Source organism: Ranitomeya variabilis, chromosome 3 (genome assembly GCF_051348905.1).
Source record: "Ranitomeya variabilis isolate aRanVar5 chromosome 3, aRanVar5.hap1, whole genome shotgun sequence".
Lineage (NCBI taxonomy): Eukaryota > Metazoa > Chordata > Amphibia > Anura > Dendrobatidae > Ranitomeya > Ranitomeya variabilis.
The window spans coordinates 619,548,648-619,692,826 of record NC_135234.1 but is presented as its reverse complement, the minus strand read 5'-3'; the positions used below and the strand labels follow the sequence as shown (position 1 = coordinate 619,692,826).

Here is a 144,179-nt window from a genome sequence, read left to right as displayed (position 1 = left end):
CCTGACGTTAAATTCATCCATTGGTTGTATAAATTATTCTTTTGAAAGCTGAAACCCTCCAAACTGTGATTTAGGTTAAGAAAATAAATTGGCATCAATGCAGAAATAGTTAATGGACACAGAATGGTCAGATTTTGGCAAGACAAGTTTTGTCGCCCACAGAAAGTAATATGATATTCAAACAAATAATTAACTTAAAATACAAATATATGTTGCATAACATTGGTGAATGAAGTTGTGGTGCTATTGCAGTCATACTTCATATTTTGTGTGACTTCTATGAGCTTGAAGGACTGCATCCATGCGGTTGAACAATGATTCATACAATTTATTAATTAAGTCATCAGGAATAGCAAAGAATGCAGTCTTACATGCCTCCCAGAGTTCATCTAGACTCTTTGGTTTTGTCTTCCAAGCTTCCTCTTTCATCCTACCCCAAACATGCTCAAGGAGGTTCATGTCTGGTGACTGGGCTGGCCAGTCCTTGAGCACCTTGATCTTTTTTGCCTGGACGAACTTTGTTGTAGACATGGATGTATGAGATGGAGCACTATCCTGCTGCAGAATTTGACCCCTTCTATGATTTGGAATATAAGAGGTAGCTAATACTTCTTGATATTTTAGGCTATTGATATTGCCTTCCACCTTGCAAATGTTTCACACACCCCCATACTGAATGTAACCCCAGACTATGATCTTTCCACCACCAAATTTAACTGTTTTCCGGGTATATTTTGGATCCATACGGGCTCCAGTAGGTCTCCTGCAGTATTTGCGGCGGCTGTGGTGTAATTCTACTGAAGATTCATCAGAGAAATCCACCTTCTGCACTTTTCCAGTGTCCATCTGTTTAGCAGGCTGTGGGACTTTGCAAATGCCGCATGGTTTTTTATTTGCCTTTTGTTTAGTGCTGGCTTCTGGACACTGATTTGACCATGGAAACCATTTCGAAACAGAATTCTACAAACTGTTCTAGTTGACACAGGGACTTGAGGTGACCAGGCCCGTTGGAGCTCTGCTGCAGTGGAAAAGGGTCTTGCTTTGGATTTTCTAACCAACAAACGTTCCTCCTGAGCAGTTGTCTTGCGGGTTCTGACGGACGTGGGCTTGTCAAACACATCTCCAGTCTCCTCAAATCTTTTTTTAATTCTTTGTACTTGAAGCTGAAACACATTAAAGGTGCCAGCCACCTCTGCAGTGGATCTGGTCTTCAGCCTCTTGATAATCCAGGCTTTGGTCACAGGGTGGATTTTTGGCGTGTTGTCAGAGCTCAAGTTGCAGTTCAAGTGAAGGTCTGGGGTACTGGGTTTCTTTTTATACGCACACACTAATTAACCGATTATTTACTGAGCACAGGTGAGGATGTAAACTAGGATTGGGTGCATTATATGACCAGGTGACAAAACTTTTGTCTTGCCAAAATCTGACCATTCTGTGTCCATTAACTGATCAATATTTCTGCATTGATGCCAATTTATTTTCATAACCTAAACCACATTTCAGAGGGTTTCAGGCTTTCAAAACAATAATTTATACAACCAATGCATGAATTTAACGTCAGGTTATAAGCTTTTATTTACATAACATGGATAAGCAACATAACTTCTGTCAGGGAGTGTACTACATAGGATGATGGCCAAGAGGCTATACCAATACTTTATTCTAAATTGATAAGAACCTACTATGATTAGTGATGAGCTGACCCATGGATGTTCGGGTCCATTGGATTCGGTTGAACATTAAAAAAACGTTTTTTGGGTAACAGAACAGTATCTGAATGTTTCTCATGCTGTCATCTATATGACAGAGTAAGAAACACTGGCTCTGATTGGTGGTAATGTTGCATGTTACCACAAGTCCCAGCGCTGCGATTCCCATGCTGTCACACAGATGACAGCATGTGAGCCAGCAGCTGTGACAGCGGTGAAAAGGTTACCACCGGTCACAGGCATCGGTTGATGAGAGTACTAATTTCATCATTGTATGCCTGGTCTCACTGATAGCAGCGAAACCAGGCGTACATTGATGAGAGTATTCACCAGCCAGCACCTGTCCATTTATCCAATAAATAAATAAAACAAAACAAATGGTGTGAGTCCTTTTTATTCTTGATAATCAGAGCAGGCAAAACCGACAACTTCGGGTTGCAGCCCTCAGATGCTAGCTTTATCTTGGCTGGTTATCAAAAATAGGGCGCACCACACCATTTAAAAAAAATATTTAAATAAATAATTTAAAGAACACGGTGTGTGGTCCCCGCATTTTTGATAAGCAACCAAGCTAAAGTAGACATCTTGGGGTTGGTATTCTCAGACTAGGAAAGGGCCATTGATATTGTTCCTCTATAGCCTAAAAATAGCAGCTCACAGCCACCCCAGAAGAGGCGCATCCATTAGATGCGCCAATTTTGGCACTTTGTCAGGCTCCGTCTGTTGTGATTTTGCTTTTTGCTCCCTCTAGTGGTCATTAGTGATTTGACTCTGGAGCTTCTGTCTTTTCCTATATCCTCACCTGGGCCGTTAGTTCAGGGGCGTTGCTATATAAGCTCCCTGGACCTTCAGTTCTATGCCTGGCATCGTTGAAATCAGAGCTAATCTGTTGTGCTCTTGTCCTATGATCCTGGTTCCTGTATTTCAAGCTAAGTCTGTTTCCTTGCTTTTTGCTTTTGTTTAGTTTGGTATTTTTGTCCAGCTTGTTCCAATCTGTATCCTGACCTTTGCTGGAAGCTCTAGGGGGCTGGTGTTCTCCCCCCGGACCGTTAGACGGTTCGGGGGTTCTTGAATCTCCAGCGTGGATTTTTATAGGGTTTTTGTTGACCAGATAAGTTATCTTGCTATATTCTGCTATTAGTAAGCTGGCCTCTCTTTGCTGAACCTGGTTCATTTCTGTGTTTGTCATTTCCTCTTACCTCACCGTTATTATTTGTGGGGGGCTTGTATCTTGCTTTGGGGTCCCTTTCTCTGGAGGCAAGAGAGGTCTTTGTTTTCTTCTCCTAGGGGTAGTTAGATTCTCCGGCTGGCGCGAGTCATCTAGCGATCACCGTAGGCATGATCCCCGGCTACTTCTAGTGTTGGCGTTAGGAGTAGCTATTTGGTCAACCCAGTTACCACAGCCCTATGAGCTGGATTTTTGAATCTCGCAGACCTACACGTTCCTCTGAGACCCTGTCCACTGGGGTCATAACAGTATGCCAGGCCAGTATTAAATGTTTAATGCATTGTAGAAGTGGGATTATAAGAAAGAAAATTTTGAGGTTTTTTTTTTTTCCCTCTCTCATTTTTTTTTTCTTTTCCCCTTTACCTCAGAGTGGCTTAAGCTTGCTGCAGACATGAATGTCCAGACCTTGATTACAAGTGTGGACCAGCTTGCCGCTCGTGTGCAGGGTATACAAGATTATGTTACCAGAAATCCTAGGTCTGAACCCAAGATTCCGATTCCTGAACTGTTTTCAGGAGACCGATTTAAGTTTAGGAATTTCAGGAATAATTGTAAATTGTTTTTGTCCCTGAAACCTTGTTCGTCTGGAGACTCTGCTCAACAAGTAAAAATTGTTATTTCATTCTTACGGGGTGACCCTCAAGATTGGGCTTTTTCGTTGGCGCCAGGAGATCCGGCATTGGCTGATATTGATGCGTTTTTTCTGGCGCTCGGTTTACTTTATGAGGAACCCAATCTTGAGATTCAGGCAGAGAAAGCCTTGCTGGCTATGTCTCAGGGCCAGGACGAGGCTGAGGTGTATTGCCAAAAATTTCGGAAATGGTCCGTGCTGACACATTGGAACGAGTGTGCACTGGCTGCTAATTTTAGAAATGGCCTTTCTGAGGCCATTAAGAATGTTATGGTGGGTTTTCCCATTCCCACAGGTCTGAATGATACCATGTCCCTGGCTATTCAAATTGACCGGCGGTTGCGGGAGCGCAAAACCGCAAATTCCCTCATGTTGTTGTCTGAACAGACACCTGATTTGATGCAATGTGATAGAATCCTGACTAGAAATGAGAGGAAAATTCATAGACGCCGGAATGGCTTGTGCTACTACTGTGGTGATTCTACACATGTTATCTCAGCATGCTCTAAACGTATATCTAAGGTTGTTAGTCCTGTCACCGTTGGTAATTTGCATCCTAAGTTTATTCTGTCTGTAACTTTGATTTGCTCACTGTCATCTTATCCTGTCATGGCGTTTGTAGATTCAGGTGCTGCCCTGAGTCTTATGGATCTCTCATTTGCTAAGCGCTGTGGTTTTATTCTTGAACCATTAGAAAATCCTATCCCTCTTAGGGGTATTGATGCTACGCCATTAGCAGAAAATAAACCGCAGTATTGGACACAGGTTACCATGTGCATGACTCCTGAACACTGCGAGGTGATACGTTTTCTCGTTCTACATAAAATGCATGATTTGGTTGTTTTGGGGCTGCCATGGTTACAGACCCATAATCCAGTCCTTGACTGGAAGGCTATGTCAGTGTCTAGTTGGGGCTGTCGTGGTATTCATGAGGATTCCCTGCCTGTGTCTATTGCTTCTTCTACGCCTTCGGAAGTTCCGGAGTACTTGTCTGATTATCAGGATGTCTTTAGCGAGTCCAGGTCCAGTGCATTGCCTCCTCATAGGGAATGTGACTGTGCAATAGATTTGATTCCAGGCAGTAAATTTCCTAAGGGAAGACTGTTTAATCTGTCGATACCTGAACATACCGCTATGCGTTCATATATCAAGGAGTCTCTGGAGAAAGGACACATCCGTCCGTCTTCTTCCCCTCTTGGTGCGGGATTCTTTTTTGTGGCTAAAAAGGACGGATCTTTGAGGCCTTGTATTGACTATCGGCTTTTAAATAAGATCACTGTCAAATTTCAGTATCCTTTGCCGCTGTTGTCTGACTTGTTTGCCCGGATTAAAGGTGCCAAGTGGTTTACCAAGATAGACCTTCGTGGTGCGTACAACCTTGTGCGCATTAAGCAAGGGGATGAATGGAAAACCGCATTCAATACGCCCGAAGGTCATTTTGAGTACTTGGTGATGCCTTTTGGGCTCTCTAATGCCCCTTCAGTTTTTCAGTCCTTTATGCATGACATTTTCCGGAACTATCTGGATAAATTTTTGATCGTTTATCTGGATGATATTCTGGTTTTTTCTGATAATTGGGACTCGCATGTGGAGCAGGTCAGGATGGTCTTTAAAATTTTGCGTGAAAATTCTTTGTTTGTCAAGGGCTCAAAGTGTCTTTTTGGTGTACAGAAGGTTCCCTTTTTGGGGTTCATTTTTTCCCCTTCTGCTGTGGAGATGGACCCAGTCAAGGTCCGAGCTATTCTTGATTGGACTCAGCCCTCGTCAGTTAAGAGTCTTCAGAAGTTCTTGGGTTTCGCTAACTTCTACCGTCGTTTTATCGCTAACTTTTCTAGCATTGTGAAACCTTTGACGGATATGACCAAGAAGGGCTCCGATGTGGTTAATTGGGCTCCTGCTGCCGTGGAGGCTTTCCAGGAGTTGAAACGTCGGTTTACTTCGGCGCCTGTTTTGTGTCAGCCTGATGTCTCGTGTTATGACCCCAATGGCGAGGGTCTCAGAGGAACGTGGAAGTCTGCAGAATACAAAAATCCAGCTCATAGGGCAGTGGTAACTGGGTTGACCATATATCTACTCCTAACGCCAACACTAGAAGTAGCCGGGGATCATTCCTACGTTGATTCTAGATGACACGCGCCAGCCGGAGAATCTAGCTACCCCTAGTAGAGGAAAACAAAGACCTTTCTTGCCTCCAGAGAAGGGGACCCCAAAGCTGGATAGAAGCCCCCCACAAATAATGACGGTGAGGTAAGAGGAAATGACAAACACAGAAATGAACCAGGTTTAGCACAGAGAGGCCCGCTTACTGATAGCAGAATAAAGAAAGGTAACTTATATGGTCAACAAAAACCCTATCAAAATCCACACTGGAAATTCAAGAACCCCCGAACCGTCTAACGGTCCGGGGGGAGAACACCAGCCCCCTAGAGCTTCCAGCAAAGGTCAGGATGTAGATTTGGAACAAGCTGGACAAAAATACAAAACCAAAACAAATAGCAAAAAGCAAAAGGCAGACTTAGCTGATATAACTGGAACCAGGATCAGTAGACAAGAGCACAGCAGACTAGCTCTGATAACTACGTTGCCAGGCATTGAACTGAAGGTCCAGGGAGCTTATATAGCAACACCCCTAACTAACGACCCAGGTGCGGATAAAAGGAATGACAGAAAAACCAGAGTCAAAAAACTAGTAACCACTAGAGGGAGCAAAAAGCAAATTCACAACAGTACCCCCCCCTTAGTGAGGGGTCACCGAACCCTCACCACGACCACCAGGGCGATCAGGATGAGCGGCATGAAAGGCACGAACTAAATCGGCCGCATGAACATCAGAGGCGACCACCCAGGAATTATCCTCCTGACCATAGCCCTTCCACTTGACCAGGTACTGAAGCCTCCGCCTGGAGAGGCGAGAATCCAAGATCTTCTCCACCACGTACTCCAACTCGCCCTCAACCAACACCGGAGCAGGAGGCTCAGCAGAAGGAACTACAGGCACAATGTACCGCCGCAACAAGGACCTATGAAATACATTGTGAATAGCAAACGACACAGGAAGATCCAGACGAAAAGATACAGGATTAAGGATTTCCAATATCTTGTAAGGCCCAATAAAACGAGGTTTAAATTTGGGAGAGGAGACCTTCATAGGAACAAAGCGGGAAGAAAGCCATACCAAATCCCCAACGCGTAGTCGGGGACCCACACCGCGGCGGCGGTTGGCAAAGCGCTGAGCCTTCTCCTGTGACAACTTCAAGTTCTCCACCACATGATTCCAGATCTGCTGCAACCTATCCACCACAGAATCCACCCCAGGACAGTCAGAAGGCTCCACATGACCCGAAGAAAAGCGAGGATGGAAACCAGAGTTGCAGAAAAAAGGCGAAACCAAGGTGGCGGTACTAGCCCGATTATTAAGGGCAAACTCAGCCAACGGCAAGAATGTCACCCAATCGTCCTGATCAGCAGAGACAAAACACCTCAAATAAGCCTCCAAAGTCTGATTGGTTCGCTCCGTCTGTCCATTAGTCTGAGGATGGAAAGCAGACGAAAACGACAAATCAATGCCCATCCTACTACAAAAGGATCGCCAGAACCTGGAAACGAACTGGGATCCTCTGTCTGACACAATATTCTCAGGGATGCCGTGCAAACGAACCACGTTCTGGAAAAACACAGGAACCAGATCGGAAGAGGAAGGCAGCTTAGGCAAAGGAACCAAATGGACCATCTTGGAGAAGCGATCACATATCACCCAGATAACGGACATGCCCTGAGATAGCGGAAGATCAGAAATGAAATCCATGGAGATATGTGTCCAAGGTCTCTTCGGGACAGGCAAGGGCAAGAGCAAACCGCTGGCACGAGAACAGCAAGGCTTAGCTCGAGCACAAGTCCCACAGGACTGCACAAATGACCGCACATCCCTTGACAAGGAAGGCCACCAAAAGGACCTGACCACCAGATCTCTGGTGCCAAAAATGCCCGGGTGACCTGCCAACACCGAGGAATGAACCTCGGAAATGACTCTGCTGGTCCACTTATCCGGGACAAACAGTCTGTCAGGTGGACAAGACTCAGGCCTATCAGCCTGAAATCTCTGCAACACACGTCGCAGATCCGGAGAAATAGCTGACAAGATAACTCCATCTTTAAGAATACCAACAGGATCAGCGACTCCAGGAGCATCAGGCACAAAGCTCCTAGAAAGAGCATCGGCCTTCACATTCTTTGAACCTGGTAAATACGAGACAACAAAATCAAAGCGGGAGAAAAACAATGACCAGCGGGCCTGTCTAGGATTCAGGCGTTTAGCAGACTCGAGATACATCAGATTTTTGTGATCAGTCAAGACCACCACACGATGCTTAGCACCCTCGAGCCAATGACGCCACTCCTCAAATGCCCATTTCATGGCCAACAACTCCCGATTGCCCACATCATAATTTCGCTCGGCAGGTGAAAACTTCCTAGACAAAAAGGCACAAGGTTTCATAACAGAGCAACCAGGGCCTCTCTGCGACAAAACGGCCCCTGCCCCAATCTCTGAAGCATCCACCTCAACCTGAAAGGGAAGTGAGACGTCAGGCTGGCACAAAACAGGCGCCGAAGTAAACCGGCGTTTCAACTCCTGGAAAGCCTCCACGGCAGCAGGAGCCCAGTTAGCTACATCGGAGCCCTTCTTGGTCATATCCGTCAAAGGTTTCACAATGCTAGAAAAATTAGCGATAAAACGACGGTAGAAGTTAGCGAAGCCCAAGAACTTCTGAAGACTCTTAACTGACGAGGGCTGAGTCCAATCAAGAATAGCTCGGACCTTGACTGGGTCCATCTCCACAGCAGAAGGGGAAAAAATGAACCCCAAAAAGGGAACCTTCTGTACACCAAAGAGACACTTTGAGCCCTTGACAAACAAAGAATTTTCACGCAAAATTTTAAAGACCAACCTGACCTGCTCCACATGCGAATCCCAATTATCAGAAAAAACCAAAATATCATCCAGATAAATAATCAAAAATTTATCCAGATACTTCCGGAAAATGTCATGCATAAAGGACTGAAAAACTGAAGGCGCATTGGAGAGCCCAAAAGGCATCACCAAGTACTCAAAATGACCTTCGGGCGTATTGAATGCGGTTTTCCATTCATCACCACGGTAGTAGCACAAGCCATTCCGGCGTCTATGAATTTTCCGCTCATTTCTAGTCAGGATTCTATCACATTGCATTAAATCAGGTGTCTGTTCAGACAACACCATGAGGGAATTTGCGGTTTTTCTATCACATTGCACCGAATTAGGTGTCTGTTCAGACAACACCATGAGGGAATTTGCGGTTTTGCGCTCCCGCAACCGCCGGTCAATTTGAATAGCCAGTGCCATAGTATCATTCAGACCTGTGGGAATGGGAAAACCCACCATAACATTCTTAATGGCTTCAGAAAGGCCATTTCTAAAATTAGCGGCCAGTGCACACTCGTTCCAATGTGTCAGCACGGACCATTTCCGAAATTTTTGGCAATACACTTCAGCCTCGTCCTGCCCCTGAGACATAGCCAGCAAGGCCTTTTCTGCCTGAATCTCAAGATTGGGTTCCTCATAAAGTAAACCGAGCGCCAGAAAAAACGCATCAAGATCAGCCAATGCCGGATCTCCTGGTGCCAGCGAAAAAGCCCAATCCTGAGGGTCGCCCCGTAAGAACGAAATAACAATTTTTACTTGCTGAGCAGATTATCCAGATGAACAGGGTCTCAGGGACAAAAACAATTTACAATTATTCACGAAATTCCTAAACTTAAACCTGTCTCCGGAAAACAGTTCAGGAATCGGTATTTTAGGTTCTGACATAGGATTTCTGATAACATAGTCTTGTATGCCCTGCACACGAGTAGCCAGCTGGTCCACACTTGTAATCAAGGTCTGGACATTCATGTCTGCAGCAAGCATAGCCACTCTGAGGTAAAGGGGAAGAAGAAAAAAAAAAAAAAAAACTCAGAATCTTCTTTCTTATAATCCCTCTTCTGCAATGCATTAAACATTTAATACTGGCCTGGCAAACTGTTATGACCCCAATGGCGAGGGTCTCAGAGGAACGTGGAAGTCTGCAGAATACAAAAATCCAGCTCATAGGGCAGTGGTAACTGGGTTGACCATATATCTACTCCTAACGCCAACACTAGAAGTAGCCGGGGATCATTCCTACGTTGATTCTAGATGACACGCGCCAGCCGGAGAATCTAGCTACCCCTAGTAGAGGAAAACAAAGACCTTTCTTGCCTCCAGAGAAGGGGACCCCAAAGCTGGATAGAAGCCCCCCACAAATAATGACGGTGAGGTAAGAGGAAATGACAAACACAGAAATGAACCAGGTTTAGCACAGAGAGGCCCGCTTACTGATAGCAGAATAAAGAAAGGTAACTTATATGGTCAACAAAAACCCTATCAAAATCCACACTGGAAATTCAAGAACCCCTGAACCGTCTAACGGTCCGGGGGGAGAACACCAGCCCCCTAGAGCTTCCAGCAAAGGTCAGGATGTAGATTTGGAACAAGCTGGACAAAAATACAAAACCAAAACAAATAGCAAAAAGCAAAAGGCAGACTTAGCTGATATAACTGGAACCAGGATCAGTAGACAAGAGCACAGCAGACTAGCTCTGATAACTACGTTGCCAGGCATTGAACTGAAGGTCCAGGGAGCTTATATAGCAACACCCCTAACTAACGACCCAGGTGCGGATAAAAGGAATGACAGAAAAACCAGAGTCAAAAAACTAGTAACCACTAGAGGGAGCAAAAAGCAAATTCACAACAGTCTCGCTTCCCTTTCAGGTTGAGGTGGATGCTTCAGAGATTGGAGCAGGGGCCGTTTTGTCGCAGAGAGGCCCTGGTTGCTCTGTTATGAGACCTTGCGCCTTTTTCTCTAGGAAGTTTTCGCCTGCGGAGCGAAATTATGATGTGGGCAATCGGGAGTTGTTGGCCATGAAATGGGCATTTGAGGAGTGGCGTCATTGGCTCGAGGGTGCTAAGCATCGTGTGGTGGTCTTGACTGATCACAAAAATCTGATGTATCTCGAGTCTGCTAAACGCCTGAATCCTAGACAGGCCCGCTGGTCATTGTTTTTCTCCCGTTTTGACTTTGTTGTCTCGTATTTACCAGGTTCAAAAAATGTGAAGGCCGATGCTCTTTCCAGGAGCTTTGTGCCTGATGCTCCTGGAGTCGCTGAACCTGTTGGTATTCTTAAGGATGGTATTATCTTGTCAGCTATTTCTCCAGATCTGTGACGTGTGTTGCAGAGATTTCAGGCTGATAGGCCTGATTCTTGTCCACCTGACAGACTGTTTGTGCCTGATAAGTGGACCAGCAGAGTCATTTCCGAGGTTCATTCCTCGGTGTTGGCAGGTCACCCAGGAATTTTTGGCACCAGAGATCTGGTGGCCAGATCCTTTTGGTGGCCTTCCTTGTCTAGGGATGTGCGGTCATTTGTACAGTCCTGTGGGACTTGTGCTCGAGCTAAGCCTTGCTGTTCTCGTGCCAGCGGGTTGCTCTTGCCCTTGCCTGTCCCTAAGAGACCTTGGACACATATCTCCATGGATTTCATTTCTGATCTTCCGGTGTCTCAAGGCATGTCTGTTATCTGGGTGATATGTGATCGCTTCTCCAAGATGGTCCATTTGGTTCCTTTGCCTAAGCTGCCTTCCTCTTCCGATCTGGTTCCTGTGTTTTTCCAGAACGTGGTTCGTTTGCACGGCATCCCTGAGAATATTGTGTCAGACAGAGGATCCCAGTTCGTTTCCAGATTCTGGCGATCCTTTTGTAGTAGGATGGGCATTGACTTGTCGTTTTCGTCTGCTTTCCATCCTCAGACTAATGGACAGACGGAGCGAACTAATCAGACTTTGGAGGCTTATTTGAGGTGTTTTGTCTCTGCTGATCAGGACGATTGGGTGACCTTCTTGCCGTTGGCTGAGTTTGCCCTTAATAATCGGGCTAGTTCCGCCACCTTGGTTTCGCCGTTTTTCTGCAACTCTGGTTTCCACCCTCGTTTTTCTTCGGGTCATGTGGAACCTTCTGACTGCCCTGGGGTGGATTCTGTGGTGGATAGGTTGCAGCGGATCTGGAATCTTGTGGTGGACAACTTGAAGTTGTCACAGGAGAGGGCTCAGCGCTTTGCCAACCGCCGCCATGGTGTGGGTCCCCGACTACGTGTTGGGGATTTGGTGTGGCTTTCTTCCCGCTTTGTTCCTATGAAGGTTTCCTCTCCCAAATTTAAACCTCGTTTTATTGGTCCTTACAAGATATTGGAAATCCTTAATCCTGTATCCTTTCGCCTGGATCTTCCTGTGTCGTTTGCTATCCACAACGTGTTTCATAGGTCCTTGTTGCGGCGGTACGTTGTGCCTGTGGTTCCTTCTGCTGAGCCTCCTGCTCCGGTGTTGGTTGAGGGCGAGTTGGAGTACGTGGTGGAGAAGATCTTGGATTCTCGTCTCTCCAGGCGGAGGCTTCAGTACCTGGTCAAGTGGAAGGGCTATGGTCAGGAAGATAATTCCTGGGTGGTCGCCTCTGATGTTCATGCGGCCGATTTAGTTCGTGCCTTTCACGCCGCTCGTCCTGATCGCCCTGGTGGTCGTGGTGAGGGTTCGGTGACCCCTCACTAAGGGGGGGGTACTGTTGTGATTTTGCTTTTTGCTCCCTCTAGTGGTCATTAGTGATTTGACTCTGGAGCTTCTGTCTTTTCCTATATCCTCACCTGGGCCGTTAGTTCAGGGGCGTTGCTATATAAGCTCCCTGGACCTTCAGTTCTATGCCTGGCATCGTTGAAATCAGAGCTAATCTGTTGTGCTCTTGTCCTATGATCCTGGTTCCTGTATTTCAAGCTAAGTCTGTTTCCTTGCTTTTTGCTTTTGTTTAGTTTGGTATTTTTGTCCAGCTTGTTCCAATCTGTATCCTGACCTTTGCTGGAAGCTCTAGGGGGCTGGTGTTCTCCCCCCGGACCGTTAGACGGTTCGGGGGTTCTTGAATCTCCAGCGTGGATTTTTATAGGGTTTTTGTTGACCAGATAAGTTATCTTGCTATATTCTGCTATTAGTAAGCTGGCCTCTCTTTGCTGAACCTGGTTCATTTCTGTGTTTGTCATTTCCTCTTACCTCACCGTTATTATTTGTGGGGGGCTTTTATCTTGCTTTGGGGTCCCTTTCTCTGGAGGCAAGAGAGGTCTTTGTTTTCTTCTCCTAGGGGTAGTTAGATTCTCCGGCTGGCGCGAGTCATCTAGCGATCACCGTAGGCATGATCCCCGGCTACTTCTAGTGTTGGCGTTAGGAGTAGCTATTTGGTCAACCCAGTTACCACAGCCCTATGAGCTGGATTTTTGAATCTCGCAGACCTACACGTTCCTCTGAGACCCTGTCCACTGGGGTCATAACATCCGTCCACTTGCCTTGGTGTAGTAGCAAATGGGGTAATAGGATTGGGGTTGATGTCAGCTGTTTTACGTTTGCTGAAATCAAGTCCAGGGATTATTATTAACCCCATAGTTAAATTTAATAAAAATACAGATAAAGTCCTTTATTTGAAATAAAAACTGCCAGACCCTCTTTTACCCACTTATTCACCAAAACATTAAATAAAAAAGCAAAGTTATACTCATCTTTCCACCAATAATCCATTAATGCCCATGTCCCATGACCATCCGGATGGCTTGGTGAGTGGTCACATCAGTGATGCGACCTCTCCACACCAGCCGGGAGACATTGAGCTGAGAGTGAGAATGCAGCTGCAGTGAGATTGCATTGAGAGGAATTTGTGTTTTTTTTTTCAATTAACAGACTTACTTTGTGTCTTTATTAAATTTGATTATGGAGTTAGTAATAGGTGTGTCTTATAGATGCCTTTCCATTACTAATCCCTGGGCTTGATGTCAGCGGCCATAAAAACAGCTGACATCAACCCCACAACTGCACCAGGTCAAGTGGGAAGAGCGAGGCTAAGTGCCAGAATTGGTGCATCTTATGGATGGCTGGGATGACCCCTTCTTAGGCTATTAATACCAGCCTGCAGCTGTCTTGTTTAGCCTTTGCTAGTTAGTAAATATAGGGGACCCCACATCTTTTTTTGGGGGGTCTCTGCTATAATAAAGAGGGAAAGGCTAAGCAATCAGATGTGAGCTGATATTAATAGCCTGGGAACATTTATAGCTATTGTCCCCATTTATTTAAATAATAAAAAAAGGAGTGGGTACCCCTCTATGTTTGATAAGCAGCCAAGATAAAGCTGACAGCTGGAGGCTGCAGCCCGCAGCTGTTGGTTTTGTCTGAGCTGGTTATCAAAAAAAGGCTAAACCACATGTCTTATTTTAACACAGTGTGCTGGCCAATCACATTCATGGTAGTACTTGACATGACTGTGATTGAGCCTGAAATGCCCAGACAGTAAAGCTTGCTGATTGATTGTGCTGCAGCCTTTCGTAAGTGCGGACTTGCAGAAGAAGTCCGTGTTTGGGGTCTGTTCATGGACCTCAAACTTTACCGTTCGGTTTTGCCCATCTCTAATCATGAGTGGTTTATAAAAGGTACTGTAATTCTGTGAAACATCCATAAAGTGTAAGCAACAATAGATAAATAATGAACCACAGCTAAACATATCCTTTTCTGCTCACAATCTATATATGGAAAGTATTAGAAATTGCTTTCTGGATGCGCTTAGAGACAGTAATGAATACATTCAGATTGAATTGTTTTTTTTCTAATTATTTTAAAGCAATTTGTAATGAACCAAAAGCATCAAGATTTCTGTCTCAACTATTTAATATGTAGGTTAGGTACTCTCATGTCAACCTTTTTACAATCTCATAAAAAGACCAGTAGCAGAATATCTATTATCCTCTGATCTGTAGGAAAGCATAATAAAAGGTAAAGGAGGAGAAGCTAACGTCATTTGTCAAAGATGTACTAATAATTTACCGCCCCCTCCCCCCTATTTTCCTCCCCTTCCTAGGCTATTATTCTTTTGCTATCTTATTAAGATGCATGTCACAATCTTATATCACGCCTATGTATCTGTGACAACTGTTACTATTTGGAGTATTATCTTGTCAAGTGTTACCATATATAACGCCATACAGTTTTCTGTTTGTCATTATTATTCTGAAATGAATGCAGAATAAGAAAAAAGATATACTAATAATAATCCAAAGAGAAAAATGCCTGTCGTTAGCACTGGATACATTGTAAGACTCATAAGCAATGTGAAGTCATAATGTTATTGCTAAAAATAGCCATAGTCATCCCTACGACTACAGGATATTGGAAGGTGGTCAATATGAAGGACCAGTGTGGAACATGTTACCTGCTCCCAGGACAAAACAATTATTTTACACCCCCTAATCCGTAGACCATTAATACCCCCTAAGTCTATTCCAGCAGCCCAGTATTTTAACTCTTTATTCCCCAAGCACATATATTATATTTTAAGAAAATACCGATGTACACTTCAAAATATTGAAATTGAATCACCAAGAACGAAAAGTTGCATAATTATGAAAATCACAGGTTCTATAGACATGTTAATGATGTGCAAATTATAAAAAATGGAAACTACATTTTGAGAACCACGTGATTTATTCAATAATGAACATGAGTAAAAACAGTGCCTACACAAATTATATATTATAAGGTATTTGCATGACATTTGGCTATGAATTAGTTGTCCAGCTACAGGTTTTGTTTTTAACTACATATCACCACTCTAAAGGGCCATCGAGGTAAAAAGCAAAATGGCAATTTAGGCTGAAAAGGATATCTTTCTTCTTCAGCGATGATACCTCTTTTGTCTTAGATGCAATGATAGCTGGAGACTACTTGGGCAATGACGTGAATAGTTCTTCACAAGGGAATGCGAAAGTGTCCCAGGAGATCTTTTTCTACACAGCAATGCAAGGCTGCATGTTGCTGTGTTTCTGAGAGGAGCCTGCATAGCATAATCATGCTAGCATGCCTGCAGCATCTCCAGACTTGCTTGCCTTTTAGTTCTTCTGTAGTATCATTGGTTTGCAATTGCAAAGTGAGCTGCCAGCAGAAGATTTTGATGATTTGCGTGACCAACTGCATTCAATATACCAGAAAATTGCACAGACAGCCAATACCCACTTGGCTAGCATGCCAAGGTGTTCAAGTTCATCTATTTTTATTTGTTTCCACTTTTTCATTATTTGCATGCAATAAACATGTCTTTCGATCCTGTGATTTCTATAATTCCACAACTTTGATTTCTCGGTGCTGCAATTTCAATGTTGAAGAGTTTAATTAAAGTATTACTGAATTCACATTTCTGAACTTTTGTTTTGTCTGTTCTCTCTCTAGAAGAGCAATAGGAATTCATGTGCAGAGGTAGCTATTTTTTTTTATTAATTATGCATTCGCAGAAGCAGAGGGGTGCAATTGATTGTTATGGGGACTGTTTGGGTTCTGTATTGTGCCTGTTTTCAGAGTGGAAGAAAAATGTATGCATGCATAACTCAAGGAGCAACTCAACTGTTGTAAAGCATTGGATACTATGCTCACAAGTTTTAAAAGCTTGACATCACTCAAATACACAAGAATAAAAAAAACTGAGAGGAGTGCAGCTGGATGAGGTCCATTGATGTAGAGGAGGTTTAGGAGGAGGTGTATCTACTGTTGGAACCAGACCTTGTGCCCAACTTTGGAGGTGTCGCCATCTGTTCTGAACTATTATAGCACAGTAATGGAAAAAGCACAATTGCTCAGAAACAAAGATAATGTGTCGGGCACTATGCCAAAACATATTTACATTGCTTTACTCAAGGGGGCTTGACTCTGATTTCGGAAAGCAGATATTTATGTTAACCCCTTAACAACCAGAGGTGTTTTTGGTTTTGCATTTTCATTTTTTGCTTCCCTTTTTTCCAGAGCCATAATTTTTTATTTTTTTTGGTCAAAATGGCCATGTGAGGGCTTATTTTTTGTGGGACAAGTTGTCATTTTGAACGACACCATTGGTTTTACCATGTTGTGTACTCAAAATCGGGAAAAAAATTCCAAGTGCGGTGAAATTGCAAAAAAAATACAATCCCACTAAATGCTAACACTGACCTGCCATTATGATTCTCCAGGTCATTACCAGTTCATATACACCAAACATGTCTAGGTTCTTTTTTATCTAAGTGGTGAAAAAAAAATTCCAAACTTTGTTAAAAAAAAATTTGCGCCATTTTCTGATACTCTTAGCGTTCCATTTTTTGTGATCTCTGTTCGGGTGAGGGCTTATCTTTTGCGTGCCAAGCTGATGTTTTTAATGGTACCATTTTGGTGCAGGTATGATCTTTTGATCTCCCATTATTGCATTTTAATTCAAATGTGCGACGACCAAAAAAAGTAATTCTGGCGTTTTGACTTTTTTTTCTCTACACAGTTTAGCGATCAGGTGAATCCTTTTGTTTGTTGATAGATTAGGTGATTCTGATTGCGGCATTATCAAATATGTGTATGTTTGATTTTTTTATTGTTTTATTTTGAATGGGGCAAAAGGGGGGTGATTTGAACTTTTATATTTTTTATTTAATTTTTTTTTTTAAACATTTTTTTTCACTCTTGGCATGCTTCAATAGTGTACATGGGAGACTAGAAGCTGCCATAACTCAATCGGCCCTGCTACATACAGGCGATGATCAGTTCGCCTATATGGAGCTGAATTGCTCACTTGCTATATGCATCGACCACCGGTGCTCATAGCAAGCCAACAGTGACAACCATAGAGGTCTCCAGGAGACCTCTGGTTGTCATGCCAACCCATCGGTGATCCGCGATCATGTGACGGTGTGACCAGTGGGAGGATTTCTGGCGCGATTGACGGAAATGCATCTTAAATGCTGCTGTCAGCGTTTGACAGCGACATTTAAGCAGTTAATAGCCGTGGGTGGATCACGATTCCACCTGTGGATGTTCCGGGCACATGTCAGCTGTTCAAAACAGCTGACATGTTCTGGGAAAGATGTGGGCTCATCGCCGGAGCACACATCAAAGGGAGGGAGTGACAAAGGTAATGCACACTTTCACTGAAACCAATTGAAAGTTTTCTTGGCTGTGTGTTTTGATTCACTGTCTCGCTGAAATAGCCACCCTTATTTCATCTTCAACATCCTGTTAGATGGCAGCAGATTATTTTCAAGAATGTCTCTGTACCTTTGAGGTCTAAGGGTTAAGGTTTCTCCTTGTGGAGAGTGACATACCAGCTCTGGCTTGTCAAGGTGAGGAGGCTTATTCACCATGCAATGCTCCTCTGGGAAATTTAATATGCAAATTGCCTCTTCAAAGAAAAAGAGGACTTGAACTCTATAATGTCACCAACAGGTGGCGCTACAGAGTTCAAATCCTCTTTTTCTCTGAAGAGGCAATTTGCATATCTGTACCTTTGTCCATTCATCCTTCCATGCATTATATGAAATTTTCCAGCGCAGTATGCTGAAAAACAGCACCACACCACCTCCAAACTTCTCTCTTGGTATGATGTTTTTGTGGTGATATGCAGTACCTTTCGTGTGTATTATGGCATCCAAAAATTTCAAGTTTCGTGTCCTCTAAGCAGGCTATATTCTCCCAGTATTTCACAGACTTGTGTGGTGAGCGTGCATACAGGCCATGGAGGTTGAGTGCATTATTTAGAATTTTCTTTGAAACAATTGTACCTGCTGATTCCAGGCCTTTCTTTAGCTCTCCAAAGGTAGTCCATGGCTCTTGAACAACTCTTCTGATAATTCTTTTCACTCCTTTATCTGAAATCTTGTTGGAAGAACCCGGTCCAGGCCAGTTTATGGTGAAATTATGTTATTTAGATTTCTGGATTATGGCTCCAACATTGCTCACTGGAACCTTCAGTAGGTTTGACATTTTTCTGTAACTAATGCTATCAGAATGCTTTGCAACAATAAAGTTGCAAAGGTCTTGAGTAGTGATGAGCGAGGATGCTCGTTGCTCGGGTTTTCCCGAGCACGCTCTGGTGATCTCCGAGTATGTGTTCGGAGATTTAGTTTTCCTCGCTGCAACTGCATGATTTACAGCTACTAGACAGGCTGAATACATGTGAGGATTGCCTGTTTGTTAGGGAATTCCCACATGTATTCAGGCTGTCCAGCAGCCATAAATCATTCAGCTGCAGCGAGGAAAACTAAATCTCCGAGCACTAACAAATACTCAGAGATCACCCGAGCGTGCTCAGGGAGACCCAAGCAACAATGCTATTTGCTCATCACTAGTCTTGAGACAGCTCACTGATTTCATCTATCATGAGATGTTTTTGTGTGGCACCTTAGTAATGATAAACCTTTTTATAGGCCATCAGTTGAACCAGCTGAAATTATTTTTTACTATGTGGCAGGATTGTTTTCTAATTATTGATAGATTTCAGCTGCGGTCATGACTTTCCGTGGCTTTTTGCACTTTTCTTTCTTCATGTGTTCAATACTTTTTCTCCTTGTCATTTATCATTATTACACATAACTTAATTCATGGACATATATGGTTTAATTTCTATGCCTGTGTGGATTTGATGGGTTGCTACCGACATCTGGTGACAATTGCATTTAATGATAAGTGGATATAAATGGTTTGATAAAAACCCTTGATGTATTAAAGGGAATCTGTCAACAGGTTTTTATTGCTCCATCTGAGAGCAACATGATGTAGGGGCATAGAACCCTTATTACAGCAATATGTCACTTACTGGACTGCTTGCTGCAGTTTTGATAAAATCAATGTTTTATCTGCAGCAGATTGAGCATTTGTTTGAATGCTAAAGGTACCTTCACACTAAACGACTTTGCAACGATAATGATAGTGATCCGTGACGTTGCAGCGTCCTGGATAGCGATATCGTTGTGTTTGACACGCAGCAGCGATCAGGATCCTGCTGTGATATCGCTGGTCATTGCTGAAAGTCCAGAACTTTATTTGGTCGTCAGATCAGCGTGAATCGTCGTGTTTGACAGCAAAAGCAACGATGCCAGCAATGTTTTGGCCGGAGCTCACAGTCAGTGCGGGAAGCAGACGGCCAGGGACCTGACGGACATCAGAAGGTGAGTATGTACTGTTTTTTTTTACATTTACAATGGTAACCAGGGTAAACATCGGGTTACTAAGAGCGGCCCTGCGCTTAGTAACCCGATGTTTACCCTGGTTACCCTGGGACTTTGGCATCGTTGGTCGCTGGAGAGCTGTCTGTGTGACAGCTCTCCAGCGACCACACAGCGACGCTGCAGCGATCGGCATCATTGTCGATATCGCTGCAGCGTCGCTTAATGTGACGGTACCTTAAGCCTTGCATACTCCCTCCCCCACCAGTGATTGGTAGCTTTTTATGTATACTGTTCATAAGTAGAAAGCTGCCAATCAGTAGTGGGGGCAAGGTTGGTCTACCTGGCAGGTTTATTAGTCCCCTATTGAAAATGTTGATATGCTGCTAAAGGCTACACTAAGCAGCCCAGTAAGTGATAGATCAATTGAATCAGGGTCTCTGCCCATACATTATGCTGCTGTGAGATTAGATAGTAAAACCATGGTGACAGACTCCCGTTATATATATCACAAATTATATATTATATTAATGATAAAAAAAAATTAAAATGTTTCAAACGTTGCTAGTCAACAAGCCCCATATATCTATACTTTAACCCCTTTCTGACCTCGGACGGGATAGTACGTCCGAGGCCAGAACCCTGGCTTTGATGCGGGTTCCGGCGGTGAGCCCGCATCACAGCCGGGACATGTCAGCTGTTTTGAACAGCTGACATGTGCCCACAATAACGGTGGGTGGAATTGCGATTCACCCACCGCTATTAACTAGTTAAATGCTGCTGTCAAACTCTGACAGCAGCACTTAACTAGCGCTTCCGGGCATCCGGCCAGAAATGCGCTCATCGCTGACCCCCGTCACGTGATCGGAGGTCAGCAATGCATCGACATGACAACCAGAGGTCTCCTTGAGACCTCTATGGTTGTTGATGCCGGATTGCTATGAGCATCACCCTGTGGTCGGCGCTCATAGCAATGCTGTAATTCTGCTGCATAGAGGTGATCTGTGCATCACCTCTATGTAGCAGAGGCGATCGAGTTGTGCCAGCTTCTAGCCTCCCATGGAGGCTATTGAAGCATGGCAAAAGTTAAAAAATAAAGTTTTAAAAAATATGAAAAAAAAAAAATTAAAGTTTAAATCACCCCCTTTCGCCCCATTCAAAATAAACCAATAATAAAAAAAAAATCAAACCTACACATATTTGGTATCACCGCGTTCAGAATCACCCGATCTATCAATAAAAAAAAGGATTAATCTGATTGCTAAACGACGTAGCGAGAAAAAATTCGAAACACCAGAATTACGTTTTTTGGTCGCCGCGACATTGCATTAAAATGCAATAACAGGCGATCAAAAGAATGTATCTCCTCCAAAATGGTATAATTAAAAATGTCAGCTTGGCACGCAAAAAATAAAAAAATAAAAAATAAGCCTCACCTGACCCCAGATCACGAAAAATGGAGACGCTACGGGTATCGGAAAATGGCGCAATTTATTTTTTTTTAGCAAAGTTTGGAATTTTGTTTTCACCACTTAGATAAAAAATAACTTAGACATATTTGGTGTCTATGAACTTGTAATGACCTGGAGAGTCAAAGTGGCAGGTCAGTTTTAGCATTCAGTGGACCTAGCAAAAAAGCCAAGCAAAAAAACAAGTGTGGGATTGCACTTTTTTTGCAATTTCACTGCACTTGGAATTTTTTCCCGTTTTCTAGTACATGACATGGTAAAACCAATGATGTCATTCAAAAGTACAACTCGTCCCGCAAAAAATAAGCCCTCACATGGCCATATCGACGGAAAAATAAAAACATTTTGGCTCTGGGAAGGAGGGGAGCGAAAAACGAAAACGAAAATACCCAGGATCATGAAGGGGTTAAATTAAGTAAGTGTAAAACATCACACTATGAAAATTGTTAATCTAAAATTATGAACTGTGAAAGGAAGAAAAAGTGAAAAACAAAGAAAACAAAGAAGAAAACAAAGAAAAAGTAAAGAGAAAAGAAAGTGATATAAAGAAAAAAATAAGATAAGGAATTATGCGGGGGTCAAATTACTGCTGTATAAATTATGCAGTGTCCAGGACATCAAGTGTCACTGACTCATTGATACAGTACATTGCATTGGTATGTTGAGTTGTATACAATATGCAAGCCCAGAGGAAGGTTCACAACTTCCAAAATGTCCGATAACATTTGAATCCTAAGGTAATCAATAAAATAAAAAAATCTATCAACTATGTCCTACATCTTTTTGTCATTCTTCAGATATATTCATGTACCTGTATTCAATACTATTGGTTGCTTGCATTCTCATCCATCATCTGGTTCTTTAACCCCATAATGACAGTCCCTGTCAAATGACAGGAGTAAAACTAAATATCTAATTGAGAGCTTTGAGACACACTATATCCACGTAATCCAAAGTATTTCTAGTTGTGCTGTATCCAGCAATCACCTCTGCTTCTAGCAATCAGAACTATATCTTTCAATTTTAATCTGTCATTGTATTTGTTTACCACTTTAAAATGTCTTTGAAAGGGATTGAGAAATAATACACCTAATTTATTTATCTTTTCAAGGTCATTCACTTGTTCCCTTGCATTAACTTTTAATTTTCTGTGCGAGTTCCACAAAAATTAAGTTACATGGACAGATAGCATAATAAATGATACACTCAGTCTAAGTAGCCACCACTTAGCATTCTATTGTTATATTACTTATACTCCACATACACAGTTTTTTTTATATGATTGCTATACCGTGGTCCTTTTTACTACGCTTGTGATTATATCTTTAACACTGTGAAATTTTGCTATATTTTTCTGTCTGCCATTTTTCTCCCTCTTTTTGGTGTTATGATATTGTTAAAACCTTGGGACATATCACTTAAATGGGAATTGTCCTGTAGGAAATCCCTCAAGTATTCTTCAGTCCTCTGCAAAATTACCAGGATATCAATATATAGTGCCACATTTCTATAAAATAATACTAAAACTAAAAAGTACTGCTTGTCTCTATGACATCACAGTCAAGGGCAAGTGTACTAGACATCTGAGTGAAATCATGGTAAAGTAAAACTTTATTGGACATCTCTTTGACATCATAGTAAACTACAATTGTACTGAATGTTTCTACGACATCAGTAAAAGTGCACTGGACAACACCATGACATCACAGTAAAGTTCATGTGTGCTGGACATTTCTATGACATCACAGTAAAGCACATGTGTTGGACTTCTCTATGACATCATAGTAAATTACAAATGTACTGGACGTTTCTATGACACCACTGTAACGTACAAGTGTACTACGCATATGATGTCACAGTAAAAGACAAGTGCACAGAAATGTCTGTTTGACATCACAATAAAGTAAAAGTGTACTAAATGTCTCCTTGGTATCACAGTAAAGCACATGTATGCGGAACATTTCTATGACATCACAGTAAAGTGCAAGTGTACTGGATGTCACTATAACATCATTGTAATGTTCAAGTGTATTGGCATTTCTATGAGATCTTTTGGGGTGTGGGCACTCTTGCCATCATTGAAGGTCATCACTCAGGCAATCTCAACCAAAGCTCACTTATTTTTAGAAAAACAGCAAAAACAACGTACAAAACAAAAGCAAGATCAATAGTTCAGGAAATTAGGAGGTTAAGGTGCAACTACCTTGGGCTTAGGAAGCTCCTTAGTGTTCGGCTCAACCACTGAACTGAACAAGTCTAACACTTCTTCCCCCACATGTCCTTAATTACACAATATTCCATTACTTAGAATCATAAGGTCTTAAAGGCATAGACACTCCATTCACATAATATAACATTTTAAACATTATAAAAAAGTACTATTAACTTCTGAAGTACAAAAAAAAGCTTAAAATCTTTATATCGATCAAGAAAATAACAAAGTTATGTGATCTGCAACCCTGTGGGAGTACTGTTCCAAAAAGCCTCTGTGTAGTCTGCAGCCATTTCTGTACCAGTAGTGTGCCTAAAATATAATTACTCTGCAGTAGTCTCTTTGCCATTTGTAGGCCCCAAAAATAATTTTACTGTACTCCTGTCTATAAGAGTAGTGTGGCCACAAAATAATTCTACTCTTCAGTCGTCTCATTGCCATTTTTGGTCCAAAAAAGTTATTGTATTCTGCAGCTGTCTCTTTGCCATTTGTAGGCCAAACAAATAATTTTTTGCTGTACCACTGTGTCTATATGAGAAGGGTGGCAAAAAATAATTCTATAATATTTTATAATAAATAAATCTGTCTCGCTCATTCCTATCTATAATAAGTTCAAATAATATGTATAAAAAATATGGAGCTGGAGAGCAAAGCTAGATACCCCACCTGAGTAATAGAAAATGTCTGCTGTAAGTTAACAAAAATGCACTGTGCTCCATGTCAGCTAAATTTATCAGCAAAATACCAGAAAATACCATAAATCTGTACACCACTTTCAAAGTACTCTTAAATATCTCCATTGGTGATGCAGTGTTGCAATATTTCAAAAAAGACAGTACCAGCTATGCCCTGATGTCAGCTTTTGCTAGCAGATCATGTGGGGAAGGTGGTTGTTAAGATGTAATCTGTGTTTTTAGAGACGGCTAAGCACTTCAGCAGTCCAGAAGAGAAGCAGCAGAGATGAAGGAAAACACCATGTGTGTAGAGCCAGGGGCGCTCCGGCCGGTAGTGTCCCTGGATACCAGAATCCAAGATGGATGGCGGCACTGAAAGGGGGTGTGATGTCACAAAGTACGGTGTCCCGCAGGAGCCAAAAAGGATACCAACGCATTTCGGGAATACTCTGTTCTCCTTCGTCAGGGTATTTGCTCCAGGCAGTGCATAGAGAGCCTTTTATGAATCGGTACATCCACCTCCTTTTCAGATAGTCCAATGATCCTTCAAATGCTGCTTTCTATGGAGGATGTCCTAGCTCTTTATATAATGGATGCATGGTATATCTATCTATAAAGTTAATCTTACATGTATAAATATGTGATTGCATATAATCCTTCAGTGTGAAAAAAATAAATAAATTATTTTATTAAATGAGAATGTGTAGTTAGTTTTTAAGTTTAAAAAATAAATGTTTTATTGACATTATCGTTAAAATATATATAGGTTTTAGACATGAAGATAAAACAATGTGTGAGTACATCATACTAAAATTGCTTGTTTTTTTTAAAAAAAAAAAAAAACAATGTGAAGCTAAAAATTGCTATAGAAACAGTAGAAATGAATAAAAGAAGAAGAGGGAGGGGAGATTTCTGGGTAATTAAAAATAGCATTTAAAAGGCGTAGAGCTCTATTTCAACGTTGAGGCCCTTTGGTGCCAGGCTATCCAAAAGAAAAATCCATTTTGACTCCACTCTGGACTTGCGGCCAATATAGTCCCCCCTCTCTCTGCTATGTTTATCTGAAGGAGTCACAAGTTTCTCTGTTTTGCTGTGTAGCAATTTAAGAAGCGGACATTTTCATATCTAACATTTTAATCTGCACTAAATGTGGCAACCTATTATAATACCTGATTTCCCATTGAGTCATTCATTTTTATTGCTTAGTGAATCTACATTTGAATGTCAGCAGGAGAAGAGTAAATTTCATAGTAATTAACAGATGGCAGATCTGCTAGTTTGTTGGAGGACAGTAAATCATTATGGAATATAATATACATTCAGCATGCATTATTTATATGCATATACTGCCCTACAACTGCCTTTATGATTATGAAGTATTGAATATGCATTTCAGCAGCTCTTGGCCTGATTAAATAACGGTTGCTTTGTGATTTATCTTATTAACATAGCTTGTTCTGCTAAGAAGTGATTGACATAAATCGCTACAATGATTTGCATTTTTGTGATAACGTGCAATACAACAAGGAATTTAACTCTTACCTGGTAAGAGATATGCATATACAAAAAATGCATTTTATAGTTAAAACATTACATCACATTACATATATTGCTTAGATGAATAATGAGTGAATTTTTTTACACCTAAATATTTAGTGTTACCCTTCATTTAGGTTTTGGTTCACTATATGTGTAATAATTGGCTTATATTTTCTCGCTGCTAGGTTATTTGATAACATTTTTTAGAATAATTCCAGCCTTACTGTAATGGAAATCAGTAATCCATGCATTAGATTGGGGTAAGCATGTGCTTATTGTGACAAGCAGAACTAGTGCTAACTGCTGTTGCTTCAAAAGCATCCAGCAACTAGAGGGGTTACACAGTCACAGGAGACAGGGAGTGGTTACCAGAGCCCCAGGGGGATTGTGGGAAACCTGTTTACTGTTCTGGCAGCAGTGATGAGTGGTGTGTTTCTGTGATCTCTCATAAGAGTTCAGGCAAGTGAACCATATGGATTCCATTACAGAGTGGAGTTGAGCTAACCCCCTGTACTGCTAGTGGAGAAAGTCTAACAGGAGCAGGAAGATAGTTATTGGAAGGAATTATGTCACAGGGAAAATCTCCCTCAGCAAACCCCCCTCCCTCCTCCATTACACTGTGCTAGAAGGAATGCTGTGTACTACTGTGCCTTTGTAAAGAGTCTTGATCTGTGCTATCAAAAGAAACTGTTAGTCAATGTGCCTCTAAGAAGCAGCTGTACTGTTTATAAAGCCTGTGCCTAAGAGACTTGAATTGTACTGAATGTGCTGTGACATTAAACTGCACTGTTCATGTTCATGAGGACTCTATCAATTGTATCTGTGTGAGCAAGTGGATCCATCTTGTGCCTGAGGAAGCTGCAGTGCATGGTTGCCCTGAGTAACGGTTCCCCCAGAGTTCCAAAGAATTCATGAGACCTGTCCCGCCCCTATCTGAACCTAGCGGCGTACACGTAACATTATGCACAGCATTATATATGGAGTTATGGGGTGCTCACTGTATAGGTGGTGCTCGGAAGTAAATAGTTATGTATACGTGAAAAAATAGCACATGGAGCTCAAAAAGTTAATTTATTGGATACAAAAAAATATATGTTTGTATGATTTTTCTCTTTATAGGTATATTTTTGATTAAAATGTATAATGTTCTTTTATTCTATAATCTACTGACAACATGTCTCCGAAGTTACAAGCAATACATTTTGTGTTTATTTTCTGAAAATGAGAAATGGTCAAAATAACAAAAAAATGCATTGCTTGCAGAAATCAAATAATGCAAAAAAAACAAGTTCATAATCATTTAGAAACAGCAATAATGTTTTAACTCAGGAAAAATTCAGAAATCAATATTTTGTGGAATAACCATGATTTTTAATCACAGCTTTCATGTATCTTGGCATGCCTTCCACCAGTCTTTCACACTGCTTTTTGGTGACCTTATGCCACTCCTGGTACCAAAATTTAAGCAGTTCTTCTTTGTTTGATGGCTTGAGACTATCCATCTTCCTCTTGATTACATTTCAGAGGTTTTCAAAGGGGGTTCAGGACTAGAGATCGGGCTGGCCATGACAGGGATTTGATGTGGTGGTCCCTCATCCACATTTTGATTGACCTAGCTGTGTGACATGGCGCATTCTCCTGCTGGAAATGCAGTCCTCAGAGTTGGGGAACATTGCCTGAGCAGAAGGAATCAACTGTTTTTCCAGGATAACCTTGTATACGGCTTGACTCATACGTCCTTTGCAAAGAACAATCTGCCCAATTCCAGCCTTCCTGAAGCATCCCCAGATCATCACCAATCCTCCACCACATTTCACAGTGGGTGCAAGACACTGCGGCTTGTACGCCTCTCCACGTTTCTATCTAACCATTAGATGACCAGGTGATGGGCAAAGCTGAAAATTAGACTCATCAGAAAAGATTACCTTACTCCAGTCCTCTATGGTCCAATCTTTATGGTCTTTGGAAAACTTCAGCCTGGCTCTTCTTTGCTTCTCTGTCATGATTCTCAATGGCGAGAGAACATAGCCCAGCATATATGAGAACTAGCTCTTGGAAGATGGAAACTATACTGACCATGAACTAAACCTGCCGCACAACTAGAAGTAGCCGGGTAGCATGCCTACGTTTTTTAACCCTAGATGCCCAGCGCCAGCCGGAGAACTACCTAATCCTAGCAGAGGAAAAGACAGTCCTGGCTCACCTCTAGAGAAATTTTCCCAAAAGGCAGACAGAGGCCCCCACATATATTGGCGGTGATTTTAGATGAAATGACAAACGTAGTATGAAAATAGGTTTAGCAAAATCGAGGTCCGCTTTCTAGATAGCAGGAAGACAGAAAGGACACTTTCATGGTCAGCAGAAAACCCTATCAAAACACCATCCAGAAATTCCTTTAAGACTCTAGCATTAACTCATAACACCAGAGTGGCAATTTCCGATCACAAGAGCTTTCCAGACACAGTAACGAAACAGCAGCTGTGAACAGGAACAAAATGCAAAAACACACAAGGACAAAAGTCCAACTTAGCTGGGAGTTGTCTAGTAGCAGGAACAAGCACAGAAGGCTTCTGATTACATTGTTGACCGGCAAGAAACTGACAGAGGAGCAAGGTTATATAGCGACTCCCACATCCTGATAGGAGCAGGTGAACAGAGGGGATGATGCACACAAGTTCAATTCCACAAGTGGCCACCGGGGGAGCCCAGAATCCAATTTCACAACAGTACCCCCCCCTCAAGGAGGGGGCACCGAACCCTCACCAGAACCACCAGGGCGATCAGGATGAGCCCTATGAAAGGCACGGACAAGATCGGAGGCATGAACATCAGAAGCAGTGACCCAAGAATTATCCTCCTGACCGTATCCCTTCCATTTGACCAGATACTGGAGTCTCCGTCTGGAAACACGAGAGTCTAAGATCTTTTCCACAACGTACTCCAACTCACCCTCAACCAACACCGGAGCAGGAGGCTCAACGGAAGGCACAACCGGTACCTCATACCTGCGCAACAATGACCGATGAAAAACATTATGAATCGAAAAGGATGCAGGGAGGTCCAAACGGAAGGACACAGGGTTAAGAATCTCCAATATCTTGTACGGGCCGATGAACCGAGGCTTAAACTTAGGAGAAGAAACCCTCATAGGGACAAAACGAGAAGACAACCACACCAAGTCCCCAACACAAAGCCGAGGACCAACACGACGACGGCGGTTGGCAAAAAGCTGAGTCTTCTCCTGGGACAACTTCAAATTGTCCACCACCTGCCCCCAAATCTGATGCAACCTCTCCACCACAGCATCCACTCCAGGACAATCCGAAGATTCCACTTGACCGGAGGAAAATCGAGGATGAAACCCCAAATTACAGAAAAACGGGGACACCAAGGTGGCAGAGCTGGCCCGATTATTGAGGGCGAACTCCGCCAAAGGCAAAAAAGCAACCCAATCATCCTGATCCGCAGACACAAAACACCTCAAATATGTCTCCAAGGTCTGATTAGTCCGCTCGGTCTGGCCATTAGTCTGAGGATGGAAAGCAGACGAAAAAGACAAATCTATGCCCATCCTAGCACAGAATGCCCGCCAAAATCTAGACACGAATTGGGTCCCTCTGTCAGAAACGATATTCTCAGGAATACCATGCAAACGAACAACATTTTGAAAAAACAGAGGAACCAACTCGGAAGAAGAAGGCAACTTAGGCAAGGGAACCAGATGGACCATCTTAGAGAAACGGTCACACACCACCCAGATGACAGACATCTTCTGAGAAACAGGCAGATCCGAAATAAAATCCATCGAGATGTGCGTCCAAGGCCTCTTCGGGATAGGCAAGGGCAACAACAATCCACTAGCCCGAGAACAACAAGGCTTGGCCCGAGCACAAACGTCACAAGACTGCACAAAGCCTCGCACATCTCGTGACAAGGAAGGCCACCAGAAGGACCTTGCCACCAAATCCCTGGTACCAAAGATTCCAGGATGACCTGCCAACGCAGAAGAATGAACCTCAGAGATGACTCTACTGGTCCAATCATCAGGAACAAACAGTCTACCAGGTGGGCAACGATCAGGTCTATCCGCCTGAAACTCCTGCAAGGCCCGCCGCAGGTCTGGAGAAACGGCAGACAATATCACTCCATTCTTAAGGATACCTGTGGGCTCAGAATTACCAGGGGAGTCAGGCTCAAAACTCCTAGAAAGGGCATCCGCCTTAACATTCTTAGAACCCGGTAGGTACGACACCACAAAATTAAACCGAGAGAAAAACAACGACCAGCGCGCCTGTCTAGGATTCAGGCGCCTGGCAGACTCAAGATAAATTAAATTTTTGTGGTCAGTCAATACCACCACCTGATGTCTGGCCCCCTCAAGCCAGTGACGCCACTCCTCAAAAGCCCACTTCATGGCCAAAAGCTCCCGATTCCCAATATCATAATTCCGCTCGGCGGGCGAAAATTTACGGGAAAAAAAAGCACAAGGTCTCATCACGGAGCAGTCGGAACTTCTCTGCGACAACACCGCCCCAGCTCCGATTTCAGAAGCGTCGACCTCAACCTGAAAAGGAAGAGCAACATCAGGCTGACGCAACACTGGGGCGGAAGAAAAGCGGCGCTTGAGCTCCCGAAAGGCCTCCACAGCATCAGGGGACCAATCAGCAACATCAGCACCCTTCTTAGTCAAATCAGTCAATGGTTTTACAACATCAGAAAAACCAGCAATAAATCGACGATAAAAGTTAGCAAAGCCCAAAAATTTCTGAAGACTCTTAAGAGAAGAGGGTTGCGTCCAATCACCAATAGCCTGAACCTTGACAGGATCCATCTCGATGGAAGAGGGGGAAAAAATGTATCCCAAGAAAGAAATCTTTTGAACCCCAAAAACACACTTAGAACCCTTCACACACAAGGAATTAGACCGCAAAACCTGAAAAACCCTCCTGACCTGCTGGACATGAGAGTCCCAGTCATCCGAAAAAATCAGAATATCATCCAGATACACAATCATAAATTTATCCAAATAATCGCGGAAAATGTCATGCATAAAGGACTGGAAGACTGAAGGGGCATTTGAAAGACCAAAAGGCATCACCAAATACTCAAAATGGCCCTCGGGCGTATTAAATGCGGTTTTCCACTCATCCCCCTGCTTGATTCGCACCAAATTATACGCCCCACGGAGATCAATCTTAGAGAACCACTTGGCCCCCTTTATACGAGCAAACAAATCAGTAAGCAGTGGTAACGGATATTGATATTTAACCGTGATTTTATTCAAAAGTCGATAATCAATACACGGCCTCAAAGAGCCGTCTTTCTTAGACACAAAGAAAAAACCGGCTCCTAAGGGAGATGACGAAGGACGAATATGTCCCTTTTCCAAGGACTCCTTTATATATTCTCGCATAGCAGCGTGTTCAGGCACAGACAGATTAAATAAACGACCCTTAGGGTATTTACTACCCGGAATCAAGTCTATGGCACAATCGCACTCCCGGTGCGGAGGTAGTGAACCAACCTTGGGTTCTTCAAAAACGTCACGAAAGTCAGACAAGAATTCAGGAATCTCAGAGGGAATAGATGATGAAATGGAAACCAAAGGTACGTCCCCATGAGTTCCTTTACATCCCCAGCTTAACACAGACATAGCTCTCCAGTCGAGGACTGGGTTATGAGATTGCAGCCATGGCAATCCCAGCACCAAAACATCATGTAGATTATACAGCACCAGAAAGCGAATAACCTCCTGGTGATCCGGATTAACACGCATAGTCACTTGTGTCCAGTATTGTGGTTTATTACTAGCCAATGGGGTGGAGTCAATCCCTTTCAGAGGTATCGGAGCCTCCAATGGCTCCAAATCATACCCACAGCGTTTGGCAAAGGACCAATCCATAAGACTCAAAGCAGCGCCAGAGTCGACATAGGCGTCCGCGGTAATAGATGACAAAGAACAAATCAGGGTCACAGATAGAATAAACTTAGACTGTAAAGTGCTAATTGAAACAGACTTGTCAGGCTTCTTAGTACGCTTAAAGCATGCTGATATAACATGAGTTGAATCACCACAATAGAAGCACAACCCATTTTTTCGTCTAAAATTCTGCCGCTCGCTTCTGGACAGAATTCTATCACATTGCATATTTTCTGGCGTTTTCTCAGTAGACACCGCCAAATGGTGCACAGGTTTGCGCTCCCGCAGACGCCTATCGATCTGAATAGCCATCGTCATGGACTCATTCAGACTCGCAGGCACAGGGAACCCCACCATAACATCCTTAATGGCATCAGAGAGACCTTCTCTGAAAATCGCCGCCAGGGCGCACTCATTCCACTGAGTAAGCACAGACCATTTGCGGAATTTTTGGCAGTATATTTCAGCTTCATCTTGCCCCTGAGACAAGGACATCAAGGCCTTTTCCGCCTGAAGCTCTAAATGAGGTTCCTCATAAAGCAACCCCAAGGCCAGAAAAAACGCATCCACATTGAGCAACGCAGGATCCCCTGGTGCCAATGCAAAAGCCCAGTCTTGAGGGTCGCCCCGGAGCAAGGAAATGACAATCCTGACCTGCTGTGCAGGGTCTCCGGCAGAGCGAGACTTCAGGGACAAAAACAATTTGCAATTATTTTTAAAATTTTGAAAGTGAGATCTATTCCCCGAGAAGAATTCAGGCAAAGGAATTCTAGGCTCAGACATAGGTGCATGAACAACAAAATCTTGCAAATTTTGTACCTTTGTGGCGAGATTATTCAAACCTGTAGCTACACTCTGAAGATCCATTTGAAACAGGTGAACACAGAGCCATTCAAGGATTAGAAGGAGAGAAAGAGAGGAAGGCTGCAGTATAGGCAGACTAGCAAGTGATTCAATTAAGAGCACACTCAGAACTAGAGGAAAAAAAAAAAATTGTAGCAGACTTCTTTTTTCTCTCCTTTCTCAGCCAGTAATTTAACCCTTTTTTTGGGCCGGTCAAACTGTCATGATTCTCAATGGCGAGAGAACATAGCCCAGCATATATGAGAACTAGCTCTTGGAAGATGGAAACTATACTGACCATGAACTAAACCTGCCGCACAACTAGAAGTAGCCGGGTAGCATGCCTACGTTTTTTAACCCTAGATGCCCAGCGCCAGCCGGAGAACTACCTAATCCTAGCAGAGGAAAAGACAGTCCTGGCTCACCTCTAGAGAAATTTTCCCAAAAGGCAGACAGAGGCCCCCACATATATTGGCGGTGATTTTAGATGAAATGACAAACGTAGTATGAAAATAGGTTTAGCAAAATCGAGGTCCGCTTTCTAGATAGCAGGAAGACAGAAAGGACACTTTCATGGTCAGCAGAAAACCCTATCAAAACACCATCCAGAAATTCCTTTAAGACTCTAGCATTAACTCATAACACCAGAGTGGCAATTTCCGATCACAAGAGCTTTCCAGACACAGTAACGAAACAGCAGCTGTGAACAGGAACAAAATGCAAAAACACACAAGGACAAAAGTCCAACTTAGCTGGGAGTTGTCTAGTAGCAGGAACAAGCACAGAAGGCTTCTGATTACATTGTTGACCGGCAAGAAACTGACAGAGGAGCAAGGTTATATAGCGACTCCCACATCCTGATAGGAGCAGGTGAACAGAGGGGATGATGCACACAAGTTCAATTCCACAAGTGGCCACCGGGGGAGCCCAGAATCCAATTTCACAACACTTCTCATAGATGAAAGGCTTTTTTCTAGCTTTACATGACTTGAGTCCTGCCTCTAGCAGCCTGTTATAAACTGTTCTTGCCGTGCACTTCACCCCAGGTGCCATTTGCCATTCCTTTTGTAGGTCACGTGATGTCATCCTGCGGTTGCTGAGTAACATTCGAATAAAATGACGGTCATCCCAGTTAGTGGAGAGTTGTTTTTGCCCTTTGCCGGTCTGTAGCTTCGTTTTCCCCAATGTCTGCTGCTTGACCTTGTTGTAATGGACTGCCGTCTTAGAAATTTTAAGGATGGAGGCAATATGACGCTCACTGTGTCCCTCTTCTAGTAAAGCCAGAATTGAGCCCTTCTTTTCCTCACTCAAGACTTTTCTTTTCAACTCATTTGGCTTGGTTAAAAGTTATTTTTTCATTCCTATTATTTTTGGGATATTACACCCCAACAGTGTTTTTTATACTTTCCTTCGTTAAATAAGATTTGGTTCAGGTGATCACCTAATCAGAAGCATTTTAAGTAGAATGAGGTGTACTCTGGTTGGAATTCAACTGACACTGGAATGAAATGACTGTCAGTCATGTAGAGAAGCTGATTTTTATAAAACTGCAGTGTTCTCTTAAGTTATGAATAAACTCGACGTTTCGGCACATCATAGCCTTTTTCAAGATATATCTGTGTATAAAAAAAAAAATCACATTATTATTAAATGACAGTGAAACAACGTAAGAAACGAGTCACTCACAATACAAAATCAAATGTAGCTTAATCTCTAATCTATAGGTAATAGGTACCTACATATGGTGACAAGTTTGAACACAGAAAAGAGATGACATGCTAAATAAGTTGCGGTTGTGTCCGCAGCATATTATCCGCAACCGCATGCAAACGCATGATAAGGCAGAGGTTTTTTTAACCGCATCAGCTTACGCATGATGGCAAAAAAAATGCAGCGTTTGTATGCGTTTTTACATGCATTTGCGCTTTTTATGCGCATGCATTTGATATTTCCAGAAGGGCGTGTCTCAATGGGCGTGTCTAAATCAGTTCCTGGACATGCGCAGTGCAAAGTACGCAAGTGCATCAAATGCATGCATACGCAAATACATGCATAAGCATGCGTTTCCATAGACAGTAATCCATTTTTTAAATGCACTCATCCGCATGCGCATTTCTGCGCATATTTGACAGAAATTGCCGCCTCAAAAAATCCAACATGGTGCGATTTCCACGCCTTGCCGCACACCGCAAAAAACGCATGTGTAAGCAAACGCAGGCAAACGCATGCACCTGCTTCTACAATGTTAAAGATAGGAAATCAAGACGCATGCAGATGTATGCGTCAGAAACTCTGCAGACACAACCGCAAATGTGAAACCAACCTAACTCTGTCACATACTATGTATGTATGTATCAAAGTTGAGGATTTTCAAGAAGGGAGTAAACTGCAACCAAATGTGGATATGTACAGGGCATAGTAATATATGCAACATTGTGTATGGGACTTAATGTCCACGCAATGTGAAAGCAGAGAAAGTAGTATGGAGCAGTAATAGGAGCAGATAATAAGATCCGTGTGCCCAGTACTATTGTGATGCTAGTCACTTCCAACGGCCAAGCTGTGAGTCAGAGTGGTCAAGGAGTCCAAGGTCAGAAGCCATGAGGGTACATCATAAAAAGAAGGAAGAGACAAAAGCGTTGTCAGGTAATGTTCCTAAGTCAGAGTACCAGGAAGATAACGGATCAGAGCTGAAGGGGTTAAACAGGCAGATGGTCAGAACGAAGTCTAAGGTCAGGCAACAGATCAGGCAAACAGAACTCAAGGCACAGGAAAGCACAGCACAAACCTCACAATCTGAATGTACATCTGGCAATGGTCTGGGAGAAGCTGCTCAGTTAAGTAGGCATGGCAATCACCTAGGATAGTGAACACTTGGAGACAGCCGATGCCTCCCAGTCACAGATTGGCTAGTCAAGCTGTTAATCAAGACACTGACAGCTCAGCATGCCCCTGAACTAGATTGGATGGCCATGCTGTCAATCAAAGTACTGACAGCTTCAACATGCCCCTGTACCGGATTGGACAGCTGAGCTGTCAGTAACTGCATCCCAGACACCCTGAAGGGTGAAACTATGCCAACTATAACTTATACCATTTACCTAAAGGGAGTGGGGTCCCACGGTGCAGGAAAACAGAGTCCTAAGGTTCCTTGGTGCTGGGCCATGTGTGTTCATAATTTGTATTCTCCAGAGAAGAAGTGATCCGAAGGACTTCTGTGTACATGTCGGCCAGAGTTCAAAGTTTGCAGTGTGCAGATGCGAGCCTAAAATTAGTGATGAAAGCCAGGATTTTAATGCGCTGATATCTTTATTATGGCTGGTTATCAAGAATAGAGGGGTCACACGCAATATTTTGTAAAAAATTATTTATATAAATAATCTAATAAAATGGTGTGGGGTCCACCATTTTTGACAACCATCCAAGCTAGAGCAGACAGCTGAGGGCTGGTATTTTCAGGCTGGGAAGAGGCCATTGATATTGGCCCACCACAGCCTTGCTCTGGTGCGGTAGTAAGTGGGGTAATAAGTTTGGGATTGATGTCAGCTGTTTTATGGTTGCTGACATCAAGCCCAGGGTTTAGTAATGTAGAGGCGTCTATAAGCCCCCTTATTACTAACTCCATAGTTAGATTGAAAAAAGAAAAAAAACAGCCAGAATAAAATCCTTTATTAGAATTAAAGACAGTGACACCTTTATTTGAAATAAAAATAAAAAAGCAAAGTTATATTCACCTTTATACCTAATCCACGGAAGCCCATGTCCCCTGTAAAAGACGAAAAATAATAAGATAATCCTCCAATGCCCATGTTCCCTGTAAAAGATAAAAAATAATGCCTGTAGCAGTGATGTCAGTGAGATGAATAAAGTTCATCGGCTATGAACTCCACTCACCTTATTCACGTCACCATGAGACACTGCTGGCTGCCAGGCTGAACGCTTGATCATGCAAATGTCCATCATGGCACCTCATGGCATCTAGATGTAGCAGAGCTAGAATAGTAATGTACAACTGGATTATCTTCCGTCAGACAGGTGAGGAATATGGTTGCTTATTATTTTTAATCTTGCATAAGTGTATTATCTTCTCATCGGACAGGTGAGGAATAAGGTGGTTTATTATTTTTTGTCTTTTACAGAGGACATGTGCTTCAGTGGATTAGGTGTAAAGGTGAGTATAACTTTGCTTTTTTATTTTTATTACAAATAAGTGTCAGTGTCTTTATTTTAATTAAAAAACTTTATGCTAGTTATGGGGACGTCTTATTGACGCCTCTCCATTACTAACTCCTGGTCTTGATGTCAGCTGTTAATACAAAACTGACATCAACCCCACAACTATTATCCCACTTGCCACCGCACCAGGTCAAGTGGGAAAAGCGAGGCTAAGTGCCTGATTTGCGCCTCTTATTGATGCAATATTTTTGGGGTGGTCAAGGGCTAAAGTCCTTAGCCTGGGAAGGGGGGACCACTTTTTTTGGCCCATTTCCTGGCTGTTAGTAGTCAACAGCTGTCTGTTTAGCCTTTGCTGGTTTGAATTTATGAGGGGACCAACACCATTTTTTTTCTGGAGTCCCCCCATAAAATAACCAGTAAATGCTCATCCATAGAGTATTAGGTTTTCTGGGGTACATTTTGTTGGTACAGTATAGAACACTCATAAAAAGAGTTGTAAAATTATTCTTGATAGAATTTCTGAACTATACTGTACAGTATTACATGCTCTGTCGTACATTTTGGTGGTATAGAGCACTACAAAAAAAGCATCAAAATATTTGTCTGAATTCCATTACTGATCCATACAGTATTCCATGCTCTGTGGTACATCTTCATTAGTATATAACTCTACAAAAATGCAGTGAGAAATTTGTCTGGATCAATTACTCATCCATACAGTTTTACGTGCTTTCTGTTACATTTGAATGATATGAAAACCCCCCAAAAAGCATAGAATTTTTTTATTGATTCAATTAATGATATATACACTATTACATGCTATGTGTTACATTTTGATGTTATATAAAAATAAAAAAAACTTGAAAAAATTCAATGATTCATCCATACACTGTAACGTAATGCAGTTCTTGCTACATTTCTCTGATATATTAAACTCTAAAAAAAAACTTCCAAAACTTTTTTTATGGATTCAATGATTCATCCATACATCCATACACTGAGGCGAGGTTCTTGTTACATTTCACTGGTATATTAACGCCTTCCCGACATGCGTACGGCACCATGGGAGCTGCATTCCTGCAAACTGCAGGAGGAGAGGTGGGAGGACAGTTCAAGATGGACATGCTGTTCCAGTAGTTTTGAGGCATAAGGGAGAAGGTATGGCGCTGCATCATGTGGGATCAAACTGAGAGCCGCCGCAATCAGGAGTGGGTGCCAGCTGTATATGAGAGCTGACATCCTGCAGCAACGCTCATGATTGGTGCTAGCACCAATCGCGGATGTTTAACCCCTCTGATGCCACTGTCAATAGTGACAGCGACATCAAGGGGCATTGCAGATGGAGTGAGCTCCTTCTCTGCTTCCATCGGCACAACATTATTATTATTAATATACATTTTTATAGTGCCATTTATTCCATGGCGCTTTACATGTGAACGGGGCAAATATAGACCAGTACAATAAACATGAGTAAAACAAGGCACACACAAGTACAGGAGGAGAGAGGACCCTGCCCGCGAGGCAGGTTCAGCAGACAGAGGATCGCTGCATGTTGTAGGCTTGTCGGAATAGGTGAGTCTTCAGGTTCCTTTTGAAGGTTTCCATGGTAGGCAAGAGCCTGATGTGTTGGGGTAGAGAGTTCCAGAGCATAGGGGAAGCACGGGAGAAGTCTTGGATGCGGTTGTGGGAGGAAGAGATGAGAGAGGAGTAGAGAAGGAGATCATGAGACGATCGAAGGTTGCATGTAGATAGGTACTGGGAGACCATGTCAAAGATGTATGGAGGAGACAGGTTGTGAATGGTTTTGTATGTCATTGTTAGTATTTTGAACTGTAGCCTCTGGGCAATAGGAAGCCAATGAAAGGTGTCATGATTCCCCAATGGCATGGGAACATCAGAAACACAAAAATAACAGACTAGCTCTCGGGTGATGGAAACTCAAGCCGACCGTGACCTAAATCTACCACACAACTAACAGTAGCCAGGAAGCATTCCTACGGCTGCCTAGATGCCAAGCGCCAGCCGGAGAACTAACTACGCCTGAAAAAGGAAGGAACAGACCTGGCTTACCTCTAGTAAAATTCCCCAAAGATGATAGTAGCCCCCACGTATATTAACGGTGAGTTCAGAGGAAAAGACATACACAGTATGAAGGTAGATTTAGCAAAGCGAGGTCCACTTACTAGATAGAGGAAGGATACAAAAGAGGACTTCACGGTCAGCTGAAAAACCCTTTCAAAAACCCATCCTGAAATTACTTTAAGACTCCTGTGTCAACTCATCACATAGGAGTGGCAATTTCAGTCCACAAGAGCTTCCAGTAACAGGAAATGACAAAACTGTAAACTGGACAAAAAATACAAAACAAAAGGACAAGAGTCCACTTAGCTGATCAGCAGACTAGTAGCAGGAACATGCAACTGAATGACTCAGGTTACAATGATGACCGGCAAGGAAGTGACTGGAGAGCAAGGCTAAATAGGGAACTCCCAAAACTGATGGAAGCAAGTGAGCTGAGGCAGAAAAGCACACACAAGTCTCCAGTACCACCAGCCACCACCAGGGGAGCCCAAAAAGCGGATCACAACAGTACCCCCCCCTTAAGGAGGGGGCACCGAACCCTCACAAGTACCGCCAGGGCGACCTGGATGAGCCCTATGAAAGGCACGAACCAAATCTGAGGCATGAACATCAGAGGCAGTTACCCAAGAATTATCTTCCTGACCATAGCCCTTCCATTTAACCAGATACTGGAGTCTCCGCCTGGAAATACGGGAGTCCAAGATCTTCTCTATAACATACTCCAATTCACCCTCAACCAGCACAGGAGCAGGAGGCTCAGCAGAAGGAACCACCGGCACCTCGTATCTCCGCAACAACGACCGATGGAACACATTATGGATAGCGAAAGATGCCGGAAGGTCCAAACGAAAGGAAACAGGGTTAATAATCTCCAAAATCCTATAGGGACCGATGAACCGAGGCTTAAATTTAGGAGAAGAAACCCTCATTGGGACAAAACGGGAAGACAACCACACCAAGTCCCCAACACGAAGGCGAGGACCAACCCGACGCTGGCGGTTAGCAAACCGCTGAGTCCTCTCCTGGGACAAATTCAAATTGTCCACCACTTGTTCCCAAATCCGATACAACCGATCCACCACAGCATCTACTCCAGGACAATCCGAAGACTCCACCTGACCAGAAGAAAAACGGGGATGAAACCCCGAATTGCAAAAGAAAGGGGAAACCAAAGTGGCAGAACTAGCCCGATTATTAAGAGCAAACTCCGCCAACGGCAAAAAGGCAACCAATCGTCCTGATCCGCAGACACAAAACACCTCAAATACGTCTCCAAAGTTTGATTAGTTCGCTCCGTCTGGCCATTAGTCTGAGGATGGAAGGCAGACGAAAAAGACAAATCAATGCCCAACCTGGCACAGAATGCCCGCCAAAATCTAGAAACGAACTGGGTACCCCTATCAGAAACGATACTTTCAGGAATACCATGCAAGCGAACCACATTTTGAAAAAACAAAGGAACCAACTCAGACGAGGAAGGCAACTTCGGCAATGGCACCAAATGAACCATCTTAGAAAAACGGTCACACACCACCCAGATAACAGACATCCTCTGAGAGACAGGAAGATCACAAATAGCCCGAACCTTGACAGGGTCCATCTCAACAGAAGAAGGGGAAAAAATGTACCCCAAAAAGGAAATCTTTTGAACCCCAAAAACACACTTAGAACCCTTTACACACAGAGAATTCTCCCGCAAGACCTGAAAAACCCTCCTGACCTGCTGAACATGAGACTCCCAGTCCTCAGAAAAAATCAAAATATCGTCCAAATACACAATCATAAATTTATCCAGATATTCACGGAAAATATCATGCATAAAGGACTGAAAAACTGAAGGCGCATTAGAAAGGCCGAAAGGCATTACTAAATACTCAAAGTGGCCCTCAGGCGTATTAAATGCGGTTTTCCACTCATCCCCTTGCTTAATTCGCACCAAATTATACGCCCCACGGAGATCAATCTTGGAGAACCACTTAGCCCCCCTTATGCGAGCAAACAAATCAGTAAGCAGCGGCAACGGATACTGATATTTGACAGTAATTTTATTCAGGAGTCGATAATCAATACAAGGCCTCAGCGAGCCATCCTTTTTAGAGACAAAGAAAAACCCAGCTCCTAAAGGTGATGAAGAAGGACGAATATGTCCCTTTTCCAGGGACTCCTTAACATACTCTCGCATGGCAGCATGCTCAGGTACAGATAGGTTAAACAAACGACCCTTTGGAAATTTACTGCCTGGAATCAGATCTATGGCGCAATCACACTCTCTGTGGGGAGGGAGAGAACCAATTTTAGGCTCTTCAAAAATATCCCCAAAATCCGACAAAAATGCCGGAATCTCAGAGGGAATAGATGACGAGATAGGAACCAAAGGTATGTCCCCATGAGCCCCCCGACATCCCCAGCTTAACACAGACATAGTTTTCCAGTCCAGTACTGGGTTATGAGATTGTAACCATGGTAATCCAAGCACTAAAACATCATGTAAATTATACAACACGAGGAAGCGAATCATCTCCTGATGGTCTGGAGTCATACGCATAGTCACTTGCGTCCAGAACTGTGGTCTATTACAAGCCAGAGGTGTAGAATCAATACCCTTCAGAGGTATAGGAACTTCCAGAGGCTCCAAATCAAACCCACAGCGCCTGGCGAAGGACCAATCCATGAGACTCAGAGCGGCGCCAGAGTCCACATAGGCATCCACGGTAATAACTGATAATGAACAAATCAGAGTTACAGACAGAAGAAATTTAGGCTACTTTCAGACATAGCGCATTTTTGAGCGCTATTTTGCGGGCGCTTTTCAAAAATGCGCAATGTCATTTTCATCTGCCGGCAAAGTGAATGAGAAATTCACTTTGCCGTTCAGACACACCGCAAAAAAACGCGGCGCTTTTGTCTGCAAACACGCCGGCGTAAAAAGAATTGACATGTCAATTCTTTACGCAGCGGCGTGTCTGCGTATCCCCCTAGGGCCCCATATTACCTTCCACACACAGCGCCTTTGTCCTGGGTGTCGGCGTCTTTGTACGGAGGGGTTGACACCCAGGACCGGACGTGACGTCGGACAGGAAGAGGGAAGCCCCCGCCCCCCAGTGAAGCTGTGTATGTGTGTGTGTGTGTGTGTGTGTGTGTGTGTCCCCATGCGACGCTAGTGCCACCATTGTGCTAAGTCGCCGTATGGGACTACTACTCCCATCCGGTATTAGGATGGGAGAGTTGTCCCTGTGTCCGGCGACTTAGCACAATTGTAAAGTTACACAAAACACCTACACACAATACACATACATGACACACAGTACAGTACATACAACACATAACATAGAGTATATACTCACCAACAGCACACTTGTAGGCGAAGCCCTCGATCCTCCAGGAAAAAATCAAAAAATAATAAACCAAATTCATACTCCCTGTCCGCAGAATCCATAAAACGAGTGTCCCACGCCGATCCCCTGCTCTCCGGCGATACACTGCCAGGAGCGAAGCTCCTAGCAGTGTATCGCGTACTGTTCCGGCGTTCAATGACTCCGGCGTCTCGGTTAACAGCAGTACAGCTGCGTTGAACTTTCCCACGCAGCACTGCCGTTAAGCGAGAGTGCCGGGGTCAATGACCGCCGGTAAACTCGCTCGCGCTTGCGCAGTGACACACACCGACAGGAACTATGGCTCCTGTCAGTGTGTTGCTGCAGCCGTGGAGAGCAGACATATCTCTGGATGTGTCTGTTCTCCATGGAAAATCTTGATACGTGGCACTTAAATATGTGGCAATTAAATACGTGACACGTGGCACTTATACGTGATACGTGTCACGTGTCACTTAAATACGTGGCACTGAAATATGTGGCACGTGGCACTTTGATACGTGGCACGTGTCACTTAAATACGTGGCACGTGGCACTGAAATATGTGGCACGTGGCACTTTGATACGTGGCACGTGTCACTTAGATACGTGGCACTGAAATATGTGGCACGTGGCACTTTGATACGTGGCACGTAGCACTTTGATACGTGGCACGTGGCACTGAAATATGTGGCACGTGGCACTTTGATACGTGGCACTTTGATACGTGGCACTGAAATACGTGATACGTGGCACTGAAATACGTGATACGTGGCACTTACATACGTGGCACGTGGCACTTAAATACGTGATACGTGGCACTTAAATACGTGGCACGTGGCACTGAAATACGTGGCACGTGGCACTGAAATACGTGGCACTAAAATACGTGATTCGTGGCACTTAAATACGTGGCACTTAAATACGTGGCACGTGGCACTGAAATACGTGGCACTGAAATATGTGGCACTGAAATACGTGGCACTGAAATACGTGATACGTGGCACTTAAATATGTGGCACGTGGCACTGAAATACGTGGCACTGAAATACGTGGCACTGAAATATGTGGCACTGAAATACGTGGCACTGAAATACGTGGCACTGAAATACGTGATACGTGGCAAAGAAATGCGTGGCACTTAAATACGTGGCACTTAAATACGTGGCACTTAAATACGTGGCACTTAAATACGTGGCACTTAGGCTATGTTCACATTTGCGTTGTGCGCCGCATGCGTCCTTATTTTGATTGATTTTGGACGCAGCAAAAATGCAACTTGCTGCGTCCTCTGCGGCCGGATGCATGCGCTGCAGTGACGCATGCGGCGCAAAACGCAAGTGCGACGCATGTCCATGCGCCCCCATGTTAAATATAGGGGCGCATGACGCATGCGGCGCCCGACGCTGCGGCGCAGACCGCAAATGTGAACGTAGACTTAAATAGCTGGATAGAGCTGGATCCGCGGGCTGTGATCTGGCCTACGCTCAGCACTCTGCGGAGCGCTGTCATTCAAAACACGTCCACTCATTTTGGTGTTTAGTCCCAAAATGGAGGATGGAAGAAGAAAAGGGTTGGACAAGGAAATGACATCATTTCTTTTTTTTTTTTTCCCCCACTGCAGTTAAAGCTTTATTTGTGTCAAACACAGACAATCTGCAGAGAAAACTGCATAAAAAAACGCACTAAAAACCGCATCAAAAACGCACCAAAAACGCACCAAAAACGCACCTGCGTTTTCTGCCAAGAGCTGCGGTTTTTGTCCTGAAAAAAAAAGGATTGAAATCAGGATCGTGTGAACATACCCTTACCGTACAGGGTTACGAGGGGGGGCGTCTGACTGATGCCTGCCCTAGTAACCTGGGGTTAGTGACAGTGGGGTTAGTAAACCCCAGCTGATGTCTGTTCCGCTTGCTGAGGCGTCTTTGGCTCAAGGCCATTGCAGCTGGCAGAATCGACATGATGTTAACTCCAGTGTGTATTGTATTCCGAGTCATAAAGACAGGAAATGACCTCAATGACTCTTTTTTTTTCCCCTTTTTTTTTTTTTTCAAACAAACTTTATTTTCAGTACACAATGCTGAAAAAAACACAGCTGCAAAAAACGCAGCAAAAAACGCAGTGTGTGAAAGCAGCTGCGTTTTTTGCCTGCGTAAAAAAACGCAGGTAAAGCAGCAGCAAAATACGCGCGCGTAAAAATACGCAGCAAATATGCTGTGTGTGAAAGTAGCCTTAGACTGTAAAGTGCCAATAGAAACAGACTTGTCAACCTTCCTAGTACGTTTAGAGCATGCTGATATAACATGCGCGGAATCACCACAGTAGAAGCACAAGCCATTTTTGCGCCTATAATTCTGCCGCTCGCTTCTTGACAGAATTCTGTCACATTGCATTTTCTCTGGCGTCCCTTCAGAAGATACCGCCAAATGGTGCACGGGTATGCGCTCCCGCAAACGCCGATCAATCTGAATCGCCATTGTCATGGACTCATTCAGACCTGTGGGCGTAGGAAACCCCACCATGACATCCTTAACGGCATCAGAAAGGCCCTCTCTGAAATTTGCCGCTAGGGCACACTCATTCCACTGAGTAAGCACAGACCATTTACAAAATTTTTGGCAGTATATCTCAGCTTCATCTTGCCCTTGAGACAGGGCTATTAAAGTTTTTCAGCTTGAATCTCCAAATTAGGTTCCTCATACAGCAACCCTAAAGCCAGAAAAAACGCATCCACATTGAGCAACGCAGGATCCCCTGGTGTCAATGAAAATGCCCAATTTTGAGGGTCACCTCGCAGCAAAGAAATCACAATCTTAACCTGCTGAACAGGATCTCCAGAGGAGTGAGGTCTGAGAGAAAGGAATAATTTACAATTACATTTGAAATTCAGAAACCGAGATCTATCTCCGGAAAATACCTCTGGTGTAGGAATCTTAGGTTCAGAAATAGGAGTACGTATAACATAATCTTGTAAATTCTGAACCTTCGTAGCAAGATTATTTAAACCTGCAGCCAAACTCTGAGGGTCCATCCTTAAACCGGAGAGATCAGAGCCATTCAAGGATTAGAAGGAGAGAAAGGCAAGGCTGTAAATAGAGCAGAAATACAACTGAGCCAACTAAGTAGCAAACATGAGAGGGAAAAAAAAAAAATCTACAGACTTCTTTTACTCTCCTTTCTTCTGCCAATTACTTTAACAGTGGCCGGTCATACTGTCATGATTCCCCAATGGCATGGGAACATCAGAAACACAAAAATAACAGACTAGCTCTCGGGTGATGGAAACTCAAGCCGACCGTGACCTAAATCTACCACACAACTAACAGTAGCCAGGAAGCATTCCTACGGCTGCCTAGATGCCATGCGCCAGCCGGAGAACTAACTACGCCTGAAAGAGGAAGGAACAGACCTGGCTTACCTCTAGTAAAATTCCCCAAAGATGATAGTAGCCCCCACATATATTAACGGTGAGTTCAGAGGAAAAGACATACACAGTATGAAGGTAGATTTAGCAAAGCGAGGTCCACTTACTAGATAGAGGAAGGATACAAAAGAGGACTTCACGGTCAGCTGAAAAACCCTTTCAAAAACCCATCCTGAAATTACTTTAAGACTCCTGTGTCAACTCATCACACAGGAGTGGCAATTTCAGTCCACAAGAGCTTCCAGTAACAGGAAATGACAAAACTGTAAACTGGACAAAAAATACAAAACAAAAGGACAAGAGTCCACTTAGCTGATCAGCAGACTAGTAGCAGGAACATGCAACTGAATGACTCAGGTTACAATGATGACCGGCAAGGAAGTGACTGGAGAGCAAGGCTAAATAGGGAACTCCCAAAACTGATGGAAGCAGGTGAGCTGAGGCAGAAAAGCACACACAAGTCTCCAGTACCACCAGCCACCACCAGGGGAGCCCAAAAAGCGGATCACAACAGAAAGGCCTGGCATAGAGGAGAGGCTGGGGAATAACAACGAGACAGGTGGATTAGTTGGGCAGCAGAGTTTAGGATGGATTGGAGTGGTGCCAGAGTGCTAGAGGGAAGGCCAGAGAGTAGGAGGTTGCAGTAGTCGAGGTGGGAGATGATAAGGGCATGCACTAGTGTTTTTGTGGTTTCATGGTCAAGGAATGCACGGATCCGGGAAATGTTTTTGAGTTGGAATCGGCAGGAGGAGGCAAGGGCTTGGATATGTGGCTTGAAAGAGAGGGCAGAGTCAAGGGTCACCCCGAGGCACCAAGCATGCGGGACTGGGGAAAGTGAGCAGCCATTGACATTGATGGATAGGTCGGGTGGAGAGGTAGAGTGAGGTGGGGGAAAGATGATGAATTCTGTTTTGTCCATTTTCAGTTTTAGAAAGTGAGCAGAAAAGAAAGATGAAATAGCAGACAGACATTGTGGGATTTTGGTGAGTAAGGAAGTGAGGTCAGGTCCAGATAGGTAGATCTGCGTGTCATCAGCGTAGAGATGATATTTTAAACCATGGGATTCTATGAGCTGTCCCAGGCCGAAGGTGTAGATGGAGAAGAGTAGGGGTCCTAGAACTGGGCCTTGGGGAACACCGACAGACGGGCGAGATGAGGAGGTGGTGTGGGAGAGGGAGACACTGATTGTCCGGTCTGTTAGATATGATGAGATCCAGGATAGGGCCAAGTCTGTGATGCCAAGAGAACTAAGAAACAACACATGTGAAAAAGATGTGGGTATAGATCACAGACTGCACATGAGTCAACAGTGTAATGCAGCAGCAAAAAAGGCAAACCCAGTTCTAGGATGTATTAAGAGAAGCATATAGTCTAGATCACATGAAGTAATTATCCCCCTCTATTTTAATAAAGACATTGAAAAACTGGAGTAAGATCAGAGAAGAGATACCGGGATGGTTAGTGGACTGCGAAGTATTTCCTATGAGGAACAGTTAAAGGATATGGGAATGTTTAGCTTGCAAAAAAGTAGGCTAAGAGGAGACTTAATAGCTGTCTACAAATATCTGAAGGGATGTTAAAATGTAGAATGATCATCCTTATTCTCATTTGTACATGAAAACATGAGAAGCAATGGAATGAACCTGAATGAGAGAAGATACAGATTAGATATTGGAAGAACTTTTTGACAGTGAGGGTGATCAATGAGTGGAACAGGCTGCCATGAGAGGATGTGAGTTTTCTTTCAATGGAGGTCTTCAAACAATGGCTGAGCAGACAACTCTCTGAGATGGTTTAGTGAATCCTGCTCTGCATTGAGCAGGAGGTTGGACAGAATGACCTTTGAGGTCCCTTCCAACTCAAACATTCTATGATTCTATGGTTCTAACTATACTTGGCTCACAATATTAAAATGAGGTACCACAGTTGTTGCCTTCAGGGGTGTATGGATGACCTTGCTTGTAATTTTTGGCAGGCTTTCCTAGGTAAAGAACCTGCATGAGTGGAGGAGTTCCACAACTATACTTCGCTAACAATATTTGAATAAGGTACTACAGTTGATGCCTTCAAGGTTATATGAATTACCTTGCTTGTAGTTTTTGGGAGACTTTGCACTTTGTACATAGCCTTTATCAGTCTAGGAGTCCCTCTTACATCACAATTTTGTCAGTTCTTGCTTCCTTCATAAATTACAATGAAATTTCCAATTTTTTACAAAAAAATGTAATTTTACTTTACTTAAATTATTTCTTTTAAAAATCATTTTAAAATGTTGCCTTATAAAAAGTCATTACATAGGAAGGAATGTTTCTTAACATTTCTTTTCATGTAAACTCCATTTTCATGTCGATTTTGAATTTTTGTCAGTCCTTAAAGCGGAGTAATAGTGTGACACTATTATTCTCAGCAACGATCTTGTGGCCAGAGATGCTTCCAGGGGTCTTCCTCATGCTGTTCTACTTCCATTCAGCACTTTTCCCATCCATTTCATCATTTTCACTTCCCCCCCAAACCTCTTTCTAGGGTCTGTCGAAAAAATGCTTGGATTTCAAAATGACTCCCATTATGTTCTGTACTCGAAATCATCATTCCAGCATTAGGAATTGTTTGGTTAGAGTAACGAGCATCCTAGCATTTTAGTGCTCACTCATCTCTATAGGTTACTTTAGACATAATGCTAAAAATCTCCATAAATAGAGGGTAATTATATCATGGTTCTGTCAGTGGTGGCCTGGCAGCTCTAAAAGCTACCTCACTTAGGCTAGTTTCACATTTGCGGTTGAGTCTCCAGCGTCTTGTCCGCAACCGCATGCAAAAACGCATGCCAACGCATGCTAACGCAGTGTTACGCATGATGGAAAAAAAACACTACGTTTGCATGCATTTACATGCGTTTTTTTGCATGCATTTGCAGGAGGGCATGTCTCAGTGGGCATGTCTAAATCAGTTCCTGAACATGTGTATGTGTAATGTACATGACATGCGTACGCATGCGTTCTCTTAGACAGTAATGCGTTATTTTAATGCACTCATCCACATGCGCATGCCTACGCATATTTGATGGAAATTTGCCGCCTCAAAAATTGCGACGTAGTGCGTTAGCAGCGCCCCGCCGCACACCGCGAAAAGATGAGTAAGCAAACGCAGGCAAACGCATGCAAATGCATGAATCTGGGTCCACAATGTTAAAGATATGAAATCAAGATGCATGTGGATGTTTGCGTCAGAAGCGCGGCGGACACAACTGCAAATGTGAAACCGGCCTTAGGTTTATCGCAAGCCACTTCATTTACCAGATTTTAGGTTCTGACCTGGCCTTCATTCTTTAATACCTGCTCAGGGATCTGGACTTACACAGGGGCAGCTAGGTTGGGCCCACAGAGTCACCTGCTGCCTGGTGGTGCAGACTGGCAGAAGTGGTCAGATAACTGGGTGATAACCAATAGGGCAGTCAAGGGAGAAATGGACCAAGGTCTAAGTTGACAAAAAGCAATAAAACAGTACCCAAAATGTAGAGATCTAAACCAGGCAAGTGAAACTACATCCAGCAGCTCCCAAAACTAAGCTGGGAGTACTAGTAGGGTTTGGTGCTGTCAGATTGGCCAAGGCTGAGAGAGTTTAAAACTCCAGCTGGACATGGCAAAAACCCATGCTGCCAGACTGGATGGTACTACAAGTTCCAGCCACTGTAGTCAATGTGGCTGGATGTATATTACCCCGTTTAAAGATTCTGGTCTTGACTTCTGCCACATCACCAGTGAATGAATGCGGCGGCGCCTGGTTACTTGTACGAAAGTACAAATATAGAGTAAAGGAACACTAAACCTAGGAATGAATGCTCAATTCAAGCAAGCGACAAATGCTCCACAATCTGCAGGACCTTTTCACATTCCGGTGGAAGTCTTACAGAGAACCTCGTTATTATTTCTTACTGATCTTTTTATTATTTTTCTCTGTGTATCTGCTGTTGTTCTTTCTTTTAAGACTGCAACTTGGTATCTGTTTAATGTCAAATGCCAATGTGGTTTTAAGCTGGTTGTATATATTAGATGTACGGCAGTCATATTTAGTATTAAACTAAGGTGTAACAGACTTTCAAAACTATATTAACCCCTTCACCCCGAAGCCTGTTTTCACCTAAGTGACAGGGCCAATTTTTACAATTCTGACCACTGTCATTTTATGAGGTCATAACGCTGAAACGCTTCAAAGGATCCTGGTGATTCTGACATTGTTTTCTCATGACATATTGTACTTTATGATAGTGGTAAAACTTCTTCGATATGACTTGCATTTATTTGTGAATAAAACAGAAATTTGTCGAACATTATGAAAATTTAGCAATTTTCAAATTTTTCGTTTTTATGCCCTTATATTAGAGAGTTATATCACATAATATAGTTAATAAACAACATTTCCCATATGTCTGCTTTACATCAGCACAGTTTTGGAAACATATTTTTTTTTGTTAGGGAGTTATAAGGGTTAAAAGTTGACCAGCGATTTCTCATTTTTGCAACAAAATTTGCAAAACCATTTTTTTTACGGACCACCTCACACTTGAAGTGACTTTGAGGGGTCTATATGACAGAAAATACCCAAAAGTGACACCATTCTAAAAACTGCACCCCTCAAGGTACTCAAAACCACATTAAAATTTTTTATTAACCCTTCAGGTGCTTCACAGGAATTTTTGGAATGTTTAAAAAAAATTGAACATTTAACTTTTTTTTAACAAAATTTTTACTTCAGATTCAATTTGTTTTATCTTACCAAGGGTAACAGGAGAAATTTGACCACAAAAGTTGTTGTACAATTTGTCCTGAGTATGCCGATACCCTACATGTTGGGGTAAACCAATGTTTGGGCACATGGCAGAGCTCGGAAGGGAAGGAGCGCCATTTGACTTATCAATGCAAGATTTGCTGAAATTGAGATCGGAACCCATGTCGCGATTGGAGAGCCCCTGACATGCCTAAACAGTGGAAACCCCCACAAGTGACACCATTTTGGAAAGTAGACCCCCTAAGGAACTTATCTAGATGTGTGGTGAGCACTTTGAACCTCCAAGTGCTTCACAGAAGTTTACAATGTAGAGCCGTAAAAAAAAATTTCATATTAATTTTCACAAAAAATGATCTTTTCGCCCCAAATTTTTTATTTTCCCAAGGGTAACAGGATAAATTGGACCCCAAAAGTTGTTGTGCAATTTGTCCTGAGTACGCTGATACTTCATATATGGGGATAAACCACTGTTTGAGCGCATGGCAGAGCTAGGAAGGGAAGGAGCGCCGTTTGACTTTTCAATGCAAAATTGGCTGGAATTGAGATCGGAACCAATGTCGCGTTTGGAGAGCCCCTGACGTGCCTAAACAGTAGAAACCCCCCACAAGTGACCCCATTTTGGAAAGAAGACCCCCTAAGGAACTTATCAAGATGTGTGGTGAGCACTTTTAACCCCCAATTGTTTCTCTAAAGTTTAGAATGTAGCGCCGTGAAAATTAAAAAATCATTTTTTCTTTCCACAAAATGATGTTTTAGCCCCCAATTTTTTTTCCCAAGGGTAACAGGAGAAATTGGACCACAAAAGTTATTTTCCAATTTGTCCTGAGTACGCTGATACCCCATACATGGGGGTAACCACTGTTTGGGCGCACGGCAGAGCTCGGAAGGGAAGGAGTGCCGTTTGAAATGCAGACTTAGATGGACTGGTCTGCAGGCGTCATGTTGCATTTGCAGAGTCCCTGATGTACCTAAACAGTAGAAACCCCCCACAAGTGACCCCATATTGGAAACTAGACCCCCCAAGGAACTTATCTAGATGTGTTGTGAGAACTTTGAACCAACAAGTGTTTCACTACAGTTTATAACGCAGAGCCGTGAAAATAAAAAAAATTTTTTTTCCACGAAAATTATATTTTAGCCCCCACATTTTTTTTTCCCAAGGGTAACAGGAGAAATTGGACCACAAAAGTTGTGGTCCAATTTGTGCTGAGTACTCTGATACCCCATATATGGGGGGGGAACCACTGTTTGGGCACACGGCAGAGCTCGGAAGGGAAGGAGCACTGTTTTACTTGTTCAAAGCAGAATTGGCTGGAATTGAGATTGGACGCCATGTCGCGTTTGGAGAGCCCCTGATGTGCTAGGCAATCCCCACATGTAATTATGCAGGCTAGTAGCTGTAAATCATTCAGCTGCCACGATGAAAACTAAATCTCTGAGCAGTCATAAATACTCGGAGGTCACCCGAGCGTGCTCGGGAAAACCCGAGCAATGGGTACACTTGCTCATCACTAATTACTATCTTTATAAAACTGTGAATGTGTTATATTATGTCAAATATAATTACTCTGGCAACATTTGGATGTAATGTCTTGTTTCAGACTGTGAAGTTGAATAAAAACCCCAAATGAATAAAGAGAAATGAGAACAAATGAGCTCAATTACATAAATATAGGATCATTATACAAAGACCATAATTAGGATCATTGGATCACAAAACTGTAAGTCACCCCCTGGTCGGTCAAAAGAAGTTAATTCAATAGATTTCGCTAATTAATGTTCTAATGGAAAAGTATGAGTTTAAAAATAATTTTTAATACATACCAGCTTAAAAAAGCCGCACTCTGAGCTTAAATTACTATTTGCAAGATTTTTTAAATTTACTTCTTTTTTTGTCTAGTGGTATTTATTGATGTCTTTATCTTTCAATTAGTACAAGTGGTTCATGAATTTTGCGTAAAATGAAAAATGTTCCATATTTTTGGCTGTAACCTTTTTTTGAGACTTTTCTGAGCTTCAAGTCGCATTTTCCGCTAAGTGCCACAAAATTTGTGGAAAAATTTCAGGTATACATAAAATCACTCTGAAGCCTCGTTGTGGTGTCTATTTTTTTCTGGGATAAGACACATACTCATTTTCATATATCATGCTGTTCACATGTCTGTGTTTTTTTGTTGACTGTGTGTCACTGCTAGAGATGAGCGGTGTTCGAGTCAAACTGTTCGCCAGTTTCAAATTCGAGCTGTTTTGGGCGGTGTTCGAGTCGTTCGATGAACCCGAACAATTTGCTTAAAATTCGTCTGTTCGAGTTTCTGTTTGATAACTGTTCGTTCACCAAAAGCCTAGCTTGATTTGCACATTAAAACTGTTTATCATTGTTAATGGACTGTTTCAGTGTATAGTGGGCGGGGGATAGATCTGTGCTGAAATAATGCCGATCTCCATTTTTTTTTCTTTCCCGCATTTACAGAGGGGTGGTGCAGTCTCTCAGCCTATCAGCAGTGCACACACACACAGCAATGTGCATTTGATGCACACAAGCAAGGGCATGTGTCATTGGCTGTGTATGTCACATGTCCTTGCCCTATAAGAACCAGCCATTTGCCCCGTCGCCACCATTTCCTCACTGCTGCAGCTTAGTGTTAGACGGCACCGCTGCTGCTGTGGGCGCTATACAGACTAAGAGTGTTTTTTTGGAGCGAATTGTCAGAGAGATAGGTTTAGGGAGTCGGGAGGAGTCGGGACTAGTTGTAATATCAGCCCCTTTCAGGGTAGGTTACAGCAGTTCATAGCACTGTTTGCCAGGCAGGTCTGAGCCAGTGCTGTGCAAGTGTTAGTCACAGCATTTGGTGTAATCTAGCTCAGCCAATCCTTTTGGGCTAGTAGCATTGTCTGATAGTCATCTGAGTAGCCTGCCTGTGAAGCTTGCTACACCGCCTGTGTATCTCAATTTTTACTGCATCTAACCCAGTAAATCGTTTTGGGGTTTTGGGCTTAGTAACTGTGTCTGCACGTCAGCAGAGTAGCCCGCCTGTGAAACTAACTACACCGCCTGTGTATCTCTATTTTCACTGCATCTAATCCAGTTAATAGTTTAGGGCCTAGGAGCAGTGTCTGTACGTCAGCAGAGTAGCCAGCCTGTGAAACAAACTATACCGCCTGTGTATCTCAATTTTTACTGCATCTAATCCAGTTAATAGTTTTGGGCCTAGGAACAGTGTCTGCACGTCAGCAGAGTAGCCCGCCTGTGAAACAAACTATACCACCTGTGTATCTCAATTTTTACTGCATCTAATCCAGATAATAGTTTTGGGTGTAGGAGCAGTGTCTGCACATCAGCAGAGTAGCCCGCCTGTGAAACAAACTATACCGCCTGTGTATCTCAATTTTTACTGCATCTAATCCAGTTAATAGTTTTGGGCGTAGGAGCAGTGTCTGCACGTCAGCAGAGTAGCCCGCCTGTGAAACTAACTATACCGCCTGTGTATCTCTATTTTTACTGCATCTAATTCAGTTAATAGTTTTGGGCCTAGGAGCAGTGTCTGCATGTCAGCAGAGTAGCCAGCCTGTGAAACTAACTATACCGCCTGTGTATCTCAATTTTTACTGCATCTAGTCCAGTTAATAGTTTTAGGCCTAGGAGCAGTGTCTGCACTGTCTGACGAGCCCTGGTGCAATACGTTATGACGTATAGCCTGGGCCAACAAGATCAAGAGGTGGGGCAAATCACGCTGCAAGAGTGGTCTCAGATCAGGGACCTATGCACCCTTCTGCACAGTTTTGAAATAGCAACGAAGATGTTTAGTGCTGATGATGCCATTATCAGCATGACCATTCCGGTGATTTACATGCTGGAGCCCACCTTACACAGTGTTCGGAGTCAGGTGGTGGAACAAGAGGAGGAGGAGGAACAGGAGGAGTCGTATGCGGAAGGGATCATATCTCCAAGGTCAAGAAGGTTGACAGCACCAAGGCAGCTGGCATTGGAGGCTGGGGGAGAGGGATTACCGAGGGCGCATGGCAGCAGCCAAACTCTTGAGGAAGGTGCAGGAGGCGAGGAAGAAGTGGAGGATGAACTGGTGCTGGGCATGGAAGACTCATCAGTAGTGTTGAGCATTCCGATACCGCAAGTATCGGGTATCAGCCGATACTTGCGGTATCGGAATTCCGATACCGGGATTCCGATACTTGCCGCGTATCGGATACCGGAATCGGAAGTTCCAAGATTCAAAATGCAGAAATTCAGCCAATGAGAATGATTCCAAGTGTGGGCACATCCTGTTTAGCATGGAGGGCATGAAACTACTGGCAAGGCTGTGATTGGCTGCTGAAATGATGTCATGATGCAGTTTAAAAGTCGCTGGCGCCATTTTGCGATCACTCTGCTGTGAATTCAGTTAGTGACAGGACGCTGTTTGCTGACTGAGGGACAGTTTAGAGATAGCGATTTGCTTCTTTGTGCTTTCCAAAGGCTAATTTAGCAACCGCTGTGTTCACCTACTATTCACCTTGCTTTTGCCTTGTAGCGCTGTTTTCACAGCGATCTGCAAGGTCTGTGTGTGTGTGTGTGTGTGTGAGTGCAGCCCACTCTCTAGTCTGAGTGCAGCCACATAGGCCATCCATAGCTGGTTGTATTCAGTTCAGGGAGGGTGGTTCATTGCCTCATACTGTTCTTTTTTTTTTTTTTTTCAAGTAGTGTAGTCTGCTGCTAATTTATTCAAAAAAATCCTATTAGTGTCTTTCCACCCGTCTCCAGCTAATTTGTGGAAAAACACTACATAGGATAACGTAGAGGAGGGTTTTTGGGCCTTGCAGCGCCATTTACGGCTGTCTGCACGGTCTCCGTGTGACTGCAGCTCGCCCTGTAGTCTGTGAGCAGCCGTAGCCTGGTTGTCTCCAGCTCAGGGTTGTTCACTGCGTCATACCGCCAAATCAATTTTCATTTTGTTTTAAGTAGTGCAGGCTGCTGCACATTTTTTCAAAAAATTCCTATTAGTGTCTTTCCACCCGTCTCCAGCTAACTTGTGGAAAAACACTACATAGGATAACGTAGAGGAGGGTTTTTGGGCCTTGCAGCGCCGTTTACGTCTGTCTGCACGGTCTCCGTGTGACTGCAGCTCTATCCGTTGTCAGTTCAGCCCCCAAAAAATAAATAAATAATAAAGTTCACCAAACACACCAGTTACACCACTTTACATTTGTGTAGGCCACATTAGCTCATATTAAAGTCTAGTCCACACTTTAGAAAATTAGTGTTTCTTATACCTGTTAGGAGGAGTTGCTCAGGAATAAGCACACAAAGCCGTTAGTACTTTTCTGCTTATCTTTATCAGTCAACCAAGATGAAGAAGGCAGTGAGTAAGGCACGTGGGCGTGGGCGTGGGCGTGGGCGCGGAGCAGGGAGGGGACGTGGGGATTCTGTGCCTGCTGCGGGCACCGGTGACTCATCAGCACCCACATTCACCAGGCAACAGTCGTTCATGCGCAGCTTTGTGTCAGAGCGCCGTACACCGCTGCTGCGTGAAGAACAAATTGAAGCCGTTGTCGGATGGATGGCAGCTAATGCATCAACTTCAATTAGTGCCACATCCTCTCAGACACAGAGCACTGGAGAGCAGCCATCTGTCTCTTCACCACCTGCCAAATTGCCCAGGCAGACAGAGAGCCCAGGACAGGAGCCGTCTCTACTTCTGTTCTCTGAATCTCTTGGCTTGGAAACAGGGGGCCAGCCAAGCAGCATTGGAGAAATGGAAGAAGAGGCAGGGTGCAGTGATGCCCAACAGCTTTTTCTCTCTTCCTCTGAAGAGGCGGGTGGGCCAGTGGCTCCGGTCACCACATCGCAGGCCGCATCAGCTGATGATGACACTCAGGTGCCACTTACTGGTGCGTGCTCTGCTGCTGAGACTACCCAGGAGGAGCAGTTGGGGGCAGAGGGTAGTGTAGATGATGAGGTCCTTGACCCATCCTGGCGTGAGGGACAGGAAGGTGGTGGGAGCAGCTCTGAGGAAGAGATTCCCCGTACGGCCCAAAGAGGGAGAGGGAGGGGGAAGACTGCGGATCCTGCAGCCTCCGCTTTGGCACCCGATAGGAGCATGTCTTTTCCAAAAGCCAAAAAGGGCGCTCCCAAGACTTGCAGTGCCTGGTCCTTTTTTGACACAGTTGCAGATGACATTTGCTATGTCAGATGCAAGGTGTGTCATCAAAAAGTCAAAAGAGGTCGAAATGTCAGCAACCTCAATACCTCCAACATGTGGAAACATGTGCGCAACAGGCACCCGGCGGAGTTAGAAAAACACACTGAAGAGCTAGGCCAACCAACAGCGGCAGCTACCACCTCTTCAGCTCGTGTTGCCTCTTCCTCTAGCTCACACGCAGCTGGTTCGGCTTCCTCCCAGGATCGCCGTGGAAGAACCTCTGGCCCTGTTGTCCAGAGACCCGCTGTAATTCCACCCGCAGCACCACTTTCCCAGTCATCCACACACTCCCAGCCCAGTCTACAGCCATCGGTAGTACAGGCATGGGAGAAAAGGCGCCAAAAAAGGAACAATTCAAGAAAACACACCAAAAACAGGCAGAGATGCTTACCTGTCTGAATAGGCCTCAATACAAATGCACAAACAGGGTGCAGCGGACCCAAATAAAATAACAAATGCACAGGTGCAATACCTAATGAAACAGCCAGCCTTCAATCAGGGATTGGCCGTGTGGTACACCAATGCACTAAGATAAAAACTGTATGTGGCGTGTTCACACAAGGAATGCAAGCATCTGGCTCCAGCCTATTAATGACGCCCTATGGCGGGCTGCCCAGTGCTAAAATGCATCCTGTGTGAACAGAGGCCACAGTATACAGAACCATTTGGGCCCAACTGCACCCTGCAAAAAAAAATACGTGCAAAACAAAACATATAAATATATGTAAGGTATTGGTTGATATTCTGGCCATAATATGGAAGCTGGCAACCCACGTCAAGGGTCCTTACTTTTTGCCAGTCCTACACTAACATGAAAAACACCAAAAAAGGAACAATTCAAGAAAACACACCAAAAACAGGCAGAGATGCTTACCTGTCTGAATAGGCCTCAATACAAATGCACAAGCAGGGTGCAGCGGACCCAAATAAAATAACAAATGCACAGGTGCAATACCTAATGAAACAGCCAGCCTTCAATCAGGGATTGGCCGTGTGGTACACCAATGCACTAAGATAAAAACTGTATGTGGCGTGTTCACACAAGGAATGCAAGCATCTGGCTCCAGCCTATTAATGACGCCCTATGGCGGGCTGCCCAGTGCTAAAATGCATCCTGTGTGAACAGAGGCCACAGTATACAGAACCATTTGGGCCCAACTGCACCCTGCAAAAAAATATACGTGCAAAACAAAACATATAAATTTTATTTGGGTCCGCTGCACCCTGCACGTATATTTTTTTGCAGGGTGCAGTTGGGCCCAAATGGTTCTGTATACTGTGGCCTCTGTTCACACAGGATGCATTTTAGCACTGGGCAGCCCGCCATAGGGCGTCATTAATAGGCTGGAGCCAGATGCTTGCATTCCTTGTGTGAACACGCCACATACAGTTTTTATCTTAGTGCATTGGTGTACCACACGGCCAATCCCTGATTGAAGGCTGGCTGTTTCATTAGGTATTGCACCTGTGCATTTGTTATTTTATTTGGGTCCGCTGCACCCTGCTTGTGCATTTGTATTGAGGCCTATTCAGACAGGTAAGCATCTCTGCCTGTTTTTGGTGTGTTTTCTTGAATTGTTCCTTTTTTGGTGTTTTTCATGTTAGTGTAGGACTGGCAAAAAGTAAGCACCCTTGACATGGGTTGCCAGCTTCCATATTATGGCCAGAATATCAACCAATACCTTACATATATTTATATGTTTTGTTTTGCACGTATATTTTTTTGCAGGGTGCAGTTGGGCCCAAATGGTTCTGTATACTGTGGCCTCTGTTCACACAGGATGCATTTTAGCACTGGGCAGCCCGCCATAGGGCGTCATTAATAGGCTGGAGCCAGATGCTTGCATTCCTTGTGTGAACACGCCACATACAGTTTTTATCTTAGTGCATTGGTGTACCACACGGCCAATCCCTGATTGAAGGCTGGCTGTTTCATCAGGTATTGCACCTGTGCATTTGTTATTTTATATGGGAGAAAAGGCGGCCTTTCTCGTCAAACCACCCACGAGCACAGGCTCTGACTGCAGGCATTGCCAAACTTCTTTCACTGGAAATGCTGTCATTCAGGCTGGTGGAGACTGACAGCTTCCGTGACTTGATGTCATTGGCAGTCCCACAGTACAATGTGCCCAGCCGCTTTTACTTCAGCAGGCAAGCCGTCCCTGCCCTGCACAAGCATGTGGAGGGACACATAAAACACGCGCTACTGAACGCCGTCAGTAGCAAGGTCCACCTCACCACCGATGCGTGGACCAGTCAACATGGACAGGGGCGATACCTTTCCCTCACTGCCCATTGGGTTAATGTCGTTGAGCCGGGTACAGACCGTGCGAGTGGCGCAGGACGTGTCCTGCCCACTCCAAGGATTGCAGGAATCCATTCTGTACGCATTGACTCCTCCTCTTACACCAGTTCCTCAGAATCATCGCTGCAGGAGCCGTCACAGTCCACCTCCACATGGACCCGTGATGAACGTGTACCTGTTACGACCGACATGAGCACAGCCGTGGCCAAACGTCAACAGGCCGTCTTGAAATTAATTTTTTTGGGGAATCGTAGCCACACAGCGCAGGAGCTCTGGAATGCCATCAAGCAGGAGAGCGATGTGTGGTTTGTGCCAGCGAATCTCCAGCCAGGCATGGTAGTGTGTGATAATGGCCGAAATCTGGTGGCAGCTCTGGGCCTCGGCAACCTCACTCACATCCCATGTCTGGCACATGTGCTCAATTTGGTCGTGCAGAGCTTTTTGAGGGACTATCCGGATCTTGATGCACTGCTGCACAAGGTCCGCCTAGAGTGTGCTCACTTGCGGCGTTCCAGCACGGCAAAAGTGCGCATTGCGGCTCTGCAGCGCCGACACCGCCTGCCGGAACATCGCATCATATGTGACCTACCTACCAGGTGGAATTCCACGTTACATATGTTGGAGCGGTTGTGTGAGCAGCAGCAAGCTGTAATGGAGTACCAGCTGCTTCAGGCGCAAAGAAGTCGCAGTCAGCGCCGTACAGACTTCACAACCACAGAGTGGGCCACTATGAATGACGTCTGCCAGGTTTTGCGTCCCTTTGATTATTCCACGCGGATGGCGAGTGCAGATGATGCACTAGTCAGCATGACTGTCCCCCTTATCTGCCTGCTTGAAAAATCACTGCAAGCGCTAAGGGATGATGTTGTGGAAGAGGTGGAGGATGAGGATTCACCATTTCCATCATCTTCTGGACAGTCAGCGCCACATGGTTCCTCACAAACGCGTAGGCAGGGGACAGTTTGTGAGGAGGATGAGGAGGAGTCAATGGAGGAGGAAGACATCCGTCCAGAGGAGGGAGTTACCGAATTGTCCAGTACTCAGTGTGTACAGCGAGGGTGGGGTGATGACGAGCGGGCAGAGACCACGCCTCCAGCAGGGGACAGCGTTTCTTGGGCAGTTGGCAGTCTGCAGCACATGGTGGATTACATGCTGCAGTGCCTGAGAAACGACCGCCGCATCGCCCACATTCTCAACATGTCTGATTATTGGGTGTTCACCCTCCTCGATCCTCGCTACCGGGACAACGTAGAAAGCCTCATCACACCGTTGAACCGGGAGCGAAAAATGCGGGAGTACCAAGACACACTGGTCAATTCCATCATCTTCTCCATTCCAACTGAGAGAAGTGCTGCTAGTGCATTCCAAAGCAGCTCAGTGCGTCCAGGCAGTGGTGGAGGCTCTGCACAAAGAGGGAGCAGAAGCAGTGCCTCTGCCCAAGGCAAGACCAGTATGGCCCAACTGTGGCACAGTTTTCTGTGCCCCCCACAAAAGTCTACACCATCACAGACGGCTCCAGTCAGCAGGAGGCAACGGTTCCGTCAGATGGTGACAGACTACATGTCTTGCCCTCTTGCTGTACTCCCAGACGGCTCTTCCCCTTTCAAGTTTTGGGTCTCAAAGCTGGATACATGGCCAGAGCTAAGCCAGTATGCATTGGAGGTGCTGTCTTGCCCTGCGGCCAGTGTATTATCGGAACGTGTCTTTAGTGCTGCAGGTGGTGTACTAACTGACCGTCGCATGCGACTATCCTCCGATAACGTTGACCGGCTTACTTTCCTGAAAATGAACAAGGCCTGGATCTCGCAGGAATTTGCCACTCCTCCTCCTGATTAAATAATTAGGTCACTGTATACGTTATCCAGGTCTCCTGTTGTGTTCATCTTTCTACCACCTGAACTTAAATTCCTGGGCTCCAACACCGCCAGTTGAGGCTCAGAAGTGCCGTCTGCACAGTCAAAACATACGACCCAGTGTTATTGGGTTTCAGTAACGTCAGCTGATCCCCAGCTGTGTAGCCGGCAATGTGTCATGCGACCGCCACGCTGACACAACAACTGAAATGTAAGGGAATCTGTCCCCCCCCCCAAGGCGTTTGTTACTGAAAGAGGCACCTTGTGCAGCAGTAATGCTGCACAAGGAAAAGGTAGCTATTTTGGTTTAGCTCCTTGCACACGCAGAACTTAACACTTATAAAATGTGTCCACTGATACCGTAAAACCGTCCCGGAGTTGGGACTTTCCTTCGTAATATGACGCAGCACAGCCGTCATTCCTACCCCCCCGGCGCTGCGCCCCGGCTCCTCAGCGTTGTTTGATTCCGTCCCGGAGCCTGCGCTGTTATGTTATCCCGTGGCCAGGCACACTTAGCGCTGCCCGTCTTCTGGCATCATTTGGTGTCAGGATGGCTGCGCCTGTGCGGCCGCGCTGGCCGAGAGCCCGCCTCGCAGTGTCTTCTGATTTAATCCCACTGGGGGCCTGGGATCCATGGACATGCGCATTGCATATCTGAACCTCCACCTCTCACTCATCTCCCTATGGCTTCTTCAGACTGTTCGGTGTCAGCTGGTCCCTAATAGCATGCCACGGTCGTGACACCGCACAGTCTTAAGAAGCCGTAGGGAGGGGAGTGAGAGGCGAGGATATGCACTGCGCATGGCCATGGATCCCAGGCCCCCAGTGGGATAAAATCAGAAGACACTGCGAGGCGGGCTCTCGTCCAGCGCGGCCGCACAGGCGCAGCCAGCCTGACACCAAATGATGTCAGAAGATGGGCAGCGCTAAGTGTGCCTGGCCAAGGGATAACTTAACAGCGCAGGCTCCGGGACGGAATCAAACAATGCTGAGGAGCCGGGGCGCGGCGCCGGGGGTGTAGGAATGACGGCTGTGCTGCGTCATATTACGAAGGAAAGTCCCACCTCCGGGACGGTTTCACGGTTTCAGGGGACACATTTTATAAGTGTTTAGTTCTGTGTTTGCAAGGAGCGTGATGAAAAGAGCCACCTTTTCCTTTTGCATCTTTTGTGCTGCACAAGCTGGCTACAAACGCCTTGGGGGGGGGTTAAAGGTTCCCTTTCGACTTTCTCAGGCTTCGGCCTACATTGTGTTCCTCTGCTTTTCCACCTGTCCCTGGGCTCCAACACCGCCAGTTGCCGTCCAGAAGTACTGTACGCACAGTCAACAGTCCCTCCTCTGTTATTGGGGTTCAGTAACGTCAGCTGTTCCCCTGCTGTGTGTGTGGCAATCCCTCCTACCTCCTCCTCCTCCACCTGTCCCTGGGCTCCAACACCGCCAGTTGCCGTCCAGAAGTGCTGTACGCACAGTCAACAGTCCCTCCTCTGTTATTGGGGTTCAGTAATGTCAGCTGTTCCCCAGCTGTGTGTGTGGCAATCCCTCCTACCTCCTCCACCTCCCCCTCCTGTCCCTGGGCTCCAACACCGCTAGTTGCCATCCAGTAGTGCTGTACGCACAGTCAACAGTCCCTCCTCTGTTATTGGGGTTCAGTAACGTCAGCTGTTCCCCTGCTGTGTGTGTGGCAATCCCTCCTACCTCCTCCTACCTCCTCCTCCTCCACCTGTCCCTGGGCTCCAACACCGCCAGTTGCCGTCCAGAAGTGCTGTACGCACAGTCAACAGTCCCTCCTCTGTTATTGGGGTTCAGTAACGTCAGCTGTTCCCCTGCTGTGTGTGTGGCAATCCCTCCTACCTCCTCCACCTCCTCCTCCTCCACCTGTCCCTGGGCTCCAACACCGCCAGTTGCCGTCCAGAAGTGCTGTACGCACAGTCAACAGTCCCTCCTCTGTTATTGGGGTTCAGTAACGTCAGCTGTTCCCCTGCTGTGTGTGTGGCAATCCCTCCTACCTCCTCCTCCTCCACCTGTCCCTGGGCTCCAACACCGCCAGTTGCCATCCAGAAGTGCTGTACGCGCAGTCAACAGTCCCTCCTCTGTTATTGGGGTTCAGTAACGTCAGCTGTTCCCCAGCTGTGTGTGTGGCAATCCCTCCTACCTCCTCCACCTCCCCCTCCTGTCCCTGGGCTCCAACACCGCTAGTTGCCGTCCAGTAGTGCTGTACGCACAGTCAACAGTCCCTCCTCTGTTATTGGGGTTCAGTAACGTCAGCTGTTCCCCTGCTGTGTGTGTGGCAATCCCTCCTACCTCCTCCTACCTCCTCCTCCTCCACCTGTCCCTGGGCTCCAACACCGCCAGTTGCCGTCCAGAAGTGCTGTACGCACAGTCAACAGTCCCTCCTCTGTTATTGGGGTTCAGTAACGTCAGCTGTTCCCCTGCTGTGTGTGTGGCAATCCCTCCTACCTCCTCCACCTCCTCCTCCTCCACCTGTCCCTGGGCTCCAACAACGCTAGTTGCCGTCCAGAAGTGCTGTCCGCACAGAGCAAAACACCTCGCCAATGTGTTAGTGGGGTTCAGCACCGCCAGCTGTTCCCCTGCTGTGCAGCCGGCAACGTGTACTGCGACCGCCACGCAGGCACAACAAGTTAAATTTAAGGGAACCTGTCCCCCCCCCCAGGCGTTTGTTACTGAAGGAGCCACCTTGTGCAGCAGTAATGATGCAAAGGGAAAAAGTGCCTCTTTTCGTGGTGCTCCTTGCACATGCTGATCCTAACACTTATGAAAAGTGTCCCCTCCTACCGTGATACCGTCCGGTTGGTGGAACTTTCCTTTGTGATGTGACGCAGCTGATGAGTGAGAGGTGGAGGTTCAGATATGCACTGCGCATGTCCATGGATCTCAGGCCCCCAGTGGGATTAAATCAGAAGACAGTACGAGGCGGGCTCTCTGCCAGCGCGGCCGCACAGGCGCAGCCAGCCTGACACCAAATGATGTCAGAAGACGGGCAGCGCAAAATGTGTGCATGGCCAAGGGCTAACCTAACAGCGCAGGCTCCGGGACTGATTCAAACAACGCTGAGGAGGCGGCGCACGGCGCCAAGGGGGTAAGAATGACGGCTGTGCTGCGTCACATCACAAAGGAAAGTTCCACCTACCGGACGGTATCACGGTAGGAGGGGACACTTTTTATAAGTGTTAGGTTCAGCATGTGCAAGGACCATAATTAAAAGAGCTAAGTTTACCTTTTCTAGCATTAGTGCTGTACACGATGGCTCTTTCAGCTACAAACGCCTGGGGGGGGGGTTAAAGTTTCCCTTTCAACTTGCTCCAGTGCAGGCTTCGGCCTACACTCTGCTCCCTCTCCTCCTCCTGCTGACCCTGGGCTCTAACACCGCCTGTTGGGGCCCAGATGTGCTAGCTGCACAAAGCCAAACACCAGCCAATGTGTCAGTGGGGTTCAGCACCGCCAGCTGTTCCCCTGCTGTGCAGCCGGCAACGTGTCCTGCAACAGCCACGCAGGCACAACAGACCCAAAGCTGCCGCCAGTGCAGGCTTCGGCCTACACTCTGCTCCATCTCCTCCTCCTGCTGACCCCGGGCTCTAACACCGCCAGTTGGGGCCCGGTACTGCCAGCTGCACAGAGAAAAACACCAGCCAATGTGTCAGTGGGGTTCAGCACCGCCAGCTTTTCCCCTGCTGTGTAGCCGGCAACGTGTCCTGCGACCGCCACGCAGACACAAGAACTGAAATTGAAGGGAACCTGTCCACCCTCCCCCAGGTGTTTCTATGTTTTACAGCCACCTTGTACAGCAGTAATGCTGCATGTGTGCAAGGTGGCTCAGAAACGTATTCTCCTTGCACTCGTGGAACTGAACACGTCTAAAATGTGTCCTCTGTGACCATTAAAACGTCCCTCAGGTGTGATTTTCCTTTGTATTGACACGCAACAAGCTCCTTGGTAACGCTGCCCGTCTTCTGGCATCATTGTTTGGCTGGGTGCGCCTCTGCGGCCGCCTTGCCCCACACAACGCCCTTCGGTGTCTTATTTATTTTGACTGCGAGGGTGTGATTGACGGGCATGAACGGTGCATTTCTTCGCCTGTCCCTCATCTCCTTCCGCCTTCTTCGGACTGTGCGGCTTCATGGCCGTGGCATGCGATAAGGGATCAGCTGACGCCACATAGTCTGAAGCAGGTGTAAGAACCCAAGCGAGAGGCGAACATATGTGCTGCGCCAGGCCATGAATCACAGCCCCGCAGTGTTTTAACAATGTTAAGACACCGCGGGGCTGGGATTCATGGTCATCGCGAACCGCAGCGGCCGACATTAAATGAGGTCAGAAGATGGGCAGCGCTAACAGCGCTAGGCCAGGGGATAACACGACAGCGCAGACTCCTGTACAGCAAATAACAACGCTCAGGAGGCTGCACCCAGCACCAAGGTGGGATTCTTGACATCTGTGCTGCGTCTCATTACAAAGGGAACTCGCGCCTCCAACACAGTTTGACTGTATAAAGGGCTAAATGTTATACGTGTTTCATTCAGCGTGTGCAAGGAGCAAAATTAAAAGAGCAACCTTTGACTTGTGCAGCACTACTGCTGCATAAGCTGTGGCTCTTCTACTTTGTAACCCCTGAGGGGGGGTTAAAGGTTACCTTTGAAATTGGTTCAAGTAGGCTTCGGCCTACACTCTGCTCCCCCTGCAGAGCCCGGGCTCCAACACCGCCAGTTGGGGCCCGGTACTGCTAGCTGCACAGAGCCAAACACCAGCCAATGTGTCAGTGGGGTTCAGCACCGCCAGCTGTTCCCCTGCTGTGCAGCCGGCAACGTGTCCTGCAACAGCCACGCAGGCACAACACACCCAAAGCTGCCGCCAGTGCAGGCTTCGGCCTACACTCTGCTCCATCTCCTCCTCCTGCTGACCCCGGGCTCTAACACCGCCAGTTGGGGCCCGGTACTGCTAGCTGCACAGAGAAAAACACCAGCCAATGTGTCAGTGGGGTTCAGCACCGCCAGCTGTTCCCCTGCTGTGCAGCCGGCATCGTGTCCTGCAAAAGCCACGCAGACACAAGAACTGAAATTGAAGGGAACCTGTCCCCCCTCCCCCAGGCGTTTGTACGTTTTTAAGGCCACCTTGTACAGCGGTAATGCTGCATGTGTGCAAGGTGGCTCATAAACGTATTCTCCTCGCACATGTGGAACTGAAAACACGTCTGAAATGTGTCCTCTGTGTGACCATTTAACCGTCCCGGGGGTGTGACTTTCCTTTGTAATGACACGCTGCAACCCCCTTGGTAGCGCTGCCCGTCTTCTGGCATCATTGTTTGGCTGCCTGCGCCTCTGCGGCCGCCCTGACCCACACAACGCCCCTCGGTCTTATTTCTTGGGACTGCGAGGGTGTGATTGATGGGCATGAGCAGTGCATCAGTTCGCCTGTCCCTCATCTCCTTCCGCCTTCTTCAGACTGTGCGGCTTCATGGCCGTGGCATGCGATAAGGGATCAGCTGACGCCGCACAGTCTGCAGCGGGTGTAAGGACCCGAGTGCGAGAGGCGAACATATGTGCTGCGCCAGGCCATGAATCACAGCCCCGCAGTGTTTTAACAATGTTAAGACACCGCGGGGCTGGGATTCATGGTCATCGCGAACCGCAGCGGCCGACATTAAATGAGGTCAGAAGATGGGCAGCGCTAACAGCGCTAGGCCAGGGGATAACACGACAGCGCAGACTCCTGTACAGCAAATAACAACGCTCAGGAGGCTGCACCCAGCACCAAGGTGGGATTCTTGACATCTGTGCTGCGTCTCATTACAAAGGGAACTCGCGCCTCCAACACAGTTTGACTGTATAAAGGGCTAAATGTTATACGTGTTTCATTCAGCGTGTGCAAGGAGCAAAATTAAAAGAGCAACCTTTGACTTGTGCAGCACTACTGCTGCATAAGCTGTGGCTCTTCTACTTTGTAACCCCTGAGGGGGGGTTAAAGGTTACCTTTGAAATTGGTTCAAGTAGGCTTCGGCCTACACTCTGCTCCCCCTGCAGAGCCCGGGCTCCAACACCGCCAGTTGGGGCCCGGTACTGCTAGCTGCACAGAGCCAAACACCAGCCAATGTGTCAGTGGGGTTCAGCACCGCCAGCTGTTCCCCTGCTGTGCAGCCGGCAACGTGTCCTGCAACAGCCACGCAGGCACAACACACCCAAAGCTGCCGCCAGTGCAGGCTTCGGCCTACACTCTGCTCCATCTCCTCCTCCTGCTGACCCCGGGCTCTAACACCGCCAGTTGGGGCCCGGTACTGGTAGCTGCACAGAGAAAAACACCAGCCAATGTGTCAGTGGGGTTCAGCACCGCCAGCTGTTCCCCTGCTGTGCAGCCGGCATTGTGTCCTGCAAAAGCCACGCAGACACTTGCTCTTGTACCTTCTGCTCCCCATCCTGGTTCCAGTACCGTCAGCTGGTTCCGGGCAGAGCCTTTGGCTTAGGTGCCTCCCTCTGGGTATCCGAGTTCCACCAACGTCAGGTGGTCCTTGGTAGTGCTTTCAGGCACGGGTACCTCCTTCTTAGTAACCGGGTTCCAGTAACGTCAGCTGGTCTTCGGTAGTTCCATTGGCTCTTGGACCTTCGGCTACCCATCCGGGTTCCAGCACCGTCAGCTGGTTCTCGGCAGTGTCTTTTGCTCTTGTACCTTCTGCTCCCCATCCTGGTTCCAGTACCGTCAGCTGGTTCCGGGCAGAGCCTTTGGCTTAGGTGCCTCCCTCTGGGTATCCGAGTTCCACCAACGTCAGGTGGTCCTTGGTAGTGCTTTCAGGCATGGGTACCTCCTGCTTAGTGACCGGGTTCCAGTAATGTCAGCTGGTCCTCGGTAGTTCCATTGGCTCTTGGACCTTCGGGTAGCCATCCAAGTTCCAGTTCCATCAGCTGGTTCTCGGCATTTTCTCAGCCTTCTTGTACCTTCTGCTACATTTCCAAGTTCAAGAGACTAAACACGATGACCCGGAAGACCACCCCTAAGATGATGACGACACCAGAGACGACAACCACCGTGATGACGACGACCCTGGAGACGATGACCCCGAAGACCACCCCGATGACGACGACCCCGGAGACGACGACCCTGAAGACCACCCCGATGACGACGACCCCGGAGACGACGACCCTGGAGACGACCACGACCTGGAAGACCGAGAAGCAGAAGAACAAGAGGCTGCAGAACAAAGAGCAGAAGAACATTAAGCATAACACCAAATATCAGAGCAAAAAATATTATCTAAATTATAAGCAGAAGAAGACTAAGCAGTGTATGGGGGTGAGTCCGTTCCTCCTCGTGGTGCCCCTGGATAAAGCCTGATGCTGCAGGCCAAACTGAACGCGGACAAATGTAACTCTTTTGTGACAGGCAGAACGGAAGGTGTAATCTTCAAACTTTTATAGATAACAACTACGGGAATGCCTGTCACAAATAAGAATATGATGAAGAAGTAGAATATGATGAAGATAATAGTAAAATAAAAAGAATATGAACAATGTAAGAAAAAAAATAATAGGTAGAAGATGAAGAAGAAGATGAATAAGGTGAAGAAGTTGATGTCAAAGAAGCTGATGATGAGGATAATGAAGAAGAAAGTGTGGGAGAAGTAAAAAAGAAGGTGAAGGGCGTGGAAGTAGTGAAACATCAATATCTGACAAAATAAAAAAAAAATTAACATAGTCAAAATCTTTCTACCGCCGAACGTCATAAAAAAAATAAAAAACCTGCTATTCTATTACATTGGGCTAAACCTCTGTGCCTTTAATGTCTCCGCCACGTCCCCCAATACATCCTACATTATTCTTAGTTGTTTTCCTTCATGTAGAATGAACCTACAAGTTTATAAAGGGTTTCTTTTAATTCTGATATTTTCGTCCCATTGACTTGCATTGGGATCGGGTATCGGTATCGGATTAGATCCGATATTTTGACGGTATCGGCCGATACTTTCCGATACCGATACTTTCCGATATCGGAAAGTATCGCTCAACACTACTCATCAGTTGAGGGAGACCTTGATCAAATTTCTGTTGTGCGAGGTTGGTAGGAGAGGGTAGACGAAGGAAGCATGATTCTCACCTCGCCACCACCAAGACAACAAGGACTTGGTCCTCCTGGATGCGCAAGACACATGAGTGCCTTCTTGCCTGCAACATGACCCTCGGATTGTCAGAATCCGAAGTAATACCGACTACTGGGTTGCCACACTCTTAGATCCCTGGTACAAAAGCAAATTTGGTGAAATAATTCCTGCCATAGAAAGGGATTCACGCATGCAGGAGTATCAGCAGAGACTGTTACAGAATCTAACATCTGCTTTTCCACAAAACACCAGTGGTGCACGTAGTCAATCTCTGAGTTCTTACTTGCCAACCGTGGGACTATCGAGTCATCACTCTAACCGTAACAGTAACATCGTATCTGGTGGTAACAGCAATTTTTTCCAATCGTTTCAAGATTTTTTTAGACCATCCTTTGCAAGGCCACAGGAGACAAGAAGTCTGACGCACAGCCAACGCCTAGAGATGTTGGTACAAGAGTATCTCCAAGTTAACATAGATGCCATGACTGTGGAACTGGACTCTTGCTCATTTTGGGCTTCCAATCTTGAAAAATGGTCTGAGCTCGCCACTCACGCCTTGGAGATCTTGTCGTGCCCCGCAGCCAGCATTCTGTCTGAACGTGTGTTCAGCACTGCTGGTGGTGTGCTGACAGATAAGCGCACGCGGCTGTCCAGTGACAATGTAGACAGACTAACGTTCATCAAGATGAACAAATCCTGGATCCGCAAGGACTTTTCTACCCCTGTGTCATCTTGGGGAGACTAAAAGTTTGATGATTTTTGAAAATCACCTCACCAACCGTTTTAAAAAACTCTGGCGAAATTGATGCCACTTGAGTGGTGTCTGTGGCCGAATCTTTTGAAAAAATGGAGACTCTTTTATTTAGTCCCCTTGCTGAGTTTTACATGACGTTGCCATCCTCAATTTCAGGTGGGTGGGGTCGTCTGTAGAGTTGTTTACTCATACTATGGCCTGGGATTCAGAGGTCTGCTCCAAAGCTTCAGTGTCTGCTAGTCAGCAGAGTAGCCCAGCCACCCACCGCCTGTTTACTTAAGTACTATTTTTAACGGCATGTGGCCCAGGAAATCCTTTTGGGCCTAGTAGAATTTAGTGCTACTCAGCAGCGTACCCCAGCCATGAAGCAAGCTACACCGCCTGTTTACCTAACTACTATTTTGTAATGGCATCTAGCCCAGGAAATCCTTTTGGGCCTAGTAGAATTTAGTGCTACTCAGCAGCGTACCCCACCCATGAAGCAAGCTACACCGCCTGTTGATCTAATTACTAATTTTTAACTGCATCTAGCCCAGGAAATCGCTTTGTACCTAATAGCATTTTGTGCTACTCAGCACAGTACCCCACCCATGAAGCAAGCTACACCACCTGTTTACCTAACTACTATTTTGTAACGGCATCTAGCCCGGGAAATCCTTTTGGGCCTAGTAGAATTTAGTGCTACTCAGCAGCGTACCCCACCCATGAAGCAAGCTACACTGCCTGTTTACCTAATTACTATTTTTAATGGCATCTGGCCCAAGAAATCCTTTTGGGCCTAGTAGAATTTGGTGCTACTCAGCAGCGTACCCCACCCATGAAGCAAGCTACACCACCTGTTTACCTAACTACTATTTTGTAATGGCATCTAGCCCAGGAAATCCTTTTGGGCCTAGTAGAATTTAGTGCTACTCAGCAGCGTACCCCACCCATGAAGCAAGCTACACCGCCTGTTTACCTAAGTACTATTTTTAACGGCATCTGGACCAGAAAATCCTTTTGGGCCTAGTAGAATTTGGTGCTACTCAACAGCGTACCCCACCCATGAAGCAAGCTACACCGCCTGTTTACCTAAGTACTAATTTTTAACGGCATCTAGCCCAGGAAATCATTTTGTACCAAATAGCATTTTGTGCTACTCAGCACAGTACCCCACCCATGAAGCAAGCTACACCGCTTGTTTACCTAACTACTATTTTGTAACGGCATAGAAAACCTTTGGAGGGAGTTGAAAGTCTGTGTTGCCCAGTGACAGGCCCAAACCATCACTGCTCTAGAGGAGATTTGCATGGAGGAATGGGCCAATATACCACCAACAGTGTGTGCCAACCTGGTGAAGACTTACAGAAAACGTTTGACCACTGTCATTGCCAACAAAGGATAAATAGCAAAATATTGAGATGAACTTTTGTAAATGACCAAATACTTATTTTCAACCATATTTTGCAAAATAAATCTTGCCAAATCAGACAAGGTGATTTTCTGGATTTGTTTTCTCATTTTGACTCTCATAGTTGTGGTCTACGTATGATGTCAATTACAGGCCTCTCTCATCTTTTTAAGTGGGAGAGCTTGCACAATTGGTGGTTGACTAAATACTTTTTTTCCCCACTGCACTCGTAAAATCGCAGCATTACACGTGACTTTACACTCACGTTGAATACGCCTGAGAAAAAATACAGTGATGTGAGCGACCCCATAGGTTAACACTGGTCCAAGTGCTATGCGATGTTTTCTCGCATAGCACTCATCTGTATTCTAGTGTGTAGTGTGATCCCGGCCTAACTGCGAAAAAGTGATGAACTGACCAAACACTGATGAAAATTAGATGAAGAATACTGATGACGCTTGAATTATTTTTGGATAGATTAAAAAAATAACTAATGTCTGAATGAGGAATAAGTGGATACTGGAAAACATCTGAGGAAAAAAACAAACAGAACAAGTGAACACATATAGAATAGGCTTCACTAAAGACACAAAAAAAAACCTAAATGCACCAAAAACTAGGCAAACAAGTGCAAAATTAAAAATTCAGCTCTATTTCTTTAGGTAATTCCTTTTTCCAATGGATCAGTGGAAATTCACATGTGAATTGCAATACCATTTAGTCATGAGGGTGCACTGGTGTCATAATACATTTAATTGTCTAAAGGTACCGTTACACTAAACAACTTACCAATGATCACGACCAGCGATGCGATCATTGCTAAGTCGTTGTGTGGTCGCTGGGGAGCTGTCACACAGACAGCTCTCTCCAGCGACCAACGATCAGGGGAAAGACTTCGGCATCGTTGAAACTGTCTTCAACGATGCCGAAGTCCCCCTGCAGCACCCGGGTAACCAGGGTAAACATCGGGTTACTAAGCGCAGGGCCGCACTTAGTAACCCGATATTTACCCTGGTTACCATTGTAAAAGTAAAAAAAACACTACATACTCACCTTCTGATGTCTGTCACGTCCCCCGGCATCCACAGGGTTACGCGCTGCTGCTCAGAGCTTCCTGCACTAAATGTATCAGTGCCGGCAGTAAAGTAGAGCACAGCGGTGACGTCACCGCTGTGCTCTGCTTTACGGCCGGCCGGAGCTGACACATTCAGTGCAGGAAGCTCTCGGCAGCAGCGCGTAACGCTGTGGACGCCGGGGGACGTGACAGACATCAGAAGGTGAGTATGCACTGTTTTTTTTTTACTTTTACAATGGTAACCAGGGTAAATATCGGGTTACTAAGCGCGGCCCTGCACTTAGTAACCTGATGTTTACCCTGGTTACCATTGTAAAACATTGCAGGCATCGTTGCTTTTACTGTCAAACACAACGATACACGCCGATCTGACAACCAAATAAAGTTCTGGACTTCTAGCTCCGACCAGCAATATCACAGCAGGATCCAGATCGCTGCTGCGTGTCAAACACAACGAGATCGCTATCCAGGACGCTGCAACGTCACTGATCGCTGTCGTTCTCGTTGTAAAGTCGCTCAGTGTGAAGGTACCTTAACAGTCTAAGGCCCCCTTCACATGTAATGATGATTTTGGTACTGAAAAAAGCAGTACTGGTGAGATCCATGGTCCGTGTCTGTGCGACATCCATGTGTATGTATATAACATCCGCACATTGCAGCCTACAATCCAACCTACCCAGGACCCAGGTGTCTTTTTGCAAGCAGAATATCCTTCACACCATTCAGTGAACTTTGCCTATAGTGACTATATGAATAAGACCCTATGAGGGTCGAAACGTTATGTTCTTGTCGCCTCACCATTTTCTCTATCCCTGCACTTATTCAAGAATTGTGTTATCACTGCATCTACATCTGTATAATAAAGTCTTCCCAATCATCTGTCAAGAGTGTGCGGTGATTGAACATTGTTCTATAAAATCTGTGTGACATCTGTGTGTCGTCAGATAGAAATAGATAGAAATATGCCAGTGTGATTTCTAATGCTTATTTTTCTGTACTTGTATTTATTGTTTAAATAAATACATAAAATGGCGCGGGGTTCCCTCTTCATTTTCCTATCTAATCAGCTGAGGGAAAGCCAACAGCTGGGGGCTGGTTTTAATATTCTGGGAAGGGGCCAATTGTCATGAAGTTTCCCAGGCTATTAATATCAGCTCATAGCTGTTTGCTTAGCCTTTACTGGTTATTACAGGGGGACCCCTCCCAAAAAAATGATGTGGGGTCCTCCCTATATTTACTAACCAGCAAAGGCTTAGCACTGTCACACTTCAATAATACACTGAAGAATTCCCTAGATGAAGCAGCACCTTCTACACGCAGAAAGACCCGACACAGACAACGGCAGCCCTGGCACACTATGCAAACACGCTTTCTTCAGCATTGCTCAAGGTGTGCAGTGTGGCAGTGGAGAAAATCTCTCTTAGCAGAAGACTTCATCCACTATAAGTTCATGCTCAAAACCTATAACTCTGCCCTTCATCTGGCCAAACAATCCTACTTCACCACCCTCATCACCTCATTATCCAACAACCCAAAACGACGTTTTGAAACCTTAAACTCTCTCCTGAAACCTAAAGTACAAGCCCCCATCACCAACCTCAGCGGTGAGGATCTGGCCACTTATTTCCTAGAAAAAAATCAACCACATCCATCAGGATATCTCAGCCCAATCTCCTCAGTGCCTGGATCCTCTTCCCTGCCGCACCTCAAGCTCACTAGACATCTTTGAGCCTGTTTCAGAAGAAGAAGTTTCCAAGCTCCTAACTTCTGCTGGGCCTACAACCTGCAACAAGGACCCCATTCCTTCACACCTCCTGCAGTCTCTCTCACCAGTGGTCACCGCTCACCTGACTAAAATATTTAACCTCTCTCTTTTTTCAGGTATCTTTCGCTCCTCATTTAGACATGCAATCATAACCCTTTTACTTAAAAAGCCATCCCTGGACCAGAACTGCACTGCTAACTACAGACCTGTCTCTAACCTTTCCTTCATCTCTAAACTCCTGGAACGCTTGGTCCACTCCTGTCTAATCCGCTATCTCTCGGATAACTCTCTTCTCGACCCCTTACAATCTGGTTTCCGCTTTTTACACTCCACTGAAACTGCCCTCACTAAAGTCTCTAATGATCTAATAACAGCTAAATCCAAAGGTTATTGCTCCCTGCTGATTCTCCTGGATCTCTCTGCCACATTTGACACAGTGGATCACCTGCTGCTCCTCACTATGCTCTGCTTTATAGGCCTCAAGGACACAGCCCTCTCCTGGTTCTCCTCCTACCTCTCTGACCGCTCCTTCACTGAATTTGCAAACTTTTTTGTATAAGATATTGAGAATGAGTTACAAACGTTGACTTGTCTGTACAATGTATTAGAGCAGAGGTCCCCAACCGCCGGTCCGCGGACCAGGACCGGGCCGTTGGGGTTTTTCAGCCGGTCCGCGGCTCTGCTGACAGCTACTTAGCGGCCGACTTGGATTTAGCCACAAACGCAGGACATCCACGTCACGCAGGTTGTGCGGCCTCTCCCTCATCCGCCACTCCCTCCTGCCATCTCTCGCTGTACGAGCAGGGCGGGCGGATTCCACAGCCGCAGCTCCTCCCATTCCGTGACGTCACCGTGTGGGCTGAAGTCGCCGCCGGAGTCACCATGGGTGAGTCTCATATCCGGCCTGTGCATGTGTGCGGGAACAGCGGGCTGGGCTCTGAATGAAGGGAAGAGGCCCCGCAGCCAGGAAGAGGGGAGGACAGGGACGGCCTGCTGCTGACAGGCGGGCGGCCGGGACCGGTATTACCGGCGGCTGTGCAGGGTCCATGTGTGGGGAGCTGGGGTACACAGCAGGCGGGGAGCATAGGATGCTGGACTCTCCCACAGTGGCCTGAGCGGGGGCCACATCTGTGCTGTGTGTGTGGACTGGACCATTGTAGCCTCCTCTATCACTGGAGCAGTGGGCACAGTGCACATCAGGTTGGAAAAGTCACTTCAGAAGAAGCCAGGCCGTCATTATTGGGACAAGTGACACGTCGCTGTGTGTCATCCTCATCAGTGCCCGTCTCCAGTAGCAGTAGCCATCTTTCTGTGTTAGGCTATGTTCACACTTTGCGGTTTTTGCTGCGGATCCGCAGCGGATTTGCAGCTGCGGATCCGCAGCAGTTTTCCATGCAGGGTACAGTACAATGTTACCCTATGGAAAACAAAAACCGCTGTGCCCACTTTGCGTTTTTCCGCTTGAAAATCGGCGTGGATTTTCTGCGGAAAAAAAGAAGTAGCATGTCAATTCTTTCTGCGGATTCCGCTGCTGTTTTCCACCTGCACCAATAGGAAAGTGCAGTTGGAAACCCGCAGTGGAATCCGCAGTAGAAACCGCACAAAAAACCGCAGTGAAAACCACCGCGGTTTTGCACTGCGGTTTTTCCAAATCCGCAGCTGAAAAATCCGCAGCAAAAAAAGCAAAGTGTGAACAAGCCCTCAGGGGCCCACTACACTATGATAAGTATGCGCTAAGCTCCATCCCTCCATAACCCCACCCCCATATGACCAAAGCCCCGCCCCTGCCCCACCCCCAACGGGCCATGGAAAACTGGTCTTGCTTAAAGCCGGTCCCTGGTGCAAAAAAGGTTGGGGACCTCTGTATTAGAGTATATGAATATTGCAGAATACAGACAATGTTGTAAGATGTACTTTAAACCTTGCAAGTAATATTCTTAGAGTATAGCCAAAGAGAGATTTAGTTATAGCTATGTAGAGATAATGCTGCTATTTTAAAATTATCAGTGGATTTTGTGTAAAAGCAAGGCCTACTGAAAACATAAAAATAAAACAAATGAAAACAAAACTGAAAGAGTAAAGAATCTAAAAATTACTGTACTCTAGTTGGTGCCTCTCAATATCATGTAGGTTTGGTTATGTGCATATATGAAAAATTACATATGGAGATAAAGTATATTATTATTACATGAGGCCAAAGAAAAAAGCCTGCAGATAGCTCTATGAATCACTCAGAGTCAGTATAGAATGTAATCTAATCATGCACTGGAGATCACCAGAATGCCTCTACTGTATAATACTTTCAGAATCTAGCCAGATTAAAAGATTAATCGACTTTGTGGTCCAGCTGTCATCAGATCCTCAACCATCTGCAAGAAAATGAACTAAATTATCCCTGCTCCCTTATTTTCCTGCTGTGGCATTTTGAAATGCTTTTGATACCTTGAGGAACACATATTTAGTAATGTTAAATGTGCTCATGTGCTAACTTCACAAACTTTTAAACATTCCACTGAAATTTGTGCACATGGATTTTCAGTTACACTATTTTCTGCAAATCTGACTTGTGAATGGATGTTCATTTAAAGGGAACCTGTCAGAAACTTTACCACCTTCAATCAGTTATATGACTGTGTAGCCATTTAAAAGATAAGCCAGTTAATCTTTTTAAGACCCCAAGATGCTGCTCCATCAGCATTAAATTGTAATTTGAAGCTGTGTCTCGAAGTGCATTGGGGCATGACGATGCACTTCTAGCTCCTCAGTGTCACACTGTATTTTCCTACCTAGTAGCATCGTCCTGTGGCTGAGTCAGAGGTTATTTGATTCAGTACATGGCCAATGACCTGTTAATCAGCCAAAGGAGTGTGCTGCTAGATAAATAGACATACTTCCAAAGACATACTGATAGGGAACTTAGATTGTGAGCCCCAACGGGGACAGCTATGATAATGTGTGCAAACTGTAAAGCGCTGCGGAATATGTTAGCGCTATATAAAAATAAAGATTATTATTATAAATACAGCTTAACACTGAGAAGCTAGAAGTGCATCGTCATGCCCCAATACACTTCCAGACACAACTTCAAATTATGATTCCTTGCTGCTGGAGCAATACTTTAGGGTCTTAAAGTGATTGAGTGACTTATCTCTTAAGGAACCATGCCATCATATTAATGATTTGATAGGAGGGGGTAAAAGTTTCTGACAGGTTCCCTTTAAGTTCTTGAGATGGGAGCCTACCCCTAATATTTGTGGCAAATCACGTACACAAACTCGATAGTAGTTGTTTTTTTCCTAATTTTCAAGACAAAAATATGGAATTGTTACTGGCACTACCTTGTTGTGTTATCAAAAAGTTTATGTCTGAAAGTTTATGTCCCTTTCAAACCACTTCTTTCATCTTCCCCCTATTCTAGAAATTCATAAAAATCAGTGTCAGTGCCATCTCCTCTGTTGTCCAGGGGAAAGCTTAGGGGACCAGACCAACCTTTGCTCTGGTCTGCAGGGGGTGTGGCTAAGCATAAAAAGGGAGAGCACGTGGAAGTGGGCAGACTTGGCAGGAACGTACAGCGGGCAGCAAAGAGAAGAGAGTACTTTGTCCTTCGAGTACCGCAGCAGTGTAGGCCCGCGCCGCATCGTTCCTGCTCATACTCACAGAGACTGTGACCAGAGACATGCTGAGTGCCTATTGGCTCCCACAAATAAAGGTGCCAATCGCTTCCGGCCCATGAGTACCGCGCGTGCACCGCTTAAGAAAGACCGGGGTTACTTCTGTGAACTGGTGCATATCTGTCGAGCTACGTTAGGCTCTGGCATCTCTGTGAATTGTGCTATGCTCCCTTTGCTATATCCCAGATCAAAGAGCCCGCAAAAGACACCGGAGACTAATTGTCGATGCCAGGACCCTGCTCACCTACGTCACCAGGACTACACCGGACACACTACACGCTAACCGCTGTTAGTGCCATTCTCTATCCTGTGTACATTGCATACTGGACGTCGTCAGGACCGGATAAGTTACACCTTGAACACTGTTGTTATTGTAGTACCTTGCATTTTCCCCAAAATCATTGGATCTGCCAACAATTACAATGAATTTTCTGTGTTCATAAAATAATGACACTAAATGGAATTCCATATATTTAAGATATTTTTTGCTGCCACCTTTTATGTAACAAGAACTAGGATCCAAAAACTGTCTAATATTGTGAATAATACATTGTTTATATTGTATTTCTATCTAGCCAAAGTACCTGTTTTTAATCTGTATTCACTTTCACATGTCTTCCCCTTGCTCAGCATTTATGCTAATTAATTATTATACCAGTGTGTTCACCGGATCTCAGTATAAAAATGCAAGACAAGCTGCACATTGTATATCATGACTAAGGGTGCTTGGTCACCAGAAACACATTGATATCGCATTTTATTTTCTGTTATTGCTGATGTTTTTATCCTCCACTGAACACATTTTTCAAGTGAATAAAGAAAAGGTTTTTTTCACTCTCGTTGAGCTGGATTCCTCATCATTTCCTTGATTCTTCCACGCCCTGACACAGCGGTTCCGTGCTCCGAGTTTCCAAGGATGTCGACCATGGTGAGCTGGACTTTGTTTGATTTCATTTTCCCCAAACTGCATATCCGTTTTCCCTTAAGACACCTGTTTTCCTCACCTTCTTCCCTGCGTGGAGTATATACCTCTTAGTAGTAAATACATTAACCCTTGCTCTGCCTCCGGTCCGTTGCTGCATCCCGCAACCTGCTCACATACTGATTGCTTGCCAGAGAATTCCCCCCATATACAATGAGAAAGTTACTGACAATGCAGCATTTCTGAGTCGGAATTAGTTGATATTTTCATGCCTACTGCATAAAATCTTCTGGTTTTGTATTTTCATTAATAAAGATATCTATAAACTGCACTGTGTGCACAATTATTAAACAAGTGAGTATGTTGACCATATTTTTATATAGATTTTACAACTCCAAGTTGTATAAACTAGAATGCTTATTAGCATAAATGATCAAGCACTTTAATGCTTGGTTGCTCATTACTGGAACCGAGCAATTCCTATTGCTCGAATGTAGATTTCGAGTATAATGAGAGTCTGTTGTGAATTAGACTTTTTTGGCTCCCTCTTGTGGTCACTAGTGATATGACTCTGGGATTGTCTTTCCTCAGTTTGGCACCCACCTGGGTCGTTAGTCCAGGGGTGTTGCTATATAAACTTCCTGGTTTCTCAGTCCTGTGCCTGGCATCGTTGTAATCAGTTCCTTTCTGTTTGCTCCTGTCTGCTGGTCTTGGATCTTGCAAAATTAAGCTAAGTCCTGCTTCCTTGTTTTTTGGTTATTTGCTTTGCTCTTATTTTTTGTCCAGCTTGTACTAAATGTGATTCCTGATTTTGCTGGAAGCTCTAGGGGGCTGGTGTTCTCCTCCCGGGCCGTTAGACGGTTCGGGGGTTCTTGAATATCCAGCGTGGAAATTTTGATAGGGTTTTTGCTGACCATATAAGTCATCTTACTATATTCTGCTATTAGTCAGTGGGCCTCTCTTTGCTAAATACAGTGGGGCAAAAAAGTATTTAGTCAGTCAGCAATAGTGCAAGTTCCACCACTTAAAAAGATGAGAGGCGTCTGTAATTTACATCATAGGTAGACCTCAACTATGGGAGACAAACTGAGAAAAAAAAATCCAGAAAATCACATTGTCTGTTTTTTTATCATTTTATTTGCATATTATGGTGGAAAATAAGTATTTGGTCAGAAACAAAATTTAATCTCAATACTTTGTAATATATCCTTTGTTGGCAATGACAGAGGTCAAACGTTTTCTGTAAGTCTTCACAAGGTTGCCACACACTGTTGTTGGTATGTTGGCCCATTCCTCCATGCAGATCTCCTCTAGAGCAGTGATGTTTTTGGCTTTTCGCTTGGCAACACAGACTTTCAACTCCCTCCAAAGGTTTTCTATAGGGTTGAGATCTGGAGACTGGCTAGGCCACTCCAGGACCTTGAAATGCTTCTTACGAAGTCACTCCTTCGTTGCCCTGGTGGTGTGCTTTGGATCATTGTCATGTTGAAAGACCCAGCCACGTTTCATCTTCAATGCCCTTGCTGATGGAAGGAGGTTTGCACTCAAAATCTCACGATACATGGCCCCATTCATTCTTTCATGTACCCGGATCAGTCATCCTGGCCCCTTTGCAGAGAAACAGCCCCAAAGCATGATGTTTCCACCATGCTTTACAGTAGGTATGGTGTTTGATGGATGCAACTCAGTATTCTTTTTCCTCCAAACACGACAAGTTGTGTTTCTACCAAACAGTTCCAGTTTGGTTTCATCAGACCATAGGACATTCTCCCAAAACTCCTCTGGATCATCCAAATGCTCTCTAGCAAACTTCAGACGGGCCCAGACATGTACTGGCTTAAGCAGTGGGACACGTCTGGCACTGCAGGATCTGAGTCCATGGTGGCGTAGTGTGTTACTTATGGTAGGCCTTGTTACATTGGTCCCAGCTCTCTGCAGTTCATTCACTAGGTCCCCCCGCGTGGTTCTGGGATTTTGGCTCACCGTTCTTGTGATCATTCTGACCCCATGGGGTGGGATTTTGCGTGGAGCCCCAGATCGAGGGAGATTATCAGTGGTCTTGAATGTCTTCCATTTTCTAATTATTGCTCCCACTGTTGATTTCTTCACTCCAAGCTGGTTGGCTATTACAGATTCAGTCTTCCCAGCCTGGTGCAGGGCTACAATTTTGTTTCTGGTGTCCTTTGACAGCTCTTTGGTCTTCACCATAGTGGAGTTTGGAGTCAGACTGTTTGAGGGTGTGCACAGGTGTCTTTATATACTGATAACAAGTTTAAACAGGTGCCATTACTACAGGTAATGAGTGGAGGAAAGAGGAGACTCTTAAAGAAGAAGTTACAGGTCTGTGAGAGCCAGAAATCTTGATTGTTTGTTTCTGACCAAATACTTATTTTCCACCATAATATGCAAATAAAATGATAAAAAAACAGACAATGTGATTTTCTGGATTTTTATTTCTCAGTTTGTCTCCCATAGTTGAGGTCTACCTATGATGTAAATTACAGACGCCTCTCATCTTTTTAAGTGGTGGAACTTGCACTATTGCTGACTGACTAAATACTTTTTTGCCCCACTGTATCTAGTTCATTCTTACGTTTGTCTTTTCTCCTTACCTCACCGTTATTATTTGTTGGGGGCTTGTATCCAACTTTTGGGGTCTTTTCTCTGGAGGCAAGAAAGGTCTATCTTTTCCCTTCTAGGGTTAGTTAGTTCTCCGGCTGGCACGAGACGTCTAGAACCAACGTAGGCACGTTCCCCGGCTGCTGCTATTTGTGGTGCTAGGATTAGATATATGGTCAGCCCAGTTACCACTGCCCTATGAGCTGTTTTTTTGTGTTTGCAGACTTGGTATGTACTTTTGAGACCCTCTGCCATTGGGGTCATAACAGTATGCCAGGCCAAGGTTGAATGTTTAATGCATTGCAGAAGTGGGATTACAAGAAAGGAAAGTCTGAGTTTTTTTTTTTTTTCTTTCCTCTCTTTTTTCCTCCCCTTTACCTCTGAGTGGCTTGTGCTTGCTGCAGACATGAATGTCCAGACTTTGATTACAAGTGTGGATCAGCTTGCTGCTCGTGTGCAGGGCATACAAGATTTTGTTACCAGTAGTCCAATGTCTGAACCTAAAATACCTATTCCTGAACTGTTCTCTGGAGACCGATTTAAGTTTAGGAATTTCAGGAATAATTGTAAATTGTTTCTATCTCTGAGACCCCGTTCATCTGGAGACTCAGCTCAGCAAGTAAAAATTGTTATCTCTTTCTTACGGGGCGACCCTCAGGATTGGGCCTTCTCGCTAGCGCCAGGAGATCCGGCATTGGCAAATATTGATGCGTTTTTTCTGGCGCTCGGATTGCTTTACGAGGAACCCAATCTTGAAATTCAGGCAGAAAAAGCCTTGCTGGCTATTTCTCAGGGTCAGGATGAAGCTGAAGTGTATTGCCAAAAATTTCGGAAATGGTCCGTGCTTACTCAGTGGAATGAGTGTGCTCTGGCCGCAAATTTCAGAAATGGCCTTTCTGAAGCCATTAAGAATGTGATGGTGGGTTTCTCCATTCCTACAGGTCTGAATGATTCCATGGCGCTGGCTATTCAAATTGACCGGCGTTTGCGGAAGCGAAAAGCCGCAAATCCTCTGGTGGTGTTGTCTGAACAAACACCTGATTTAATGCAATGTGGTAGAATTCAGACTAGAAATGAACGGAAAAATCATAGACGTCAGAATGGGTTGTGTTTTTACTGTGGTGATTCTACACATGTTATATCAGCATGCTCTAAACGCCTAACTAGGGTTGTTAGTCATGTCGCCATTGGTAATTTGCAACCTAAGTTTATTTTGTCTGTGACTTTAATTTGCTCATTGTCCTCCTACCCTGTTATGGCGTTTGTGGATTCAGGTGCTGCCCTGAGTCTTATGGATCTGTCGTTTGCCAAGCGCTGTGGTTTTGTTCTTGAGCCGTTGGTAAATCCTATCCCTCTTAGAGGTATTGATGCTACGCCATTGGCGGAAAATAAACCGCAGTTTTGGACACAGGTAACCATGTGCATGACTCCTGAACATCGGGAGGTGATTCGTTTTCTTGTTCTGCATAAAATGCATGATTTGGTCGTTTTGGGTCTGCCATGGTTACAGACCCATAATCCAGTCTTGGATTGGAAGGCAATGTCTGTGTCAAGTTGGGGCTGTCAGGGAATTCATGGTGATTCCCCGCCAGTGTCTATTGCTTCCTCTACTCCTTCAGAAGTTCCTGAGTATTTGTCTGATTACCAGGATGTATTCAGCGAGTCCAGGTCCAGTGCTCTTCCTCCTCATAGGGACTGTGACTGCGTTATAGATTTGATTCCAGGTAGTAAATTTCCTAAGGGAAGATTATTTAATCTGTCTGTACCTGAGCATACCGCAATGCGTTCGTATATCAAGGAATCTCTGGAGAAGGGGCATATCCGTCCATCCTCTTCCCCTCTTGGTGCGGGATTCTTTTTTGTGGCCAAGAAGGACGGATCTTTGAGACCTTGTATTGACTATCGGCTTCTGAATAAAATCACTGTTAAATTTCAGTATCCTTTGCCTCTGTTGTCGGACTTGTTTGCCCGGATTAAAGGTGCCAAGTGGTTCACCAAGATAGATCTTCGTGGTGCGTACAACCTTGTGCGCATTAAGCAAGGAGATGAATGGAAAACTGCATTTAATACGCCCGAAGGTCATTTTGAGTACTTAGTGATGCCTTTCGGGCTCTCTAATGCTCCTTCAGTGTTTCAGTCCTTTATGCATGATATTTTCCGGAAGTATCTGGATAAATTTATGATTGTTTATCTGGATGATATTCTGGTTTTTTCTGATGATTGGGACTCGCATGTAGAGCAGGTCAGGATGGTGTTTCAGGTTTTGCGTGAGAATGCTTTGTTTGTTAAGGGCTCAAAGTGTCTCTTTGGAGTACAGAAGGTTCCCTTTTTGGGTTTTATTTTTTCCCCTTCTGCGGTGGAGATGGACCCAGTCAAGGTCCGAGCTATTCATGATTGGACTCAACCCACGTCAGTTAAGAGTCTTCAGAAGTTCTTAGGTTTTGCTAACTTCTAGCGTCGTTTTATCGTTAATTTTTCTAGCGTTTTTAAACCTTTGACGGATATGACCAAGAAAGGTTCTGATGTTGCTAACTGGGCTCCTGCAGCCGTGGAAGCCTTTCAAGAGTTGAAGCGCCGGTTTACTTCGGCGCCTGTTTTGTGCCAGCCTGATGTCTCACTTCCCTTTCAGGTTGAAGTGGATGCTTCTGAGATTGGGGCAGGGGCCGTTTTGTCGCAGAGAGGCCCTGGTTGCTCTGTAATGAGACTATGTGCTTTTTTCTCTAGGAAGTTTTTGCCTGCTGAGCGGAATTATGATGTTGGCAATCGGGAGTTGTTGGCCATGAAGTGGGCATTTGAGGAGTGGCGTCATTGGCTCGAGGGTGCTAAGCATCGTGTGGTGGTCTTGACTGATCACAAAAATCTGATGTATCTCGAGTCTGCTAAACGCCTGAATCCTAGACAGGCCCGCTGGTCATTGTTTTTCTCCCGTTTTGACTTTGTGGTCTCGTATTTACCAGGTTCAAAGAATGTGAAGGCTGATGCTCTTTCAAGGAGCTTTGTGCCTGACTCTCCTGGAGTCGCAGAACCAGTTGGTATTCTCAAAGAGGGAGTTATCCTGTCAGCCATTTCTCCGGATTTGCGACGTGTGTTGCAGAGATTTCAGGCTGGTAGACCTGACTCTTGTCCACCTGACAGACTGTTTGTTCCTGATAAGTGGACCAGCAGAGTCATTTCCGAGGTTCATTCCTCAGTGTTGGCAGGGCATCCGGGAATTTTTGGCACCAGAGATCTGGTGGCTAGGTCCTTTTGGTGGCCTTCCTTGTCACGGGATGTGCGGTCATTTGTGCAGTCCTGTGGGACTTGTGCTCGAGCTAAGCCTTGCTGTTCTCGTGCCAGCGGGTTGCTATTGCCCTTGCCTGTCCCGAAGAGGCCTTGGACACACATTTCCATGGATTTCATTTCAGATCTTCCGGTGTCTCAGGGCATGTCTGTCATCTGGGTGGTATGTGATCGCTTTTCCAAGATGGTCCATTTGGTATCTTTGCCTAAGCTGCCTTCCTCTTCCGATCTGGTTCCTTTGTTCTTTCAGAATGTGGTTCGTTTACACGGCATTCCTGAGAATATTGTGTCTGACAGAGGATCCCAGTTTGTTTCCAGGTTCTGGCGATCCTTTTGTGCTAAGATGGGCATTGATTTGTCGTTTTCGTCTGCGCTTCATCCTCAGACTAATGGACAAACGGAGCGAACTAATCAGACTCTGGAGGCTTATTTGAGGTGTTATGTTTCTGCAGATCAGGATGATTGGGTGACCTTCTTGCCGTTGGCTGAGTTTGCCCTTAATAATCGGGCTAGTTCCGCTATTTTGGTTTCGCCATTTTTTTGCAACTCTGGTTTCCATCCTCGTTTTTCCTCGGGACATGTGGAGCCTTCTGACTGTCCTGGGGTAGATTCCATGGTGGATAGGTTGCAGCGGATCTGGAATCATGTGGTGGACAACTTGAAGTTGTCACAGGAGAAGGCTCAGCGTTTTGCCAACCGCCGCCGCGGTGTGGGTCCCCGACTTCGTGTTGGGGATTTGGTATGGCTGTCTTCTCGATTTGTTCCTATGAAGGTCTCCTCTCCTAAATTTAAGCCTCGCTTCATCGGTCCTTACAAGATATTGGAAATCCTTAATCCTGTGTCCTTTCGCTTGGATCTTCCGGTGTCGTTTGCCATTCACAACGTGTTCCATAGGTCTTTGTTGCGGCGGTACGTTGTACCTGTGGTTCCTTCTGTTGAGCCTCCTGCTCCGGTGTTGGTTGAGGGCGAGTTGGAGTACGTGGTGGAGAAGATCTTGGATTCTCGTCTCTCCAGGCGGAGGCTTCAGTATCTGGTCAAGTGGAAGGGCTATGGTCAGGAGGATAATTCCTGGGTGGTTGCCTCTGATGTGCATGCGGCCGATTTAGTTTGTGCCTTTCACGCTGCTCATCCTGATCGCCCTGGTGGTCTTAGTGAGGGTTCGGTGACCCCTCCTTAAAGGGGGGGTACTGTTGTGAATTAGACTTTTTTGGCTCCCTCTTGTGGTCACTAGTGATATGACTCTGGGATTGTCTTTCCTCAGTTTGGCACCCACCTGGGTCGTTAGTCCAGGGGTGTTGCTATATAAACTTCCTGGTTTCTCAGTCCTGTGCCTGGCATCGTTGTAATCAGTTCCTTTCTGTTTGCTCCTGTCTGCTGGTCTTGGATCTTGCAAAATTAAGCTAAGTCCTGCTTCCTTGTTTTTTGGTTATTTGCTTTGCTCTTATTTTTTGTCCAGCTTGTACTAAATGTGATTCCTGATTTTGCTGGAAGCTCTAGGGGGCTGGTGTTCTCCCCCTGGGCCGTTAGACAGTTCGGGGGTTCTTGAATATCCAGCATGGAAATTTTGATAGGGTTTTTGCTGACCATATAAGTCATCTTACTATATTCTGCTATTAGTCAGTGGGCCTCTCTTTGCTAAATATCTAGTTCATTCTTACGTTTGTCTTTTCTCCTTACCTCACCGTTATTATTTGTTGGGGGCTTGTATCCAACTTTTGGGGTCTTTTCTCTGGAGGCAAGAAAGGTCTATCTTTTCCCTTCTAGGGTTAGTTAGTTCTCCGGCTGGCGCGAGACGTCTAGAACCAACGTAGGCACGTTCCCCGGCTGCTGCTATTTGTGGTGCTAGGATTAGATATATGGTCAGCCCAGTTACCACTGCCCTATGAGCTGTTTTTTTGTGTTTGCAGACTTGGTATGTACTTTTGAGACCCCTCTGCCATTGGGGTCATAACAGAGTCAATGGGAAATTCGAGCATTTTTCCATCAGACTCTACAGTACAAAGAGGTCTGGGGGGCAGTGAAAATGTTGAAATGGATGGAAAAAGTGTTGAATGGAAGCATCTCTGACACCCAGATAGCTACTGAGAACAACGGTGTCACACTTTTACTCCACCTTAAGGATTGGCAATGAAACATTCAGAATCAACAAGAAATTTGCATTTAAATGATAAAAAAAGTTAAGAAACATTATTTCCTGCATAATAACTGTAGCCCCTTCACTCCAAAGTCTGTTTTCACCTTCCTGACTAGGCCAATATTTTCAATTCTGACCACTGTCACCTTATGAGGTCATAACTCTGGTAAACGTCAATGGATCCCACTGATTCTGAGACTGTTTTTGTGACATATTGTACTTCATAGAAAAAAAAAAATGAAAGAAGACTCTGACACCAGGATAGGGTTAAGCCAAAACGTGTATTAGGGTTTGGCGGAACGCACAAAATATATATTTATGGAGTAGCATTCGTCATTTGACTTTTTGAATGTAAAATTTGCTGGAATAACTACAAGATGCCATGTTGCATTTGGAGAGCCCCTGATGTACCTAAACAGTGGAAACCCCCCACAAGTGACACTATTTTAGAGACTAGACCCCTCAGGGAACTTATCTAGATGTGTATTGAGAACCTTGAACCCCCTATGGATGAGCAATAGATAGCAAGGAAAATCCCTTTATGTAGCCGATGCTCCAATATGGAGATTCTCAGAGATGTTATACATAAATATCAGTAATTCAGTTTCAAGTTATCTTCCATGACAGCACCATAGGAAGTTGACTCCCTGCCCAGTAATTCAGTTTCAAGATATCTTCCATGACAGCACCATAGGAGGTTGACTCCCTGCCCAGTAATTCAGCTGTCATGAAAGATATCTTGAAACTGAATTACTGGGCAGGGATTCAACCTCCTATGATGCTGTCGTGGAAGGTATCTTGAAACTGAATTACTGGGCAGAGAGTCAACCTCCTATGGTGCTGTCATGGAAAATATCTTGAAACTGAATTACTGATATTTACAGTACAGACCAAAAGTTTGGACACACCTTCTCATTTAAAATTTTTTCTGTATTTTCATGACTATGAAAATTGTAAATTCACACTGAAGGCATAAAAACTATGAATTAACACATGTGGAATTATATACTTAACAAAAAAGTGTGAAGCAACTGAAAATATGTCTTATATTCTAGGTTCTTCAAAGTAGCCACCTTTTGCTTTGATAACTGCTTTGCACACTCTTGGCATTCTCTTCATGAGCTTCAAGAGGTAGTCACCAGAAATGATTTTCACTTCACAGGTGTGCCCTGTCAGGTTTAGTAAGTGGGATTTCTTGCCTTATAAATGGAGTTGGGACCATCAGTTGTGTTGAGCAGAAGTCTGGTGGATACACAGCTGATAGTCCTACTGAATAGACTGTTAGAATTTGTATTATGGCAAGAGAAAAGCAGCTAAGTAAAGAAAAACGAGTGGCCATCATTACTTTAAGAAATTAAGGTCAGTCAGACCGAAAAATTGGGAAAACTTTGAAAGTGTCCCCAAGTGCTTTGGTCTGATGAGTCCAAATTTGAAATCTTTGGTTCCAACCACCATGTCTTTGTGTGACGCAGAAAAGGTGAACGGATGGACTCTACATGCCTGGTTCCCACCGTGAAGTATGGAGGAGGAAGTGTGATGGTGTGGGGGTGCTTTGCTGGTGACACTGTTGGTGATTTATTCAAAATTGAATACTGAACCAGCATGGCTACCACAGCATCTTGCAGCGGCATGCTATTCCATCCGGTTTGCGTTTAGTTGGACCATCATTTATTTTTCAGCAGGACAATGACTGCAAACACACCTCCAGGCTGTGTAAGGGCTATTTGAGCAAGAAGGAGAGTGATGGGGTGCTATGCCAGATGACCTGGCCTCCACAGTCACCATACCTGAACCCAATCGAGATGGTTAGGGGTGAGCTGGACCACAGAGTGATGGCAAAAGTGCCAACAAGTGCTAAGCAACTCTGGGAACTCCTTCAAGATTGTTGGAAGACCATTTCCGGTGACTATCTCTTGAAGCTCATCAAGAGAATGGCAAGAGTGTGCAAAGCAGTCATCAAAGCAAAAGGTGGCTACGTTGAAGAACCTAGAATATAAGACATATTTTCAGTTGTTTCACACTTTTTTGTTAAGTATATAATAATTCCACATGTGTTAATTCATAGTTTTGATGCCTTCAGTGTGAATTTACAGTTTTCTTAGTCATGAAAATACAGAAAAATCTTTACATGAGAAGGTGTGTCCTAACTTTTGGTCTGTACTGTATATATAATATCTATGAGAATCTCCATATGGGAGCATCAGCTACATACTGGGATTTTCCTTGCTATCTATAGTTTTACCACGGATGTCTGAGGGCCTTTTCCGTGTGCCTAGTCGGCCGAGCTGCAGACCATTCCCCTTGGATTCCTGTCGGATCCCCTTTCAATGCTTCATTTTTACCTTTGACTAGGTGAGTGCATTTATATAAGCGTGCAATTTACACTTAGTTTCTACTGCACTTAGATCGTGCTTGGCGTTGTTCCCTTTTTTTCTCCCTATCCTCAGGGTTGTTTGGATTTTTGAACAATTTTTTGGAGGCACCAAAAGGCACCAAAGAAGACTTAATACTCCATGGATAAGCAATATAATACTGAAAAAAATAGCCAACATGTTTTGAGGGTTAGATACCACAGAAATTTACCCAAGAACATATAATACTCTTTAGATGAGCAAAATAATACTGATACATTTTTAACAGTTTTTTGAAGGGTTAGATATTTCTGGGATCTACGCAAGAACATGTAAAACTCAATAGATGAGCAATATAATACTAATACATTTTTGAACAATTTGTTGGAGGGTTATACAGTTGTGCTCAAAAGTTTACATAACCCACCAAACTTTTTTTAAGCTTTTTGGGAGTGATAGATATCAGAGTAATGTACTTCACACCACGGAATAATGTATGGGTGAATGGTTGAACCCAGAAAACATTTTAAAATTTTTTTGGAAGTGTTAGCTATCACACAAATGTACCCTACACCAGGGAATACTGTATGGGCGAGTAATTGAACCCCCATTTTTAAACGCTTTTTTGTAGAGTTAGATATCACATAAATGTACTTCACACCTCAGAATACTGTATGGCTGAGAAATGTAACACAGCAACATTTTTTTCACTTTTTTGAGTGTTATATATCACAACAATGTACCCCAGACCACAGAATGGTTGGGAGATTTAACCCAACAAAGTTACGCTTTTTTGGAGTGATAGATATCACAGTAATGTACCCCAGACTATGGAACACCATATGGGTGAGTAATTTAACCCAGCTAAATTTTTTACTGCTTTTTGGCAGTTTTAGATATCACAAAAATGTATCCCAGAGCACGGAATACTATATGGTTGAGTAATTTAACCCCTTATCCCCCGGGCCATTTTCCGTTTTTGCATTTTCGTTTTTTGCTCCTTTTCTTCCCAGAGCATAACTTTTTTATTTTTCAGTCAAAAAGGACATGGGAGAAATTGTTTTTTTCAGGACAAGTTATACTTTTGAACAACATCATTGGTTTTAACATATTGTGTACTGGAAAATGGAAAAAATTCCAAGTGCCATGAAATTGCAAAAAAAGTGCAATTCCACAGTTGTTTTTCTTAATTATGTTCACTAAATGTTAAAACTGGCCTGCCATTATGATTCTCCAGGTCATTGTGAGTTCATAGACACCAAACATGTCTAGGTTCTGCAGCAATCTGGCAGTGCCAACCATAGAAGTCTGCTGGAAACCCCTGGTTGTCATGCCAACCCATGGGTGACCCGCGATCACGTGACGAGGTCACCAATGGACAGGATTTCTGGCGCGCTTGACAGATGTGAGAGTTAAATGCTGCTGTCAGAGATTGACAGCGACATTTAACGGGTTAACAGCCGCGGGTGGATCGCGATTCCACCAGCGGATGTTAAAGGCACATGTCAGCTGTTCAAAACAGCTGACATCTTCTGGGAAAGATGTGGGCTCAGCGCCAGAGCCCACATCAAAGAGAGGGAGTCCGACATGGGCGTATTAATATGCCCAACTTTGGAAAGAGGTTAATCCAGAAAAATATTTCAGCACTTTTATTGAGTGTTATATAACACCAAAATGTACCACAAAGCACGTAATGCTTGATGGATCATACAATATTTTCAGTTTTTTCACACAAAAAAATGCCACAGATATACAGTGTGAACAGAAAGTATACAGACCCCTTTACATTTTTCACTCTGTTTCATGGCAGCAAATTGGTAAATTCAAAAAAGTTCATTTTTTCAAATTAATGTATACTCTGCACCCCATCTTGACTGAAAAAAACAGAAATGTAGAAATTTTTGCAAATTTAACAAAAAAAAAACCTTAAATATCACATGGTCATATGGAATTAATGATTCCTCATTCGTGATTGGGTCTTTGTTTATGCTTATTCCGGCTTGATTTTAATTGTATATCCTATGACTAAAGGTGCAGTTCATGCACTTGAAATGCATCAGGCTTTCTATGTTTTTATTTTGGCTGGTTATGCCTGCATAAAGTTTTTCTAATTTATTTGATGGTGTGCCACTACCTCCTTCTTTTCTCTCAGTTCAGGGGCCTGGCTGGGAACGCAACCTCAGTGACTGGCGGTAACCTCAATAAAGTCACCGCTAGTTACCCACTCCAAACCATCCTATACCTCAATGCAGCACTCAAAACATTCATTGTTGTGGATTCTGTTTGTGGGCTCCCTCTGGTGGTTACTGCTGGTACTGGGTGACTTTGGTGGGTTGCGGCCTTTGGTTTCCACCTGTCCATCAGTGGCTGGGTGTTTCCTATTTTACCTGGCCTTTCTGTCATTTCCCTTGCCGGCTATCAATGTATTCAGATGTGCTCTGTTTGGTTCCTGCCTACCTGCTCCCAGATCTTTCAGGATAAGCTAAGTGCTGATTTTCAGTTGTTTGGTTTTTTTGTCCAGCTTGCTTATTATGTCTCTATGCTAGCTGGTAGCTCTAGTGGACTGAGGTTCTCCCCATGTGCCATGAGTTGGCACATGGGTTCTTGTAATCTCAGGATGGTTTTTTTGATTAGGGTTTTTTGCTGACCGCTCAGTCCCCTTTTGTATCGTTCTGCTTTCTAGTTTACAGCGGGCCTCAATTTGCTAAAACTATATATATCCTCTCTATGTGTGTGCCTTCCTCTCATTTCACCGTCAATACATGTGGGGGGCAACTATATCTTTTGGGGTTCATTCCGCTGGAGGCAAGTGAGGTCTTTATTTTCTCTGCAGTGCTAGTTAGCTCTTAGGCTGGTGCGTGGCGTCTAGAACCAACGTAGGCACGCTCCCTGGCTATCTCTAGTTGCGTTTGTCAGGCGTAGGGCAGCGGTCAGCCCAGGTTCCATCACCCTAGAGCTCGTCCGTAATATATTTGTACTTTGCTTGTCCTGTGCTATCCCTAGCCATTGGGATTCATGACAGTATAGCCGGCCCACAAAGTGTTAATTGTTTGGGCTGAAGCAGGAGAAAGAGAAGTGTTTAAGGGAAATTTTTTTTTTTTTTTTCCCTTCAGAGTTTTGCTGCCTAGCCCTTAATTGCTGTCTAGCTGCTTCTTACCTCCTCTTAACCCTTGAATGGCTCTGATCTTAGCTGTTTAACATGGATGTCCAGAGTTTGGCTTCCAGCCTGAGTAATCTCGCGGCAAAAGTTCAAAACATACAGGATTTTGTTGTTCACACTCCCATGTCTGAACCTAGAATTCCTATTCCAGAGTTCTTTTCTGGAGATAGATCTACCTTCCTGAATTTCAGGAACAATTGTAAATTGTTTCTTTCTTTAAAATCTCGCTCCTCTGGAGACCCTGCTCAACAGGTCAAGATTGTAATATCTTTCCTGCGGGGCGACCCTCAGAATTGGGCATTTGCATTGGCACCAGGGGATCCTGCATTGCTCAGTGTGGATGCGTTTTTTCTGGCATTGGGATTGCTCTATGAGGAACCTAACCTGGAGATTCAGGCTAAAAAGGCTTTATTAGCCCTCTCTCAGGGGCATGATGAAGCGGAGATATATTGTCAGAAGTTTCGGAAATGGTCGGTGCTTACTCAGTGGAATGAGTGCGCCCTGGCTGCAAACTTCAGAAATGGTCTTTCTGAGGCCATTAAGGATATTATGGTGGGGTTCCCTACGCCTACAGGTCTGAATGAGTCTATGGCTATGGCCATTGAGATTGATCGGCGTTTACGGGAGCGCAAACCCGTGCACCAGTTGGCGGTGTCTTCTGAACAGGCACCTGAGACTATGCAATGTGATAGAATTCAGTCCAGAAGTGAACGGCAAAATTATAGGCGGAAAAATGGATTGTGTTTCTATTGTGGTGATTCAGCTCATGTTATATTAGCATGCTCTAAACGCACAAAAAGGGTTGATAAATCTTTTGCCATTGGTACTCTGCAGCCTAAGTTCATTTTGTCTGTGACTCTGATTTTTTCACTGTCTTCCATTTCCGTCGATGCCTATGTGGATTCGGGCGCTGCCCTGAGTCTTATGGATTGGTCATTTGCTAAACGCTGCGGTTTTAGTCTGGAACCTCTGGAAGTTCCTATTCCTCTGAAGGGAATTGACTCTACACCATTGGCTATGAATAAACCGCAGTATTGGACACAAGTGACCATGCGCATGACTCCCGTTCATCAGGAGGTGATTCGCTTCCTTGTACTTTATAATTTACATGATGTACTAGTGCTTGGTCTGCCATGGTTACAAACTCATAATCCTGTCCTGGACTGGAAAACAATGTCTGTGTTAAGCTGGGGATGTCAGGGGGTTCATGATGATGCACCTCCGATTTCTATCGCTTCATCTACTCCTTCTGAGATCCCTGCGTTTTTGTCTGACTATAGGGATGTTTTTGAGGAGCCTAAGCTCAATTCGCTCCCTCCGCATAGAGATTGTGACTGTGCTATAGAATTGATTCCTGGCAGTAAGTTCCCTAAGGGTCGTTTATTTAATCTGTCACTGCCAGAGCATACTGCTATGCGGAATTATATTAAGGAGTCCTTGGAAAAGGGACATATTCGTCCATCTTTGTCCCCTCTGGGAGCAGGTTTTTTTTTTGTGGCAAAAAAAGATGGTTCCCTGAGGCCTTGTATAGATTATCGCCTTCTGAATAAGATTACAGTCAAGTATCAGTATCCATTGCCATTATTGACTGATTTGTTTGCTCGCATTAAGGGGGCTAGGTGGTTCACTAAGATAGATCTTCGCGGTGCGTATAATCTGGTGCGGATAAAACAGGGTGATGAGTGGAAAACCGCATTTAATACGCCTGAGGGCCATTTTGAGTATTTGGTAATGCCTTTTGGACTCTCCAATGCTCCGTCAGTCTTTCAGTCCTTTATGCACAATATTTTCCGTGAATATCTGGATAAGTTTATGATTGTGTATTTGGATGATATTTTGGTGTTTTCTGATGACTGGGAGTCTCATGTTCTACAGGTCAGGAAGGTGTTTCAGGTTCTGCGGGCCAATTCTCTGTTTGTGAAGGGCTCAAAGTGTCTCTTCGGAGTTCAGAAGATTTCTTTTTTGGGGTACATTTTTTCTCCTACTATTGAGATGGATCCCGTCAAGGTTCAGGCGATTTGTGACTGGACACAACCTACATCTGTTAAGAGCCTTCAGAAGTTCTTGGGGTTTGCTAATTTTTATCGTCGGTTCATTGCTAATTTTTCCAGTATTGTTAAACCTTTGACTGATTTGACTAAAAAGGGTGCTGATGTTGCTGATTGGTCTCCTGCGGCCGTGGAGGCCTTTCAGGAACTTAAGCGCCGGTTTTCTTCTGCTCCTGTGTTGTGTCAACCAGATGTTTCACTTCCTTTTCAGGTTGAGGTTGATGCTTCCGAGATTGGAGCGGGGGCGGTTTTGTCACAGAGAAGTTCTAATGGCTCGGTGATGAAGCCATGTGCATTCTTCTCTAGAAAATTCTCGCCCGCCGAGCGCAATTATGATGTGGGTAATCGGGAGCTTTTGGCCATGAAGTGGGCATTTGAGGAGTGGCGTCATTGGCTTGAGGGTGCTAAACATCGTGTGGTGGTCTTGACTGATCACAAGAATCTCATTTACCTTGAGTCTGCCAGGCGTTTGAATCCTAGACAGGCTCGTTGGTCGTTGTTTTTTTCTCGTTTCAATTTCGTGGTTTCATACCTGCCAGGTTCAAAGAATGTGAAGGCAGATGCTCTTTCCAGGAGTTTTGTGCCTGACTCTCCTGGAGACTCTGGGCCTACTGGTATCCTTAGGGATGGGGTAATATTGTCCGCCGTATCCCCAGACTTGCGACGTGCATTGCAGGAGTTTCAGGTGGATAAACCGGATCGTTGTCCACCAGAAAGACTGTTTGTTCCGGATGATTGGACCAGTAGAGTCATCTCCGAGGTCCATTCTTCTGTGTTGGCTGGTCATCCTGGAATATTTGGTACTAGAGACTTGGTGGCCAGGTCTTTTTGGTGGCCTTCCTTGTCTAGGGATGTGCGTACCTTTGTGCAGTCTTGTGAAGTGTGTGCTCGAGCTAAGCCTTGCTGTTCTCGGGCCAGTGGGTTGTTGTTATCCTTGCCCATCCCGAAGAGGCCTTGGACGCATATTTCCATGGATTTTATTTCTGATCTCCCGGTTTCACAGAAAATGTCCGTTATCTGGGTTGTGTGTGACCGCTTTTCTAAGATGGTTCATTTGGTGCCCTTGCCTAAGTTGCCTTCCTCCTCTGAGTTGGTCCCTTTATTTTTTCAGAACGTGGTTCGTTTGCATGGGATTCCGGAGAATATCGTTTCTGACAGGGGATCCCAGTTTGTGTCTAGATTTTGGCGGACGTTTTGTGCCAAGATGGGCATTGATTTGTCTTTCTCGTCTGCATTCCATCCTCAGACGAATGGCCAGACGGAGCGAACTAATCAGACCTTGGAAACTTATTTGAGGTGTTTTGTTTCTGCTGATCAAGATGACTGGGTTGCTTTTTTGCCACTGGCCGAATTTGCTCTTAATAATCGGGCTAGTTCGGCCACGTTGGTCTCTCCTTTTTTTTGTAATTCGGGGTTTCATCCTCGTTTTTCCTCTGGTCAGGTGGAGCCTTCGGATTGTCCTGGAGTGGACGTGGTGGTGGACAGGCTACATCAGATTTGGAATCAGGTGGTGGACAATTTGAAGTTATCTCAGGAGAAGACTCAGCAGTTTGCTAATCGCCATCGCCGCGTGGGTCCCCGACTTCTTGTTGGGGATTTGGTGTGGTTGTCTTCTCGTTTTGTCCCTATGAAGGTCTCTTCTCCTAAGTTCAAGCCTCGGTTCATCGGTCCTTATAGGATCTCGGAGATTCTTAACCCTGTATCTTTTCATTTGGATCTCCCAGCATCGTTTGCTATTCATAATGTGTTCCATCGGTCGTTGTTGCGGAGGTATGAGGTGCCCGTTGTTCCTTCGGTTGAGCCTCCTGCTCCGGTGCTGGTGGAGGGAGAATTGGAGTATGTTGTTGAGAAGATCTTGGATTCTCGTGTTTCCAGACGCAAACTCCAGTATTTGGTTAAGTGGAAGGGTTATGGTCAGGAGGATAATTCCTGGGTGGTCGCCTCCGATGTTCATGCGACTGATTTGGTCCGCGCCTTCCATAGAGCTCACCCTGATCGCCCTGGGGGTTCTCGTGAGGGTTCGGTGACCCCTCCTCAAGGGGGGGGTACTGTTGTGGATTCTGTTTGTGGGCTCCCTCTGGTGGTTACTGCTGGTACTGGGTGACTTTGGTGGGTTGCGGCCTTTGGTTTCCACCTGTCCATCAGTGGCTGGGTGTTTCCTATATTACCTGGCCTTTCTGTCATTATCTTGCCGGCTATCAATGTATTCAGATGTGCTCTGTTTGGTTCCTGCCTACCTGCTCCCAGATCTTTCAGGATAAGCTAAGTGCTGATTTTCAGTTGTTTGGTTTTTTTGTCCAGCTTGCTTATTATGTCTCTATGCTAGCTGGTAGCTCTAGTGGACTGAGGTTCTCCCCATGTGCCATGAGTTGGCACATGGGTTCTTGTAATCTCAGGATGGTTTTTTTGATTAGGGTTTTTTGCTGACCGCTCAGTCCCCTTTTGTATCGTTCTGCTTTCTAGTTTACAGCGGGCCTCAATTTGCTAAAACTATATATATCCTCTCTATGTGTGTGCCTTCCTCTCATTTCACCGTCAATACATGTGGGGGGCAACTATATCTTTTGGGGTTCATTCCGCTGGAGGCAAGTGAGGTCTTTATTTTCTCTGCAGTGCTAGTTAGCTCTTAGGCTGGTGCGTGGCGTCTAGAACCAACGTAGGCACGCTCCCTGGCTATCTCTAGTTGCGTTTGTCAGGCGTAGGGCAGCGGTCAGCCCAGGTTCCATCACCCTAGAGCTCGTCCGTAATATATTTGTACTTTGCTTGTCCTGTGCTATCCCTAGCCATTGGGATTCATGACAATTCATACAAATCATTCCACCACCTGCACTTTCAGTTTTTTCTCCTTTTACTAATTGCAGGTGACATCTCCCCCAACCCTGGGCCTCCCTCCACCAGCATTCATTACTCTCCTCCAGCTGCATATGGAAACCCTGCTAATCTTATTAACATTCAGTGCATGCCTTCTCCTATCGCTTTCCAATATGGTCACTGGAATGCACGGTCTGTGTGTAACAAACTAACTTACATTCACAATTTTTTCCTCTCTAATTCCCTTAACCTTCTGGCTATTACAGAAACCTGGATCCATCCTTCAGACACCACCGCCCTGCCGCTCTCTCATTTGGTGGGCTGACATTTTCACATACCGCCAGACCTGAGAACAGACAGGGTTGCGGTGTTGATTTGCTCCTTTCATCACAATGTGCTTTCCAGGTCATCCCCCCAGTTCCCTCACTTACATTTTCTTCCTTTGAAGTCCACGCCATCAGACTCTTTAAGACATTCTCCTTGCGAGTGGTGGTTGTTTATCGCCCTCCAGGCTCCTCCCGCCAGTTTCTAGACTTTGCCACCTGGCTTTCTCACTTTCTATCTTGTGACATCCCCACCCTCATCATGGGAGACTTTAACATCCCATCAATGATCCCCTCTCCCAATCTGCCTCTCATCTTCTTTCTCTAACTTCTTCATTCGGCCTCTCACAGTTTACTAATTCTCTTACACATGAGGACGGAAATCCTCTGGACCTGGCTTTCTCCCATCCCGGCTCTCTGCATGACTTTACTAACTCCCCTCTCCACAACACAACCTTCTTTCCTTCTCTGTCAAGAATTGCCTCCTCACCCGGGACACCCCCATTTACCACACTTATCGGAATACACGTACCATAAATACCCAGCAGCTTATGGACAGTCTCCACACATCTTTAGCCCCATCTCCTCCCTCTCCTGTGCAGACTTGGCACTGTCACACTTCAAAAATACACTGAAGAATGCCCTAGATGAAGCAGCACCTTCTACACGCAGAAAGACCCGACATAGACAATGGCAGCCCTGGCACATAATGCAAACAGGCTTTCTTCAGCGCTGCTCAAGGTGTGCAGAGCAGCAGTGGAGAAAATCTCTCTTAGCAGAAGACTTCATCCACTATAAGTTCATGCACAAAACCTATAACTCTGCCCTTTATCTGGCCAAACAATCGTACTTCACCACCCTCATCACCTCACTATTCAACAACCCAAAACAACTTTTTTAAACCTTAAACTGCCTCCTGAAACCTAAAGTACAGGCCCTCATCACCAACCTCACCGGTGAGGATCTGGCCACTTATTTCCTAGAAAAAAATCAACCACATCCATCAGGATGTCTCAGCCCAATCTCCTCAGTGCCTGGATCTCCTTCCCTGCCGCACCTCAAGCTCACTAGACATCTTTGAGCCTGTTTCAGAAGAAGAAGTTTCTAAGCTCCTCACTTCTGCTCGGCCTACAACCTGCAACAGTGACCCCATTCCTTCACATCTCCTGCAGTCTCTCTCACCAGTGGTCACCACTCACCTGACTAAAATATTTAACCCCTCTCTTTCTTCAGGTATCTTTCGCTCCTCATTTAAACATGCCATCATAACCCCTTTACTTAAAAAGCCATCTGTGGATCAGAACTGCACTGCTAACTACAGACCTCTCTCTAACCTTTCCTGCATCTCTAAACTCCTGGAATGTTTGGTCCACTCCCGTCTAATCCGCTATCTCTCGGATAACTCTTCTCGACTCCTTACAATCTGGTTTCTGCTCTTTACACTCCACTGAAACTGCCCTCAATAAAGTCTCTAATGATCTAATGACAGCTCAATTCAAAGGTCATTGCTCCCTGCTGATTCTTCTGGATTTCTCTGCCGCATTTGACACTGTGAATCACCAGCTCCTCCTCACTATGCTCCACTCTATAGGCCTCAAGGACACAGCCCTCCTTCACTGTATCTTTTGCCGACTCCTCTTCCTCTCCTCGTCCCCTTACTATTGGGGTTCCGCAGGGCTCAGTCCTTGGCCCCCTCCTCTTCTCTCTATACAATTCCCCTATTGGACAAACAGTTAGCAGATTTGGGTTCCTGTATCATCTCTATGCTGATGACACCCAATTATACAATTCTTCCCCTGACATCACCCCTACCCTAATTCAAAATACCAAGGATTGTCTGTCTGCTGTCTCTAACATCATGTCCTCCCGCTATCTGAAACTAAATCTTTCCAAAACAGAACTTCTTGTGTTTCTCCCCTCTACTAACCTCACTCTACCTAACAATGAAATAACCCTGGAGGGTTCAACCATAACTCTCAAGCAGCATGCCCGCTGTCTTGGGGTCATATTCGACACCAAACTTTCCTTTACTCCCTATATCCGATCACTCACTCACTCTTGTCACCTGCATCTTAAAAACATCTCTAGAATCCGACCTTTTCTCACCTTTGAAACTGCTAAGACAATTACTGTGGCTCTTATTCATTCTCATCTGGACTACTGCAACTCTCTTCTGATCGGTCTGACTCTTACCAAACTTTCTCCTCTCCAATTCATCTTGAATGTGGCAGCCAGGGTCATATTTCTGTCCAGCCGCTTCATCCATTTTGATTTTGTGTGCTATTTTTGCGTGGATTTCCTTCTTCTTGCACATGGGGGAAGAGAGATGAGCTTCGCTAGATGTTGTGCAAGTTTTCAGGAATTCCACTTCAAAACTTCAAGTCACAAAGATTTCAAAGAACCTATGAGTAAAGAGACGTAACAGGTGTCAGACGGATTGACAAGCACTAGCATTGGAAGTGCTGAAGACAGACGTGCTGAAAATAGACGTGCTGAAGTCCAGAGCCCAGCATTGTCTAACAAAGGAACTACAACTACAAGCTGAGATTTTAAGGTAAGGAAAATGGATTTGATTAATTCATATGCTAAATCAAGTCAGATAGAATTTGTAAGTTTGTACAAATCTAGCTTAGAAATATTTTGGCTCTCTTTATGTGCAGAATGCAAGATAGCAAATCTAAAGTTAGATTCTAAGCTAATATCTAGGAAAAAAGAAAAAGAGCAACTGAAAAATATATTACATATGATTTATGTATTTAACGAGTTTGTTACAGAGAAGTCCAAAAAAGACTGTGTAGAAAGAATTTCTAAGGAAATTAATGATGTTCCCAATATTGACTGTGATGTGAAGAGTGAGGTAGATGTGACGCACGTGTCTGTAATGGCCACTCAAGGTGACCTTGACTTTGTGTCTCATGATGAAAAACAAGATGGAGGACACGTAGGAGACATGACAACTGACAAAGATGATGTAGAAGGGTCACTAAAAATAGAAGACGACTCGGAGGCCCAACCCCAAACTAAATCTAGGAAAATCTTGTTAAAATTATGCAAAATCATTCCTGCATATGATGACAAAATCCATGTGTGCAGAAATTCAGAGATATTTGAGAGTTTTGCTGATAAGTTTGATTTGACTAATGAGCAGAAAAATCAGTTGTTTAAAATGTGGCTTCCAGTAATTCTTTCCAGAAGATTTTCATTAAAAATGCAGAGTGATGAGTTCCATGAAGAAATGACTGATGTAGAAAGATTAAAAATTTTGATATGTTGTGGATTAAAAGATAATTATCCAGATCTTGAAATTCTTCTAAAATTGAAGATTGGCTGGAAAGAATGTACTTTTACATTCATGTCCATATTTGAAAGGGTGTACAAATTGATCAGTATGAATTTGAATAAAAAATCAATGATAAATTGTTTTGTAAACAAATTTAGATTCTTAAATCCTGTATCTCGTGTTATTGCGTCACAAAAAGATTCTTTATTTGAATGTGCGCAATCCCTTGATTTTTCTAGAAAACATGAGAATCTTGAAAGAAAAACAAATCATACTAAGTTTTTGAAACCAGGCAAAATTATATCTTATCAGAAGCCAAAATCAAAATCTCCAAAACTGACCCAAAATCAAATCTATGAAGTACGAAGAAAATTACATATTTGCTACAAACCCTATGAGTCCATTAAAGAAGCTGCTCTGAATGGGTTAAAAGCTGACGAGCCAGATCTCTCTGTAAAGATGGCGGAAATTGACAGACAGAAGCAGGTGAGTATAGGGGGTGCTCAGCTGAACACTCCATTATCACAGCTCGGTCTAAAAATGACCTTATTAAATAGCGCTTTTCAACAAATTATTGACAGAGAGTTGAGATTTGGTTTAGGAATTGGCTAAAAATGTAATTATATTATATGATGTGTAAATGAGTTCTACAATGTATTATTTATTAATATGTAATTATTTTATACAATATAGTTATACATATATATTAATATAGTATACAGTAAATACTGTAGCATATTTGTATAAGTAGAGATTATATTAACTGTATTTTTATATGTATAATGAAATAATTAAAATTTACTCCAGTAATAATACTTAGAATTACATTAAATACATATATTAAATATATACATATGTATAAGATATTTAAATTATTTTGTTTCTGAATAAATATGAAATTAACCTTATCTTTTATTTTTCCTTAGAGCTTTCATTTCAAAGCAGGAATTGAACAAAAAACTTCTTACATGAATTTATGTTTTATTTACACAGGAAGTTATAATAACTGCATGATTTTATATATTTAACATTTAAGAAAAAAATAATACATAACTAAAAATCTAAAATTTGTGTACTGTAATCTTGTCCTGTAACAATCTAAAACTTGTTTTTTTTCCTTCACTGCATGGTGCATGACATGTGACAAGTGTGAGTTAAAAATAAAGATACTATATACCCTTGTTTTAGTGTAAGAAGAATTTAGAAACCTCCTAACGGATACAGTTGCAGGCCTGTACCAGATATTGCTGTACAACAAATGCTTAAATTTCTTATGGATGAGTCCTATCTATAGGTTAGAACATAGTGTTAAGTTAGATAGTGTTAGTATTTGAGGAATATTCAAAGGAATATTAGAATACTAAATTTAATAGTTTACAATGCGCATTGATAATTAGGATACAATATTTTGGGATAATATACATGTATTCTTATTCTTTGTATGTGAAATATGTAGTCTCAACTTCAATGTGTGTCACAGTCTGAGTGACAGATGACAGATGAGCGTATGAGCAGCTGCTAAGAGTGAAGTGTAACGTAAGACTAGCGTGGAATGTGCAAGTATGAAAGAGGCCTCATGATTTATGGTATGTTGAGAAAAAAAAAAACAACAACTTTGTGTTTAAGGGAAAATAAGATTCAGTTAAATTATTAGAATATTAAGAAATATTTAAATATTATTTACTCAACATATATTTCTATATTTCTTTAGTAATTATTATTTCTTGATTTAGTTAATAATGAATAAGTGCAATCACACATCAATATGGTTTAATCAAGAAAATCTACATTTAAGAACAACATTTTTCCAAATGATAATTTTTTGATAGTCAGTGTTTTTTTAATGGTTACATAGATGGGTACACATCTTCAAACAAAGATATGGCACAAGCTGATATGACAGTTATAAAATTAATGATTTTTAATTTTGGTTTTTACAAATTAAATTTTTAATAAAATAATATTTTTGATATTAAGGGGGAAATGTGTTTTTGATCTTGATTACATCATCACATTTTATCAATACCTCTTCACACATTTTAATAAAGAAGAAATATTAATAAGGTAATATTGGGTATAATAACATTAAGTATTATAAAAGTCATTTTTTTCTCTAATGAAGGATATTATATGCAAAGTTGCATAATTTCAATATTTTGGTAATCCAAGGTTATGTCTGTTAGGGGTCGAGTTCCCGCCTCTGCACAGGGGGAATCTCTGGCCATCTCCGCTGCGGTCTCCCATTCTTCTCCTGCCGCGGTGAAGGCTGCTCGGCGGAGACGTCGGTCTCAGCGTCTCGCTCAATCTGACTCTGTGAGGAGGATTACTGCTGCTTTTCCAGCTTCTGCTATTGTAGTCAGTGCTGGGCAGTGGCGAGCAGACGCTTTTGGGACTAAGTCTTGCTTTTCTCCTTCTGAGCATGCCCAGGGTAAGATCTCTCATTGGAGATCGAGGGTCACATGCTTGGATACTGCAGCAAAGCCCATTGGTCCTCCAGGAAGGTCCTGAAGGTGCTCAAGCTTTGCGGTAGCTTCTCATTGGTCCTTCTAGGAAGGTCCTGTTCTGGCAGCAGCTATAAAAGGCTCGTATGGCCGCACGGCCATGCGCTAGTGTCTTTCTAAGTTGCGCCAGTGTGGTCATGTATGATTGTGTTCAGGGACCCGGCTGAAATAAGCACCTAGAATGCTGGCACCTCCGGCGAGGAGTTTGTGTGTTTGAGTACATTCAGGGACCTGGCTGAAATAAGCCCCTAGAATGCTTGCACCTCCAGCGGGGAGTTTTGTGTGCATGCATGACCACTGACTGCTCTCTCTTGGGTAGTTAGCCTGTGCTCCTGTGAAGTTAACAGGGTGCAGAGCTTTGCTTTCACGACTGCTCTGTGTGTTAGCTGAGCTAGCCAATACCGCCATATAGTGCTGCCATTTGTCTAGCAGCAGGTTCTCCAGCACGGTGGACCCCGGGCTGCGAACGCACCAATAACAATAAAAAACTCTTTTCCTCGGTGGGTTCCGCTAGCCCTAACGGTACACTAGCACCACGGTCTGGCTAGTAAATGGCAGACGATCAGCGTTTACAGCGGTACGACCAGCAGCTGGAGGGAAGGTTGGCGGCTCTACAGTAGAGCGTACAACCTCAGCTGTGGACGTCACTGCTGTCATTGTTCAGGCTGCAAGTGCAGCTGCAGCCAGTTTGTCCGCAGCCACCCCTGCTCCGACTATATCCCGTCTCCCGCTTCCAGACAAGTTTTCTGGTGACAGTAAACTATGTCGCGGATTCGTGAGCCAGTGCTCCATACATCTCGAGCTCCTGGCTGCACGTTTTCCTTTGGAACGGGCGAGAGTGGGATTCATTTTGTCTCTTTTGTCAGGCAGGGCGTTGGAGTGGGCAACGCCGCTTTGGGAGCGCAATGATCGTGTAGTGCAGAGTGCTCCTCTCTTCCTGGACGCTCTGAAGCAGGTCTTTTTAGGACCTCGTGTCACTCACGATACCATGCTCCAATTGTTGGCAATTACTCAGGGTTCGTCCATGGTCAGCCAGTTTGCCGTTCAATTCTGGACTCTAGCCTCTGAGCTAGAATGGCTGGAAAGGACTGGTTGATCATGTAAAGGACGCCTTGGCCACCAGGGAGATTCCCACCACACTGGAGGAGCTCATTACAGTTTCTACCCGCATCGACCTCCGTTTTAACGAGCGGAGGTTGGAGAAGATCCAGTGTAGGCAGAGGTTTCGGCTGGCTCCCACCTTTGCCAAACCTCTAGAATCTCCTGTCCTGGCGTCCGACTCCCATGAGGCCATGGAGGTTTCTCGAGCGGGACCTAAGTCTCAAACTGTTTGAGTACCTGTGGTGTGTAAAAATTGTCAGCAACTGGGACATTATGCTAACAAGTGTCCACAGCGGTTGGGTAAATGATCGCGTCTAGTGACCATAGGAGGAGGTTCACTGACACAGCGGCCTTTTCCTCCAAGTTGTCCTTTAAAGGGACAATTCTGTTGGACTCATTCACTCTTGCAGTTGAGCTTTGTGTGGATTCAGGAGCAGAGGGAAATTTCATGTCCTCTACTTTTGCTCTGCGCCACAATGTACCTCTGGTGATGCTCACCAAACCAGTAACTGTTAGAGTGGTGAATGGGTTGACACTAGTGTTGAGCGATACCGTCCGATACTTGAAAGTATCGGTATCGGAAAGTATCGGCCGATACCGGCAAAGTATCGGATCCAATCCGATACCGATACCCGATACCAATACAAGTCAATGGGACTCAAGTATCGGACGGTATTCCTGATGGTTCCCAGGGTCTGAAGGAGAGGAAACTCTCCTTCAGGCCCTGGGATCCATATTAATGTGTAAAAGAAAGAATTAAAATAAAAAATATTGCTATACTCACCTCTCCGACGCAGCCTGGACCTCACCGAGGGAACCGGCAGCGTTGTTTGCTTAAAATTCGCGCTTTTCCTTCCTTACGTGAAGTCCCGGCTTGTGATTGGTCGTGTGCCGCCCATGTGGCCGCGACGCGACCAATCACAGCAAGCCGTGACGTAATTTTAGGTCCTTCAGGATTTTAAAATTACGTTCTGGCTTGTGATTGGTCGCGTCGCGGTCACATGGGCGACGCGACCAATCACAAGCCGTGACGTCACGGGAGGCTGGACACGCGCGCATTTTAAAATGCGCGCGTGTCCTGCCTCCCGTGACGTCACGGCTTGTGATTGGTCGCGTCGCCCATGTGACCGCGACGCGACCAATCACAAGCCAGAACGTAATTTTAAAATCCTGAAGGACCTAAAATTACGTCACGGCTTGCTGTGATTGGTCGCGTCGCGGCCACATGGGCGGCACGCGACCAATCACAAGCCGGGACTTCACGTAAGGAAGGAAAAGCGCGAATTTTAAGCAAACAACGCTGCCGGTTCCCTCGCTGAGGTCCAGGCTGCGTCGGAGAGGTGAGTATAGCAATATTTTTTTATTTTAATTCTCTCTTTTACACATTTTTACATTAATGTTGTTTCGATACCGATACCCGATACCACAAAAGTATCGGATCTCGGTATCGGAATTCCGATACCCGCAAGTATCGGCCGATACCCGATACTTGCGGTATCGGAATGCTCAACACTAGTCGACACTTCCAATACAAATCACACACCAGACTGTCCCTTTCACATTAGCCATGTCCCCATCCCACCAGGAGATTATTTCCCTTCTTGTTCTTCCCGAGGTAATAGATGAGATTCTGCTGGGAATACCCTGGCTCCGTTTTCACTCTCCACATATTGAGTGGTCCGCTGGGAGGATATTGGGTTGGAGTGAGTCTTGTAAGGGCAGATGTGTGAAAGAGTGCGTTCAGGTTTCCACCACTGAGATACCCGCAGATCTGTCTTCTCTTCCCGAATGCTATCGGTCCTATGCAGAAGTTTTCTCCAAGAGGGCTGCGGAGACCCTTCCGCCTCACCATCCCTATGACTGTCCTATAGATCTCTTGCCTGGAGCAGAACCTCCTCGGGGACGTGTCTATCCCCTCTCTCTCCTGGAGACTGAGGCTATGTTCCTATACATCCAGGAGAACTTGGCAAGAGGGTTCATTAGGAAGTCAGTGTCACCGGCAGGGGCAGGGTTCTTTTTCGTTCAGAAGAAGATCGGAGAGTTATGTCCTTGCATAGACTACAGGGGTCTTAACGCCATCACCATTAAGAATAAATACCCGCTGCCCTTGATTTCTGAGCTTTTTGATAGGCTATGGGGAGCAAGGGTATTTGCCAAATTAGATCTGTGGGGTGCGTATAACCTGATTCGCATCCGTGAGGGGGACGAATGGAAGACGGCGTTTAACACCAGAGATGGTCACTATGAATATCTAGTGATGCCCTTCGGGCTCTGTAATGCCCCAGCCGTTTTCCAAGACTTTGTCAATGACATTTTCTTGGATATGCTCTCCACCTCGGTTGTAGTCTATCTGGATGATATTCTCATCTTTTCGCCTGATATTGACTCCCACCGGAGAGATGTTGGCAGAGTCTTCGACCTCTTGCGGGCAAATTCCCTGTATGCAAAGTTGGAGAAGTGTACGTTTGAGCAGGAGTCTTTACCTTTCCTGGGCTATATCATCTCAGCCCAGGGATTGGCTATGGATCCTGCCAAACTACAAGCTGTGAAGACCCTCATTCTCTTAAAGCGGTGCAGCGCTTTATGGGGTTCATTAATTATTACCGCCAGTTCATTATCCACTTCTCAACTTTGGTAGCTCCCTTGGTAGCCCTCACCAAAAAGGGAGCAAATCCCAAATTGTGGTCAGAAGAGGTCTCCAGGGCCTTCTCTTCTATCAAGTCTCATTTTGCTAGCGCTCCCATTCTACATCGTCCCGATGTAGATAAGCCGTTTATCATGAAGGTGGATGCCTCATCCGTTGGTGCAGGAGCAGTCCTTTTCCAAAAGGATGCTTAAGGTCGGAAGCATCCTTGCTTCTTTTTCTCCAAGACCTTCACACCAGTGGAGAAGAATTATTCCATCGGGGACAGGGAGCTGCTAGCGATGAAGTTGGCTTTCTCTGAGTGGAGACATCTCTTGGAGGGGGCTCGTTTTCCCTTTCAGGTCTTCACGGACCACAAAAATTTATTATATTTGCAAACAGCTCAGTGGCTAAATTCTCGCCAGGCCAGATGGTCCTTGTTCTTCTCCCGGTTCCATTTCACCCTCCATTATCTCGCTGGGGAGAAGAACATTCGTGCTGATGCCCTTTCTCGCTCTGTTGTGTCATCTGAGGAGGAAGGAGAGCCTCGGCTTATTGTCCCTTCCGAGAGTCTGAGAACCGTAGCTCCGGTTTCACTAGAGTCTGTGCCTCCGGGCAAGACTTTTGTGCCCATTAATTTGCGACCAGAGGTTCTCTCTTGGGCTCATTCGTCCAGGGTGGGTGGACACTTTGGGACAAAGAGGACGTCTGAGCTGTTGGCGAGAATGTACTGGTGGCCACATATGGTCCGTGATGTCAGAAATTATATTCAGGCATGTGTCTCCTGTGCCAGAAATAAGTCTCCTCAACAATGGCCAGCTGGGTTACTCTATCCATTGCCGGTGGCAGGCAGGCCCTGGGAAATGGTCGGGATGGACTTTGTGGTGGGTTTGCCAAAGTCTCGTGGCTGTACCATCATTTGGGTTATCACTGATCATTTTTCCAAAATGGTGCATTTGGTGCCGCTTCCATGGTTACCTTCTGCACGGGCCTTGGTAGCGTTGTTCATTAAACATATCTTCCGCCTACACGGTATGCCAGACAAAATTGTTAGTGACCGGGGTCCCCAGTTTGCGTCTCGGTTCTGGAGAGAGCTTTGTCATTTTCTCAGCATTGAGTTAAATCTCTCTTCCGCATATCATCCTGAGACGAATGGGTTGGTAGAGAGGGCCAACCAGACCTTGGTCACATATCTGCGACATTTTGTCTCAGCCAGGCTGGATGACTGGGCATCCTTGCTACCGTGGGCGGAGTTTGCGCTGAACAATGCTGTAGCTGACTCCACTGGACAAACCCCATTCCTCCTCAACTGTGGTCAGCATCCGCAGGTACCTGTGCCTATGCCTGTGTCTTCCGCCGACTCCAGGGTAGCAGACTGGGCTGTGGAAGCACGGGATATTTGGGACCGCACTCAGGATGCCATTTGGGCCTCCAAGGAGAGAATGAGGTCTTCCGCCGATGCACATCGGTGCCCCGCTCCGACCTTTGCTCCAGGTGATTTGGTGTGGCTCTCTGCCCGTAACATCAGGCTGCGAGTTGAGTCCACTAAATTTGCACCTCCCTACTTGGGTCCTTTCAAGGTCCTTGAACAGGTTAACCCTGTGGTCTATCATTTAGCCCTTCCGCCACGCCTGGGTAACACGACACCTTTCATGTGTCCCTCTTGAAACCCGTACACATGTCCCGGTTTTCCGAGTCATCTGCTGGGACATCGGGTTCGTCTACGGACGATTACGAGGTGAACGCTATTTTGGGGTGCAAGGTCGTACGTGGCAAAAAACGTTATTTGGTGGACTGGAAGGGTTATGGTCCTGAGGACAGGTCTTGGTGAGCCTGCTGAGCACATTAGGGCTCCGCAGCTCATTGCTGCCTTCGAGCGTAGCAAGGCCCAAGGGGGGGGGTAATGTTAGGGGTCGAGTTCCCGCCTCTGCACAGGGGGAATCTCAGGCCATCTCTGCTGCGGTCTCCCATTCTTCTCCTGCCGCAGTGGAGGCTGCTCAGCGGAGACATCGGTCTCAGCGTCTTGCTCAATCTGACTCTGTGAGGAGGATTACTGCTGCTTTTCCAGCTTCTGCTATTGTAGTCAGTGCTGGGCAGCGGCGAGCAGATGCTTTTGGGACTAAGTCTTGCTTTTCTCCTTCTGAGCATGCCCAGGGTAAGATCTCTCATTGGAGATCGAGGGTCACATGCTTGGATACTGCAGAAAAGCCCATTGGTCCTCCAGGAAGGTCCTGAAGGTGCTCAGGCTTTGCGGCAGCTTCTCATTGGTCCTTCTAGGAAGGTCCTGTTCTGGCTGCAGCTATAAAAGGCTCGCATGGCCGCACGGCCATGCGCTAGTGTCTTTCTAAGTTGCGCCAGTGTGGTCATGTATGATTGTGTTCAGGGACCCGGCTGAAATAAGCGCCTAGAATGCTGACACCTCCGGCGAGGAGTTTGTGTGTTTGAGTACATTCAGGGACCTGGCTGAAATAAGCCCCTAGAATGCTGGCACCTCCGGCGGGGAGTTTTGTGTGCATGCATGACCACTGACTGCTCTCTCTTGGGTAGTTAGCCTGTGCTCCTGTGAAGTTAACAGGGCGCAGAGCTTTGCTTTCACGGCTGCTCTGTGTGTTAGCTGAGCTAGCCAATACCGCCATATAGTGCTGCCATTTGTCTAGCAGCAGGTTCTCCAGCACGGTGGACCCCGGGCTGCGAACGCACCAATAACAATAAAAAACTCTTTTCCTCGGTGGGTTCCGCTAGCCCTAACAGTACACTAGCACCAGGGTCTGGCTAGTAAATGGCAGACGATCAGCGTTTACAGCGGTACGACCAGCAGCTGGAGGGAAGGTTGCGGCCATGCGCTAGTGTCTTTCTAAGTTGCGCCAGTGTGGTCATGTATGATTGTGTTCAGGGACCCGGCTGAAATAAGCCCCTAGAATGCTGGCACCTACGGCGAGGAGTTTTGTGTGCATGCATGACCACTGACTGCTCTCTCTTGGGTAGTTAGCCTGTACTCCTGTGAAGTTAACAGGGCGCAGAGCTTTGCTTTCACGGCTGCTCTGTGAGTTAGCCGAGCTAGCCAATACCACCATATAGTGCTGCCATTTGTCTAGCAGCAGGTTCTCCTGCACGGTGGACCCCGGGCTGCGAATGCACCATTAACAATAAAAACTATTTTCCTCGGTGCGTTCCGCTAGCCCTAACAATGACAACATCTAAATGATGAAAATATTAAAGGGAGTATGTTATTGAGACATAACCTCAGCATTTATCATCAACATATAAAGGCCTTATTTTTATTTTTATTCCCATTTTTATTTTTCATTTTTCATTTCTTCAATTTTTATTTTTTATCTCAAGAAAAAAAATCAATATTTAATAAAGTAATGTCTAATACAAGAATATTGCTTTATCAAATATAGTGATCTTATGGTTTCATTATATAAGAAATGTTTCAATTCTGAGTTTAATACAACAATTCTTTCACTCATTCATTCATTTATTCATATATATATTCTTATTTTGGTTCATGGCTACACATTCTTACACATTATTGATCTAATAAATATAGTTCAGCAATAAAGTTTTAATAATAAATATCAGCAAGAAACAATTGGATATCATAGAATACCACGCTACAAGTGCCAAAACCAAAACTAGAACCAATCCGTAATGAATTGTAAAATAATAATAACACACCTACCCATCCACAGAGGTTGCAAATACCACCTACTACACAGTGTTATTTTCTTAAAGAACTCACTTAGTACTTGTCATATGTGGAGTAGGGGAAAAACAATGAATGAAAAAGCGCTAAACTCCCTATATCATCCACCCACTAATGCTGCACTCAGCTGAAACATGCGATGATACTATAACAGTTGACAGTGCCTGTAGGTCGTGGATTAGCTTACCTATCCACTGTATAGAGGTGTGTGACAAGTGCCGAACTGCTGGTTTCCTTTCAGAGAGCCAAGATGCAAGACCCGCAAATGGCGGTGCTCACTATGGCTAGGGACAATCCTCGTTCTCTTCCAAGAGAGGGCGTGCGTGTACCGGCGTGAGTGGAAGCGGGTATCGCTAGCGGGGACACGATATTCTCCGGAATGCCGTGTAAATGAACCACATTCTGAAAAAACAAAGGAACCAGATCGGAAGAGGAAGGCAACTTAGGCAAGGGTACCAAATGGACCATCTTGGAAAAATGATCACACACCACCCAGATGACAGACATTCCTTGAGATACCGGAAGATCAGAAATGAAATCCATGGAAATGTGTGTCCAAGGCCTCTTCGGGACGGGCAAGGGCAGAAGCAACCCGCTAGCACGAGAACAACAAGGCTTAGCCCGAGCACAAGTCCCACAGGACTGCACAAATGACCGCACATCCCATGACAAGGAAGGCCACCAAAAGGACCTAGCCACCAAATCTCGGGTACCAAAAATTCCCGGGTGCCCTGCCAACACCGAGGAATGAACCTCGGAAATGACTTTGCTGGTCCATTTATCAGGAACAAACAGTCTGTCGGGTGGACAAGAGTCAGGTCTGCCAGCCTGAAATCTCTGCAACACACGTCGCAAATCAGGAGATATGGCCGACACGATTACTCCCTCTTTAAGAATACCAGCTGGCTCCGAGACTCCAGGAGAGTCAGGCACAAAGCTCCTAGAAAGAGCATCAGCCTTAACATTCTTCGAACCAGGCAGGTACGAGACCACAAAGTCAAAACGAGAGAAAAACAATAACCAACGAGCCTGTCTAGGATTCAGGCGCTTAGCAGACTCGAGATACATCAGATTTTTGTGATCAGTCAAGACCACCACACGATGCTTAGCACCCTCGAGCCAATGACGCCACTCCTCAAATGCCCACTTCATGGCCAACAACTCCCGATTACCAACATCATAGTTCCGCTCAGCAGGCGAAAACTTCCTAGAGAAAAAGGCACATGGTCTCATCACAGAGCAACCAGAGCCTCTCTGCGACAAAACAGCCCCAGCACCGATCTCAGAAGCATCCACTTCAACCTGAAAGGCATCAGGCTGGCACAAAACAGGCGCCGAAGTAAACCGGCGCTTCAGCTCCTGGAAAGCCTCCATGGCTGCAGGGGCCCAATTAGCCACATCAGAACCTTTCTTGGTCATATCCGTCAAAGGTTTAACAATGCTAGAAAAATTAGCGATAAAGCGACGGTAGAAATTAGCAAACCCCAAGAACTTCTGAAGACTCTTAACAGACGTGGGCTGAGTCCAATCATGAATAGCTCGGACCTTGACTGGGTCCATCTCCACAGCAGAAGGGGAGAAAATAAAACCCAAAAAGGAAACCTTCTGCACTCCAAAGAGACACTTTGAGCCCTTCACAAACAAAGCATTATCACGCAAAACCTGAAACACCATCCTGACCTGCTTTACATGAGAATCCCAATCATCCGAGAAAACCAGAATATCATCCAGATAAACAATCATAAATTTATCCAGATACTTCCGGAAGATATCATGCATAAAGGACTGAAACACTGAAGGAGCATTAGAGAGCCCAAAGGGCATCACCAAGTATTCAAAATGACCTTCGGGCGTATTGAATGCAGTTTTCCATTCATCTCCCTGCCTAATGCGCACAAGGTTGTACGCACCACGAAGATCTATCTTGGTGAACCACTTGGCACCCTTAATCCGAGCAAACAAGTCTGACAATAGTGGCAAAGGATACTGAAACTTAACAGTGATTTTATTCAGAAGCCGATAGTCTATACAAGGTCTCAAAGACCCGTCTTTCTTGGCCACAAAAAAGAATCCCACACCAAGAGGGGAAGAGGATGGGCGAATATGCCCCTTCTCCAAAGACTCCTTGACATAAGAACGCATCGCGGCATGCTCGGGTACAGACAAATTAAATAATCGTCCCTTAGGAAATTTACTGCCAGGAATCAAATCTATAGCGCAGTCACAGTCCCTATGAGGAGGAGGATCACTGGACCTGGACTCACTGAATACATCCTGATAGTCACACAAATACTCAGGAACCTCTGAAGGAGCAGAAGTAGCAATAGACACCGGCGGAGAATCGCAATGAATTCCCTGACAACCCCAACTCGACACAGACATAGCCTTCCAATCCAAAACAGGATTATGGGTCTGTAACCATGGCAGACCTAACACGACCAAATCATTCATTTTATGCAGAACAAGAAAACGAATCACCTCCCGATGTTCAGGAGTCATGCACATGGTCACTTGTGTCCAAAACTGCGGTTTATTTTCTGCCAGTGGCGTAGCATCAATTCCTCTGAGAGGAATAGGAATTTTTAAAGGCTCCAGGACAAAACCGCAGCGCTTGGCAAACGACAAGTCCATAAGACTCAGGGCAGCACCTGAATCCACAAATGCCATAACAGGGTAGGAAGACAATGAACAAATTAAAGTCACAGACAAAATAAATTTAGGCTGCAAATTACCAATGGTGACAGGACTGATAACCTTGGTTAGGCGTTTAGAGCATGCTGATATAACATGTGTAGAATCACCACAGTAAAAACACAACTCATTCTGACGTCTATGATTTTGTCGTTCGGTTCTAGTCAGGATTCTGTCGCATTGCATTGAGACAGGTGTCCGTTCAGACAACTGTTATGACCCCAATGGCAGAGGGTCTCAAAAGTACATACCAAGTCTGCAAACACAAAAAACCAGCTCATAGGGCAGTGGTAACTGGGCTGACCATATATCTAATCCTAGCACCACAAATAGCAGCAGCCGGGGAACGTGCCTACGTTGGTTCTAGACGTCTCGCGCCAGCCGGAGAACTAACTAACCCTAGAAGGGAAAAGATAGACCTTTCTTGCCTCCAGAGAAAAGACCCCAAAAGTTGGATACAAGCCCCCAACAAATAATAACGGTGAGGTAAGGAGAAAAGACAAACGTAAGAATGAACTAGATATTTAGCAAAGAGAGGCCCACTGACTAATAGCAGAATATAGTAAGATGACTTATATGGTCAGCAAAAACCCTATCAAAATTTCCACGCTGGATATTCAAGAACCCCCGAACCGTCTAACGGCCCGGGGGGAGAACACCAGCCCCCTAGAGCTTCCAGCAAAATCAGGAATCACATTTAGTACAAGCTGGACAAAAAATAAGAGCAAAGCAAATAACCAAAAAACAAGGAAGCAGGACTTAGCTTAATTTTGCAAGATCCAAGACCAGCAGACAGGAGCAAACAGAAAGGAACTGATTACAACGATGCCAGGCACAGGACTGAGAAACCAGGAAGTTTATATAGCAACACCCCTGGACTAACGACCCAGGTGGGTGCCAAACTGAGGAAAGACAATCCCAGAGTCATATCACTAGTGACCACAAGAGGGAGCCAAAAAAGTCTAATTCACAACAGACAACACCGCGAGAGGATTAGCGGATTTGCGCTCCCGCAAACGCCGATCAATCTGAATAGCCAGCGCCATAGAATCATTCAGACTTGTAGGAATTGGAAAACTCACCATCACATTCTTAATGGCTTCAGAAAGGCCATTTCTGAAATTAGCGGCCAGAGCACATTCATTCCATTGAGTAAGCACGGACCATTTCCGAAATTTTTGGCAGTACACCTCAGCTTGATCCTGGCCCTGAGAGATAGCCAGTAGAGCTTTTTCTGACTGAATATCAAGATTAGGCTCCTCATAAAGCAATCCGAGCGCCAGAAAAAACGCATCAACATCCGCCAATGCCGGATCTCCTGGCGCCAACGAGAAAGCCCAATCCTGAGGGTCGCCACGCAAAAAGGAGATAACAATTTTAACTTGCTGAGCTGAATCTCCAGACGAACGAGGTTTCAAAGATAGAAACAATTTACAATTATTCCTAAAATTCCCAAATTTAAATCGATCTCCAGAGAACAGCTCAGGAATAGGTTTCTTAGGCTCAGACATAGGACTGCTAACAACAAAATCCTGAATGCTCTGCACTCGTGCAGCAAGCTGATCCACACTAGTAATCAAGGTCTGAACATTCATGTCTGCAGCAAGCTTACAGCCACTCAGAGAAAAAGGGGAAGGAAGAAAGAGGAGGAAAAAAAAACAAAAAACTCAGAACTCCTTTTCTTTTAATCCCACTTCTGCAATTCATTAACTAGTTTTGGCCTGGCATACTGTTATGATCCAATGGCAAGGGATCTCAGTGATTAAGCAAAGTCTGCAAAACATAAATACCAGCTCATAGGGAAGTGGTAACTAGGCTGACCATATAGCTAATCCTAGCACAAACACTAACAGTAGCCGGGGAACGTGCCTACGTTGATCCTAGACGTCTCACGCCAGCCGGAGAACTAACTAACCCTATCAGGGAAAATAAGACCTCTCTTGCCTCCAGAGAAAAGACCCCAAAGAAATACAAGCCCCCAACAAATAATAACGGTGAGGCAAGAAGAAAAGACAAACGTAAGAATGAACTAGATTTTAGCAAAGAGAGGCCCACTGACTAAATAGCAGAAGATAGTAAGATGACTTATATGGTCAGCAAAAAACCCTGCAAAATATCCACGCTGAATATCCAAGAACCCCCAAACCGACTAACGGTGAGGGGGGAGAATATCAGCCCCCTAGAGCTTCCAGCGAAATCAGAAATCACATTTTGTACAAGCTGGACAAAAATAAGAACAATGCAAATAAACAAAAGTAAGAAAGCAGGACTTAGCTTATCTTGCAAAGAACCAGGACCTGAAGACAGGAGCAAACAGAAATGAACTGATTACAACGATGCCAGGCACTGGACTGAGCATCCAGGAAGTTTAAATAGCAACACCCCAGGCCTAACGAAGCAGGTGAGTACAAACCTGGTAAAAGACATTCCAAGTGCCAAATCACTAGTGACCACAAGAGGGAGCCAAGAAGTATAGTTCACAACAGAACAGTTACAGCTGGTAGCCATGATGACCTTCAGATTTCACACAGACAGACGGCTTCTACCATTCGGAACTTTGGGAAAGATGAGTATCAAGTGCTGATATCTACACATGGACAATCTGTTCGTAACTATTTCATCTATTTTTATGTTTCACTGCAATGTGGTTTTTCTGTAGACAATTCAATAAACCACTACCTTTTTTATGAGACTATCATGACATTTTTCTTTAAGAGTAATGCACCTGGTGAATAGTCTTGATTGAATAAATGTGCAAAATATTTAACAATGAGAAAGTCACTGGTAAAATGGAGGAGAGATATGTTTCACGATGCTTAATGACATCAGTGATATGAAACCCAGAGATTTTCCTCCACTACACTAAATGCATTGAGGGGTTAAGCTAATTTGTATAATAGACTGAGTTTTATGTGGACATCCATACAGTGGGTTTGAGGATATCCACCTTATCTCCTCACAAGGGTGTGGTCTGGGGCTTAAGTAGCTGGCCTCCAAAGGCAGCAGTGTTCAGTGTTTGGAGAGGAACACTCCAGGGATGTATTTGTGCCAGTGTTAAAGGACCTGAACCATGGACAATCCTGAAAAAGCAGGTGATCAATCCAAAACACAGAAATAGTCCAAGGACTGATTAGGTAAGAATGAGATTTTATGAATCAGGATTTTTCCCAGAAGCAGATATCCAGCATGCAAGGGTGAATTGCAGAAGTCTTGCAGAATAAGGATCAACACTTCTAAATATTAAGTCTCTACATAAACTTGTATGTGTCTTAGTGTAAAAACTTAGTAAATGCTTACAATTGTACTTCAGTATCATAGGAATATCTGAACAAATGATCTAAATCCAGTCATCAAACTTTGTGAAAACCAAAATTGATGCCAGTCTCTTTGATGACACTTTTGGCAATGACTGTATATCTATTTTGAAGGGGTGTCCATATACTTATAAAGAATGTGCAATAAATAGAAATCAACAATGCTAGAGATAAAGGGCAAAATTTTGTCTGTACATTGTGTTTCTGAATTTAAAAAAAATCACTCTTTCAATAAAACCTAATTAAAGGGAATCTGTCACCCCAAAATTCGCCTATAAGCTAAGGCCACCGGCATCAGGGGCTTATCTACAGCATTCTGTAATGCTGTAAACAAGCCCCCGATGTCACCTGAAAGTTAAGAAAAACAGGTTATATTATACTCACCCAGGGGCGGTCGGGTCTGATGGGCATCGCGGTCCAGGTCCAGCGCCTCCTATCTTCATACGATGATGTCCTCTTCTTTGCTTCCTGACGCGGCTCCTGCGTAGGTGTACTTTATCTGCCCTGTTGAGGGCAGCTTAAAGTACTGCAATGCGCAGGCGCCGGGTCTGTCTGACCTTTCCCGGCACCTGCGAACTGCAGTACTTTGCTCTGCCCTCAACAGGACACACAAAGTACGCCTGCGCAGGAGCTGTGGCAGGAAGCATAGAAGAGGACATCATCGTATGAAGATAGGAGGCGCTGGACCCGGACCACAATGCTCATCGGACAGGACCACATCCGGACCGCCCCTGGGTGAGTATAATATAACCTGTTTTTCTTATCTTTCAGGTTACATCGGGGGCTTATCTACAGCATTACAGAATGCTGTAGATAAGCCCCTGATGCCGGTGGCCTTAGCTTATAGGCGAATTTTGAGGTGACAGATTCCCTTTAAATAAAATATGTGCATCTGTCTATTCTGAGAGCAGCATCATGTAGGGGCAGAAAGCATGATTCAGGAGATGTGTCATTTACTAGGTTTTGTGCTGTATTTTCGATAAAATCAATGTTTTACCACATCATTAGTGCTTGACTAGGTGTCACGTGCAAACGCGTCCATCTAATCTGTGTAACAATGCACCCTCCACCAATTGTCAACTTGCTCTCAACCTACATCAGGCTGCTCTCAGATTCCATAGCAAAAATCTGCTGACAGATTCCCTTTAAGAAATGTGCTTTGCATTACAATAAGCTGTGTTTAGGATGAGTACTGTAGGTATGATAATTTGCATAAAAGAGGATCAGAATTAAAAATATATCACTTATTCTGTGTGGGTATTATGTATTGACTTATTTCAGAGAACAAAACATACACATATCCCCTCATAAATCAAAATATATCTTCTGTAGGCAACCAGTGTAAAAATCCATCATGCGTTGGACATCTAATCCATCCAAGGCCATTATATATATTTTACTACATACTATATTTCATGAGAACGATGCCATGAAACCATAAATTCTATTGAATTTATATTCTCTGCAGAACTGGCACTGTAACAAATTTATTTTGCCAAGAAGGAAAATGCTCATTTAATAATTTTTCTATAATAATATATAATCCTCTGCATGAATAATCTTTCTGAAGTCTTGTGCCTAAAGTACATTTAATATGATTTTAAAATTACTTCTTATTGTGGAGAATTAATTACGTTATTTTTAATTATCGGCTGCGACACAGCTTAGCTCTTTTGTTGTCTAGTCTATAATTTTTTGCTATTATGTTTATTTCCTTATTCTTAGCTACATAATACAATGTGATTAATATTGTTTTGTGCCTTTTTCTTTTGTTTATTGCTTTGCAGAATACACTTAGCAAAGACTTTAAAAAAATAAGCAATGCTTTTATTCAAATCAAAGGGAAATAAAATAGTGTTTACTTTTAGCTTAATAATAATTAGATTTACAAATGAATGTATCTAATAAAGACGTTCCACTTTTACTGTAGTTGAACTTTTCTTTTACTACTTTTACCCCTTCCACTTTGGCCATTTCTTTTTTTTATTGTCCCTATGTTTCAAAAGCCATAACTTTCTTTTTTCTGTCAACCTAACTATAAGATAGCTTCTTTCTACATACAGGTGCTTCTCCCAAAATTAGAATATCATCAAAAAGTTAATTTATTTTGGTTCTTCAATACAAAAAGTGAAACTCATATATTATATAGAGTCATTACAAACAGAGTGATCTATTTCAAGCTTTATTTCTGTTAATGTTGATGATTATAGCTTACAGCCAATGAAACCCAAAAGTAATTATCTCATTAAATTAGTATAATTAATAATAAACACCTGCAAAGGCTTCCTAAGTGTGTAAAATGGTCCCTTAGACTGTTTCAGTAGCTCCACAATAATGGGAAAGACTTGACAGATGTCCAGAACGCAGTCATTGACAGACTCCACAAGGAGGGTAAGCCACAAAGGGTCATTGCTAAAGAAACTGGCTATTCACAGAGTGCTGTATCCAAGCATATTAATGGAAAGTTGAGTGAAAGGAAAAAGTGTGGTAGAAAAAGGTGCACAAGCAACCAGGATAACCGCAGCCTTGAAAGGATTGTTAAGAAAAAGCCATTCAAAAATTTTGAGGAGATTCATAAGGAGTGGACTGCTGCCGGAGTCATTGCTTCAAGAGCCACCATACACAGACATATCCAGGACATGGGCTACAAGTGTCACATTCCTTGTGTCAAGCAACTCATGACCAATAGACAATGCCAGAAGCATCTTACCTGGGCCAATGAGAAAAAGAACTGGAGTATTGCTCAGTGGTTCAAGGTGCTGTTTTCAGATGAAAGTAAATTTTGCATTTCATTTGGAAATCAAGGTCCCAGAGTCTGGAGGAAGAGTGGAGAGACAGACAATCCAAGCTACTTGAGGTCTTGTGTGAAGTTTCCATAAACAGTGATAGTTTGGGGAGTCATGTCATCTGCTGGTGTAGGTCTATTGTGTTTTGTCAAGACTAAAGTCAGCCCAGCCATGTACCAGGAAATATTAGAGCACTTCATGCTTCCCTCTGCCGACAAGGTTTTTGGAGATGGAAATTTCTTTCTCCAGCAGAACTTGGCACCTGTTTACACTGCCAAAAGTACCAATACCTGTTTTAAAAACAGCAGTATCACTGTGCTTGATTGGGCAGCAAACTCACCTGACCGTAACCCCATAGCGAATCTATGGGGTACTGTCAAGAGGAAGATGAGACACCAGATCCAACAATGCAGGCAAGCTGAAGGCTGCTATCAAAGCAACCTGGGATTCCATAACACCTCAGCAGTTCCACAGGCTGATCGCCTCCATGCCACACCACATTTATGCAGTAATTAATGCAAAAGGAGTGCCAACCAAGTATTGAGTGCATTTCCTGAATATACATTTCAGTAGGCCAACATTTCAGATTTTAAAATCATTTTTCAAGCTGGTGTTATAAAGTATTCTAATTTACTGAGATAATTAATGACTTTTGGGTTTTCATTGGCTGTAAGCCATAATCATCAACATTAACAGAAATAAACACTTGAAATTTATCACTCTGTTTGTAGTGACTATATAATGAGTTTCACTTTTTGTATTGAAGAACTGAAATAAATTAACTTTTTGATGATATTCTAATTTTGTGAGAAGCACCTGTAATGCATAATAGTATTGAATGACAACTTTTAATTTACCATTTATTGGACTTAAAACATGTAAAAAGATTTTTTTTTGCAGTGGAAAAAAATTTCAATTTTTTTTTCTTGCTTAGGTTTCATTTACAGCATTCAGAAAACATGTTTACTTGACTAGGTGGATCAGTGCAATTTAGATAATAAACTACATTTAATTAGATTTTTTTATGTTTTAATTCTTTTGAAAAAGTGACTGTTTTTAAAAACATTAAACATTTGTTATGTGCTGCCATATTTTGAGCCCAATAATCTTTTTTTTTTTTTCTTGTCATTTCACTTGTTTGAGGGCTATTTGTTTTGTATAGTAAGCCTACTGTGGAAATTGGCCTAGTTTTTCCACTTTGGGAACCGTCTTACATAATGTATTTTGAAAATTAGTTTTAAAAGGTGCCAAAAGTTATTTTTAGAAGAACTATCTAGGATCTAATAAAAAAGTTATCGTATATACTCGAGTATAAGCTGACCTGAGTATAAGCCAACCCCCCTAATTTTGCAACAAAAAACTGGGAAAACTTATTGACTCGAGTATAACTACAACATCAAGCCCCAATTAAGTCATAAAGCACACCAAACTGAACATTATGAGAGCAACATAGAAAAAAACCAGTATACTGTGCCAATTTTCACTAAATAGCTTTTATTAAATATAAGTACAATTAAAATCAAGAACAAGGTAACTACTAGGAAAGCAGGGACAAAAACCGCAATGAATATGTATATAACTAAAGATCTAGTAAAGTGCCTATATTACTACGAATTTTCTAGAAATTGATGTCCCCAATGCCATCTACTACTAAGTATAGTGGCACAACAAGATGCCCTGCAAAATTGCCGATAGCATTGGAGCAGAAGAAGTAAAGAACAGCACTTACATGTGATCGTATATAGTTTGCGTGATGTCCCCGCCGCCTCAACGCACGTTTCGCTTCTTCGTCAGGAGGCGTGCGTTGGGGAGGGATGAACATGTATTTAAAGTGAAGCGGGCCAATCATCAGTCTGCATTACGGGACTCTAATGCGGCGCCACAGCTGATACGAGGCCGCCAGTGAGTGATTTCCGGGATAGTCATTGCGCACGCGCGGCCGACACCACTCGTCACTGGGACGCATGAGTGCGCGGCCGTGGAGCGCAAGCTAACATGGGCCGTCAGATTGACGGCGCATGCGCGAGTCTCCTGGTGGCCGCCCATCCAAACGTCAGAGAGCGGGGCAGCCGCGCGTGCGCTGAATCCATGGAAACACATTATGGAAAAACTTAAACCACAAGTAAAAGCACCATAGGGATGCCGGTATGTAAGTATCCTTTTGTAAATGCCTTAGAAAAGACCTTGGACAATAAATTATGTGTAGGTAGAGTGTGCATTGTTTATACAAGGATTAAAGTGCCCAGTGCTAATTATATATACTGCCGACTAAAAGCCTTAAAAAGACCTTGAACAATAAATTATGTGTAAGTAGAGTGTGTTGTTTATACAAAAAATATAAAGTACTCAGTGCTAATTATATATACAGCAGACTAAATTATTCATTGATACTAAGAGTGCTACAGAATATTTTGTTTGAACGACTACAAATAAAATCACAGGGTTAATAATAACAAAAATACAAAATACTCAAAACACATGCTAGAATATTGGTAACAAATACCAATAAGATCATAAAAATCAAATATTAAAAAAGGAAAAAACTCCTATGTGACTATGATATATTAAGTGCTACCTCACTTGCCAACAGTCAGCAACTAACAGTACAGATAATGACAGTGCAATGCAAATACTAAAAAAGAAGGCACATAAATAAAGATACTATATACAAATACGAATTATATAAAAATTCTTGTTCAAGTGTCCATAGTTTCCAGGCTATTATAAGATGATATAGATAGCCATTATAGACTGACAGGCAATATAAGTCTATCCGTAGATTTCAGTGCAGGCGATCGGACACTGCCACACTCCAATACCATGGTAGATAAAATAGATTACTAAAGGACTAAGATAAAAGGACATAGTTAGTGTCACATAATAAAAACAGTATTACACAAAACAACAAAACCCACCCTACCCAACATCACTAAAATCAAGATACCAGTTCAGAGAAAAGAACTAAACCCAAAATTCTCATTGAGGCCTAGCGGAGCAACCGTTTGGAGCTGGTAAATCCACCTACTCTCAATTTGCGCAAGTTTCTTAAACAGATCCCCGCCTCTCTGCCCCATTGACACCTGATCAATGGCTTTCAGAATGAGTTTGCTAGAATCTGAATTATGGAATTCCTTAAAGTGTTTGGGCAGGGTTTTTAGGGGTTCATCAGGACGCGTCGTTTTAGACTTCTCAATGTCCCTTATATGCTCCCTGACCCTCACCTTAAACTCTCTGGTGGTCATACCGACATATATTTTTGCGCATGGGCACTGGGCATAATATACTACTCCTGACGATGAGCAGGTTAATCTGTGCCAAATCTTGAAATTGCGTGTTCCTTTAGAGTTACTAAATTCCTTAGATTTCACTAGATTCCTACATGCTTTGCACAGTCCACAGGGAAAGAAACCCTGTGAACAGCTCTGATCGATCACATTGATTCTATTAGAGGTTGGAGCGTAATGGCTCTCAACCAAAAAATCCCGAAGATTCCTACTTCTTTTTGCTGTTACAAGTGGCTTTGCTGGAATAAATTTACGTAAAATAGGATCCGTCTCTAAAACCTTCCAATGTCTTTTCAAGATGTCAGTCAATTGATCCCACTGATTATTGTATGTCGTTATCACTCGAACCTGTTGAGACTCACCATTTTGTCGTGTTGAGGGCTTATAGAGCAAAGTATCCCTGGAGGTCTCTTTTGCCCTGTGATAGCCGTGGCGAATAGACCGATGGCTGTAGCCTCTCTCCCGAAACCTGGAATATAATTCTCTTGATTGTTTCTGAAATTTTTTTTCCGTAGAACATATCCGTTTAATTCTAAGATGTTGACCAATAGGTATGCCCCGGATTGTAGATTGAAGATGGGATGACTGGGCGTGGAGTAACGTGTTGGTGGCCGTTGGTTTACGGTATACATCCGTGTGCAAAACACCTTCTTCATTCACCTGTATGTCAACATCCAAGAAATTCAAATGACGACCAAATTGATAGGTCAGTTTGATGTTCATAGCATTTTCATTTAGATCATCCATCAAAAGTCTCAGTTCACTTACAGAGCCCTCCCAGATAAACCATATGTCGTCAATATAACGAATCCAATGGTGTATTTTATCAATATATCTGGGAGGGTTACTTTGGAATATATCTCGTTCCCAGGCCCCAAGGAACAAGTTGGCATACGATGGGGCACAAGTGGCCCCCATCGCAGTTCCTTGGAGCTGGAGATATACCTGATTGTTGAATATGAAACAGTTATGTTTCAATATAAATTCCAACAAATTGATAATAAAATCAACCAAAGATTTGTCCAGATTGCTGGATCTGAGAAACCAGGATGTTGCCTTTAAACCGTCGTCATGTTTAATTGATGTATATAAGCTCTCTACATCAGCAGTTACCATGATCATATTTTCCTGGAGCACAAGGCCATCAAAATGACCCAGGGCCGAAGTGGTATCTCTAATATATGATGGTAGAGATGAGACTATTGGTTTTAAATAAAAATCAATCACCTGGCATGCTACCTCACAAGGGCCCCCAATCCCTGACACAATAGGTCTCCCAGGAGGATCCATATAGTTCTTGTGAATTTTCGGGATTAAGTAAAATGTAGGCATACGTGGTTTTACTTTTATGATGGCTTCCATCATTTTTTTAGGAATCACATTATCCTCAAATGCCCTAACAACAATAGCTGACAGTTCCTCATGGAATCTTTCAACAGGATTAAAAAACAATTTTCTGTAACAGCTTCTATCAGATAACAATTTATATGCCTGTTTTTCATAAAGCGTATTGGGCCATATCACAAGATTTCCGCCCTTATCGGCGGGTTTAAAGGACACATCCGACCAGGACTGCATTTCCTTAATTGCTGCCATAGACTCTTTATTGGAATGATCCCTCTGTGTTCTCCCCAGGCTTTCAATCTCAGATGTAACCAATTTAACAAAAATTTCCACCGCGGGACAAGAGCTGAGACTAGGAAAGTTTTTTGATTTGGCATACAGGTGTGTAGGAAAACTACTTACCGTACTTGGATGGTCACCTTCAGCAAGGGATTCTAATATGGCCAAGACCTCTTGATCGTCCATTTGAACCGAGGGAGTTTGTGTATCAGATTTCTCAAAAAACCGTTTCAGTATTAGTTTCCTCGCAAATAAATGTACATCTTTTATTGCTATGAAGACATCTAGGGGAGCACCAGGAGAGAAAGTTAGCCCCTTTACAAGAATACTTACTTGTAAGTCAGTCAGTATATGGGTAGATAAGTTCAATACCTTGGATTGGTCATTTCTCTTGCGGTACGGATGGAAAAAATTCCTATTATTTCCATTACCGCCAGACCTTGTCTTCATTGTCCTATAGTTGGAGTTATCAATACCCGAATTCGAAGATGTATTACTCGCTACTGAGGACAATGATGAGTTCGAAGGATTCCTAGGTAGAGGTCTATCATGCTGTAAGGTTCTTCGTTGCCAACGATAGATCTTTTTAGTCTCATAATCGTTCACGTCCCTCTGATATTTTTTTAATTTAGTTGCACTTATATCTCTTTCCCATTTTCCTAGGTCAACGTCAAGCTCTTTGAAGAAAGGTTCCAACTGATCTGATTTAAAATTCTGATTCATATAGGTCTGAGATAGACCAATTTGAACATCAATCTCATCCAACAGTCTGCTGTTTTTTTCATTAATAATCTGCATAAAGGAAAGGGAACATGTTGTGGCTGTCTCCTCCCATCTCTTCGTTAAGGTGTCATCATCCAAAGAAAAAGTGGGGTACAATTGAATCCGCAGGCCTCTGGGTACAATTTTTTGTTTAATATAGTTCTCTATAGATGTCTTTGTCCACCACAATTTGGTTTTCTTGTGGACAAGGTTTTTATATTTATTAATCGTTTCCTTAAAATCTGAATTGGTATCACTAAAATTCGAAGTAGGACCTTGTTTGAATAAATCAAAGGCTTTGCTTTGCCACGACAGTTCTCTAGCCTTTAAATCCATACCAATTTTATAGGGGTTATATCTGTTAAAAAACAGAGCACCAATCATAACTACAACATCAAGCCCCAATTAAGTCATAAAGCACACCAAACTGAACATTATGAGAGCAACATAGAAAAAAACCAGTATACTGTGCCAATTTTCACTAAATAGCTTTTATTAAATATAAGTACAATTAAAATCAAGAACAAGGTAACTACTAGGAAAGCAGGGACAAAAACCGCAATGAATATGTATATAACTAAAGATCTAGTAAAGTGCCTATATTACTACGAATTTTCTAGAAATTGATGTCCCCAATGCCATCTACTACTAAGTATAGTGGCACAACAAGATGCCCTGCAAAATTGCCGATAGCATTGGAGCAGAAGAAGTAAAGAACAGCACTTACATGTGATCGTATATAGTTTGCGTGATGTCCCCGCCGCCTCAACGCACGTTTCGCTTCTTCGTCAGGAGGCGTGCGTTGGGGAGGGATGAACATGTATTTAAAGTGAAGCGGGCCAATCAGGAAAAAAAAAAGAAAAAAAAAATTTCAGAAACAATCAAGAGAATTATATTCCAGGTTTCGGGAGAGAGGCTACAGCCATCGGTCTATTCGCCACGGCTATCACAGGGCAAAAGAGACCTCCAGGGATACTTTGCTCTATAAGCCCTCAACACGACAAAATGGTGAGTCTCAACAGGTTCGAGTGATAACGACATACAATAATCAGTGGGATCAATTGACTGACATCTTGAAAAGACATTGGAAGGTTTTAGAGACGGATCCTATTTTACGTAAATTTATTCCAGCAAAGCCACTTGTAACAGCAAAAAGAAGTAGGAATCTTCGGGATTTTTTGGTTGAGAGCCATTACGCTCCAACCTCTAATAGAATCAATGTGATCGATCAGAGCTGTTCACAGGGTTTCTTTCCCTGTGGACTGTGCAAAGCATGTAGGAATCTAGTGAAATCTAAGGAATTTAGTAACTCTAAAGGAACACGCAATTTCAAGATTTGGCACAGATTAACCTGCTCATCGTCAGGAGTAGTATATTATGCCCAGTGCCCATGCGCAAAAATATATGTCGGTATGACCACCAGAGAGTTTAAGGTGAGGGTCAGGGAGCATATAAGGGACATTGAGAAGTCTAAAACGACGCGTCCTGATGAACCCCTAAAAACCCTGCCCAAACACTTTAAGGAATTCCATAATTCAGATTCTAGCAAACTCATTCTGAAAGCCATTGATCAGGTGTCAATGGGGCAGAGAGGCGGGGATCTGTTTAAGAAACTTGCGCAAATTGAGAGTAGGTGGATTTACCGGCTCCAAACGGTTGCTCCGCTAGGCCTCAATGAGAATTTTGGGTTTAGTTCTTTTCTCTGAACTGGTATCTTGATTTTAGTGATGTTGGGTAGGGTGGGTTTTGTTGTTTTGTGTAATACTGTTTTTATTATGTGACACTAACTATGTCCTTTTATCTTAGTCCTTTAGTAATCTATTTTATCTACCATGGTATTGGAGTGTGGCAGTGTCCGATCGCCTGCACTGAAATCTACGGATAGACTTATATTGCCTGTCAGTCTATAATGGCTATCTATATCATCTTATAATAGCCTGGAAACTATGGACACTTGAACAAGAATTTTTATATAATTCGTATTTGTATATAGTATCTTTATTTATGTGCCTTCTTTTTTAGTATTTGCATTGCACTGTCATTATCTGTACTGTTAGTTGCTGACTGTTGGCAAGTGAGGTAGCACTTAATATATCATAGTCACATAGGAGTTTTTTCCTTTTTTAATATTTGATTTTTATGATCTTATTGGTATTTGTTACCAATATTCTAGCATGTGTTTTGAGTATTTTGTATTTTTGTTATTATTAACCCTGTGATTTTATTTGTAGTCGTTCAAACAAAATATTCTGTAGCACTCTTAGTATCAATGAATAATTTAGTCTGCTGTATATATAATTAGCACTGAGTACTTTATATTTTTTGTATAAACAACACACTCTACTTACACATAATTTATTGTTCAAGGTCTTTTTAAGGCTTTTAGTCGGCAGTATATATAATTAGCACTGGGCACTTTAATCCTTGTATAAACAATGCACACTCTACCTACACATAATTTATTGTCCAAGGTCTTTTCTAAGGCATTTACAAAAGGATACTTACATACCGGCATCCCTATGGTGCTTTTACTTGTGGTTTAAGTTTTTCCATAATGTGTTTCCATGGATTCAGCGCACGCGCGGCTGCCCCGCTCTCTGACGTTTGGATGGGCGGCCACCAGGAGACTCGCGCATGCGCCGTCAATCTGACGGCCCATGTTAGCTTGCGCTCCACGGCCGCGCACTCATGTGTCCCAGTGACGAGTGGTGTCGGCCGCGCGTGCGCAATGACTATCCCGGAAATCACTCACTGGCGGCCTCGTATCAGCTGTGGCGCCGCATTAGAGTCCCGTAATGCAGACTGATGATTGGCCCGCTTCACTTTAAATACATGTTCATCCCTCCCCAACGCACGCCTCCTGACGAAGAAGCGAAACGTGCGTTGAGGCGGCGGGGACATCACGCAAACTATATACGATCACATGTAAGTGCTGTTCTTTACTTCTTCTGCTCCAATGCTATCGGCAATTTTGCAGGGCATCTTGTTGTGCCACTATACTTAGTAGTAGATGGCATTGGGGACATCAATTTCTAGAAAATTCGTAGTAATATAGGCACTTTACTAGATCTTTAGTTATATACATATTCATTGCGGTTTTTGTCCCTGCTTTCCTAGTAGTTACCTTGTTCTTGATTTTAATTGTACTTATATTTAATAAAAGCTATTTAGTGAAAATTGGCACAGTATACTGGTTTTTTTCTATGTGACTCGAGTATAAGCCTAGGGTGGAAAATGCAGCAGCTACAGGTAAATGTGAAAAATAAAAATAGATACCAATTAAAGTAAAATTAATTGAGACATCAGTAGGTTAAGTGTTTTTGAATATCCATATTGAATCAGGAGCCCCATATAATGCTCCATACAGTTCATGACGGGGCCCCATAAGATGCTCCATACAAAATACGCCCCATATAATGCTCCATAAAATTTATGATGGGCCCCATAAGATGCTGCATATTAAAATATTCCCCATATAATGCTGCACAAATGCTGATTATGGCCCCATAAGATGCTCCATATGGATATTTGGCCCATATAATGCTGCACAAATACTGACTATGGCCCCATAAGATGCTCCATATAAAAATGTGCCACATATAATGCTCCATACAGTTCATTATGGCCCCATAAGATGATGCTCCATATAACAATGTGCCACATATAATGCTCCATACATTTCATTATGGCCCCATAAGATGCTCCATATAACAATGTGCCACATATAATGCTCCATGCAGTTCATTATGACCCCATAAGATGCTCCATATAATAATGTGCCACATATAATGCTCCATACAGTTCATTATGGCCCCATAAGATGCTCCATATAACAGTGTGCCACATATAATGCTGCTGCTGCAATAAAAAAAAAAAGACATACTCAGCTCTCGTTGCTGCCCGCTGCTCCTCAGCGTCCCATCTCTCTGCACTGACTGTTCAGGCAGAGGGTGGCGTGCACACTAATGTGTCATCGCGCCCTCTGACCTGAGCGTCACTGCAGAGGACGCGGAAGACGGGGCGGCGGTGGAACGAGGGAAGGTGAATATGAAATACTCACCTGCTCCGGCGCAGTCCCTGGCAGTTTCTCCCGGACACATGGTCTCCGGCGCCCGCAGCTTCTTCCTCTGTTCAGCGGTCACTGGTACCGCTCATTACAGGAATGAATATGCAGCTCCACCCCTATGGGAGTGGAGTCAATATTCATTACTGTAATGAGCGGTACCACGTGACCGCAGAACAGGGGAAGAAGCTGCCGGCGCGGGACTCCATGGGACATGCAGGGACCGCGTCAGGAGCACCAGGAGCAGGTGAATATGTGACCGTCGTGGCTCCCACTCACCCGCCGACCCCCCGCCAACCATGACTCGAGTATAAGCCGAGAGGGGCACTTTCAGCCCATTTTTTTGGGCTGAAAATCTCGGCTTATACTCGAGTATATACAGTATGTAATAATATCAATATTGTGTCTGTCATTTTAGTAACTAAATTATCAGTCTTTTCTTTACCAAAACATAATAATAGACAATGAAGAACACAGATTCAGCTGCTGAATTAATTAGACATTTCAAGCACATTTCAAGCACTTGCACATTCATTTGTGATATTTATGCTTATCCTGTTCTTAGCTAGATACATTAATTACCATAGCACAAATAGCCTTTTGTACTTCAGTGCAGACCTGTTCTCCACTGTTTGTTATTTTCTTTAGAAATCTCAAAAATATTTCATAAATTGATCTATTTATATACACAGACTCAAACCAGACATATATAATAGTTCAGTCTGTACAGATCGAATAGACATGGAGAGTCTGCTGGGATGTCAAGTAGACAGATAATTATTATAGACTTCATAGTACCATTATTTTGAGAACTTTCCCATGATCCTTTATCTCAATGTGCACAAGGCCCAAACATTTCACTGTAGGGAGATTTTGGAAAACAAACATTTCTCCATACTTCTCTTTAACTACAAACCTCCTAGTTCACAACTTGTTTGAAATTGTGTCACAACTCTTTGTCGTAGATTCTTCACCTTTAGTTATCTGCAATAGAGCCAAATATCAAGCTTCAAAGCACCTATCATAAATGCTGTTTTTAAGGGGACTGTGATAAAAAATGAGGTCTATGAAATCCTTTGGGAAAACATTTGCCAATGTAAAATTGCTATTTCTTTTAATTTAATCATTTGTTTCAATGTCTGCATTTAAAATCACTATCTTTCTAAACAAAGTGAGAAAAAATATGTCGCTTTTATTATATTCATTTTATAAAGTGTGTTTCTGATATAGGATAAAAACATAGTTCTATATAAAAAACAGTATATATTGCTTTTAGTGCTTATAATTCCTCAACCTTACTGACAAAATATTATTTCTATGTTTTTCTTGAGTGCCGTGCTGACGAATAATATGATTTCGAACACTTTAAATCATTGTGCTCATTTTGTAGCACTAAAAATTAAATGTACAAGGAAACAAACACGATGTGGAACATCTACTATGCTTCATGTAAATTATTTCTAGTTTAATCAATTAGTTCATTGTTACCTGTGTATATACTATGGAATAGACAGGTGGACTTTATTATTATATAAAATCCCAACTACAAAGCAGTTGGGATGATATGTAAATTATAAAGAAACCGCAAATGCAATGGTTTGTAAAAATATCTTATAGCTAGAGATGTGGAACCCGAACAGTAAATTGAAAAACAGACAGCTGGTGGCTTATATTCTCAAGCTGGGAAGGGGCCATGAATATTGTCCCTCCCCGCCTAAAAATAACAGACCGCAACAGCCCCAGAAAAGGCGCATCGATTAGATGAACAAATTCTGGCACTTTGCCGGGCCTTTCCCACTTACCCTGGCAAGTGTGTTAATAGTTTTGAGGTTGATATCAGCTGTTTTATGTCCGCTGACATCAAGTTCAGGGGTTAGTGATGGAGAGGCGTCAGTCAGACACCACCATTACTAACCACGTAGTGAAAAGTAATAAAGACAGACACAAAAAGAGCTCCTCTAATTGAACAAAACACTCAACGCCAAATCCCCTCTGTTAACATAAAAGTAAAAAATCAAATGTGTACTCACCAATCCACCGACAATCTGTAATGCAGATGTCCCTCGATGATCCCCAACTCTGGTTGCATAGCTGAGAGGTGACAAATGTTACTGCTCAGATTGGCAACCAGCTCACACTGAGCTGAGCATTAGAACACACCTGATTATGACGGCGGAGATGTAACCAATTTACCGCCGGTCACATGCAGCCAAACATGTGATTATCTAGAGCCTATCAGTGAGCTTAACGGTTCTGCCTGTGTAGCTGGCATGAGCTATTAAGCTCAGTGATTGGCTGCAGTGCTGTTGACTTGTTGTCCACACTACTGATAATAACAGACACTGGGAACAGCTGCAGAAACTTGGTTTTGAAACTGGGAAAGGCGAGTAAGGCATCATTTATATTAAAAAACTCACTCCTTTTAAGTTCTATTGCATAGCCCAAATCTGCAGAACATCCCTTTCAGCCCTCTATTCAGAGCTGCATCCTGCAGAAGATTACTACTAGCATGCCTGTATTTACGGTGTCATTGTGCAAAACGTAACTCCTTTCTGCCCTCCTATTCACAGCCCCATAGTGCAGAAACATCAATTCTGTTCGCCCCGTATTCACAGCCCCGTTCTGCAGTATATCTTTTCTTTTACCTCCTCCCCATACTGTGGCTTTTTTTTCTGAGCTCAGTACTGCAATATCGGAGACTCGCCTCCTTCCTATGACATAATCCCACGCAGCAGCAGCTCCAGTCTTGTACAGCAGCATTCAGAGCTATTAGAAAGACGATGCAGTAATTTGATGACGTTTGACCTCACCATTGCTCAGAAGACTCTGTCCTCTGCTTCTCCCCTGCGCTATACAGTCTGGCCAGCATTATTCTGCTTATTGATTGAGGAGACACCATCCACACAGGCAGCACAGTGGCTAAGTGATTAACACTGCAGCCTTGCAGCGCTGGACTCCTCTGTTCAAATCCCATCAAACAACATCTGCAAGGAGTTTGTATGTTCTCCCCATGTTTGCGTGGGTTTCCTCTGGGTTCTCCAGATTCCTCCCACATTACAAAGACATACAGATAGGGAATTTAGATTGTGAGCCCCATCGGGGACAGTGATGATAATGTCTGTAAAGCGCTGCGGAATATGTTAGTACTATATAGAAATAAAGATTATTATTATTAAAGATTATTATCCACAAACTAAGCTGTCTCCTCCTTAAATGTTAGAAACTCTGCCATCAGGCGGCCGGAGCCTCCTGGGATTGCAAAGGTCGCACATAGCTAAGGCTGGCCATGTCCCCAGAGATTGGGAAAAGTGTCCAACCACTTTAAAAAATATAATATCTAGTCAAACAAGGTTTCTGGGTTTAGAAATAAACCATATCTTAAATCCTAAAAGTATTAAAAATTGTTAAGCAAATGTCGACCAAAAAGAGAATGTGATGCATAGTTTGCTCTGCATTTTGATTGCACATTATAGTTTTATATTACTTTGAACACAGCATATGATATAGCAATTGTCAGCATATGAGTAAGCATTGAAAAAAACAAATGAATATTCAATACCTCTGGTAATTCAAACTCTAATATTATGGTATCTCATTACCTTTGCCCCACTCCTTATTTATCAGGGTGGCAGATGGTCCATCAGGAATCTTATGTCTGGCTCTGATGTAAGGTTCTTGAAAAATGTTCCACACCTGAAGCTATTATAGAACATTGATCCTGATGTGCACTGTAATTTGATCCAGCATAATGATATGTATGGGTTTATTGTGAAAGAAAGAAGGATGATGCCATATATTATATATTGCAATGTAGAGGTCCATTAAAAGGCACATTGCAATAATTCTTCTCTAAAAGCTTAATGTCCAGAAAACGGATATTATACATTGTAGTTAATCTCATACTACAGGTATTACTATTGTTAATTCGTATTATATTGACATGTTTAGTTTTATGAAATACATTTATTCTCATGTGAATAATAGTGTTGAGCGATACCTTCCGATATTTGAAAGTATCGGTATCGGATAGTATCGGCCGATACCCGAAAAATATCGGATATCGCCGATACCGATACCCGATACCAATACAAGTCAATGGGACTCAAGTATCGGAAGGTATCCTGGATGGTTCCCAGGGTCTGAAGGAGAGGAAACTCTCCTTCAGGCCCTGGGATCCATATTCATGTAAAAAATAAAGAACTAAAATAAAAAATATGGATATACTCACCCATCCGGGGGCCCCTGGACCTTACCGATTGTAACCGGCAGCCTCCGTTCCTAAGAATCAGCAGTTTAAGACCTTTGATGACGTCGCAGCTTGTGATTGGTCGCGTGCCGCTCATGTGACCGCTCACGCGACCAATCAGAAGCCGCGACGTCATCGAAGGCCCTTCACGCGCTCATTCTTAGGAACAGAGGCTGCCGGTTACAGCGGTAAGGTCCAGGGGCCGCCGGAGAGGTGAGTATATCCATATTTTTTATTTTAATTCTTTATTTTTTACATGAATATGGATCCGATTCCGATTTCCGATATCACAAAAGTATCGGAACTCGGTATCGGAATTCCGATACCGCAAGTATCGGCCGATACCCGATACTTGCGGTATCGGAATGCTCAACACTAGTGAATAAGTATAAAATGGTTTTATGGCAGAAATAAAACCATCATTCTCAGATGGCAGCAGAATGCTAGAGTCTAAATAGTACAGTTTGTAAATTGTCATACTGTTAATAACTGTAAATCAGGGAGAAAAATTGTACAATTGACCACGTGTCAGACCATAAAAGATAAATATCACACAAAGGAAGTAGCGGGCACCACAGCTACAAATAAATGAGGGATCAACCATATGCATATAGAACAGTACATTCAAAGAAAACCAAGAAAAAAGGATATGCATAACACTGGGATCAACCATCAAAATAAACAACAACTTTATTAATACAAGGCATATCAAAACAAGACATACATTTAAAAACATTTAAAAAACCCAAAGAACAGCATATGGCCAGTAAGCCACATGCTACCCCCCCAGACAGATGGAAATACATGTCAATGAGCACCACACAAAGTCTAATATCAAATACAAAACAATGCACATATATACAATTTCAGATATGCAAACTAATCCACTGCCAGCTATACTCTATGGGCTTAAAAACAGCTTTTGTGCAACCTTATTATCAGTGCTTACAAAATGTGTATAGCACTGCCCAGAAGCCTGGGACTAGGATAACCCCATTCTAAATCAAGGAATACCACACAGAGGCGACCGTACACTTACGCAGAGGCATATAGCCCAGAACCCAAAGATAAGGACAAGTCCAGGAGACCTGAGGCTCAAAAAAAATGCCGGATAGGGATGAGAAAATGCAATGCAAGGTGCTCGTGCTGGGAGGGAATGAAGCCCCACGCGTATCGACGCTACAAGAGCGTCTTCCTCAGGGGAAATGTGCAGTAAGTAAACAAGGCTTGTTTTAATATGACCAGATAATGAAATATAACAAATATCACCTGTGGGCATGCAGTGGCATGCAGGTATCCGACGGCAAATGCAGGCCGGCATACACTTCTGGTTCGCCGAGTGAACAGTACTGCAGCTGCGCAGTGGCTTAAGGTTGCAAAGTAGCACACACAGCCACAGTCCGAGAGTAACCATGGGGACAAGTAACGCTGAGCTAATTAAGAGACCTGCCTGTGTAGACCAGGCAGGCAGAAAAAAGAGCTCCAAAGGAATCAGAGAGACAGAGCACTGGCCAGTGATCAATAGAGAATAGGAGCATGAAAGAAGTTAATACCGAACACATACATAGATTACTACCAAATTATCAAGGCTGACAGAATGAGACACACATTCCCGCTGCTGGAGTTTTACCAGACAAACAGCGACACAGAGATGATTCATGGACAAGCGCCTGCGCAAATGAATAAAGTTGAAATTTAGTAAGCCAAAAGGCACTCGCGCAGTGCAATTATATTGCTGTGTAAGTCCATACATGCTGAGACGCGTTCATCCCTGAAAAGTAAATTAGAGCACACGAAGTAAAGGGATATCAATAAATATTCACCCTGTCCCTGTTGGTCATAGAGATAGAAAGCACAGTCCCGACTTATTAGTTGTGATGCATATGACCGCTCAGAGTAAAAGCAGTTACTGCGCCCCCACCTTAGTGCCTGGTAATAGGAGACAAACTTGCATCAAAAATGAGGGCACCCAAGAAAAATAAATACCGTATTTTTCGGACTATAAGACGCACTTTTTTCCTCCAAATTTGGGAGGAAAGTGTGGGTGCGTCTTATAGTATGGATATAGCATGTGGGGAGGGGGCCAGCAGCGAGTGGGATCGCACTGTTATCCCACTTCAGGATGTCCCCGCTGCCCGGAATCAGCTGCTGGGGAAAGCACATGGCCCCGCTGATTAAGTGCAGTGTATATTTATTAGCTGCTCCCCGCCCAAGGATCAGCTGAGCGCTGAGCCGGGAGCAGCAAATGAATGCTGCACTTAAGCAGGGACACACAGTTTCCCTAGCACTGATTCCGGGGAGAATCTGTGTGTCCGGGGGAGGAGGCAGCAGCAGCAGGGGCCAGGAGATCGCTGCATACCTGCCTGTGCTGGACGCTGAGCTGTCTGGTGCACAGGGAGGACCTGTGTGATGTCAGAAGTGGGCGGGCTGGAGCATCACATGGCAGCTCAGAGCCCTCACTCTTCTGACATCATCACAGGTCCTTCAGACTCCCACCTAGAATCTGCAGCTTCCTCTTATGTCCTGTGCTGTGGAAAGGCAACAACAACAGGGAGGGCTCTGTGTGCAGCCATGGGATGCTCCAGCTTTTACCTCACCACAGTGTGGCTGGCTGCCACAATTAAGAGGTCAGTCTTTACAAAACACAATAAAGCACTCTGCCACTCCTTTGGTGAACTATAACTCCCAGCATGTCATAGGATCTGCAGGACATGCTGGGAGTTATAGTTCTCCCATGGGATTTTAAAGCAGCACTCCAGTGTTATTTTGCAGTGCTGGAGTGGTGCTTTCACTATAAGCCCTGTGCACCCATTCTTAGGGCTCATTTCCACATGCAAGGCACACGTCCGTATCTCGCATGTGGAAACCAAGCTGTGGAGCCGGCACTCCAGAGCGGAGCGTGCGGCCGCATAGGAACACATGGAGCTGCACAGCTCCGCTCCAAAGTGCCGGCGCCAGAGCTTGGTTTCCACATGCGAGATACGGACGTGTGCCTTGCATGTGGAAATGAGCCCTTATACTCACCCTCCAGCATCTTCATATCGTACTTCACAGACACCACACTGGTCCCGCAGCTTCCAACATAATAACATACTATTATATATAATAACACCACATATAATAGTATGTTATTTATGTTATTAAATATTTTACCACATTTTTTTTGCTTCAAATATTTTTTTCCCTATTTTCCACCTCTAAAACCTGGGTGCGCCTTATAGTCCGGTGCGTCTTATAGTCCGAAAGATACGGTAAATAAATGCCCATACAATACAAAGGAAACGCACACTCCAATACTTAGAATACCTGAGGATCATTCCCATAGCACCGACTAAGCGGTACGACAAATCCACATGTGTGTATAACTGGGGTAGCATACCTATTAAAGGTTGGTACCAGGAGGAGGCAAAATTAATGTGACAATGCATAGACACAAACAGCATTGTACTATAGTAATATACTAATATCAATAAGATGATCCCCATAATACATGCGTGCCATTTATTTTCTTGAGAAAATGATCACATCACAAAGGTACTATAAACCACTAACAAGGTACACCCTAGCAAGGGGCACCAAATAACAGGGCAAAGTCAGGCAGCGGACGCAAGTATACAATAAAAAATGTACAGTCCATAAACAGATGATCAAAACCGACGTTCCAAGAGATGAAAGGCCAACAGGTCCGAAGGTCCATAATTAGTGTTGAGCATTCCGATACCGCAAGTATCGGGTATCGGCCGATACTTGCGGTATCGGAATTCCGATACCGGGATTCCGATACTTGCCGCGTATCGGATACCGGAATCGGAAGTTCCCAGATTCAAAATTCCGAAATTCAGCCAATGAGAATGATTCCAAGTGTGGGCACATCCTGTTTAGCATGGAGGGCATGAAACTACTGGCAAGGCTGTGATTGGCTGCTGAAATGATGTCATGATGCAGTTTAAAAGTCGCTGGCGCCATTTTCCGATCACTCTGCTGTGAATTCAGTTAGTGACAGGACGCTGTTTGCTGACTGAGGGACAGTTTAGAGATAGCGATTTGCTTCTTTGTGCTTTCCAAAGGCTAATTTAGCAACCGCTGTGTTCACCTACTATTCACCTTGCTTTTGCCTTGTAGCGCTGTTTTCACAGCGATCTGCAAGGTCTGTGTGTGTGTGTGTGTGTGAGTGCAGCCCACTCTCTAGTCTGAGTGCAGCCACATAGGCCATCCATAGCTGGTTGTATTCAGTTCAGGGAGGGTGGTTCATTGCCTCATACTGTTCTTTTTTTTTTTTTTTTTTCAAGTAGTGTAGTCTGCTGCTAATTTATTAAAAAAAATCCTATTAGTGTCTTTCCACCCGTCTCCAGCTAATTTGTGGAAAAACACTACATAGGATAAAGTAGAGGAGGGTTTTTGGGCCTTGCAGCGCCGTTTACGGCTGTCTGCACGGTCTCCGTGTGACTGCAGCTCGCCCTGTAGTCTGTGAGCAGCCGTAGCCTGGTTGTCTCCAGCTCAGGGTTGTTCACTGCGTCATACCGCCAAATCAATTTTAATTTTTTTTCAAGTAGTGTAGTCTGCTGCTAATTAATTTAAAAAAAATCCTATTAGTGTCTTTCCACCCGTCTCCAGCTAATTTGTGGAAAAACACTACATAGGATAAAGTAGAGGAGGGTTTTTGGGCCTTGCAGCGCCGTTTACGGCTGTCTGCACGGTCTCCGTGTGACTGCAGCTCGCCCTGTAGTCTGTGAGCAGCCGTAGCCTGGTTGTCTCCAGCTCAGGGTTGTTCACTGCGTCATACCGCCAAATCAATTTTAATTTTTTTTCAAGTAGTGTAGTCTGCTGCTAATTAATTTAAAAAAATCCTATTAGTGTCTTTCCACCCGTCTCCAGCTAATTTGTGGAAAAACACTACATAGGATAAAGTAGAGGAGGGTTTTTGGGCCTTGCAGCGCCGTTTACGGCTGTCTGCACGGTCTCCGTGTGACTGCAGCTCGCCCTGTAGTCTGTGAGCAGCCGTAGCCTGGTTGTCTCCAGCTCAGGGTTGTTCACTGCGTCATACCGCCAAATCAATTTTAATTTTTTTTCAAGTAGTGTAGTCTGCTGCTAATTAATTTAAAAAAATCCTATTAGTGTCTTTCCACCCGTCTCCAGCTAATTTGTGGAAAAACACTACATAGGATAAAGTAGAGGAGGGTTTTTGGGCCTTGCAGCGCCGTTTACGGCTGTCTGCACGGTCTCCGTGTGACTGCAGCTCGCCCTGTAGTCTGTGAGCAGCCGTAGCCTGGTTGTCTCCAGCTCAGGGTTGTTCACTGCGTCATACCGCCAAATCAATTTTAAATTTTTTTTCAAGTAGTGTAGTCTGCTGCTAATTAATTTAAAAAAATCCTATTAGTGTCTTTCCACCCGTCTCCAGCTAATTTGTGGAAAAACACTACATAGGATAAAGTAGAGGAGGGTTTTTGGGCCTTGCAGCGCCGTTTACGTCTGTCTGCACGGTCTCTGTGTGACTGCAGCTCTATCTGTTGTCAGTTCAGCCCCCAAAAAAGAAATAAATAATAAAGTTCACCAAACACACCAGTGACACCACTTTACATTTCTGTAGGCCACATTAGCTCATATTAAAGTCTAGTCCACACTTTAGAAAATTAGTGTTTCTTATACCTGTTAGGAGGAGTTGCTCAGGAATAAGCACACAAATCCGTTAGTACTTTTCTGCTTATCTTTATCAGTCAACCAAGATGAAGAAGGCAGTGAGTAAGGCACGTGGGCGTGGGCGTGGGCGCGGAGCAGGGAGGGGATGTGGGGATTCTGTGCCTGCTGCGGGCACCGGTGACTCATCAGCACCCACTTTCACCAGGCAACAGTCGTTCATGCGCAGCTTTGTGTCAGAGCGTCGTACACCGCTGCTGCGTCAAGACCAAATTGAAGCTGTTGTCGGATGGATGGCAGCTAATGCATCAACTTCCATTAGTGCCACATCCTCTCAGACACAGAGCACTGGAGAGCAGCCATCTGTCTCTTCACCACCTGCCAAATTGCCCAGGCAGACAGAGAGCCCAGGACAGGAGCCGTCTCTACTTCTGTTCTCTGAATCTCTTGGCTTGGAAACAGGGGGCCAGCCAAGCAGCATTGGAGAAATGGAAGAAGAGGCAGGGTGCAGTGATGCCCAACAGCTTTTTCTGTCTTCCTCTGAAGAGGCGGGTGGGCCAGTGGCTCCGGTCACCACATCGCAGGCCGCATCAGCTGATGATGACACTCAGGTGCCACTTACTGGTGCGTGCTCTGCTGCTGAGACTACCCAGGAGGAGCAGTTGGGGGCAGAGGGTAGTGTAGATGATGAGGTCCTCGACCCATCTTGGCGTGAGGGACAGGAAGGTGGTGGGAGCAGCTCTGAGGAAGAGATTCCCCGTACGGCCCAAAGAGGGAGAGGGAGGGGGAAGACCGCGGATCCTGCAGCCTCCGCTTTGGCACCCGTTAGGAGCATGTCTCTTCCAAAAGCCAAAAAGGGCGCTCCCAAGACTTGCAGTGCCTGGTCCTTTTTTGACACAGTTGCAGATGACATTTGCTATGTCAGATGCAACGTGTGTCATCAAAAAGTCAAAAGAGGGAAAAATGTCAGCAACCTCAATACCTCCAACATGTGGAAACATGTGCGCAACAGGCACCCGGCGGAGTTAGAAAAACACACTGAAGAGGTAGGCCAACCAACAGCGGCAGCTACCACCTCTTCAGCTCGTGTTGCCTCTTCCTCTAGCTCACACGCAGCTGGTTCGGCTTCCTCCCAGGATCGCCGTGGAAGAACCTCTGGCCCTGTTGTCCAGAGACCCGCTGTAATTCCACCCGCAGCACCACTTTCCCAGTCATCCACACACTCCCAGCCCAGTCTACAGCCATCGGTAGTACAGGCATGGGAGAAAAGGCGGCCTTTCTCGTCAAACCACCCACGAGCACAGGCTCTGACTGCAGGCATTGCCAAACTGCTGTCACTGGAAATGCTGTCATTCAGGCTGGTGGAGACTGACAGCTTCCGTGACTTGATGTCATTGGCAGTCCCACAGTACAATGTGCCCAGCCGCTTTTACTTCAGCAGGCAAGCCGTCCCTGCCCTGCACAAGCATGTGGAGGGACACATAAAACACGCGCTACTGAACGCCGTCAGTAGCAAGGTCCACCTCACCACCGATGCGTGGACCAGTCAACATGGACAGGGGCGATACCTTTCCCTCACTGCCCATTGGGTTAATGTCGTTGAGCCAGGTACAGACCGTGCGAGTGGCGCAGGACGTGTCCTGCCCACTCCAAGGATTGCAGGAATCCATTCTGTACGCATTGACTCCTCCTCTTACACCAGTTCCTCAGAATCATCACTGCAGGAGCCGTCACAGTCCACCTCCACATGGACCCGTGATGAACGTGTACCTGTTACGACTGACATGAGCACAGCCGTGGCCAAACGTCAACAGGCCGTGTTGAAATTAATTTTTTTGGGGAATCGTAGCCACACAGCGCAGGAGCTCTGGAATGCCATCAAGCAGGAGAGCGATGTGTGGTTTGTGCCAGCGAATCTCCAGCCAGGCATGGTAGTGTGTGATAATGGCCGAAATCTGGTGGCAGCTCTGGGCCTCGGCAACCTCACTCACATCCCATGTCTGGCACATGTGCTCAATTTGGTCGTGCAGAGCTTTTTGAGGGACTATCCGGATCTTGATGCACTGCTGCACAAGGTCCGCCTAGAGTGTGCTCACTTGCGGCGTTCCAGCACGGCAAAAGCGCGCATTGCGGCTCTGCAGCGCCGACACCGCCTGCCGGAACATCGCATCATATGTGACCTACCTACCAGGTGGAATTCCACGTTACATATGTTGGAGCGGTTGTGTGAGCAGCAGCAAGCTGTAATGGAGTACCAGCTGCTTCAGGCGCAAAAAAGTCGCAGTCAGCGCCGTACAGACTTCACAACCACAGAGTGGGCCACTATGAATGACGTCTGCCAGGTTTTGCGTCCCTTTGATTATTCCACGCGGATGGCGAGTGCAGATGATGCACTAGTCAGCATGACTGTCCCCCTTATCTGCCTGCTTGAAAAATCACTGCAAGCGCTAAGGGATGATGTTGTGGAAGAGGTGGAGGATGAGGATTCACCATTTCCATCATCTTCTGGACAGTCAGCGCCACGTGGTTCCTCACAAACGCGTAGGCAGGGGACAGTTTGTGAGGAGGATGAGGAGGAGTCAATGGAGGAGGAAGACGTCCGTCCAGAGGAGGGAGTTACCGAATTGTCCAGTACTCAGTGTGTACAGCGAGGGTGGGGTGATGACGAGCAGGCAGAGATCACGCCTCCAGCAGGGGACAGCGTTTCTTGGGCAGTTGGCAGTCTGCAGCACATGGTGGATTACATGCTGCAGTGCCTGAGAAACGACCGCCGCATCGCCCACATTCTCAACATGTCTGATTATTGGGTGTTCACCCTCCTCGATCCTCGCTACCGGGACAACGTAGAAAGCCTCATCACACCGTTGAACCGGGAGCGAAAAATGCGGGAGTACCAAGACACACTGGTCAATTCCATCATCTTCTCCATTCCAACTGAGAGAAGTGCTGCTAGTGCATTACAAAGCAGCTCAGTGCGTCCAGGCAGTGGAGGAGGCTCTGCACAAAGAGGGAGCAGAAGCAGTGCCTCTGCCCAAGGCAAGACCAGTATGGCCCAACTGTGGCACAGTTTTCTGTGCCCCCCACAAAAGTCTACACCATCACAGACGGCTCCAGTCAGCAGGAGGCAACGGTTCCGTCAGATGGTGACAGACTACATGTCTTGCCCTCTTGCTGTACTCCCAGACGGCTCTTCCCCTTTCAAGTTTTGGGTCTCAAAGCTGGATACATGGCCAGAGCTAAGCCAGTATGCATTGGAGGTGCTGTCTTGCCCTGCGGCCAGTGTATTATCGGAACGTGTCTTTAGTGCTGCAGGTGGTGTACTAACTGACCGTCGCATGCGACTATCCTCCGATAACGTTGACCGGCTTACTTTCCTGAAAATGAACAAGGCCTGGATCTCGCAGGAATTTGCCACTCCTCCTCCTGATTAAATAATTAGGTCACTGTATACGTTATCCAGGTCTCCTGTTGTGTTCATCTTTCTACCACCTGAACTTAAATTCCTGTGCTCCAACACCGCCAGTTGAGGCTCAGAAGTGCCGTCTGCACAGTCAAAACATACGACCCAGTGTTATTGGGTTTCAGTAACGTCAGCTGATCCCCAGCTGTGTAGCCGGCAATGTGTCATGCGACCGCCACGCTGACACAACAACTGAAATGTAAGGGAATCTGTCCCCCCCCCCCAAGGCGTTTGTTACTGAAAGAGCCACCTTGTGCAGCAGTAATGCTGCACAAGGAAAAGGTAGCTATTTTTGTTTAGCTCCTTGCACACGCAGAACTTAACACTTATAAAATGTGTCCACTGATACCGTAAAACCGTCCCGGAGGTGGGACTTTCCTTCGTAATGTGACGCAGCACAGCCGTCATTCCTACCCCCACGGCGCCGCGCACCGGCTCCTCAGCGTTGTTTTATTCCGTCCCGGAGCCTGCGCTGTTATGTTATCCCGTGGCCAGGCACACTTAGCGCTGCCCGTCTTCTGGCATCATTTGGTGTCAGGATGGCTGCGCCTGTGCGGCCGCGCTGGCAGAGAGCCCGCCTCGCAGTGTCTTCTGATTTAATCCCACTGGGGGCCTGGGATCCATGGACATGCGCAGTGCATATCTGAACCTCCACCTCTCACTCATTTCCCTATGGCTTCTTCAGACTGTTCGGTGTCAGCTGGTCCCTAATAGCATGCCACGGCCGTGACACCGCACAGTCTTAAGAAGCCGTAGGGAGGGGAGTGAGAGGCGAGGATATGCACTGCGCATGTCCATGGATCCCAGGCCCCCAGTGGGATTAAATCAGAAGACACTGCGAGGCGGGCTCTCTGCCAGCGCGGCCGCACAGGCGCAGCCATCCTGACACCAAATGATGCCAGAAGACGGGCAGCGCTAAGTGTGCCTGGCCACGGGATAACATAACAGCGCAGGCTCCGGGACGGAATAAACCAACGCTGAGGAGCCGGTGCGCGGCGCCGGGGGGGTAGGAATGACGGCTGTGCTGCGTCACATTACGAAGGAAAGTCCCACCTCCGGGACGGTTTTACGGTTGCAGGGGACACATTTTATAAGTGTTTAGTTCTGTGTTTGCAAGGAGCATGATGAAAAGAGCCACCTTTTCCTTTTGCATCTTTTGTGCTGCACAAGCTGGCTCTTTCAGCTACAAACGCCTTGGGGGGGGGTTAAAGGTTCCCTTTCGACTTTCTCAGGCTTCGGCCTACATTGTGTTCCTCTGCTTTTCCACCTGTCCCTGGGCTCCAACACCGCCAGTTGCCGTCCAGAAGTGCTGTACGCACAGTCAACAGTCCCTCCTCTGTTATTGGGGTTCAGTAACGTCAGCTGTTCCCCTGCTGTGTGTGTGGCAATCCCTCCTACCTCCTCCAACCTCCTCCAACCTCCTCCTCCTCCACCTGTCCCTGGGCTCCAACACCGCCAGTTGCCGTCCAGAAGTGCTGTACGCACAGTCAACAGTCCCTCCTCTGTTATTGGGGTTCAGTAACGTCAGCTGTTCCCCTGCTGTGTGTGTGGCAATCCCTCCTACCTCCTCCAACCTCCTCCAACGTCCTCCTCCTCCACCTGTCCCTGGGCTCCAACACCGCCAGTTGCCGTCCAGAAGTGCTGTACGCACAGTCAACAGTCCCTCCTCTGTTATTGGGGTTCAGTAACGTCAGCTGTTCCCCTGCTGTGTGTGTGGCAATCCCTCCTACCTCCTCCAACCTCCTCCAACCTCCTCCTCCTCCACCTGTCCCTGGGCTCCAACACCGCCAGTTGCCGTCCAGAAGTGCTGTACGCACAGTCAACAGTCCCTCCTCTGTTATTGGGGTTCAGTAACGTCAGCTGTTCCCCTGCTGTGTGTGTGGCAATCCCTCCTACCTCCTCCAACCTCCTCCAACCTCCTCCTCCTCCACCTGTCCCTGGGCTCCAACACCGCCAGTTGCCGTCCAGAAGTGCTGTACGCACAGTCAACAGTCCCTCCTCTGTTATTGGGGTTCAGTAACGTCAGCTGTTCCCCTGGTGTGTGTGTGGCAATCCCTCCTACCTCCTCCAACCTCCTCCAACCTCCTCCTCCTCCACCTGTCCCTGGGCTCCAACACCGCCAGTTGCCGTCCAGAAGTGCTGTACGCACAGTCAACAGTCCCTCCTCTGTTATTGGGGTTCAGTAATGTCAGCTGTTCCCCTGCTGTGTGTGTGGCAATCCCTCC

The 144,179-nt window shown here is 44.6% G+C and overlaps 1 long non-coding RNA gene across 1 annotated transcript; it reads right to left on the bottom strand.

The window, feature by feature from the left end:
• Positions 1–33,279: 33,279 nt before the first annotated feature.
• Positions 33,280–134,197, bottom strand: LOC143818439 (uncharacterized). Its single transcript, XR_013224546.1, has 4 exons — positions 134,130–134,197; positions 99,071–99,279; positions 35,407–35,570; positions 33,280–33,921 (listed from the first exon to the last, which is right to left on the bottom strand). It is a non-coding gene; the product is annotated as an uncharacterized LOC143818439 (long non-coding RNA).
• Between the last annotated feature and the right edge of the window lie 9,982 nt (positions 134,198–144,179).